This window comes from Pseudophryne corroboree, chromosome 3, assembly GCF_028390025.1.
Source record: "Pseudophryne corroboree isolate aPseCor3 chromosome 3, aPseCor3.hap2, whole genome shotgun sequence".
NCBI lineage: Eukaryota > Metazoa > Chordata > Amphibia > Anura > Myobatrachidae > Pseudophryne > Pseudophryne corroboree.
In genome coordinates this window covers 31,598,695-31,742,873 of record NC_086446.1, presented here as the reverse complement: position 1 = coordinate 31,742,873, position 144,179 = coordinate 31,598,695, and the positions used below count along the sequence as shown (strand labels likewise).

General features: G+C 47.7%; 1 protein-coding gene and 1 pseudogene across 1 annotated transcript; one reads left to right on the top strand and one right to left on the bottom strand.

The window, feature by feature from the left end:
* Positions 1 to 37,124: 37,124 nt before the first annotated feature.
* Positions 37,125 to 137,634, bottom strand: LOC135057106 (uncharacterized). Its single transcript, XM_063963007.1, has 14 exons — positions 137,542 to 137,634; positions 120,812 to 121,004; positions 120,304 to 120,423; positions 120,129 to 120,226; positions 119,680 to 119,977; positions 112,832 to 114,065; positions 74,679 to 74,868; positions 70,796 to 70,925; positions 69,359 to 69,461; positions 41,075 to 41,249; positions 40,279 to 40,357; positions 40,065 to 40,162; positions 39,252 to 39,915; positions 37,125 to 39,162 (listed from the first exon to the last, which is right to left on the bottom strand). The coding sequence occupies exons 3-14, from the start codon at positions 120,374 to 120,376 to the stop codon at positions 38,009 to 38,011; spliced, it is 4,296 nt and encodes a 1,431-aa protein (XP_063819077.1). The 5' UTR covers positions 120,377 to 120,423; positions 120,812 to 121,004; positions 137,542 to 137,634; the 3' UTR covers positions 37,125 to 38,008.
* On the top strand, positions 49,800 to 49,918 carry LOC134898378 (5S ribosomal RNA; annotated as a pseudogene).
* Positions 137,635 to 144,179: the final 6,545 nt, after the last annotated feature.

The window sequence follows — 144,179 nt, the reverse complement described above, 5'->3', positions numbered from 1 at the left end:
ACCAGTGTGCTGAGGGAGAAGGCCCCGCCCCTTTTTCGGCGGGCTTTCTCCCGCTATTTTAATGTATCTGGCAGGGGTTAATATACACCTATATAGCCCCTGGGGCTATATATGGTGTTAGTTTGCCAGCCAAGGTGTAAATATTGCTGCTCAGGGCGCCCCCCCCCGGCGCCCTGCACCCATCAGTGACCGCAGTGTGTGGTGCGCATGAGGAGCAATGGCGCACAGCTGCAGTGCTGTGCGCTACCTTGGAGAAGACAGAAGTCTTCAGCCGCCGATTTTCTGGACCTCTTCTTGCTTCTGGCTCTGTAAGGGGGACGGCGGCGCGGCTTCGGGAACGGACGACGAGGTCGGGTCCTGTGTTCGATCCCTCTGGAGCAAATGGTGTCCAGTAGCCTAAGAAGCCCAAGCTACCACCACTTAGGTAGGTTCGCTTCTTCTCCCCTTAGTCCCTCGATGCAGTGAGCCTGTTGCCAGCAGGTCTCACTGAAAATAAAAAACCTAACAAACACTTTCTTTCTAGGAGCTCAGGAGAGCCCCTAGTGTGCATCCAGCTCAGCCGGGCACAGAAATCTAACTGAGGCTTGGAGGAGGGTCATAGGGGAAGGAGCCAGTACACACCAGATAGTCCTAAATCTTTCTTTAGATGTGCCCAGTCTCCTGCGGAGCCGTCTATTCCCCATGGTCCTTACGGAGTCCCCAGCATCCACTAGGACGTTAGAGAAATATACATATATATACATACTAGGGTCTCAATCTCTGCTGATAAGGTACCTGTCCACGCTGCTACAGCGCTATAAATCCATGCCGACACAATCGCCGGTCTGAGTAGTGTACCAGAATGTGCACGCTATCTGCAGGATCCCTGAGGATAGCTTTTAAGTCAGGGCTACCTTTTGGGCAAACGTGACACCCTAGGGGAAGATTCCCATCGTATCCTGGCCCAGTAGGGAAAGGATACTCCCTGAGAATTCTTTGTGGGAAACTGCAGTCTCTTGTCTGGAGATTCCCGCTCTTTTTCATCATGAGAGGAGGGAAATTTACCTCAGCATTCTTCCCCTTAAACATGTGTACCCTTGTGTCAGGGACAGATGAGTCATCAGTGATATGCAAATCATCTTTTATTACAATAATCATATATTGAATACTTTCCTGCCATTTTGGCTGTAACTTTGCATTATCGTAGTCGACACTGGAGTCAGACTCTGTGTCGATATCAGTGTCTATTATTTTGGATAGTGAGCATTGAGAGACTCTGAAGGTCTCTGCAACATAGGGACAGAGATGGGTAGATTCCCTGTCTGTTCTCTAATCTTTTGTGCAATAAATTCACCTTAGCACTTAAGGAGAGAGAATTGACTGCATAGGAAAGGAAAGAGTTAAACATCTGGTGAGGGGAGGACCTAGCTGTGAGGAAAGTACAGCCTTTTTTGAAGGGGAGGGTTTGATATATATAGGGAAGGTGAGGCCATTTTAGCTCTCTCTTGTGGTGATTTGCCTTGGTTGGTGAGTGCTGCAGTGCTGATAATTTTTTCACATTCGTGAGAGTGTTTAATCAGCCACTTTGTCCCCTCTGCCTTTGAATCATCCCTGCTAGAGTATGTCTGGTCTATACAAGCAGATTGAGCTCAGCAGACAGATAAAAGGCCTCTTGTGTGTACACACATTATGCTTATTCAGGTCTCTTGTGTGGGGATTTGCCTTGGTGAGTGCTGCAGTGCAGACATTAATTTGTTGCGGGAGGCAGTGGGACACGCTCGCCGCAGGTGGCGCCAGCCGCGCACGGGGGCGCCGCCATCACCTCTGTCCCCACTCATAGCTCCCCGGCGGCCGGAGTCCGGCAGGGGCCGGGGGGGGGGGGGGGAGAGGGACAGGGGAGTGCAGCGCGAGACAGTAGAAGGAAGCGCTGGGCAGGAGAGGGCAAGGCAGACGCACGAGGGCACGGCAGTGAACGGTGCTGGGGCGCGTGCACGGAGTGCGCGCGTGCCCACCGTGGGCGGGGCTGTGCGCGCGCGACCGCGCGCAGCAGCCCCGCGGTCCTCCCTGTCTCCCCAAAATACTCCACCGGAACCAGAATACAACGGCTTTCGAGGGAGGAGGGGCGACAGGGAATGTGTTGGTGGCCGCAGGGCGGCGGCTCCTCCCCAGGTTCGGGGAATAGCTCTGATTTGCAAGGGAAGGAAGTGTTTTCTGATGGGGAGAGTGAGGGCTCTGACAGGGGTGCAACCGCTGGGGCGTCGGGTGCCCGGGTCACGACCGTCGCCGGTTTTCGCGGCGGTCGGAACCCTCCCGGGGCACTGGCGTCGGCCCTGGCCACAGTGGTGGAGGCATTGGGGCCGCTAGCCGCGGTGGCCTCCCCGAGGGCGGCAACAAGTTCCGGCGAGTCTGCGGAGGCAGGCGGGTTCGGCAGGCGGAGGGCCTCAGCGGCGCAGCGGGTGGCACGCGCCTGCCGGGAACTTGGAGCAGCCGCTGCGGAATTGGAGATAGGTCCGGGACAGGATGGGCAGGGGCGCGCGGCCGCAGCGCCCCCCACTCGTAGGGCTCGACATGCGCCGCGAGTGCGAGCCGGGTCCCCCTCTTCTTTGTCTTTTATAGGGGAGCACGAGGACGAAAGGATGGCAGACTTCGTGGAGGAAGACGTTGAGGTTGACGCGCCAGAGGATTCCATGTCGGAGCGATCGACGGCATCAGGTGAGGTGGTGCAGTCAGTATCGGGTTCCTCCGCGAGCTCTAGTTCTCGTAGCTCTTCTTCTTCCTCCTCTTCATCTTCTCTGTCGTCGCAGGCGTCCGAAGTAAGTAGCACTACTAGGGCGAAGAAGAGGGCGGCAAAATTTGCGAAGCGGGCAGCAAAGCAGCAGAAGAGGCGTAAGCGGCGCAAGCGGGTTAGCGAGGAAGCTCGTAGGGCCAAGAAGCGCCGCGATTTGCCCGGGGTAGTTCGCTGCGACTACACCGCAGTAATGCGGGGGCTGCGGGACAGCTGCCGCAAGAAGATTCGTAGGGGTGACTTCGTGGACGTGTTCGTATTAACAAAGGCCATGAAGAAGGATTATAAGGCGGCCGCCGCGAAGAAGGGCATTGGGGCTGAGGCTTTCCGGTCCTTCGATAATTGGCTGTCCGGTTTCTGGGTATTTGCGGAGGATAGGCCGGAAGAGCGCATGAATGTAATCCGGTATCTGCATCTCGTACACGACATGCAGCGCACATCCTCGGGCTCGGAGTGGCGTCGGTATGATCAGGAGTTTCGGGAGAAGCAGGACAGCTTGCGGGTCATGGACTTCGGATTCAAGGATGTGGAGGTCTGGCTCAAAGTAACCCGGGCCTCGCAGCAGGAGGAGGAACCCCGGAAACAGGGGGCGGACGGGCGACGCGCAGGGTCATCAGCCCAGGGGTCCGGCGCGGACGGCAAATTTGCCAAGGCAGGTGGATCGGCCGTCCGCGAAGGAGGGCGTTCCGCCACGAGAGGAAAGTGTTTCGCGTTTAACAGCGGAACATGTTCCTTTGGCAAGCAGTGTTGTTTTCGACACTCCTGCTGCAGTGTGGCGGATTCCACCCAGCCTCCTCCTGTTTCAAAGGCGGTAGACAGGGGGTGCGGGGTAAGCAAGCGTACCCCAGGCAGGCCGCGAGCGGGACCGCTCTGCAGAGCTCCAACACCAATTAAGTTGGGGACTATGGGCCGGTGGTTGGAATTGTATCCGAATAGAGAGGATGCAAATTTTTTGTTTGACGGTTTTAAGTTTGGCTTTCACTTGCCTGTTGCGAGCGAGGTGTCCGTGCGGGCACAGAGGAACCTCCAATCTGCCCGAGCCTTGCCGGAAGTGCTACGGGAGAAAGTGGATAAGGAGGTCAGGTTGGGCAGGATGGAGGGACCGTTTATGGCACCCCCGGTGGATGATTTGGTCATCTCTCCGGTCGGGGTGGTTCCTAAGAAGACTCCAGGCGCTTTCCGGCTCATCCAGCATCTTTCTTACCCATTAGGGGCGTCGGTCAATGACGCAATACCGCCGGCTCATTGCTCGGTGGTGTATCAGTCATTCGACGAGGCGCTAGAGATGGTTCGCAGCTACGGGACCGGGGCCCTTATGGCTAAGATTGATGTTGAATCAGCTTTTAGGTTATTGCCGTTGCATCCGGACTCATTCCGTTTTATGGGTTTCCGGATTGGGGCGGAGTATTTCATCGACAAATGTTTGCCGATGGGATGTTCCGTTTCATGCTCATTTTTCGAGCGCTTTAGCACGTTTCTTCATTGGTGCGTGGAGTCTTCGTCACGGGGTTGCCCATTACCTCGATGACTTTCTGTGTGCGGGTCCGGCTTATGCTACAAGGTGCGGCGACTTGCTTTTTAGCATCCGAGCTCTCTTTTACCACTTCGGTGTTCCCGTGGCCGTGGACAAAACAGAGGGTCCGGCCTCCTGCTTGTCATTTTTGGGGATTGAAATTGACACGGTGGCAGGAGAGTGTCGCCTGCCCCGGGACAAGGTTTTGAAGCTCTGCGACACCATTTGCCGGTTCGAAGGGTCACGTAAAGTCATGCTGCGGCAGGCACAGTCCTTGCTGGGCATGTTGAACTTTGCTTGTCGGGTAATACCGATGGGCAGGGTTTTCTGCCGGAAGCTTGAAAGGGCGACGGCGGGGTGTGCCAGGCCACATCATTTTGTGCGTTTGTCCTCCGAAATAAAAAGGGATTTGGCCGTATGGGACTCGTTCCTGGAGGATTTCAACGGAGTGTGTATATGGCAAGCGCCAGCGGTGGACAGCGAGCGGTTGCAGCTGTTCACCGACGCAGCAGGTGCCTCTGGATTCGGTTGCTTTCTGGAGGGATCTTGGTGCGCGGCATCCTGGCCGGCAAAATGGCATAGCGAAGGTCTAACAAAAGATCTGGTGCTTCTGGAGCTTTTTCCTATTATGGTGGCGTTGGAGGTCTGGGGCTATCGGCTGGCTAATCTCAGCATATTGTTTAGATGCGATAATCTGGGCGTGGTGCATGCGATTAATAACCAGAGGGCAAAGTCGTTGGTGGTTCTGCGGGTGCTAGGGCAATTGCTTTTGACATGCTTGCGTAGGAACCTGTGGTTCCGCGCGCAGCATGTGCCCGGTTTGGAGAATGGAATTGCCGACGCTTTGTTGCAAGGACAGTGGGAGAGGTTCTGGTTGTTGGCACCCGAGGCCGACGAGCAAGGTTTTCATTGTCCCGGTTATGTTTGGCAGGTGATCGGGCCGGACTGGAGGGTCTAGCGTTGCGGTCAGTCGCGCCAGCCACACTCAAGGCTTACGGACAAGCTTGGAGCGAGTGGGAGGAGTTTGCCCAAGGTCGTCAGCAACAAGGTAAGAGCAGGCATCGGCTGATGCTTTCTTTTATTTGGCAGCTGTATGTTTCGGGTAGGTCCCGAGCGGTGGTATCCCGGTACTTGGCTGGGGTCTCGTTTTTCTGCAAGCTGCGCGGCATCCCCGATGTGACAAAAAGCGAGGTTCTGCGGAAGGCAATGAAAGGGTGGGCGCGAGTAGCGCCGACGCCCCCGGATAGGGGGCGGCCCATCGATGCGGCTTTGTTGCCGGCCGTAATCGCGGCGGTGGGGCGAGTCGCGTCGTCCAGGTTTCAGACGCTTTTGTTCAGTTTGGCGTTCTCAATGGCTTACCACGGGGCCTTTAGGGTTTCAGAGTTGGTAGCGCCTTCCAAGAGAGCAGATTCGCGCATGCTGGTCGGAGACGTGGTAGTGGGTGAGAGGTCCTTGCTGTGCAGATTGCGGCGCTCTAAGACGGACCAAGTGGGGAGAGGTCGCTGGGTCACTTTGGTTCCGGCGCAGGAGGAGAGCGTTTGCCCAGTAGGTCTGGCTGTGCAGTATGTGGCGGTGCGACCCGTTAGGAGGGGGTCATGGCTATTGCATTATGACGGGCTGCCGGGGACGAAATACCAGTTTCGTTGGATGCTGAGTCGTTGTTTGGCGAGCTTGGGCCTCCCACCCGCTGCGTTCGGTACCCATTCCTTTCGAATAGGTGCTGCGACGTCGGCTGCGGCGGCGGGTTTGTCCAGAACTGAAATCCAGGCGGTGGGGCGATGGAAGTCGTCAAGTTACAGACGATATATTCGCCCCGTTGCATGAGAGGTCGGATTGCGCGTGGTGCTTTGTTTATTTGCGTTGGTATTATGTTGTTACAGTTCTGTAAGTTATGGTATTGTGCGTCTGTTGGTGCCCCCCCCCTTTTTTTTATCCTACTCAGGGATTAGCTACTCGTCATTGCTGGCATGAGTCGGCAGCGGGGGTCTGGAGTTATTTTGCGATTTTTTGCCTGACTTGACGGACTGAATTCTAATCTACAATTCGGCTAATCTGTTCTAATCAGAGTCCCTCAGCAGGTCTTTACGCTTTCACCTCCAGCTGAGTTATTACATGTGTTTCCCATTTTATACCCCCCCCATTTTAATTTTGTTTGATTTTATTTTGAACTTCCCCTTTGTGTGTCTATGTTCGCTTCAAATTGGCTAGAAGCATGGTGCAGATCGGCTAGGCCGTGACTGCTGCAATAGCGAGATCTAAAGTTTTTTCTTTTTGGCAGATCCTTCAGGTGAAAGCAATTAATTAAGCTTTTCGTAATCAATTTTACCCCTTTTTTCCCCTTCAGGTTGGTTTGAAGACAATTTGGCTATTTGGGTGGTCGGCCACTCTTATGTATACTGGGCAGCCAAGTTTGTGGCCTCGGAGAGGGCTCAGGCGTTGCCTGGAGCACAGGGTGTTAGATGGCTTGGCTGGCGAGGGATGATGTGGTGCGAGCTGAAGAGTAGGCTTGTTAGTCAGGCCAGCAAGCATGGAGTCCCTAGGGTCTTGGTTGTCCATCTAGGTGGCAACGACCTGGGGAAGAGGACATCCTTGGATCTGCGGTGGGCCATGATACAAGATCTGGCAAGTGTGGCCGCGGCATGGACCAATTGTGTGTTGGTTTTTTCATTGATGGTGCCGAGGTTGAGTTGGAGGGGTGTGGCGGATGGTCGCCAGATTGATGAGGCCCGGAAAAAGGTGAACGGGGCAGTGGCGAAGTGGGTACTGTCCCACGGGGGCAAGGTAGTTCGCCACCCTAGGATTCGGTTCAGAGACAGTCACCTTTTTCGGCCTGATGGGGTACATCTATCCAATGAGGGGATGATTGTCATGACTGAGGTTTTGTGAACCCGGTGTTAGTGAAGTCTGTGCGGGCGACTGGAGGACTATGTGAATACTTTCACTGACCTGGTTTGGGGGTGTTGTGGGCCGGGGTTTCTTCCGGTGACCAGGAAGAGGGACCGCAGCGGAGATGACCGAATCTAGGTTTTCCTCATGCAGGATTTGGTCGGCAGACAGGAAGCAGGTATGGATGCTGGAGGTCTCCTGAAAGACAGAACTTGAAAAGGTGCTGAGGAAAGAACTGAGTACCGGATGCTGGAGACACCAACTACGCTTGTGAGCACTGGGTTTTTGGAGGCACTCAGGTGCTTGGAGGCACTGAGGTGCTAGGAGGTACTGAGGTGCTAAGAGGCACTGAGGTGCAGAATTGCCTGGAGGCACTGAGGTGCTTGGAGGCACCGAGGTGCTTGGAGGCACTGAGGTGCAGAAGTGCCTGGAGGCACTGAGGTGCTTGAAAGCACGGAGATACTTGAAGGCACGGAGGTGCTTGGAAGCACGGAGATACTTGAAGGCACGGAGGTACTTGGAGGCACGGAGGTGCTTGGAAGCACGGAGGTGCTTGGAAGCACGGAGATGCTGAGGCACGAAGGTGCTGAGGCACGGAGATGCTGAGGCACAGAGGTGCTGAGGCACGGAGATGCTGAGGCACGGAGATGCTGAGGCACGGAGGTGCTGAGGCACGGAGGTGCTGAGGCACTGAGATGCTGAGACACGGAGGTGCTGAGGCACAGAAGCCACAGGGATACGGCAGCTCTGGAGATCACAACTACAACAGCAGTAAAACTGAAACACGGCAGCTGTGGTTTTCAGTGGAGACTATGGAATACAGTACTGTGCCTTTAAGATGAACCACTGCAGCTGTGCCTTTACATTGAGACTCATGGAAATAGTGAAAATCAGTGGCAACACAAAAGTAAACCAAACAGGGTAACAAGGGAACAGAGTTTCCACAGGAACTTAAGTAAAAAGGTTACCTTTAGGGAGCTCAGCTTTAAGACTCACACAGAGCTGTGTGTGACACGAGGAACTGGCCCTGTTTCTAACTCAGCCTCCCGACTTATACTTCCTGGTCCTTGGTGATTGGTGAGCAGGATTAGGTGATGCAGAGAGTCTCAGGCTGGCAGAGGATTGGACAACTCTGAGTCAGGTAAACAGTCACTGTCATGTGACTACTCTAGACTAGGCTGTGATGTAGAATGAGGCCTAGCAGGCCGAGAGAACCCTGAAGCCTGAACTTCTGCAAAACATAAGATGCTGGCTTTTAGGCCTAAACTTCAGATTACTGAATTCAGCCTCACACAGGAGCTCACCACAGGTGGAGCTAATTAACTATTACCTTTCAGGCAGAGAACTCAGGAAAACTCATAGTGCTGACAAACTGTTTAACTCAGTGAGTAAAAGACACAGGATCCGGGACAGATGGCAGGGGTAAGTCACCAAATATGAAACCTACAGTCAGAATTGTGACAGTATCCCCCTCTTCAAGGGTGGACTCCGGACACCCATCTTGAAACCTAGGGGAACTTGATGAATAACTTGTACACAAAGCTTCTGAAAAGTGGAAACCCGGAGGGTCCTGAAACAAAACTTAAGCTAGATTCTTTAGAAGTCTTCCTGATCTTCATCTTCTGAACAGGTAGACCATCCATCATAGACAAGACTGGAATTTCCTTCATCAGAAAGGACTGAGGAATAAACTGTAGAAGGTTCCTCTCCTCGTTTTGTAGTGCGAGAAGATTGTGCTTTCAAAGCTAGCACTCCACTGAGGCTTAAATTAAATCTTGTTCTATAACGAGGACCTTTCATACAGAGACCTGAATAGCTTTTTGGTGATTCTGGTACCTCTTCATGCATGGAAGCATAACAGGAAGGAACAGCACCTCCCAGGAAAGGAGTAGCATCATAAACTGGATCAAATTCAGAGTCTGAGTCCAAGTCTAACGGAAAATACGAATCTCCTTTAGATACACAGTTTGAAAATGACCAAGAAGTGCACTGTAGCTTTGAATTCTTTGGCGGAGAACTTAGTATTGGGCTAGGAGAGACTCCTACATGACCAACCTTAATGGTCGGATTCTTACGCAATGAGATACTTGGATTATCTTTGGCAGGACTGCACAAACTTACTTTTGTATCAGACTGTTGTAGTTTGAATGAAGACGAACTGAGATTCTTTTTGGAGCATGATCTTATAACCGAGTCCGATTCCGAGGGCTTTGGAGTAAATTCTTTAAAGACTGCATTACTAAAAGTCTGTAAATCATGGAACACAGGATCATTTCTCTCAAAAAGCATGTTGGCCCACTCCAAAGCTCTTCCTCTGAATGCCAGGAACAGATATCGAGTAACGTTGGAAGGAGTTACTGCACCTGAAGGATCAGACTCCATCAGAGAGAGAAATTGTTCAACCAGAGCGGCATATTGCAATAAATCTCCATCAAAGTAAATAGGTGGTAAACCATCAGACGAAAGCTTAGAGGCTGAAACTGCAGAAATCTTTGGCTGGACGAGTAGGACTGGATTGGATCCGAGGATACTTGAATTGGCTGGAGCCAACGGAGACTGACCAGGCAGGGCCAGGAGTATCGCTGGACCGTCTGGAACCGGGACGGACTGACCAGGCGGAGCCTGGAATATTGCTGGACCGGCAGGAGCCCCCTCTTCACTGGGCTGGGCTGAGGCAAGAGCCCCCACTTCACGGGGCTGGGCTGAGGCAAGAGCCCCCACTTCACGGGGCTGGGCTGAGGCAAGAGCCCCCACTTCACGGGGCTGGGCTGAGGCAAGAGCACCCACTTCACGGGGCTGGGCTGCACTCTGTAGACTCTCTGGCTGGGCAGCACTCTGTAGACTCTCTGGCTGGGCAGCACTCTGTAGACTCTCTGGCTGGGCAGCGCTCTGTAGACTCTCTGGCTGGGCAGCGCTCTGTAGTCTCTCTTGCTGGGCAGCGCTCTGTAGTCTCTCTGGCTGGGCAGCGCTCTGTAGTCTCTCTGGCTTGGCAGCGCTCTGTAGTCTCTCTGGCTGGGCAGCGCTCTGTAGTCTCTCTGGCTGGGCAGCGCTCTGTAGTCTCTCTGGGGCTGGACCCTCTGAACCCCTCACTGGGGCTGAAGACACGGACGCCCCTCCTTGGGCTGAAGACACGGATGCCCCTCCTTGGGCTGTAGACACGGATGCCCCTCCTTGGGCTGAAGACACGGATGCCCCTCCTTGGGCTGAAGACACGGACGCCCCTCCTTGGGCTGAAGACACGGACGCCCCTCCTTGGGCTGAAGACACGGACGCCCCTCCTTGGGCTGTAGACACGGACACCCCTCCTTGGGCTAAAGACACGGACGCCCCTCCTTGGGCTAAAGACACGGATGCCCCTCCTTGGGCTAAAGACACGGACGCCCCTCCTTGGGCTAAAGACACGGACGCCCCTCCTTGGGCTGAAGACACGGACGCCCCTCCTTGGGCTGTAGACACGGACGCCTCTCCTTGGGCTGTAGACACGGACGCCTCTCCTTGGGCTGTACACACGGACTCCTCTATGACTCTAAATGGCTTGAACATTCTTCTCTGGACACCCAACTTGGGATAAGGTCTTTTAATCACCGGACCCCAGTCATAAATTTGAGTCTCTTTCAGAGTAGCCAACTTGATACCCCTGTCAGCAGTAGCAGGATCGGCTACTGTGGATGACTTGTAGACATGAGCACTGTGATACTGAGATTTGTCACCATTCCCTGGCTTACGAAGAATGCAATCTTTAACAAAATGACCGGAATTTCCACAGTAAAGTCAGAGGTGTAGCTCCCTACGCCGCTGACGTTCAGCTTCAGAGAGTTTGGGCCGTGGATAGCTCTGATGAACAACTTTTCCTTGCACAGAGGAAGAGACTCTATTAACTGGATGGGACAAAACAGGATCAACAACGTTGGTAGTATTCCTGAAGAGATCAGGCATCACAGAAAGAATACTAGACAAAAGTTCTTGTAACTGTAATAACATCTGGTAGAAAATCTGCAGTTGGTCAGGAGTCTTAGTGCAGAAGGTCAGAGAATCTCTGGAGAAAGAATTCCGCTGCAGACACTGTGCTAATTGATGCTGAGTCGACTCCAGACCTTCCAAGCGTCCTGCAATATTGCTTAGGAGGTCCTGCGTCAGACTAACACTTTCGGCCGGGTCCATGTGGCTAGTTCCTACTGTCATGACTGAGGTTTTGTGGACCCGGTGTTAGTGAAGTCTGTGCGGGCGACTGGAGGACTATGTGAATACTTTCACTGACCTGGTTTGGGGGTGTTGTGGGCCGGGGTTTCTTCCGGTGACCAGGAAGAGGGACCGCAGCGGAGATGACCGAATCTAGGTTTTCCTCATGCAGGATTTGGTCGGCAGACAGGAAGCAGGTATGGATGCTGGAGGTCTCCTGAAAGACAGAACTTGAAAAGGTGCTGAGGAAAGAACTGAGTACCGGATGCTGGAGACACCAACTACGCTTGTGAGCACTGGGTTTTTGGAGGCACTCAGGTGCTTGGAGGCACTGAGGTGCTAGGAGGTACTGAGGTGCTAAGAGGCACTGAGGTGCAGAATTGCCTGGAGGCACTGAGGTGCTTGGAGGCACCGAGGTGCTTGGAGGCACTGAGGTGCAGAAGTGCCTGGAGGCACTGAGGTGCTTGAAAGCACGGAGATACTTGAAGGCACGGAGGTGCTTGGAAGCACGGAGATACTTGAAGGCACGGAGGTACTTGGAGGCACGGAGGTGCTTGGAAGCACGGAGGTGCTTGGAAGCACGGAGGTGCTTGGAAGCACGGAGATGCTGAGGCATGGAGGTGCTGAGGCATGGAGATGCTGAGGCACAGAGGTGCTGAGGCACGGAGATGCTGAGGCACGGAGGTGCTGAGGCACGGAGATGCTGAGGCACGGAGGTGCTGAGGCACGGAGATGCTGAGGCACGGAGATGCGGAGGCACGGAGGTGCTGAGGCACGGAGGTGCTGAGGCACGGAGGTGCTGAGGCACTGAGATGCTGAGACACGGAGGTGCTGAGGCACGGAAGCCACAGGGATACGGCAGCTCTGGAGATCACAACTACAACAGCAGTAAAACTGAAACACGGCAGCTGTGGTTTTCAGTGGAGACTATGGAATACAGTACTGTGCCTTTAAGATGAACCACTGCACCTGTGCCTTTACATTGAGACTCATGGAAATAGTGAAAATCAGTGGCAACACAAAAGTAAACCAAACAGGGTAACAAGGGAACAGAGTTTCCACAGGAACTTAAGTAAAAAGGTTACCTTTAGGGAGCTCAGCTTTAAGACTCACACAGAGCTGTGTGTGACACGAGGAACTGGCCCTGTTTCTAACTCAGCCTCCCGACTTATACTTCCTGGTCCTTGGTGATTGGTGAGCAGGATTAGGTGATGCAGAGAGTCTCAGGCTGGTAGAGGATTGGACAACTCTGAGTCAGGTAAACAGTCACTGTCATGTGACTACTCTAGACTAGGCTGTGATGTAGAATGAGGCCTAGCAGGCCGAGAGAACCCTGAAGCCTGAACTTCTGCAAAACATAAGATGCTGGCTTTTAGGCCTAAACTTCAGATTACTGAATTCAGCCTCACACAGGAGCTCACCACAGGTGGAGCTAATTAACTATTACCTTTCAGGCAGAGAACTCAGGAAAACTCATAGTGCTGACAAACTGTTTAACTCAGTGAGTAAAAGACACAGGATCCGGGACAGATGGCAGGGGTAAGTCACCAAATATGAAACCTACAGTCAGGATTGTGACAATGATGTTTTTCCTGGAGGATCTGGGTTTCGTTTTGCAGGAGTTAGGGTAGGTTATGGTGGCGGTGCGAAGACTTGGGCATGAGTCTTTCGCTGTTGGCGGAAAAGAACAGCAGTTTTGTATTTGTATGGTAAGCTGTAATGTTTTACAGTTTGGTGTGGTTTAGGTGCACTCACCTCCATCGACTTATTGGCCGCTTGACCACCTGTCCGGGAAGGCAGCGGCAGGGCACACAGGAACGGTGGGTAGTCACTGTGGGGGTTGAGTTGTCACCTATTACCGGTTTGTGATAGTTGTAGTAAAATTAGGATGGTTTCGAATTTTTAGTATTTTAAGGTTAATTTAGTATAATAGAGCCGTTCTTTTTGCTGCCACCATATGCCGGCTGGATCGGCATCTTAATAAAATTTTCTATTACAGGTTTGCTACTGGTTAGGGACAAATAAATAGCTAGCAATTTTTCTGCCAAAATTCAAGTCTCCGTGTCTTTATTTCTGGTTTTGAAGGTAATGAATGCTTTACTTTAAAAGAAGGGGGTCCACCAAATATCACTAGGATGTTTAGGAGAGAGAATTGACTGCATAGGAAAGGAACTTCCCCTTTGTGTGTCTATGTTCGCTTCAAATTGGCTAGAAGCATGGTGCAGATCGGCTAGGCCGTGACTGCTGCAATAGCGAGATCTAAAGTTTTTTCTTTTTGGCAGATCCTTCAGGTGAAAGCAATTAATTAAGCTTTTCGTAATCAATTTTACCCCTTTTTTCCCCTTCAGGTTGGTTTGAAGACAATTTGGCTATTTGGGTGGTCGGCCACTCTTATGTATACTGGGCAGCCAAGTTTGTGGCCTCGGAGAGGGCTCAGGCGTTGCCTGGAGCACAGGGTGTTAGATGGCTTGGCTGGCGAGGGATGATGTGGAGCGAGCTGAAGAGTAGGCTTGTTAGTCAGGCCAGCAAGCATGGAGTCCCTAGGGTCTTGGTTGTCCATCTAGGTGGCAACGACCTGGGGAAGAGGACATCCTTGGATCTGCGGTGGGCCATGATACAAGATCTGGCAAGTGTGGCCGCGGCATGGACCAATTGTGTGTTGGTTTTTTCATTGATGATGCCGAGGTTGAGTTGGAGGGGTGTGGCGGATGGTCGCCAGATTGATGAGGCCCGGAAAAAGGTGAACGGGGCGGTGGCGAAGTGGGTACTGTCCCACGGGGGCAAGGTAGTTCGCCACCCTAGGATTCGGTTCAGAGACAGTCACCTTTTTCGGCCTGATGGGGTACATCTATCCAATGAGGGGATGATGTTTTTCCTGGAGGATCTGGGTTTCGTTTTGCAGGAGTTAGGGTAGGTTATGGTGGCGGTGCGAAGACTTGGGCATGAGTCTTTCGCTGTTGGCGGAAAAGAACAGCAGTTTTGTATTTGTATGGTAAGCTGTAATGTTTTACAGTTTGGTGTGGTTTAGGTGCACTCACCTCCATCGACTTATTGGCCGCTTGACCACCTGTCCGGGAAGGCAGCGGCAGGGCACACAGGAACGGTGGGTAGTCACTGTGGGGGTTGAGTTGTCACCTATTACCGGTTTGTGATAGTTGTAGTAAAATTAGGATGGTTTCGAATTTTTAGTATTTTAAGGTTAATTTAGGATAATAGAGCCGTTCTTTTTGCTGCCACCATATGCCGGCTGGATCGGCATCTTAATAAAATTTTCTATTACAGGTTTGCTACTGGTTAGGGACAAATAAATAGCTAGCAATTTTTCTGCCAAAATTCAAGTCTCCGTGTCTTTATTTCTGGTTTTGAAGGTAATGAATGCTTTACTTTAAAAGAAGGGGGTCCACCAAATATCACTAGGATGTTTAGGAGAGAGAATTGACTGCATAGGAAAGGAAAGAGTTAAACATCTGGTGAGGGGTGGACCTAGCTGTGAGGAAAGTACAGCCTTTTTTGAAAGGGAGGGTTTGATATATATAGGGAAGGTGAGGCCATTTTAGCTCTCTCTTGTGGTGATTTGCCTTCCCACCCTCCTGCCCCTGTGGTCAGAAATTCTGGCACGTGGTGCCTTGGCGTTAAGTTGTTGGCTGGTTTTATCGTTGGCTATTTATTGGCTATTTAATTTATTGGCGGAAAAGAACGGCAGTTTTGTATTTGTATGGTAAGCTGTAGTGTTTTACAGTTTGGTGTGGTTTAGGTGCACTCACCTCCATCGACTTATTGGCCGCTTGACCACCCGTCCGGGAAGGCAGCGGCAGGGCACCCAGGAGCGGTGGTTAGTCACTGTGGGGGTTGAGTTGTCACCTATTACCGGTTTGTGATAGTTGTAGTAAAATTAGGATGGTTTCGAATTTTTTGTATTTTAAGGTTAATTTAGGATAATAGAGCCATTCTTTTTGCTGCCACCATATGCCGGCTGGATCGGCATCTTAATAAAATTTTCTATTACAGGTTTGCTACTGGTTAGGGACAAATAAATAGCTAGCAATTTTTCTGCCAAAATTCAAGTCTCCGTGTCTTTATTTCTGGTTTTGAAGGTAATGAATGCTTTACTTTAAAAGAAGGGGGTCCACCAAATATCACTAGGATGTTTATTACACATATCCAAACAGGTGTCGGCATTGTCGACGGAGACACCCCTCACACACAGATTTGCTCCATCTCCTCCTTAGGGGAGCCTTTTACCTCAGACATGTTGACACACACGTACCGACACACCACACACTCAGGGAATGCTCATCTGAAGACAATTCCCCCACAAAGCCCTTTGGAGAGACAGAGAGAGTATGCCAGCACACACCCCAGCGCTATTAACCCAGGAATAACACAGTAACTTAATGTTAACCCAGTAGCTGCTGTTTATATTGATTTTTGTGCCTAATTATGTGCCCCCTCTCTTTTTACCCTCTTCTACTGTGTATCTGCAGGGGAGAGGCTGGGGAGCTTCCTCTCAGCGGTGCTGTGTAGAAAAAACATGGCGCTGGTGAGTGCTGAGGAAGAAGCCCCGCCCCCTCGACGGCGGGCTTCTGTCAAAGTTCAATATATTTTTTCTTGGCGGGTGCTCATACATATATACAGTGCCCAACTGTATATATGCTAAACTTTTGCCAAAGAGGTCCCAATTGCTGCCCAGGGCGCCCCTCCCCCCTGCGCCCTTACAGTAACCGGAGTATGTGAGGTGTGAGTGGGAGCAATGGCGCACAGCTGCAGTGCTGTGCGCTACCTCAGTGAAGACTGGAGTCTTCTGCCGCCGATTTCGAAGTCTTCTTGCTTCTTATGCTCACCCGGCTTCTGTCTTCCGGCTCTGCGAGGGGGGCAGCAGCGCGGCTCTGGGATCGGACAATGATGGTGAGATCCTGTGTACGATCCATCTGGAGCTAATGGTGTCCAGTAGCCTAAGAAGCGGGACCTATCTTCAGAGAGTAGGGCTGCTTCTCTCCCCTCAGTCCCACGATGCAGGGAGTCTGTTGCCAGCAGTGCTCCCTGAAAATAAAAAACCTAACAAAATACTTTCTTACAGCAAGCTCAGGAGAGTTCACTGAACAGCACCCAGCTCGTCCGGGCACAGATTCAAACTGAGGCCTGGAGGAGGGACATAGAGGGAGGAGCCAGAGCACACCAGAATCTAAATTCTTTCTAAAAGTGCCCATGTCTCCCGCGGAGCCCGTCTATTCCCCATGGTCCTTACGGAGTCACCAGCATCCACTAGGACGTTAGAGAAACATGAAATAAGTGTTGGTGCTGCTGTGGAGTGTATCCTCACCCTTGCCCCTCTTAGACATGATAAACAAATCACACATCTGTACAGTGTTAACTACACAATTTGTGACTGAAATCACTTTATAACTTGTTAAAGTGACTTACAATCCGATCCCTCCCTGCCTTGCACCAGCATTGAGGATCGGTATATACACAGAAACTGACAGAGATAATAAAGTCCGCAATCACACTAGCAATCAGTCACACGTTATACATTAGTATAATAAGAAATATGAGCACATATTCAACTACAGATACATTTCAAATATGTAGGAGAAACATATTACTCCATTACCTTATATAGGACTTTAAACGTATTCAGTCGCACAGAGAAAGAAACAGCAGCAATAGTTTACAGACTCATATGCATCAGGTACTTATCCAACTACTCGTACTTAATGGTAGGTAGAGACTTAGGGCCTAATTCAGACCTGATCGCTCGCTAGGGTTTTTTTTTCACTGCTGCGAGCAGATAGTCGCCGCCCATAGGGGAGTGTATATTTGCTTTGCAAGTGTGCATTCGCATGTGCACTCGAGTGGTACAAAAACGTTTTGTGCCGTTTCTGAGTTGCCCAGAACCTACTCAGCCACTGCAATCACTTCAGCCTGTCCGGGCCTGGAATTAACGTCAGACACCCGCCCTGCAAACGCTTGGACACGCCGCGTTTTTCCAACCACTCCCAGAAAACGGTCAGTTGCCAACCACAAAACACCTTCTTTCTCTCAATCTCCTTGCGATTGGCTGTGCGAATGGATTCTTCGCACAATTCATCGCACAGCAACGATCCGCTTTGTACCCGTGCGATGTGCCTGCACACTGCGGTGCATACGCATGCGCAGTTCTGACCGGTTCGCAGCAAGAAAACCTAGAGTGCAATCAGGTTTGAATGACCCCCTTAGGGCCTAAGTCAGAGTTGATCGCAGCAGTAAATTTGTTATCAGTTGGGCAAAACCATTTGCACTGCAGGGTGGACAGATATAACATGTGCAGGGAGAGTTAGATTTGGGTAGGTTATTTTGTTTCTGTGCAGGGTAAATACTGGCTGCTTTATTTTTACACTGCAAATTAGATTGCAGATTGAACACACCACACCCAAATCTAAAGGAGGGGTACTCACGGAGCGATATTCTAAGCAATCTGACTAGACTGCATAGAATATAAGGCTGATCGTTCCGTGTGTACCCCTTACAGCGATGCGCAGCCCCGAGCATCGCTATCATTGCTGCTAGATTGGCCTGCTGTGCAGGCCTATCTAGCGGGTCGCTCACTTCACCCACTGGGTGAAGTGAGTGGCCCCCCGTCTCCCCCCGCATGCTCAGCACAGATCACGCTGTGCTGAGTGTCGGGAGAGATGTGTGCTGAGCGGTTCGCTCAGCACACATCTCTCCCCGCATCGGCCAGTCTATATGGGCCTTTACTCTCTCTGCACATGTTAAATCTGCCTCCCCTGCAGTGCACATGGTTTTGCCCAACTGCTAACAAAATTCCTGCTGCCATCAACTTGGAATTACCCCTAATATCTGTTTCTGTTCTGTGTTTAACACAGAAACGTTTTTGTCTGTGACTGTTTGGCATGTTTACAAGTCTTGTGAATAATGTTTATATATGTGTTGAACTGAGATAAAAATAGAGTTAAAGATTTGAGTGTCTGCGTTCAAATGGCTTTTGGCAGATCGGAAAGATGTGTGATTAGAAATGTGTTTATCTGATGTTACTACTTATTTATGAAGTGAAGTTACCGTATGGTTTTGTTTTAATACATAGATATTCTTTAATCCAATATGTTATGAGAAGGTCTGCCAGCAAATTGTTAATGGCTTGATCCTTGTGCTGTATTGCGATCAAAAGAAGAAAACGTTTTTCCCTGTAATATGTCATCAGTCTACAAAGCTGTTGTAGCACGAAGAGCTGTTGGAAGCCCAGATTCATGACCCCCTACCTGCATAGCAGAAGGCTAGGATGCAGGGGGGGGGGGGGGGGGTTTAATGAGATGGATCATACTGATAATTATGTTTTGTTACGATATCCAACAAATGCTGTTGGAAGACAATGATTTGTAATTTTACAAATGTTTGTCATACAAACGATCTATTGTATTTCTTGATTAAATTGATGCTTGTGATCATAATTTTCATTCTTCTCATGTTTTTTTTTTTATAGATGTAGCCAATACTGTAATAGATATGGCCTATGCTGTATTCAAATGGTTATCACAAGAGAAAATAAGAATTTACTCACCGGTAATTCTATTTCTCGTAGTCCGTAGTGGATGCTGGGGACTCCGTAAGGACCATGGGGAATAGACGGGCTCCACAGGAGACTGGGCACTCTAAAGAAAGATTTAGGAATACCTGGTGTGCACTGGCTCCTCCTCCTCCAAGCCTCAGTTAGGACACTGTGCCCGGAAGAGCTGACACAATAAGGAAGGATTTTGAATCCCGGGTAAGACTCATACCAGCCACACCAATCACACCATATAACTCGTGATAGGAACCCCGGTTAACAGTATGATAACAATGGAACCTCTGAACAGATGGTTCGCAATAACAACCCGATTTGTGTAACAATAACTATTTACAAGTATTGCAGACAATCCGCACTTGGGATGGGCGCCCAGCATCCACTACGGACTACGAGAAATAGATTTACCGGTGAGTAAAATCTTATTTTCTCTGACGTCCTAGTGGATGCTGGGGACTCCGTAAGGACCATGGGGATTATACCAAAGCTCCCAAATGGGCGGGAGAGTGCGGATGACTCTGCAGCACCGAATGAGAGAACTCAAGGTCCTCCTCAGCCAGGGTATCAAATTTGTAGAATTTTGCAAACGTGTTTGCCCCTGACCAAGTAGCAGCTCGGCCAAGTTGTAAAGCCGAGACCCCTCGGGCAGCCGCCCAAGATGAGCCCACCTTCCTTGTGGAATGGGCTTTTACAGATTTAGGCTGCGGTAGTCCCACTGCAGAATGCGCCAGCTGAATTGTGCTACAAATCCAGCGCGCGATAGTCTGCTTAGAAGCAGGTGCACCCAGCTTGTTGGGTGCATATAGAATAAACAGCGAGTCAGTTTTCCTGACTCCAGCCGTCCTGGAAACAAATTTTCAGGGCCCTGACTACGTCCAGAAACTTGGAATCCTCCAAGTCCCTAGTAGCCGCAGGCACCACAATAGGTTTCTTCATCTAGTGAGTGGTATCGAGTGGCGAGAGAGTTATGTACTCTTGACATGTGATGTTGAGTCACTTTACACCAATATCCCCCATCAAGAAGGGATAGAAGCCTGCCGACATTTTCTTGAAACTACCATCGGGCTGTCTTCTAGGCGACGTGGGTTTGTATTAGAATCCATGAATTTTATTTTATCACATAATTATTTTTTGTTTAATTCACAGTTTTATCTTCAAGTACACGGTACCGCCATGGGCACCAGGTTCGCGCCGAGCTTTGCCAACTTATATATGGGGCTCTTCGAGGAGGAATACATTTGGGGGGGCCCCTTCGGCGCGAATCTGGTGCTCTATGGTCGATACATTGATGATCTGTTTATTATTTGGGATGGGGTTTCTAGTGTGTCTTCTTTTCTTTCATACCTTAATTCTAACACTTTTGGGCTTAAATTTAGTCACTCCTGTCACCCTACTCACATTAACTATTTGGATATTGCTCTCTCGGTTAGGGATAACAAGTTGGTTACCCAAACCTATAGAAAGGAGGTGGACTGCAGCAGTTTTTTAAACTATGGCAGTTGCCACCACCTCAAATGGAAAGATAACATACCTATGGGACAATACCTCAGGATGAAGCGCAACTGTACTGATGAAGGGATGTTCTATGAACAGTCCGATATCCTTACATGTGCGTTTCTTGACCAAGGATACCCAAAGAAATTGCTGGAGGATTCCCTTGAAAGGGTGGCCAATAGAGAAAGAAGTTCTCTTCTTCTCATGACCAACAATTTAAGGGTACCAAAAGTGAGTCATGATAATAATCAGATTATGCCCTTTATAACAAAATATAATACATATTCTGAGGATGTTAGGAAAATTATAAAGAAAAATTTTGGACTCCTGAAACTAGACAAAGTTCTTAACCCATGCTTGGGAGATTCAGCTAGGGTGGTGTTTCAGAAGGCTAGGAACCTAAAGAACCACTTGTCTCCAAGTTTCTTTCAAGATAATACACAATTAATGGCCAAGAAAACCTGGTTAAACCAAAGTATAGGTTGTTTTAGATGTGGCAAGACTAATTGTATTACTTGTAAATTTATAATGCACAGAAGCATTTCATTCAAATCAGCAGCATTGGGATTAGAATTTGCAATTGAGAACTTCATTAATTGTCAACAGACATATGTCATTTATTTAATAAGCTGCACATGTGGAAAACAATATGTGGGGAGGACGGTTAGGAGTCTCAACACTAGGTTTTTAGAACATAGACGAAATGTCCTTAAGAAGAATCCCCACCATAGTGTGTCGAGACACGTAACCCATCAACATGATGGTAACGTGGACTCACTGAAGGTGCACGGTATTGAATCTGTGGCCCCCACCCCTAGGGGGGGCGACAGATTCAATAAATTGTGCACAAGAGAGGCATTTTGGATTTTCAATCTGGGCACTTTGGTACCCGAAGGTCTAAACGAGAATATGGAGATCAATAATATTAGATGAAATCCAAGTGCTAGTAGGATCGTTTTTCAGCTTTCCTGTTCCTTACACCTCTCTATCTTTACCTTTTTCCTGTTTTCATTTTTCTTGATATTATATATCTGTACACACGTGATAAACAGTGATAATAATGATATCCTCGCAGAGTATAGATCCTCTATATTTGTTGAGTTGCTGATTTTTATTGCACTTTGAAAAGCATAGCACATTTAGAAGTACAGTTTGTAATGAGGTTTATTAATATTATTGACTGTGGTCTCTCTTGAAGTGTCTTCACGATGTATTTAATATATTTTCTGTATCCTAGCCAGAATTATGCACTCGCTGTATAGTATGGGAGTGCGTAACTGACGAATATAAACAATAATAACAATATTGAAAGAGATAAAAACATAAAATTTGAAATCAATATTATATGTGGGGATTGAACTCGGGACCCTGTGGGTATTAATACGGGGCATTAGACCACTAGGCTAGAATAGATGCCGTATAATCAATATGGATTTTTTGCAGACTTGTTGCTGTTGTTTGCAATTAGTGAGTGCGTGCCATCACCTCTGTTCTCCAATTACTAGAGATAGAAATGTATTCTATTGTTTGAAAAAAAGTAATTTTTAAGTTTACGAATATATAGACATATATTAAATCCACCTTTTTGTCATTATATTGTAAGATTATGATAATTTATGGGTCGTTATGTGATTGAATTTTAATTTTGCACATGTGAGATTAATTCAGGTGTGACAATTAAATAGCATCATTATGATTGGTCCCCTGACATTTAAATAGCATGCAAGACAGCCCCATGTCATCCTCTGACGAAACCGCACATTCACATTGGCGGAGAAACGCGTAAGGACCGGGGCTTACTTCACATTGGTGTCCTTCCTGCTACTAGCGGCTTATGGTCAAGTAATACTTTTCGGTGCTGTATCCGTTTGCATGCTGATCGGCTTCAGAGACTCTCCGGTGCACCTCGCTAAAGGTGCTCTCCTCGCAACTGTGACTGAGACCTACAACGGGGGCCGTCCACGGATAATTAAAGGATATACTCCTGGCTGTGAGTATAAAGTGGACATTTTTGCAAGTATGGCCTATTAGCACAGTGAGAGTGGATGGAAAAGGTCATTTTGACACAGATACCAGAGCATAAGCATTTAAAGGTCTTGGCCGTTCAGCGGCAGTAAGTAACGGAGTGGAAAGCCTGCTGTTATCAGATATACAAGGAGATCTCTATTAACAAGTCGAAAATACCTACAGCTGAATTCAAACAGCAAGCATCAAAAATTGTTCTTAAATTGGACGGTATACCGTTCTGGACTTTTTAATTGCTAATAAGGTTATACCAAGTGCTATTAATCTGGACATAAAACTAGTGTCCAGGTATCCGCTGCAGCAGGGGGAATTTTTTATTGATTGTTATTATTTTGTATATGTGTTTACTTTATTTACTATTATTTATTTTTAATACATATGCAATAAATTTGAGCTATAAAGCTATATGCGCTCTCTGATAATTAATTATTATCCTTTGTACCACAATAGGTTGGTTCAAGTGAAAAGCTGATACCACCTTCGGGAGAAACTGAGGACAAGTCCTCAACTCTGCCCTATCCATATGGAAAATCAGATAGGGGCTTTTACAAGACAAAGCCGCCAATTCTGACACACGTCTGGCCGAAGCCAGAGCCAACAACATAACCACTTTCCACGTGAGATATTTTAAATCCACAGTCTTAAGTGGCTCAAACCAATGTGATTTCAGGAACTCCAAAACCACATTGAGATCCCAAGGTGCCACTGGGGGCACAAAAGGAGGCTGAATAAGCAGAACTCCCTTGACAAAAGTCTGAACTTCAGGCAGTGAAGCCAGTTCTTTCTGGAAGAAAATCGACAGGGCTGAGATCTGGACCTTAATGGACCCCAATTTGAGGCCCAATGTCACACCTGCTTGCAGGAAATGCAGGAATCGACCCAGTTGAAATTCCTCCGTTGGGGCCTTCTTGGCTTCACACCAAGCAACATATTTCCGCCAAATGCGGTGATAATGTTTTGCGGTGACATCCTTCCTGGCTTTGATCAGGGTAGGGATGACTTCCTCCGGAATGCCTTTTTCCTTTAGGATCCGGCGTTCAACCGCCATGCCGTCAAACGCAGCCGCGGTAAGTCTTGGAACAGACAGGGTCCCTGCTGCAGCAGGTCTTGTCTGAGCGGCAGAGGCCAAGGGTCCTCTGCATGCATCTCTTGAAGTTCCGGGTACCAAGCTCTTCTTGGCCAATCCGGAGCCACGAGAATAGTTCTCACTCCTCGCCTTCTTATTATTCTCAGTACTTTGGGTATGAGAGGCAGAGGAGGAAACACAAAAACCGACTGGTACACCCACAGTGTCACTAGAGCGTTCACAGCGATCGCCTGATGGTCCATTGACCTGGCGCAATATCTTTTTAGCTTTTTGTTGAGGCGGGACGCCATCATGTCCACCTGTGGTTTTTCCCAACGGTTTACCAGCATCTGGAAGACTTCTGGATGAAGTCCCCATTCTCCCGGGTGGAGGTCGTGCCTGCTGAGGAAGTCTGCTTCCCAGTTGTCCACTCCCGGAATGAATACTGCTGTCAGTGCTAACACATGATTCTCTGCCCATCGGAGAATCCTTGTGACTTCTGCCATTGCCCTCCTGCTTCTTGTGCCGCCCTGTCTGTTTACATGGGCGACCGCCGTGATGTCTGATTGGATCAGCACCGGCCGGTTCTGAAGCAGGGGTCTTGCTTGGTTTAGGGCATTGTAAATGGCCCTTAGCTCCAGAATATTTATGTGAAGCGAAATCTCCTGATTTGACCACAGTCCTTGGAAATTTCTTCCCTGTGTGACTGCACCCCAGCCCCGAAGGCTGGCATCCGTGGTCACCAGGACCCAGTCATGTATTCCGAATCTGCGGCCCTCTAGTAGATGAGCCCTCTGCAGCCACCACAGCAGCGACACCCTGGTTCTTGCCGACAGGGTTATCCGCTGTTGCATCTGGAGATGGGACCCGGACCATTTGTCCAACAGGTCCCACTGGAAAGTCCTTGCGTGGAACCTTCCGAATGGAATTGCCTCGTACGAAGCTACCATTTTTCCCAGGACTCGTGTGCATTGATGTACCGACACCTGTCCCGGTTTTAGGATGTCTCTGACTAGAGATGACAACTCCTCGGCTTTTTCCACTGGAAGAAGCACTCTTTTCTGGTCTGTGTCCAGAATCACTCCCAGGAACAGAAGACGTGTCGTCGGGACCAGCTGTGACTTTGGAATATTGAGAATCCAGCCGTGCTGTTGTAGCACTTCCCGAGAAAGTGCTACCCCCACTACCAACTGTTCCTTGGACCTCGCCATTATCAGGAGATCGTCCAAGTACGGGATAATTAAAACTCCCTTCTTGCGAAGGAGTATCATCATTTCGGCCATTACCTTGGTAAAGACCCTCGGTGCCGTGTACAACCCAAACGGCAGCGTCTGGAACTGATAGTGACAGTCCTGTACCACGAATCTGAGGTACTCCTGGTGAGGAGGGTAAATGGGGACATGTAGGTACGCATCCTTGATGTCCAGGGAGACCATGTAATCCCCCTCGTCCAGGCTCGCAATAACCGCCCTGAGCGATTCCATCTTGAACTTGAACCTTTTGATATAAGTGTTCAAGGATTTTAGATTTAAGATGGGTCTCACCGAACCGTCCGGTTTCGGTACCACAAACATTGTGGAATAGTAACCCTTTCCTTTCTGAAGGAGGGGTACCTTGACAATTACTTGCTGTGAATACAGTTTTTGAATAGCCATCAACACCGCCTCCCTGGCAGAGGGAGTTGCCGGTAAGGCAGATTTTAGGAAACGGCGGGGGGGGGGGGGGGGAGACGTCTCGAATTCCAGCCTGTACCCCTGAGATATTACTTGAAAGACCCAGGGATCCACTTGTGAGAGATCCCACTGAGCGCTGAAATTCCTGAGACGGGCCCCCACCGTACCCGGGTCCGCCTGAGCAGCCCCAGCGTCATGCTGTGGACTTACCGGACGCAGGGGAGGACTTCTGCTCTTGGGAACTAGCTGTGTGTTGCAGCTTTTTTCCTCTACCTTTGCCTCTCAGCAGAAAGGATGAGCCTCTAGCCCTCTTGCTTTTCTGGTGCCAAAAGGACTGTACCTGATAATACGGTGCTTTCTTTTGCTGTGGGGCAGCCTGTGGCAAAAAGGTCGATTTCCCAGCAGTAGCTGTGGACACGAGGTCCGAAAGACCATCCCCAAACAGTTCCACCCCCTTATAGGGCAAAACTTCCATGTGCCGTTTTGAGTCGGCATCGCCAGACCATTGCCGAGTCCATAACCCCCTTCTGGCGGCAATGGACATAGCGCTTATTCTTGATGCCAGCCGGCAAATATCCCTCTGTGCATCACGCATGTACAAGACTGCATCTTTTATATGCTCAATCGTCAGCAAAATATTGTCCCTATCCATGGTATCAATATTATCCGACAGGGAATCTGACCACGCAGCAGCAGCACTGCACATCCAAGCTGATGCAATCGCTGGTCGCAATATAATGCCAGTGTGTGTGTAAATAGCTTTTAGGGTAGCTTCCTGCTTTCTATCAGCAGGTTCCTTCAGGGTGGCCGTATCCGGAGACGGTAGTGCCACCTTCTTTGATAAGCGTGTCAGCGCCTTATCTACCCTAGGGGGTGTTTCCCCACGTGACCTATCCTCTGGCGGGAAAGGGTATGCTGGCAATAACCGTTTTGAAATTATCAATTTCTTATCGGGGGAAGTCCACGCTTCCTCACACACCTCATTTAATTCCTCAGATGCAGGAAAAACTACAGGTAGTTTTTTCTCACCAAACATAATACCCTTTTTTGTGGTACCTGGGGTATTATCAGAAATGTGTAAAACATTTTTCATTGCCTCAATCATGTAACGGGTGGACCTATTGGAGGGTACACTAGTCTCATCATCGTCGACACTGGAGTCGGTATCCGTGTCGACGTCTGTATCTGTCACCTGAGGTAGCGGGTGTTTTAAAGCCCCTGATGACATTTGAGATGCTGGAACAGGCACAAGCTGTGTAGCCGGCTGTCCTATGTCGTCAAACCTTTTGTGTAAGGAGTTGACACTTTCACGCAATTCCTTCCATAAGTCCAACCACACAGGTGTCGACCCCGCAGGGGGTGACATCACATTCACAGGCATTTGCTCCGCCTCCACATCATTTTCCTCCTCATACATGTCGACACAGCAGTACCGACACACAGCAGACACACAGGGAATGCTCTTACAGAGGACAGGACCCCACAAAGCCCTTTGGGGAGACAGAGGGAGAGTATGCCAGCACACACCAGAGCGCTATATATCACAGGGATATCACCTATAAAACGTGTTTTCCCCTTATAACTGCATAATATATTTATACTGCGCCTAATTTGTGCCCCCCCTCTCTTTTTTACCCTTTTCTGTAGTGCAGGACTGCAGGGGAGAGCCAGGGAGCTTCCTTCCAGCGGAGCTGTGAGGGAAAAATGGCGCCAGTGTGCTGAGGGAGAAGGCCCCGCCCCTTTTTCGGCGGGCTTTCTCCCGCTATTGTAAAAGTTCTGGCAGGGGTTAATAAACACCTATATAGCCCCTGGGGCTATATATGGTGTCAGTTCGCCAGCCAAGGTGTTAATATTGCTGCTCAGGGCGCCCCCCCCCAGCGCCCTGCACCCATCAGTGACCGCAGTGTGTGGTGTGCATGAGGAGCAATGGCACACAGCTGCAGTGCTGTGTGCTACCTTGGAGAAGACAGAAGTCTTCAGCCGCCGATTTTCCGGACCTTCTTGCCTCTGGCTCTGTAAGGGGGACGGCGGCGCGGCTCCGGGAACGGACGACGAGGTTGGGTCCTGTGTTCGATCCCTCTGGAGCTAATGGTGTCCAGTAGCCTAAGAAGCCCAAGCTACCACCACTTAGGTAGGTTCGCTTCTTTTCCCCTTAGTCCCTCGGTGCAGTGAGCCTGTTGCCAGCAGGTCTCACTGAAAATAAAAAACCTAACATATACTTTCTTCCTAGAAGCTCAGGAGAGCCCCTAGTGTGCATCCAGCTCAGCCGGGCACAGAAATCTAACTGAGGCTTGGAGGAGGGTCATAGGGGAAGGAGCCAGTGCACACCAGGTAGTCCTAAATCTTTCTTTAGAGTGCCCAGTCTCCTGCGGAGCCCGTCTATTCCCCATGGTCCCTACGGAGTCCCCAGCATCCACTAGGACGTCAGAGAAATAGAGATAATATACCAGAGATGATGCTGAATGAACTTTATATTCCTTGTGCAGTCTATTAAGTGATTTAGCACATGTAGAATGTGTATGATCAAAAGTGGGGATTTTATGTGAATGCATAAGGAATATAATTTATCCTCTTAATACAATATAGTCACATTTCATAGGTACAGCATACAGCTATACCTATCATATACTGTACCATACCTTGTCATATAGCATACTTTAATTCTTAATCCATTTTGTTTTATAAAGTGACCTTTATACAGACATTAGTTCACTTATCAGATACACGTACCTCAGGGCCGGCTTCGGGGCTTGTGGCGCCCCGGGCGGCTTTAGGGGGCGTGGCTTTGCACAGGGGGCGTGGTCATTTACGCCCCCTATACAGTTGAATTGATGTGCGGTGCGCGATGACGTCATCGCGCACCGCACAGTAAAGGACATCTCCAGGAAGGGAAACTAGACGCGTACGCGTCTAGTTTCCCTTCTCAGCGGTAGCGGCCGGGGGCAGCGGGTAGCGGGCAGCAGGGGCACACACCAGTAGCGGATCTTGCCCTGGTGCGGCGCCCTCCGGAGGGCGCCCTGCGCCCTCCGGAAGGCGGCGCCCCGGGCAAAAGTACTGCTTGCCCGTGGCAAGATCCGCTACTGACGTACCTTTAAACAGAGTTTAGAAATCAGCAGACTCTTATTGTGTAATTGAATTGGAATTAGCACCAAATAAGGCTAACCAGCTACTAGTTGATATTTTGTCCTAATATGATCTTAAAAGTTCACTCCAAGCTGCACGAAGTTCGGAGGAGTGTGATGAGAATTGGGTGTAACCGAATATTATAAAAATCAGTGTATCGCCATGTTTTCTTGGTTGAAGCATTTTTACCCGGGCTGAGAGGATGTGGTCTATCAACCTGTATACGGGTGTGGTCTTTTTAATAAATAATTGTTTTTCTAAAACTGACTTCAATTCAATCGTTTACTTAACAACAACCACAACAGCAACAAGCCGGTTAAATTAGGATTAGACACATACCACAGGTTCTATTCCCACTCAGTTGATGGCATGGACCCACCAACCAAGTGAGAATAAGGGGCGAGTATCGGTATGCCGGCAGTCAGTCTCCAGGACGCTGGGATTTTGAGCGCCATAATTTGACTGCATCCCGTAATTCTCACCTGTGATGATATATGTAGGGATTTCCTCCTCCATACACTGCTGGTCACTTGTCACATACATCTCTTCTTCTCCCTCTATATCTGTATCTTCTGCCTTGATATCAACCACACACGTCTCTTCTTCTCCCTCTGCACCTTCTGCCTTCATATCAGTCACATATGTCTCTTCTTCTCCCTCTGTATCTTCTGCCTTCATATCAGTCACATATGTCTCTTCTTCTCCCTCTGTATCTTCTGCCTTCATATCAGTCACACATGTCTCTTCTTCTCCATCTGCACCTTCTGCCTTCATATCAGTCACATATGTCTCTTCTTCTCCCTCTGTATCTTCTGCCTTCATACCAGTCACATACATCTCTTCTTCTCCCTCTGTATCTTCTGCCTTCATATCAGTCACATACGTCTCTTCTTCTCCCTCTGTATCTTCTGCCTTCATATCAGTCACATACATCTCTTCTTCTCCCTCTATATCTTCTGCCTTCTTATCAGTCACATACGTCTCTTCTTCTCCCTCTATATCTTCTGCCTTCATATCAGTCACACACGTCTCTTCTTCTCCCTCTGTATCTTCTGCCTTCATATCAGTCACATACGTCTCCTCTTCTCCCTCTATATCTTCTGCCTTCATATCAGTCACATACGTCTCTTCTCCCTCTATATCTTCTGCCTTCATATAAGTCACATACGTATCTTCTTCTCCCTCTATATCTTCTGCCTTCATATCAGTCACATACGTCTCTTCTCCCTCTATATCTTCTGCCTTCATATCAGTCACATACGTCTCTTCTTCTCCCTCTATATCTTCTGCCTTCTTATCAGTCACATACGTCTCTTCTTCTCCCTCTGTATTTTCTACCTTCATATCAGTCTCATACCTCTTCTTCTCCCTCTGTATCTTCTGTCTTCATATCAGTCACATAAGTCTCCTCTTCTCCCTCTGTATCTTCTGACTTCATATCAGTCACATACGTCCCTTCTTCTCCCTCTGTACGTTCTCCCTTCATATCAGTCACGTCTCTTCTTCTCCCTCTGAAACTGCCTTCATATCAGTCACATACGTCTCTTCTCCCTCTATAGCTTCTGCCTTCATATCAGTCACATACGTCTCTCCCTCTTCTTCTTCCTCTGTATTTTCCACATTTATATCAGTCTCATCCATCTCTTCTTCTCCATCTGAATCTTCTGCCTTCATATCAGTCACATACGTCTTTTCTTCTGCCTTCATATCAGTCACTTCTCTTCTTCTCCTTCTGAAACTGCCTTCATATCAGTCACATACATCTCTTCTTCTCCCTCTATAGCTTCTGCCTTCATATCAGTTACACACGTCTCTTCTCCCTTTAAATTTTCTACTTTAATAGAAGTCAAATCTTCACCCTAATTAACCCACAAATCAGTAACACTTGATATAATAGAATATTGGTGTATAAGACATTGGTTAGATATTGGTAGATAAAAGGGAGCAGCGAGAGGTGGTAGATGGAATGTTTTCGAATAGGTCTGAAGTACTAAGTGGTGTACCACAAGGGTCTGTACTTGGACCACTATTGTTTAAAATTTTCATAAATGATCTAGCAGTAGGTCTAGAGAGTACAGTGTCAATTTTTGCAGACGATACCAAACTGTGTAAGGTTATAAATTCAGAGGGGGATGCTAAGTCTCTACAGAACGACTTATTTAAATTGGAATCATGGGCAGCAAAATGGAGAATGCAGTTCAATATAGACAAATGTAAAGTAATGCACTTTGGTAGCAAGAACAAAAATACTACCTCCATACTAAATGGGGGGAACCTAGGGGATTCTGTACTGGAAAAAGATTTAGGTGTTCACATAGATAATAAACATAGCAGTAGTACCAAAGTAGGAATGCAGCAAAAAAGGCAAACAAGGTATTTGCATGCATAAAGTGGAGAATTGATGCAAGGGATGAGAGTGTTATACTCCCATTATATAAATCACTAGTGAGGCCACATCTCGAATACTGCGCACAACTATGGTCAACTTACTACAAAAAGAATATCCTGGAACTAGAAAATGTTGATTAAGGGGATGGAGATGCTAGAATACGATGAAAGGCTTGCTAGGCTAGACATGGTTACACTGGAAAAAAGGAGATTAAGAGGGGATATGATTAACATTTACCAATATATAAGGGGACAACACACACAGCTAGCCGGGGATATGTTTTTGGTAAGATCATCACAAAGGACACGTCAGCACTCGCTTAGGTTAGAGGAGAGGAGATTTTGCACAAAGAGACGGAAAGGTTTCTTCACAGTAAGGACAAAACGTATTTGGAATTCCCTGTCTGAGTAGTAATGGCGGACTCGGTCATGGATAAGGATATACAGGAATATGGTGGGTAAATCATGCACTACAGTAATAAAATAAAATATATATTAGAAAAAAAGGAGTACTGGAGAGACTGTGGTCAAATTGGAGATTTTAAACACATTTGGTGGTCCTGCCCCAAAATTTGCCCTTTCTGGGACCAAATTGAGACCCTAATTGGATCCATCCTTTCCGCTCAGGTAACCCCGAGTCCCTGGATGGCTTTGTTGGGACTCCCTCTGTCTGATTTAAGTAACATTGCTAATAAGCTTGTTCTCCAAATTCTCCACGCTGCCAGATGTTTGATAGCTAAATGTTGGGGAAAAAAACAAACACTCTCCCCGCCTATAAATTTGTTACTGGCTAAAATATGGTATATATATATATATATATATATATATATATATATATATGGTATATTTCTACGATGGAGAAAATCACTGCTTCCTTACACGATAGGTCAGATAAATATATGCGAATCTGGGAACCATGGTTTTCTTACTCTAAATCCTCTATTTATCTTGGTGGTATGTACTACTTATGCTCATATATATGGTTGTTGTTATTTTTCAGATTTGTATACAATAAATGTTTCTCTCATCCTCACCGTATGGATCTCTATATGAAACTCCTCTTAGTGGTCCCCCCTCCCCTCTTCTATTTCTCCCTCCCTTTTTTTTCTTTCTTATCCCCTTTCTACTCTCTTTTTTCTACTCTCTTTTCCTTCATGTTTTAGTGTCGGTATGTGTTACCGACCTCATTATTCTCAGTTTATAGAAAAATAATGTCAGAATTTGTATACTTGATGGGCCTTTATTTGGTATCCTGCGTGATACCCTGAGCTTTAGTCTAAACTGTTCTGTAACATCATCTTTTTGAAGTCTGTATTGGTTTATACAACATTTTTTCAATAAAAATATTTCTAGAAAAAATGGAGTACTTGACATAACGGCTAGACATTCACCATAGTTAAAATTAGTCTTAAAAATATTAGAGTGTAGGAGATCACTAACAGGTTGAACTCGATGGACAGTTTGTGTTTTTACAACCTCAGATACTATGTAACAGACAGCTGCTCTACAGATTATATAGGGGTCATTCCGACTTGTTCGCACGCTGTACTTCGTCGCAGCGGTGCGAACGGGTCAGAAATGCCCAGCAGGCGCATTGCGCAAGCGCGTTGTTGCCCGGCGGCGCCGCTGGTGAACAAAGCAGTCGCAGGAGCGACCGCAAGAAGATTGACAGGAGGAAGGCATTCCGATGCATCAACTCACCGTTTTCCAGGCGTGGTGAGGCAAATGCAGGCGTGTCCAGGCATTTGGAGGGCGGATGTCTGATGTCAAACCTGCATCGCTGAGATCGTCGCACAGGGTAAGTAACTGCAGGGCTAGTCTAGTTTCACACAAAACTTTTTTAGCATAGCAGGGCTGCACAAGCGATCGCAGCCCTGCTATGCTAAAATACACTCCCCCATAGGTGGCGTCTAGTTGATCGCACGAGCAGCAAATGCTACGTGCGATCAACTTGGAATGACACCCATAGTGAGTCACATTGTGGTTTTGGATTTTAAGGTCTCTGTGTTTTGTTTTACCAATACTATTAAAGTTCTCCTAAAAGACATTGGTCTCAACTCAAACAATCTCAGAGCTGGCAATCTTAGGCATTCCCTCTACTGGCACTAGGATCCAGACCATAAAATGATCCCTACTTCTACCAGCCATAGCATGTACATATACAGCAGTGGGCACTCTCTACCCTCCTCTACTGGCCGTGTGCAGAAATTGTTTTGCATCTTTAAAATGTGCTGGCTGGAAGCCTCCCTGCAGAGCAAATGATGGAGACGTTCTGTTACATTTGGGAAAGATATAAGGACACCTTCCAAAGAGATATAAAACAACAAATATGTCACAGCTTCAAACCGAAACTTTGGTATGAAACTAGCAGCTATATGTAATAGACTGTGAGTTTGGTCAGAGTTTCTCTAGATACACACAATAACGGCTGAGCACCAATGACATACACTCACTCGCAGAATCTTTACCATAATTTTATTACAAGAAACAGCTTTACATATTCATTATAACAACAGATATTCAGCAGGTAACAGGTATCGGAGACACATAACATCGGGGGCTCTTACATAATGGGATGACATCACAGCATCTGAGGTACAGAATGTGCCTACACTGCCGGATCATATGGAGGGACAGTCGTGATGCTGTCATACAGAGCATGTGACTGCTCCTCTTATGTAATGTGCAGGTAGTGTCACCGTAACGCTGCGTCTGTATTACATGTACACCGGTAGCAGAGACGGCTGGATTAGGTGTTATACACAGCTATTACTCTGGTGCAGGTTACTCAGTGATGCTGCGTCTGTATTACATGTACACCGGTAGCAGAGACGGCTGGATTAGGTGTTATACACAGATGTTACTCTGGTGCAGGTTACTCAGTGACGCTGCGTCTGTATTACATGTACACCGGTAGCAGAGACGGCTGGATTAGGTGTTATACACAGCTATTACTCTGGTACAGGTTACTCAGTGACGCTGCATCTGTATTACATGTACACCGGTAGCAGAGGATGACTGGATTAGGTGTTATACACAGCTATTACTCTGGAGCAGGTAACTCAGTGACGCTGCGTCTGTATTACATATACACCGGTAGCAGAGACGGATGGATTAGGTGTTATACACAGCTATTACTCTGGTACAGGTTACTCAGTGACGCTGCGTCTGTATTACATGTACACCGGTAGCAGAGACAGCTGGATTAGGTGTTATACACAGCTATTACTCTGGTGCAGGTTACTCAGTGACGCTGCATCTGTATTACATGTACACCGGTAGCAGAGGATGGCTGTATTAGGTGTTATACACAGCTATTACTCTGGTGCAGGTTACTCAGTGATGCTGCGTCTGTATTACATGTACACCGGTAGCAGAGACGGCTGGATTAGGTGTTATACACAGCTATTACTCTGGTGCAGGTTACTCAGTGACGCTGCGTCTGTATTACATGTACACCGGTAGCAGAGACAGCTGGATTAGGTGTTATACACAGCTATTACTCTGGTGCAGGTTACTCAGTGACGCTGCATCTGTATTACATGTACACCGGTAGCAGAGGATGGCTGTATTAGGTGTTATACACAGCTATTACTCTGGTGCAGGTTACTCAGTGATGCTGCGTCTGTATTACATGTACACCGGTAGCAGAGACGGCTGGATTAGGTGTTATACACAGCTATTACTCTGGTGCAGGTTACTCAGTGATGCTGCGTCTGTATTACATGTACACCGGTAGCAGAGATGGCTGGATTAGGTGTTATACACAGCTATTACTCTGGTGCAGGTTACTCAGTGACGCTGCGTCTGTATTACATGTACACCGGTAACAGAGATGGCTGGATTAGGTGTTATACACAGCTATTACTCTGGCGCAGGTTACTCAGTGATACTGCGTCTGTATTACATGTACACCGGTAGCAGAGATGGCTGGATTAGGCGTTATACACAGCTATTACTCTGATGCAGGTTACTCAGTGATGCTGCGTCTGTATTACATGTACACCGGTAGCAGAGACGGCTGGATTAGGTGTTATACACAGCTATTACTCTGGTGCAGGTTACTCAGTGACGCTGCGTCTGTATTACATGTACACTGGTAGCAGAGACGTCTGGATTAGGTGTTATACACAGCTATTACTCTGGTGCAGGTTACTCAGTGATGCTGCGTCTGTATTACATGTACACCGGTAGCAGAGACGGCTGGATTAGGTGTTATACACAGCTATTACTCTGGTGCAGGTTACTCAGTGACGCTGCGTCTGTATTACATGTACACTGGTAGCAGAGACGTCTGGATTAGGTGTTATACACAGCTATTACTCTGGTGCAGGTTACTCAGTGGCGCTGCGTCTGTATTACATGTACACCGGTAGCAGAGAGACGGCTGGATTAGGTGTTATACACAGCTATTACTCTGGTGCAGGTTACTCAGTGATGCTGCGTCTGTATTACATGTACACCGGTAGCAGAGACGGCTGGATTAGGTGTTATACACAGCTATTACTCTGGAGCAGGTTACTCAGTGATGCTGCGTCTGTATTACATGTACACCGGTAGCAGAGACGGCTGGATTAGGTGTTATACACAGCTATTACTCTGGTGCAGGTTACTCAGTGATGCTGCGTCTGTATTACATGTACACCGGTAGCAGAGACGGCTGGATTAGGTGTTATACACAGCTATTACTCTGGTGTGGGTTACTCAGTGACGCTGCGTCTGTATTACATGTACACCGGTAGCAGAGACGGCTGGATTAGGTGTTATACACAGCTATTACTCTGGTGCAGGTTACTCAGTGATGCTGCGTCTGTATTACATGTACACCGGTAGCAGAGACGGCTGGATTAGGTGTTATACACAGCTATTACTCTGGTGTGGGTTACTCAGTGACGCTGCGTCTGTATTACATGTACACCGGTAGCAGAGATGGCTGGATTAGGTGTTATACACAGCTATTACTCTGATGCAGGTTACTCAGTGATGCTGCGTCTGTATTACATGTACACCGGTAGCAGAGATGGCTGGATTAGGTGTTTTACACAGCTATTACTCTGGTGCAGGTTACTCAGTGACGCTGCGTCTGTATTACATGTACACCGGTAGCAGAGACGGCTGGATTAGGTGTTTTACACAGCTATTACTCTGGTGCAGGTTACTCAGTGACGCTGCGTCTGTATTACATGTACACCGGTAGCAGAGACGGCTGGATTAGGTGTTATACACAGCTATTACTCTGGTGCAGGTTACTCAGTGATGCTGCGTCTGTATTACATGTACACCGGTAGCAGAGACGGCTGGATTAGGTGTTATACACAGCTATTACTCTGGTGCAGGTTACTCAGTGATGCTGCGTCTGTATTACATGTACACCGGTAGCAGAGACGGCTGGATTAGGTGTTATACACAGCTATTACTCTGGCGCAGGTTACTCAGTGATGCTGCGTCTGTATTACATGTACACCGGTAGCAGAGACGGCTGGATTAGGTGTTATACACAGCTATTACTCTGGAGCAGGTTACTCAGTGATGCTGCGTCTGTATTACATGTACACCGGTAGCAGAGACGGCTGGATTAGGTGTTATACACAGCTATTACTCTGGTGCAGGTTACTCAGTGACGCTGCGTCTGTATTACATGTACACCGGTAGCAGAGACGGCTGGATTAGGTGTTATACACAGCTATTACTCTGGTGCAGGTTACTCAGTGACGCTGCGTCTGTATTACATGTACACCGGTAGCAGGATGGCTGTATTAGGTGTTATACACAGCTATTACTCTGGTGCAGGTTACTCAGTGATGCTGCGTCTGTATTACATGTACACCGGTAGCAGAGACGGCTGGATTAGGTGTTATACACAGCTATTACTCTGGTGCAGGTTACTCAGTGATGCTGCGTCTGTATTACATGTACACCGGTAGCAGAGACGGCTGGATTAGGTGTTATACACAGCTATTACTCTGGTGCAGGTTACTCAGTGACGCTACGTCTGTATTACATGTACACCGGTAGCAGAGACGGCTGGATTAGGTGTTATACACAGCTATTACTCTGGTGCAGGTTACTCAGTGACACTGCGTCTGTATTACATGTACACCGGTAGCAGGATGGCTGTATTAGGTGTTATACACAGCTATTACTCTGGTGCAGGTTACTCAGTGATGCTGAGTCTGTATTACATGTACACCGGTAGCAGAGACGGCTGGATTAGGTGTTATACACAGCTATTACTCTGGCGCAGGTTACTCAGTGACGCTACGTCTGTATTACATGCACACCGGTAGCAGAGACGGCTGGATTAGGTGTTATACACAGCTATTACTCTGGTGCAGGTTACTCAGTGACGCTGCGTCTGTATTACATGTACACCGGTAGCAGAGACGGCTGGATTAGGTGTTATACACAGCTATTACTCTGGTGCAGGTTACTCAGTGACGCTGCATCTGTATTACATGTACACCGGTAGCAGAGACGGCTGGATTAGGTGTCATACACAGCTATTACTCTGGTGCAGGTTACTCAGTGACGCTGCGTCTGTATTACATGTACACCGGTAGCAGAGACGGCTGGATTAGGTATTATACACAGCTATTACTCTGGCGCAGGTTACTCAGTGACACTGCGTCTGTATTACATGTACACCGGTAGCAGGATGGCTGTATTAGGTGTTATACACAGCTATTACTCTGGTGCAGGTTACTCAGTGACGCTGCATCTGTATTACATGTACACCGGTAGCAGAGACGGCTGGATTAGGTGTTATACACAGCCATTACTCTGGTGCAGGTTACTCAGTGATGCTGCGTCTGTATTACATGTACACTGGTAGCAGAGACTCTGTACAGAATAAAACAATTGCTGGAGTATTATGGGAAACTCAGGGGAACGTGACGCGTTTCAGTGCTAAAGTGCACATTCCTCAGGACAGATTTCCTGTTCTAATCCCAGTATTTCAAACTGAGGAACCCAATCAACGTATTAAAATTATCACAGATCAGCTGCAGAAATGATTATAACGACTTTCTCAATTTTTATAAGAAGCTTTCTACGTACACTCTTTTATAGGCATCTGGTTGTACTTACAGGAAAGCAAATGCAGCCCTGACCACGCCCACATCATTCATCCCAAATTCCCCATCAACTAGCCCAACATGTCATAAACACTCTATATCCCCTCAGATGCCACAGGTACGAAATGTCCCACTATATACAATAAAGCACTATAACATGCCACTCAGACATGCACTTATACCACCCAGATATCATATGCCAATAAGTTCTCACTTAATGTGTATTTCCTAATGTTTAAAAAAGTGTGATTTCAGTGTAAAGTATTTCACAAACATGTGTGACTTCTCTGATGTGCAACAAGATGTGGTTTCTGTGTAAAACATTTCCCACACTCAGAACATGAAAATGGTTTCTCACCAGTGTGAGTTCTCTGATGTGTAACAAGAACGGATTTGTATGAAAAACATTTCCCACACTCAGAGCATGAAAATGCCTTCTGACCTGTGTGAGTTCTCTGATGTAGAACAAGACATTGTTTCTTTGAAAAACATTTTCCACACTCAGAGCATGGGAATGGCTTCTCGCCTGTGTGTCTTCTCTGATGTATAACAAGTTCTGATTTCTGTTTAAAACATTTCCCACACTCGGAACATGAAAATGGCTTCTGACCTGTGTGAGTTCTCTGATGTATAACAAGATCTGGTTTCTGTGTAAAACATTTTCCACATTCAGAACATGAAAATGGTTTCTCACCAGTGTGAGTTCTCTGATGTAGAACAAGACCTTGTTTCTGTATAAAACATTTCCCACATTCAGAGCATGGGAATGGCTTCTCACCTGTGTGACTTCTCTGATGTATAACAAGATTCTGTTTCCATGTAAAACATTTCCCACACTCAGAGCATGGGAATGGCTTCTCGCCTGTGTGTCTTCTCTGATGTATAACAAGTTCTGATTTCTGTTTAAAACATTTCCCACACTCGGAACATGAAAATGGCTTCTGACCTGTGTGAGTTCTCTGATGTATAACAAGATCTGGTTTCTGTGTAAAACATTTTCCACATTCAGAACATGAAAATGGTTTCTCACCAGTGTGAGTTCTCTGATGTTTAACAAGAACTGATTTGTATGTAAAACATTTCCCACACTCGGAGCATGAAAATGGTTTCTCACTTGTGTGACTTAGCTGATGCTTAACAAGAACTGACTGATGTACAAAACATTTACCACATTCAGAACAGGTAAAGACTGAATCACCTGTCTGAGCTGTACTATATTTGCCAATATTTGAGTTATCGGGAGAACACTCCCCATGATTAGAGGGAGCAGATGAAATATCTTCACTAGGAAGTACTGGATGCATAATTAAAGCAATAAGACTGTTTCCTGGAGAATCCTGTGCGATTGTATCTTCTGTTTTAAAATCTGGAGACAAAATGAGATCTCCCTCCAACTTCCTCCAGCTTGTGCCTCCATCTGCTGGAAGTAAATGTATGAAATTAGAATCTTGTTACCTTGAGAAGCAAAAGGAGAATATGTGACTTTTGTAATAAATGTTTATTACTCACCTGTGGTGATATCTGTAAGGATTTCTTCCTCCTTACACTGCTGTTCCCACCTCACATACATCTCATCTTCTCTCTCTATATCTTCTACCTTCATATGAGTCTCTTCTTCTCCCTTCATATCAGTCACATACGTCTCTTCTTCTCCCTCTATATCTTCTGCCTTCATATCAGTCACATACGTCTCTTCTTCTCCCTCTATATCTTCTGCCTTCATATCAGTCACATACGTCTCTTCTTCTCCCTCTGTATCTTCTGCCTTGATATCACTCACATACGTCTCTTCTACTGCCTCTGTATCTTCTGCCTTCATATCAGTCACATATGTCTCTTCTTCTCCCTGTATATTTTCTGCCTTCATATCAGTCACATACGTCTCTTCTTCTCCCTCTATATCTTCTGCCTTCATATCAGTCACATACGTCTCTTCTTCTCCCTCTGTATCTTCTGCCTTGATATCACTCACATACGTCTCTTCTACTGCCTCTGTATCTTCTGCCTTCATATCAGTCACATACGTCTCTTCTTCTCCCTGTATATTATCTGCCCTCATATCAGTCACATACGTCTCTTCTTCTCCCTCTGTATCTTCTGCCTTCATATCAGTCACATACGTCTCTTCTTCTCCCTCTATATCTTCTACCTTTATACAAGTTATACAATCTCCCTAATTAAAACACAAAACATTAAAATAAAACTACTAATATCTAATGTCACTGATAAGTAGTAGAAAATCACTATATAAGACACACAGAGATGCATCTCATATAGTGACAGTCATTTTGGAATATTGGTGAGACCCTAAATCCCACCTACCTGATCCTCCTGTGGGATCCTGTGATTCTCCTCTGTACAATCATGGGAATACAGAGGATGGGGACATCTCTCTGGGGTATCTCTGTTACTGGGCCCATCTGTAGGAGACACACAGTGACTGAGTACAGTGTATACATGTGATTATCAGATGATGTGTATATAGGGGCCCCCATACCTGCTCTCCCCTGTACAATACATGACAGTCTCCTCTTACCCAGTGATGTGAGGGTCCGGAGAGTCTCCATCATCACGTCCTTGTACAGACCCTTGTGATCCTCTATATACTCCCCCACCTGCATGGAGAGATAGACAGTGACATCCTGACACCTTATAGGAACCTGACACATACAGTGATACAGTCATCACCCAGACACATCCCCTGGTGTTACTGTATAATGTCCCATTCCCAGCAGTCACCTCTCCAGTCATCACCCAGACACATCCCCTGGTGTTACTGTATAATGACCCATTCCTAGCAGTCACCTCTCCAGTCATCACCCAGACACGTCCCCTGGTGTTACTGTATAATGCCCCATTCCCAGCAGTCACCTACCCAGTCATCACCCAGACACGTCCCCCGGTATTACTGTATAATGTCCCATTCCCATCATCACCTCTCCAGTCACCACCCAGACACATCCCCTGGTGTTACTGTATAATGTCCCATTCCCAGCAGTCACCTCTCCAGTCATCACCCAGACACATCCCCTGGTGTTACTGTATAATGTCCCATTCCCAGCAGTCACCTCTCCAGTCATCACCCAGACACGTCCCCTGGTGTTACTGTATAATGTCCCATTCCCAGCAGTCACCTCTACAATCATCACCCAGACACATCCCCTGGTGTTACTGTATAATGTCCCATTCCCAGCAGTCACCTCTCCAGTCATCACCCAGACACATCCCCTGGTGTTACTGTATAATGCCCCATTCCCAGCAGTCACCTCTCCAGTCACCACCCAGACACATCCCCTGGTGTTACTGTATAATGTCCCATTCCCAGCAGTTACCTCCCCAGTCAGCAGCTGAATGATCTTGTTGGTGAGTTCCAGGATCTTTTGGTCACTGTGCCTCTCATGTATCAGTGAGTGAGGTGGAGGCACCGGGATGGGGCTCTGGGTCCTGCTCAGTCCACCTGACACACGGGGGACGGCTGCTGGGTGTCTCACACTCACCGGATGTCTTCTTCACTACTGTGTAATTCTGTGTATTGGGGAAGACAGCAACAAATAGCTAAATTATCTATACCTATAATTGTGCATAACATACAAGAGTTACTTATCCTATTCTATCTGTAACCATTCCTAATATACAAAAGTATGGAGAGTATGGAGCAGCTCGCCTGCTTTTTTCATTTCAATGGGAGACGAAATATGTAGTTATGGTAGACTTACCGTCGAACACTGCGGACAAGGCCGGATGATGAAGTTCGGCCCACCTTAACGTGTGACTTACTTCCTTCATTGCCTTTTGGCTTCGAGTTTCTCCCTGATGATTGAGGTATGCTACTGCCGTTGCACTGTCCGAGTGAATCTGCACCGGTTTTCCTAGAAGAATAACCTTTGCCTGAATAAGTGCCATATATATGGCCCGAAGTTCCAATATATTTATTGGCAAGCAACTTTCTTCCTTGGTCCACTGCCCCTGAAAGCAACTTCTTCCTGACACTGCTCCCCATCCCTGAAGACTGGCATCCTTTGTCAGAATCTCCCACTCTGAGATCCAAAAGGGTCGCCCTTTGTCCAGATGGAATGTCTGTAGCCACCAGGCTAATGACCTCTGTACTTACAGAGGAGGGACCATAGTCTGAGTTTTTATTGTCTGATGTAGACCATTCCATCTGGAAAGAATCAGAAGTTGAAGGGGCCTTGAGTGGAATTAAGCATATTCCACCATGTCGAATGTTTTCACCATAGATTCCATCACTCACATTGCTGTATGAATGGATACTCATTGATTGTGTAGTAGCTCCTGAATCCTTGTCTGTATTGTGGATATTTTGTCCAGTGGTAGAAAAACTCTCTGAAGCCTGGAGTCCAATACAGCCCCCAGGTGCGTCATGCGTTGTGATGGAACCAGGGATGACTTTGCCCAATTTATGAGCAGCCGTGGCTTTGTAAACAGGCTATTGTCAATTGCAGATGGCCCTGGAGAGTTTCCTGGGTATGAGCCAGGATTAACAGGTTGTCCAGGTATGGGAAATGCTTATCTCCTAATGACGGAGATAAGCCGCCGTCACCACCACCATTTTGGTGAACACTCTGGGAGCTGTAGCCAGTCTACATGGTAGGGCCTGAAACTGAAAGAGTTGCTGGAGGATGGCAAACCTGAGATAGCACTGATGTGATGGTGCTATAGGAACATGCAGGTAAGCATGCTGGATATCTAGGGATACCATAAAATCCCCCGTTCCATGGCCAAGATAATGGAACGTAAAGTCTCCATATGAAAACAAGGCACCCAAATGTATTTGTTCAGAGCTTTGATATTGAGAATGGGCCGGTATGACCCATTCAGTTTCTATACTAGAAACAGGTTGGAATAGAAAACTTCTCCTTGCTGAACAGGAGGGACTGGTACTATCACCCCTGATTGTAGCAACTTCTGAACTGCCTCCTGTAAAGCCCTGGCCATCGTTTCCACAGAAGACGAGCTGGTACAAAAAAATCTTTGCGGGTGGTGTTTCTTGAAGGCAAATGCATAACTGTGAGATACCGCTTCTTGCACCCAGGCATCTGTTGTAGACTGCTGCCAGGTCTGTGCAAACTGAAGAAGTCAGCCTCCCACCCTGGGGTCCCTCAGGTGGAGGCCCGCACCATCAGGCTGATGGCTTATCTTCTGATTTTGAAGCCGGCCCTCTAGTAGCCCAATACTGTTTAGTCTTACCAGACTTGTCAGATTGAGACTGTTTGCCATAACTTTTTCCTTTTGCTTTTCCGTGGGTCCGAAAGGTCCGAAAAGCTGGAAATCTAGGCTTGGATTTGTGTGTGGAAGGAAACTTCATTTTCTTGGAGTCTGCTTCGGACTCCAAAATACTGTTTAATTTTTTACCCAAAAAAGTAAATCTCCAGTAAAAGGCAAAGTGTAAAAAAATAAGATTTTACTCACCGGTAAATCTATTTCTCGTAGTCCGTAGTGGATGCTGGGGACTCCGTAAGGACCATGGGGAATAGACGGCTCCGCAGGAGACTGAACACATCTAAAGAAAGCTTTAGGACTATCTGGTGTGCACTGGCTCCTCCCCCTATGACCCTCCTCCAAGCCTCAGTTAGGACACTGTGCCCGGAAGAGCTGACACAATAAGGAAGGATTTTGAATCCCGGGTAAGACTCATACCAGCCACACCAATCACACCATATAACTCGTGATAGGAACCCCGGTTAACAGTATGATAACAATGGAACCTCTGAATAGATGGTTCGCAATAACAACCCGATTTGTGTAACAATAACTATTTACAAGTATGGCAGGCAATCCGCACTTGGGATGGGCGCCCAGCATCCACTACGGACTACGAGAAATAGATTTACCGGTGAGTAAAATCTTATTTTCTCTGACGTCCTAGTGGATGCTGGGGACTCCGTAAGGACCATGGGGATTATACCAAAGCTCCCAAACGGGCGGGAGAGTGCGGATGACTCTGCAGCACCGAATGAGAGAACTCAAGGTCCTCCTCAGCCAGGGTATCAAATTTGTAGAATTTTGCAAACGTGTTTGCCCCTGACCAAGTAGCAGCTCGGCCAAGTTGTAAAGCCGAGAGCCCTCGGGCAGCCGCCCAAGATGAGCCCACCTTCCTTGTGGAATGGGCTTTTACAGATTTAGGCTGCGGTAGCCCCACCACAGAATGCGCAAGCTGAATAGTGCTACAAATCCAGCGCGCTATAGTTTGCTTAGAAGCAGGAGCACCCAGCTTGTTGGGTGCATACAGGATAAACAGCGAGTCAGTTTTCCTGACTCCAGCCGTCCTGGAAACATAAATTTTCAGGGCCCTGTCTACGTCCAGTAACTTGGAATCCTCCAAGTCCCTAGTAGCCGCAGGCACCACAATAGGTTGGTTCAAGTGAAAAGCGGGCTGAATATGCAGCACTGCCTTACAACGTCTGAACTTCAGGCTGACATCCTTCCTGGCTTTGATCAGGGTAGGACTGACTTCCTCCGGAATGCCTTTTTCACTCAGGATCTGGTGTTCAACCGCCATGCCGTCAACGCAGCCGCGGTAAGTCTTGGAACAGACAGGGTCCCTGCTGCAGCAGATCCTATCTGAGTGGCAGAGGCCATGGGTCCTCTGAGATCATTTCTTGAAGTTCCGGGTACCAAGCCCTTCTTGGCCAATCCGGAACAATGAGTATAGTTCTTACTCCTCTTTTTCTTATTATCCTCAGTACCTTGGGTATGAGAGGGAGAGGAGGGATCACATAAACCGACTGGTAAACCCGCGGTGTCACTAGAGCGTCCACAGCGATCGCCTGAGGTTCCCTTGACCTGGCGCAATCTCTTTTTTATTGAGGCGGGACGCCATCATGTCCACCTGTGGTTTTTCCCAACGGTTTACCAGCATTTGGAAGACCTCTGGATGAAGTCCCTATTCTCCCGGGTGGAATCTGCTTCGGAAGTCTGCTTCCCAGTTGTCCACTCCCGGAATTAACACTGCTGCCAGTGCTACCACGTGATTTTCCGCCCAACGGGGAATCCTTGTGGCTTCTGCCATTGCCCTCCTGCTTCTTGTCCCGCCCTGCCTGTTTACATGGGCGACCGCCGTGATGTTGTCTGATTGGATCAGTACGGCTGGTTTTGAAGCAGGGGCCTTGTTTGGCTTAGGGCCTTGTAAATGACTCTTAGCTCCAGAAAATTTTTGTGAAGTGAAATCTCCTGTTTTGACCACAGTCCTTGGAATTTTACTCCCTGTGTGACTGCACCCCAGCCACCACCGCAGCGACACCCTGGTTCTTGCCGACCGGGTTATCCGCTGCTGTATCTGGAGATGGGACCCGGACCATTTGACCAACCGGTCCCACTGGAAAATCCTTGCGTGGAACTTTCCGAATGGAACTTCTTCGTACGAAGCTACCATTTTCCCCAGGACTCGTGTGCACTGATGTACAGACACCTGTCCCGGTCTTAGGAGGTTTCTGACTAGAGATGACAACTCCTCTGCTTTTTCAACTGGAAGAAACACTTTTTTCTGGTCTGTTTCCAGAATCATTCCCAGGAACAGAAGACGTGTCGTCGGGACCAGCTGTGACTTTGGAATATTGAGAATCCAGCCGTGCTGTTGCAGCACTTCCCGAGACAGTGCTACCCCCACTACCAACTGCTCCTAGGACCTTGCCCTTATCAGGAGATCGTCCAAGTACGGGATAATTAAAACTCCCTTCTTGCGAAGGAGTATCATCATTTCGGTCATTACCCTGGTAAAGACCCTCGGTGCCGTGGATAATCCAAACGGCAGCGTCTGGAACTGATAGTGACAGTCCTGTACCATAACCCTGAGGTACTCCCGGTGAGGGGGGTAAATGGGGACATGCAGGTAAGCATCCTTGATGTCCAGAGAGACCCTGTAATCCCCCTCGTCCAGGTTCGCAATAATCGCCCTGAGCGATTCCATCTTGAACTTGAATCTTTTGATATATGTGTTCAAGGATTTTAAATTTAAGATGGGTCTCACCGAAACGTCCGGTTTGGGTACCACAAACATTGTGGAATAGTAACCCTTTTCCTGTTGAAGGAGGGGTACCTTGATAATCACTTGCTGTGAATACAGTTTTTGGATAGCCACCAACACTGCCTCCCTGGCAGAGGGAGTTGCCGGTAAGGCAGATTTTAGGAAACGGCGGGGGGGGGGGGGGAAAGAAGTCTCGAATTCCAGCCTGTACCCCTGAGATACTGTTTGAAGAACCCAGGGATCCACCTGTGAAAGAGCCCACTGTGCGCTGAAATTTCTGAGACGGGCCCCCACCGTACCCGGGTCCGCCTGAGCAGCCCCAGCGTCATGCTGTGGACTTACCGGACGCAGGGGAGGACTTCTGCTCTTGGGAACTAGCTGTGTGCTGCAGCTTTTTTCCCTCTACCTTTCCCTCTCGGCAGAAAAGATGAGCCTCTAGCCTTCTACTTTTCTGGGGCCGAAGGGACTGTACCTGATAATACAGTGCTTTCTTTTGCTGTGGGGTAGCTTGTGGCAAAAGTTTTGATTTCCCAGCCGTAGCTGTGGAAACGAGGTCTGAAAGACCATCCCCAAACAGTTCCACCCCCTTATAGGGCAAACTTCCATGTGCCGTTTTGAATCGGCATCGCCTGACCATTGCCGAGTCCATAACCCCCACCTGGCGGCAATGGTTTTACATAGAGCTTATTTGTGATGCCAGCCGGCAAATATCCCTTTGTGCATCACGCACGTATAAGACAGCGTCTTTTATATGCTCTATTGTCAGCAAAATATTGTCCCTATCTATAGTATCAATATTATCCGACAGGGAATCTGACCACGCAGCTGCCGCACTGCACATCCATGCCGAGGCAACAGCAGGTCTCAATATAATGCCCGTGTGTGTGTGTATATAGCTTTAAGGGTAGTTTTCTGCTTTCTATCAGCAGGTCCTTCAGGACGGCCGTATCCGGAGACGGTAGTGCCACCTTTTTTAATAAGCGTGTAACCGCTTTATCTACCCTAGGGGGTATTTCCCAACGTGACCTATCCTCTGGCGGAAAAGGGTACGCTGCTTAGAAATGATCAATTTCTTATCGGGGGAAGTCAGGAAAAACTACTGGTAGTTTTCTCTCACCAAACATAATACCCTTTTTTGTGGTAACTGGGTATTATCAGAAATGTGTAATACATTTTTCATTGCCTTAATCATGTAACGGGTGGCCCTATTGGAAGGTACACTAGTCTCATCGTCGTCGACACTGGAGTCGGTATCCGTGTCAACATCTGTGTCTGCCATCTGAGGTAGCGGGCGTTTTAGAGCCCTGGATGACATTTGAGACGCTTGGACAGGCACAAGCTGAGTAGCCGGCTGTCCTATGTCGTCAAACCTTTTATGTAAGGAGTTGACACTGTCACGTAATTCCTTCCATAAGTCCATCCACACCGGTGTCGACCCCGCAGGGGGTGATCTCCCATTCACAGGCATTCGCTCCGCCTCCACATCATTATCCTCATCATACATGTCGACACAGCAGTACCGACACACAGCACACACACAGGGAATGCTCTGACAGAGGACAGGACCCCACAAAGCCCTTTGGGGAGACAGAGGGAGAGTATGCCAGCACACACCAGAGCGCTATATACCACAGGGATATGACCTATAAAGAGTGTTTTCCCTTATAGCTGCATATATATTCTATACTGCGCCTAAATTTGTGCCCCCCCCCCTCTCTTTTTAACCCTTTCTGTAGTGCAGGACTGCAGGGGAGAGCCAGGGAGCGATCCCTCCAGCGGGGCTGTGAGGGAAAATGGCGCCAGTGTGCTGAGGGAGATGGCTCCGCCCCTTTTTCGGCGGGCTTTCTCCCGCTATTTTAATATATCTGGCAGGGGTTAATATACACCTATATAGCCTCTGGGGCTATATATGGTGTCAGTTTGCCAGCCAAGGTGTAAATATTGCTGCTCAGGGCGCCCCCCCCCAGCGCCCTGCACCCATCAGTACCGCAGTGTGTGGTGTGCATGAGGAGCAATGGCGCACAGCTGCAGTGCTGTGCGCTACCTTGGAGAAGACAGAAGTCTTCAGCCGCAGATTTTCTGGACCTTCTTGCTTCTGGCTCTGTAAGGGGGACGGCGGCGCGGCTCCGGGACCGGACGACGAGGTCGGGTCCTGTGTTCGATCCCTCTGGAGCTAATGGTGTCCAGTAGCCTAAGAAGCCCAAGCTAACACCACTTAGGTAGGTTCGCTTCTTCTCCCCTTAGTCCCTCGGTGCAGTGAGCCTGTTGCCAGCAGGCTCAACCGCAACCTGGGTCTGAGTAACCCCCCGCCCTCTCCAGCCCGCCAGCATCACACTATCACTACGCCACTTAATGAGGCTATATTATAACAACACAGTCAGGGTGGAAGTAATAGGTACAACTTCCGCCCTGCTCCAGTCATAACAGTGTCACTAGTAAGTCCGCCCATGTGAAGCATCTCATTATGGCAACTGATTAGAGCATATGTTTATTTGTAACCCCGCCCCCACGATTGGCCATTGGCTGTCAGTAATTACAGGGGTCTTAAATACTCAGGCACTTCATTCTTAGGAGCTGCTCGGAATGGAAGTGAACAAGCCCGTGACCGGGTGAAACGCGTTTTCCGTTTGGGCACCTTGCCTGTCCGACATCTAAATGGGTGATATTTATTGCCTTACTAATGCATGTTTGACATACATGTATATAGATACTTTTTTGGGTGATATTTATTGCCTTTTTCATTAAGCATTGATGCTTTTTTTTGAATACCGTTTTACATTTGCAATTATCCCTGTCACCTAAATTACTGGTATTTCCAGCAGAGTTGTATGCTTTCTTCTGGGCACCTTGCCTGTCTGACATGCAAATGGGGGATATCTAATGCCTAACTGATGTATGTCTGAACCCCTCTTGTTTGGGGTGATACTTATTGCCTCCTTTATTAAGTAATAATACTCTGTTTGAATACTTTCTGTACCTTTGAAATAATCTCTGTCACCTAAAATTGCAGGTATTTCCAGTAGAGTTGTATTTCATATGTGTGTACTCCCCATGTGGGTACTCTGGGACACACACAGGTGATAAGGGTGGGCAATTTGTGGCCCTGCATTCTCTGCGGGCACTCCACCTGCCTACCTTTTTTGTGGGCACCTTGCCTATTTGACATTTGAAGGGAAGTTAGTTAATGCCTTACTGATACCTGTCTGATACTATTTTTTGCCTGTCTTATTAAGTATGCATGCTTTATTTGAATTTCTCCTGTGCCTCTGAAATAATCTCTGTTATCACTGTTGCTGGTATTTCCAGCTGGGCTACTTTGCATATACATATATATACTCCCTATATGGGTACACTGTGATACAGATTGGAGATAAGGGCGGACGCAAAAAAACTTTTTTTTGGCCCTGCACCCCCTATGGGCACCTCGCCTGCCCACTATTTGAAGAGGTAACACCGAAACCTTTGTCTGCCATATTTGATCAAGCATTTTTTCCGCTTTAGCTTTATACTGAGACTTTCAGCGAATAATCCCAGTACTCATATTACTGATTTGCCACTGTTATTAGTTATTTCTGAGGATATATGGTATATCGTATTAGCCCGATGGTTGTAAAATATTACTAGGGTCTGCCCTGTGTAACTAACGCTGTATCTACTCAGTAAATTGGTACTAATAACAAGGATAGTACTATCTTCATGATTATTATCACAGAATATCTTCACGTTACTGTTGGTGCCTGCTGGGTTATCCGTCACAATTTCTGGGACCCATCAGCATACAAACAACCCAGGTGACCGTAAGGGACCTAATGTACCTAATTCAATTGCCTCTCTAATATCTCCTCTACCCTCAACAATTTTCCTACTTTTCTTTCTTCTGTGAACTCTCATCCACGATTCTGGTGAGCGTGTCCCCTCAAGGGATCTGTCTCTTCAGTCTAACATGGACAGCAGATTCACACTCACCCGACTGTGGTCACTCTTCTTTTCAACTAAGTTCTCCAGTCTTGTCTCTGAGGAGGAACCAATCCTCTGTTTCGGTGCACTCTCATTGGTGGCATAGGATCAGTTCTTTCTACGACTATACCCCTACGCTTACGCCCAATCTCGTCCGATCTTGGAAGCTAAACGCAGGCGGGCTGGGTCAGTACCTAGACAGGCGACTGCTAGGGAATACCCGGTGAAGTAGGAAGACTTCCTTTCCTAAGAAACAACACCAACAGCAGTATCACCACTCATACTTATTCTACTATTTCCTGAACCTCATTCATCTCAATTCACCTATCGATAACAGTGGCAAACCTAAAGAATTTTTCAGTACTGTGTGGGCTCTCCCACTCACGTACCTAACCCAATCCAGGGCTGTATTAATACAAACTCAGTTTGTACAGATCTTTGGCAGACGGAGGTAGCATAATATGTAGCTACTTTCCGATATGCAATTATCCAAGCATAATTAAGATCTGAACATTTCACAATTTTCTTTGAAGACACATAGGCATATCAATGGTTAATTTTATCGAATTTGTCATATTGAGTTTTTAGGCACTTAAGAAGAGTAGAATCCAAAAACTTCATTACTAACCTCGGGCACTTCATTGATCAACCAATACTTAGATAATTTAACAAGAGTGCGCCCAAACAAGAAAGGACGCACCTCAGACTTTCTTGTTTCTTTGTTTGAAAGGCTGCATTTGATAATGTCGTGCTTTCCTAGGCTGTGCAGGAATATAAGGCAAAATATCAGAATTACCAGCTATAGCTGTGGAGACCAGGCCCGAGAACCCTTCTCCACACAATCCTCAGCCTTCCATATGCCTCTTAAGTCGGCATCATCTGTCCATTGCATAGTCTACAGGACACGTCAAGCAGAAATCGACATAGCTTTGACTCTAGGACCCCGTAGACTCATGTCTCTTTGGGCATGTTTTTTATATATATATATATATATATATATATCTTAAGACAGCATCTTTTCTATATATATATATATATATATATATATATATATATATACACACACACATACACATACTAGGGTCTCAATCCCTGCTGATAAGGTACCTGCCACAGCGCTATAAACCCATGCCGACACAATCGCCGGTCTGAGTAGTGTACCAGAATGTGCACGCTATCTGCAGGATCCCTGAGGATAGCTGTTACGTCAGGGCTACCTTTTGGGCAAACGTGACACCCTAGGGGAAGATTCCCATCGTATCCTGGCCCTAGTAGGGAAGGATACTCCCTGAGAATTCTTTGTGGGAAACTGCAGTCTCTTGTCTGGAGATTCCCGCTCTTTTTCTTCATGAGAGGAGGGAAATTTACCTCAGCTTTCTTCCCCTTAAACATGTGTACCCTTGTGTCAGGGACAGATGAGTCATCAGTGATATGCAAATCATCTTTTATTACAATAATCATATATTGAATACTTCTCTGCCATTTTGGCTGTAACTTTGCATTATCGTAGTCGACACTGGAGTCAGACTCCGTGTCGATATCAGTGTCTATTATTTTGGATAGCGATCATTCAGAGACTCTGAAGGTCTCTGCGACATAGGGACAGATATGGGTAGATTCCCTGTCTGTTCTCTAATCTTTTGTGCAATAAATTCACCTTAGCACTTAATTACACATATCCAAACAGGTGTCGGCGTTGTCGACGGAGACACCCCTCACACACACATTTAGCTCCCTCTCCTCCTTAAGGGAGCCTTTTACCTCAGACATGTCGACACACACGTACCGACACACCACACACTCAGGGAATGCTCATCTGAAGACAATTCCCCTATAAGGCCCTTTGGAGAGACAGAGAGAGAGTATGCCAGCACACACCCCAGCGCTATTAACCCAGGAATAACACAGTAACTTAATGTTAACCCAGTAGCTGCTGTTTATATTGATTTTTGCGCCTAATTATGTGCCCTTCCTCTCTTTTTACCCTCTTCTACCATGTATCTGCAGGGGAGAGGCTGGGGAGCTTCCTCTCAGCGGTGCTGTAGAGAAAAAATATGGCGCTGGTGAGTGCTGAGGAAGAAGCCCTGCCCCCTCGACGGCGGGCTTCTGTCCCGCTTAAATATACATTTTCTTGGCGGGGGCTCATACATATATACAGCGCCCAACTGTATATATGCAAACTTTTGCCAAAGAAGTCTCTAATTGCTGTCCAGGGTGCCCCGCACCCTTACAGTGACCGGAGTATGTGGGTGTAGTGTGGAAGCAATGGCGCACAGCTGCAGTGCTGTGCGCTACCTCAGTGAAGACTGGAGTCTTCTGCCGCCGATTTCGAAGTCTTCTTGCTTCTTTCACCCGGCTTCTGTCTTCCGGCTCTGCGAGGGGGACAGTGGCACGGCTCCGGGACCGGACGACGAGGGTGAGATCTGTGTACGATCCCTCTGGAGCTAATGGTGTCCAGTAGCCTAAGAAGCAGGACCTATCTGCAGAGAGTAGGGCTGCTTCTCTCCCCTCAGTCCCATGATGCAGGGAGTCTGTTGCCAGCAGAGCTCCCTGAAAATAAAAAAACCTAACAAAATACTTTCTTATAGCAAGCTCAGGAGAGCTCACTAAACAGCACCCAGCTCATCCGGGCACAGATTCAAACTGAGGTCTGGAGGAGGGACATAGAGGGAGGAGCCAGAGCACACCAGAATCTAAATTCTTTCCTAAAGTGCCCATGTCTCCTGCGGAGCCCGTCTATTCCTCATGGTCCTTACGGAGTCCCCAGCATCCACTAGGACGTTAGAGAAAGGTTACTTCAGGTTTCTTCCCCTTAAACATGTGTACCCTCGTGTCAGTGACAGAGGGGTCATCTGTGATATGCAAAACATATTTTATTGCCATAATCATATAATGAATGCTTTTGGTCACCTTAGGGTGCAACCTTGCCTCATCATAGTCGACACTGGAGTCAGAATCCGTGTCGTTATCAATGTCTGCTATTTGTGATAAGGGACGCTTTTGAGACCCTAATGGGCCCTGTGACCCAGTCAAATCCGCGGATTGACTCCCTGCTGTTTCAGCTTTGTCCATTCTCTTATGTAATAAGGTCAAATTAGCATTTAAAATATTCCACATATCATACCAATCATGAGTCGGCGTTGCCGACGGAGACATCCAATCATCTGCTCCACCTCCTCCGTGGATGAGCCTTCCGCTTCAGACATGTCGACACACGCGTACCGACACCCGCACACACACACAGGGATATATCTATAAGGGGACAGTTCCCCAACAAGGCCCTTTGGAGAGACAGAGAGAGAGTATGCCAGCACACACCCAGCGCCAACTGACACTGGAAACAATTCCCAGATATAGCGCTTTTATATATATGTCAATGTGTAATACACTCACTGCGCCAAAATGTGCCCCCCCCCCCCCCTTTTTTTTCCCCAGCCCTGTATCACCGTTCTGCAGGGGAGAGTCCGGGGAGCCAGCTTCTCTTCAGCACACTATGGAGAAAATGGCGCTGGTTAGTGCTGTGCGACCAAGCTCCGCCCCCTCTAGTGGCGGGCTTTGGTCCCGCTCAAATTCACAATTAATGGCGGGGGATGAACATAGTCACTGACTCCGCAGCCCAGATGTGTGTAACATGCCAAAAATAGAAGTATATATTGCTGCCCAGGGTGCCCCCCCCCATCAGTGCCTGCCATGTGTGTAACATGTGGGAGCAATGGCGCGCAGCGTTACCGCTGCGCGCTTACCTCAGTGAAGATCTTTAGTCTTCTGCCGCCTTAGACGTCTTCTTTCTTCTTATACTCACCCGGCTTCTATCTTCCAGCTCTGCGAGGAGGACGGCAGCGCGGCTCTGAGACGAACGGCAGGGGGAGACCTGCGTTCCTATCCCTCTGGAGCTAATGGTGTCCAGTAGCCTAAGAAGCAGAGCCTATCATTTAAGTAGGTCTGCTTCTCACTCCTCAGTCCCACGATGCAGGGAGCCTGTTGCCAGCAGTGCTCCCTGAAAATAAAAAACCTAACAAAAGCTTTTTCAGAGAAACTCAGTAGAGCTCCTCTGTAGTGCACCCAATCTCCTTTGGGCACAGAATCTAACTGAGGTCTGGAGGAGGGGCATAGAGGGAGGAGCCAGTTCACACCCATACTAAAAGTTCTTTAGAGTGCCCATGTCTCCTGCGGAGCCCGTCTGTGCCCATTTCTCCTGCGGAGCCCGTCTATACCCCATGGTCCTTACGGAGCCCCCAGTATCCTCTAGGACATAAGAGAAATAATAATAATAATAACACCATCAACAACAACAGGACACCACAGGCTGCTCCGCTGTATAATAATAATTGAACACCACTGGCTGCTCCCCCTGTATAATAATAACCGGACACCACAGGCTCCTCCTTCTGAATAATAATAATAAAATAATAACAACAGGACACCACAGGCTGCTCCCCTGTATAATAATAACCGAACACCACAGGCTCCTCCTTCTGAATAATAATAATAATAAAATAATAACAACAGGACACCACAGGCTGCTCCCCCTGTATAATAATAACCGGACACCACAGGCTCCTCCTTCTGAATAATAATAATAATAATAACAACAGGACACCACAGGCTGCTCCCCCTGTATAATCAGGACAATAACAGCACACCACAGGCTGCTCCCCCTGTATAATCAGAACAATAACAGCACACCACAGGCTGCTCCCCCTGTATAATCAGGACAATAACAGCACACCACAGGCTGCTCCCCCTGTATAATAATAATAATGATAACAACTGGACACCACAGGGGGCTCCCGTTATATAATTATAATAATAGTCACCCTCTCCTGCTGCTACCAGATGTAACAATGTCTCCCTCCTGCTACTTCCCTCTCAGCACAAACAACCTGAAGTCGGGTGGAACGTACAGGACGGAAGTCGGGTGGAACGCACAGAGCGGAAGTCGGGTGGAACATAGAACGCACAGAGCGGAAGTCGGGTGGAACGCACAGAGCGGAAGTCGGGTGTGTAGCGCTCCGGCCCAGGACTGGCGGTAAGTACATACATAGAGATACGGGGGAGGGATGTAACACGGTGCAGGCAGCGGGTGTGGGGCCTGGTGGGGGCTGCAGTCTCCCCCCTGCGGCCCCGACACCCCTCTCACTGCTCCGGGGCTGCCCTGTACCTATTGCTGCTGCTCCCTGCACCTCACCCCGAGGGGCCCCGCGTCACCTCACATTCATTACATGCCCCTAAGCCCATCCTTACCTAGTGGATAGCAGAGTGAGGAGACAGAGTGTAATAAGAATGCAGAATATTGATGATTTGGGACCTGAGAAAGTTTGTGAGTTCTCCACACAGCCATGTAAATGAATGTGTTATATGTCGCTGTAAATGTGTCAGTGTGCTCCTCTTTTGTGTTCTTCCACCAACACTGGTATATAATTATATATTTCTTCAGGGTCCATACGCTCCACAGGAATTACCATGGGGTAAATGTGGTTTGGAGAGAACTATGCACCAAACAGTTAAACTTTTCACTGGTGCATCAGAGCAAGTAGCGGGGACATCCCCTAGAGCAGGGTTGGGGAACCTTTTTTCTACCAAGGGCCATTTGGATATTTCTCCTCTCGTTTAGGTGAGCGTTGGCTCTCCCCATTATCTCCTCCCCCAGCCCAGGGTGATTCATCTGAGTATTTTCCTGCCCTTTGAGCTGTTACTTCTACCCTCCTCCCCCCAGCGAGACACTCAGCAGCCATTGTTACACAAGCCTGCCGCAGCAAGTCTCAGGAGCCGGGTGTAGTCTCTTAGTATACCTCCCCCATAGGCCAGGTTATACAGCACTTATCCTACCAGCCTCTGAGGCTCATGTAGTTGATTCCCAATTTAAATGCCCAGCTAGCTACTGCTAAAAAAACCCTGTTCAGCTGCATTATCCGACAGGAGTAGGGATGGCCAGCGATCATCGATGATTCGAAATCATTGACGGTCTATGGCCGATGGCAACTACTTTTACCATCGATAAGGGAGAACTAGATGGTTTCCTGCCATCGATGATAAAGAGATATCAAATATATATATTTATTTATTTATTTATCTCTAGGGTGTCAGGGACATGGAGTATGGCTCCGCCCCTGGACATCCGTGAAGCCAATGCCCCCAGGCTCTGATTGGCACGCATCTAGCTCTATACTAAAGTAATGGGGACCACCACGTATGGTATCCCTCTAGGTAAAGGTATCTGACCCATGAGTTGGGTTCCACGTAAAGATTGCTGACGTTAAGGCCTGTCTTTCTTTCTTTCTTTCTTTCTTTCTTTCTTTCTTTCTTTCTTTCTTTCGTTATACACATTCATCCTTCATTTGTCTCTGAGGTGACTCCATGGAATTTGTCCTTTGTTCTCTATTCCTTACAAGCACCGCCGTTTGATCCTTTGGACACCATGGACCTTAAGTGGCTGATGGGGGGGAAACACTCTTCTTCTTTGCTGTTGCCTCTGCTTATAGTGCCTGACCTAGGAACATCGGGGGTAATTGAGACCTGATCGCTGCTAGCGGGCGATCAGGTTTGTACTGAGGATGCAATGCACATGCGCGTCGGACAACAACTGGGATTGCTGGTCAGCAATGGGTTTGTGCGAAGGATCCATTCGCACGGGCGATCGCAAGGAGATTGACAGGAAGAGGGCGTTTGTGGGTGGCAACTGACCATTTTCAGGGAGTGTCAGGAAAAACGCAGGCGTGTCCAAGCGTTTGCAGGGCGGGCGTCTGACGTCAAATCCGGTCCTGAACAGGCTGAAGTGATCGCAGCGGCTGACTAAGTCCAGACCTACTCAGATACTGCACTAAATCTTTTGCACACTTGCACAGCTAAAATACACTCCCCCAGTAGGTGGCGACTATCTGATCGCAGGGCTGCAAATATCACTGTCCAGCAATCAGGTCTGAATTACCCCCATCATTATGTGGCTCCTCCTTCTCAAGCCGTAGTTAGAACTGGGTCCAGCTACCATCCTATAATGGTATCCAGAGTTCATATGAAGAGATTGTAGAACCAGCTTTTCAAGCTCCGACCCTTTCCACAGATAAAGTTTGCTGGATGTGGTACGTGCACTTCAGATTTATGTGGATCAAACCAAATCTATACGTAGATGGCATACTCTAATTGTGTTATACGGATATCACAGAAGAGGCTGGCCTGCTAACAAGCAGACATTATCTAGATGGCTTTGAATGACTATTTCTCAAGCATACACGGAAGCAGACCTCCCAGTTCCAAATACTGTCAAGGCTCACTCCATCGTGGGCGGCAATTTGTGGGACATCTGCTTACCAATTTTGCAGAGCGGCCACGTGGTCTGTGGTCAACACCTTTCTCCGTTTTCTCTTACGTCCTAGAAGATGCTGGGGTCCATATTAGTACCATGGAGTATAAACGGGTCCACCAGGAGCCATTGGCACTTTAAGAGTTTAACAGTGTGGGCTGGCTCCTCCCTCTATGCCCCTCCTACCAGACTCAGTTTTGAAAATGTGCCCGGAGGAGCCGGTCACAGCTAGGGGAGCTATCCTGAGCTTCTTTAGTAAAAGTCGTTTTAGAGGTTTTTTTTTCTTTTTACAGGGAGGCTGCTGGCAACAGCCTTCCTGCATTGAGGGACTTGCGGGGGGGGAGTAGTGTCCGCCCTGCGGGGTCTGAGCCACTATCTCAGCTGACTGGACACTGAGCTCCAGAGGAGATAGATCGCTCCCCGCCGCAGGGGACGCTCACCCCAGCAGCATACCACCACCCCCTTGCAGAGCTGAAGAGTGGCGAGTGTGTCGTCGGCAAGTGGGGAGCCGATTTGAAGATGGCGGCAACAGGGTAGGGAGCACAGTACTAACTGCGCTCCGGGGCTCAGCGGTACATGGTGCGGCGCTGTGAGAGGCGCCCTGAGCCGGCACCTACACCCTATACTGTCCACACAGCCTGTCGGGGTCCTTGGATCTCAGCCAGCACCAAAAATCACCAGGCCAGTATAATCTATAAGAGCGGAAAGACAGCGCCATTGCGGGGGCGGAGCTTCTCCTCAGAGCAGACCCAGCAGCGTTCAGCGCCATTTTCCTGCCTGTAGACACGCTGCCAGTGGAAGATCAGTCCCTCCAGTGCAATTCCAGCTATCTGTACTGTACCAGGGTGTTGTAGAAGGGAGGGGAGGCTGTATATGGACTGTGTCACCTATTAAGGGACACAGTCAGCGCTGGTTAAGGGTCTCCCTATACCTGTGAAGTGCTGTGTGTGTGTTGGCTCCAATCTCTGTGTCTCTCTGCCATTCTTGGGGGGGGGGGGGGCTCTGTCTACCCTTTACCCTGTGTGTATGTGGGGTGTACAAGCAAACATGTCTAGAGACTCCGTCTCGTATGCTGCAGAGGATATATTTTCTCAGGAAGATCCCATCCCATGTAATCAGGATTGCACTGTTGTAGCGCAGATCCCGGCTAGGGAACCGGAGTGGTTAGTCTCTCTTAGGGGGAATATTTCTCAGATTTCTGAAAGGGTTGCTACTAAAACTGCCACTCAGGTGTTACAGTCCTCAATGATTGTATGGCCCGGTCCTGTTCCCTCGGGGTCCCCTGCGGTACATTCTCACAAACATGATCTTGCCCACATTACGCAGGATGACACGGATACAGATTCTGACATGGCAGACGGTGGGTGATGGGGATGTGTCGGGGGGGACGGCATCGCTTGCCAAGGGGGTGCAGTTGATGATTGAGGCCATGAGGGATGTGTTGAATATTGCTGACACAACCCCTGAGCAAGTTGAGGAGGCCTTTTTCACGGATAGTAAGAAAGCCCCTCTCACCTTCCCTGCATCTAAGGAATTAAATGCTATATTTGAAGAATCCTGGGAAAACCCGGAGAAAAATTTCCAGATCCCTAAAAGGGTTCTGGTTGCTTTTCCCTTCCTGGAGGAGGACAGAAAAAAATGGGAGACCCCGCCTATAGTTGACGCGTCTGTCTCCAGGCTGTCAAAGCAGGTGGTCTTACCTGTCCCGGGATCCACCGCGTTGAAAGACCCGGCGGATTGCAAAGTGGATGCTACGCTCAAATCCATTTACACGGCTATGGGGGCGATCCTGCGGCCCACTATTGCCTGTGCATGGATTTCAAAAGCAATAACAAAGTGGTCAGTCACTCTGCACGAGGACTTGTCTACAATTGATGAAGGTGACATTGATTTGTTTTTACGTAACATAAAGGATTCTGCAGGGTTCCTGGTAGAATCCATGAAGGATCTGGGTTCCATGGCTGCGGGGATCTCCACCATGTCAGTCTCGGCTCGCAGGGGTCTCTGGCTGCGCCAGTGGTCTGCGGACGCGGAATCCAGGAAGAGTGTGGAGAACCTACCCTATACAGGTCAGGCTCTTTTTGGGGAGGCGCTGGATGCGTGGATTGCCACGGCTACCGCTGGTAAGTCTCCTTTTCTTCCCTCAGCTGCACCGGCTATGAAGAAACCTTTTACTCCCAACACGTGACAGTCCTTTCGGCCCGCTAGGACTAGAAAGAACAAACCCTCTCACACCTTCTTTAGAGGTGGTTGAGCCAAATCCAAGAAACCTGCATCTGCTTCTGGTGCCTCAAAGTCTGCAGCATGGCTGTGGACCGTCCGGCCTGGAGGTCGGTCAGGTGGGAGCAAGACTTCGACATTTCAGCCATGTCTGGATGTTGTCCGGCCTACATCCCTGGGTGCTGGATATTGTGTCCCGGGGGTACAGGCTGGAGTTTCAAACTCTTCCACCTCACAGATTCTTCAAGTCAGGCTTGCCGGCAGATGGGGAAGTCCTTCTGGAAACCATAAAAAAAATTGGTGCTGTCAGAAGTCATTGTTCCAGTTCCGCCTCATCAGCTGAACAAGGGTTACTATTCGAACCTTTTCGTGGTACCAAAACCGGATGGTTCGGTCAGGCCAATTTTGAACTTGAAATTGTTAAACCCTTATCTAAGGGAGTTCAAGTTCAAAATGGAGTTTCTGAGAGCGGTGATCAAGGATGCGTACCTCCACATTCCGATTTGGTTGCCGCATTAGGCTTATCTCAGGTTTGCACTGTTAGACGATCACTATCAATTTCAAGCACTGCCATTTGGTCTCTCCACAGCACCGAGGGAGATGATGGTTCTCCCCCGCAAGCAGGGGAGGGGACATAATTCCATATCTGGACGACCTGCTGGTCGAGGCATCGTCCAGGGAGAAGTTGTTAAGGTCCATTGCTCTCACGACGCAGGGAGTATGGTTGGATCTTGATCCTTCCAAAGTCTCATCTGGAGCCGACAAGGAGGCTGTCTTTCCTGGGGATGATCCTCGACACGGAGGTGCAGAGGGTGTTTCTCCCGGTGGAGAAAGTTTTGGTTATACAGTCGATGGTCCAGGATGTCTTGAAGCCTGCCCAGGTATCGGTTCATCAGTGCATCAGCCTTCTGGGGAAGATGGTTGCCTCCTATGAGGCTCTACAGTACGGAAGGTTTCATTCTCTGTCCTTTCAACTGGATCTCCTGGGCCAGTGGTCGGGATCTCACCTACACATGCACCAGAGGATACATCTATTGCCAAAAGCAAGGATTTCACTCCCCTGGTGGCTGCAACTGCCTCACTTTCTGGAGGAACGAAGGTTCGGGGTTCAGGACTGGATCCTTCTAACCACGGATGCAAGTCTCAGAGGTTTGGGAGCAGTCGCTCAAGGGAAAATCTTCCAAGGAAGGTGGTCAAGTCAGGAATCCCTTCTTCCAATAAACATCCTGGAGCTAAGAGCTGTGTACAACGGCATTCTTCAAGCAGCACACCTTCTACAGGATCGGGCTGTTCAGGTGCAGTCGGACAACGTGACCACAGTGGCCTACATAAACCGACAAGGCGGAACGAAGAGCAGGGCTGCCATGTCAGAGGTGACAAGAATCCTCATCTGGGCAGAAACACGCGGTGGCGGTGTCGGCAATCTTCATTCCGGGAGTGGACAACTGGGAAGTAGACTTCGTCAGCAGACACGATCTCCAGGAGAATGCGGCCTCCACCCGGAGGTGTTCGAGGTAACCGGTTGGTGGGGCGTTCCTCACATAGACATGATGATCTCCCGCCTCAACAAGAAGCTAAGGAGGTACTGTTCCAGGTCGAGAGACCCACAAGCAGTGGCGGTGGATGCACTAGTAACACCGTGGGTGTTCCCGTCAGTGTATGTGTTCATTCCACTTCCTCTCATCAAAGAGTTCTACACCTTGGTAGGAGAACAAAGGTTCTGGCAATCCTCATTGCTCCGGACTGGCCAAGGAGGGCTTGATACGCGGATCTACTACTGGAAGATCCAAGGCCTCTTTGGGAGGATCTTCTAATACAGGGGCCGTTCGTTTATCAGGACTTACCACGCTTACGTTTGACGGCATGGCGATTGAGCGCCAGATCTTAGCTCGGAAGGGTATTACGAGCGCAGTTGTTCCTACCCTGATACAGGCTAGGAAGGGGGTAACATCTAAACATTACCATCGTATTTGGAAAAAATGTGTCTTGGTGTGAATACAAGAAGTTTCCTGCAAGCAGGAGTGGATATGGGCCTGAGATTGGGATCCCTCAAGGTCCAGATTTCGGCTGTATCCATTTTCTTGCAGAAACAATTGTCTGCCCTCCCTAAGGTTCAGACCTTTTTGAAGGGGGTTCTGCACATCCAGCCTCCCTTGGCACCCTGGGATTTGTCGAAGTTGAAAATCTACCCACATGCATCACGTGCAAACACCACAGTGTCCACCGTGCATGTGCTTGTTCTGCCGTGCGTGCGCATACCCGCACGCTGCGTACATTGGCTCACGAAGCCCTGCGTATTAGCGGTAGCATACGCATTCGCATGGAAAAGCCACAAAGACGTATCTGATATTTAATCCACTTAGTGCATAATTTACACATAGTCTACACGCACCACACCAGCAAGTTACATTTGTTTCAGAAATGGAACAATAGATATTCACCTTTTCAGGATGTGAGGGGACAGAATTAGGTTAGGACATGGTGTTTGGTATCCACATGTACAGTATTTCAAGGGCAATATTCCGATCGCAGTTTGCAGAATGTAGCACGCTCCTGCGCGTAGATATGTGCAGGAATACAATATCAATAGCTCACTGTATTTACTGTACTCCTGATATTCGGCGGGAACCCAGTGGAGGACACCTGCAAGTGCACCTGGACCAAGCATCGCCCACCTATTCAAACCGACCAATGACCCCTCACATACTGTAAATGACCAACCCTTTGACCTTTGAAAGAGGAGCTTACAGTTTCCTTTGTATTATGTTTTGGACAATTGTATAAAAGCCAAGCCTCCTGGCCGGTCCCAGTCTAATTCTTTGAAGGTCCTCTTGCCAGATTGACTGAGCACCGGATCGGGTGGCGCAGGCGAACAAACGTATGTATCCATTGGTTGTAGCTGTTCTTTTGTATTATTGTTGTATCTCTGTTGTACCCCCTTTTAAGTAAATATTGTTGCTGCGTTGGACCACAACATAACATATACAATTGGTGTTGTATTCAATTCCTGTTAGGGGTTTAAAGTGTATTCAGCCGCACGTGTAGCTACATTGTGCGCACAGCGCCACGTGTACGCATTCATAGAGGTTCATCGCACTCTCTTAGCCGCCTCAGCGGCCCGAACACTTGTGTATTAAGGTATTGCTTTTTCCTGAAAGTTAAATGAACTTAACAGTTGGGAGCTCGCCTGGTTCACCACATACTTACGGACTTGCAGGGCATAACAGACTTTAGTCTACCAACAAAGGGTGGAGACGCGTCATAAGTAATAATTCTGTATTGTATTTAAAATCATCTTGTGTTGTTAGATCATGTCTGTTCTGTATAGTCTTAGAGGTGCTGGTGTAACCCGAGGGACAAAACAGGAAAAAAGCCGTTTATTATTTGTGTAACTTTTGGTGCGAAAGCATGCACAAAGCGTACTGATACTTTGCATACATTCTCACATATTGTTGCCATAGGTTGTAATAGTCATTATAGATCTGTATAGAATCGGATACATTTATTTTCTATATATATTTGAAATTGTGTGTTAAGGGAGTAATTATAAACACACGAAACGCAGTTCCAGCCTAAACGTTTAGGTAAACACTCAAAAGAGGATTACCTTTGGGGGTAACTTCCGGCAAGTGTAAGGAACAATTGTGTATTGTGTAAGTGGACAGTAGCATTTTTGCTCACATTTGATAGACGTGTGGTATATTGAGTTGCGAACGCAAGGTGTACACGTGGTTCGGTACGTGAGGTAAGCATACGGGAACGCGCACATGGTGCAGGGATACACACAGTTGCGTGTTTACGCAAGGTTGCGTGAAGTAGCGAACGCAAGTGTAACCACACAATAGAAATAAATTTAAAGGCGGAGTAAAAAATATAGTTATTCAATAGCAAATAACTATCCGATTTTAAAAGCAGATTATTATAATATTTTGTCTAAACTGTACTACCTCTGGGATAGGCTATCAATCAAAGGGAGTGATATTTTTCTGTACAGAAAAACACTGTGTATTTGTGTGAGTGGAAAGTAGGTGTGGATGTATTGAACCCCGGAGAAACCGGGATCCCGTGGAAGATGCTGAGTTAGCAGAGGCTCGCGGCGTGTGAAGGATCACAACCTTGCGTATTGACTAAGTGGATTAAGGCACGTACTGGGTGAAAACGTGCAAAGGAGTGTGATTTTGTGTTACGCTCCGGCTGAGGAGCGCAGCTTGTGAATTCGACTCCCGTGATCGTAGAGCATATAGATAACAAGTATCTATAGGCCGTGCGATTGGATCACGCGTCTGTGTGTTATACGCGGCACAACGTGATACCATTTGCGTTATTCTGCGCAGTTGTATCCTATGCACTTTGTAGAGCATACGCAGACGTGATTTGTGTAAAACAAAGGGGTTTTTCGCCGAGTTCCTCAGGAAATCTCCCTGGTGGGCATTCACTGGAAAGGGTGATCGATAAGGTGTTTCTCATCCTACAAAAATTCTAGTTGAAAAAAGGAATTTTTCGCTGGCTCAGGAAAATATTCCAACAAAACCTCCACTGAAAGAAATTACGGTACTGAGGGGTCTGGTAGCAGTCCGAAGGTTTGGTACATCGCGATCCCACTATTGACAGTGGGTCGTAATACAGGCCAGCGGAGACGGGAGCGAGTGAAAGCGCTCGGTAAGAACTTTCACCGTTTTCTTTGTGCATTTGGGGATTGTGTATAAAAGGCCCACAATGGGAGCCAAGTGCACAAGCCAGAGACGTTCAGCAGCCAGGGTTCAGGCTGGAGAGGAAGGGCCAAGAGGGTCCGCAAGTTTGATAATGTGTGTGAAGTATGGTCCACACGCAGAGGCTTTTTGTGATTAGTGGGTATGTATGACTGCTGATGATAAGGCATAATTTCCTAGGGTTGGTAGTTTTAAACCAGAATGTAAGGAATAGAATATGTCTGATCAAAGCTAAGAAACAAAGGATCAGACATAACGACTGTTTAAATATATGGCAACAAGAGGGAGATTTACAAAGTGAGCTGGCTCGCACAGCAAGTTCCAAACCTGACAGGAATGTGATTGCAAGCGCACCGCCATATGCCGATGGAAAGAAACCAGCTACAACCAATGGTACATCGGTAAATAATAGCGACATGTATAATAATTGTATTAACCCTAATCCTTGCAAGTTGTATCCTGTTTTGAATTCTCCCCAAGGTTGTGAGGAAGACGACGAGCCTAGCATGATATCGGCACTCTCCCTAGCAGCTACCAAACAGGACACTCAGGTGGGCACGGCCCAACCAATAAGAGCGGTGATGATGCCCCCAGTGGAGGGGCGAGTGAGGTCGTATCCACCTGTAAGTATGCGACCGTCCATTATGCAGAGACAATAGCCCCCCCGTATTATAGAGACAAACAGAAATGAAGTGGTTGAGTTAAACCCAGTCAGGGTGATTGCAGTGACCAATGGGAAGACTGATAATCAGGGAGTAACCCCCATCAGGAACATTGCAATGCATTGTCCATGGTCCCGAACAGAACTGAGGTCAATTATGTCAGAATTCCCCGATCCCAGAAAAGGTCTAGTCAGATGCCAGAAATGTATTAAAGAATTGGGTAATGCCCAAGAGCCCACAAACAAAGATTGGCGGATAATGCTAAGAGCGAGTCTACCCTCTAATATTGACATCCCAAAATTCATAACTGACTGCGAACTAGATGCAGAAACGCCTCTCACTGATGAGTACAGCCAGGAGAATGTAAGGCAAATTAATATACAATTAGGATTGTATTTCCCCACTATTGTTAAGTGGAACAAAATTTTCTCCGTAAGACAGAAAGAAAGTGAAACGGCATCCGAGTATTTCCATAGAGCACTACAGGAAATGGCTAGATACACTGGGATAGAGGATATAAAGGAAAATGCCAACCACAGGGAGGTAGCTGTCTCTACTAATGGACAGTCTAAAGGAGGCATTGAGAACCAGAGTGCAAACCTCTCTGCCAAATTGGAGAGGTATCCCGGTAGCTGCACTAAGAGAGTCCGCAATAGAACACGACCGAAATATCACTAAGCCCAGGGAGTCGTAAGGGGATAGGTTGAGGATGGTAAGTATACAGGCTCTGGAAGGGATGTCCAACCAACCTAAACCCCAGACCCCTGACGATTGGAAAAGGTCAAGACTGTGTTATATTTGTAGAAAGGAGGGACACTTTGCTAAGGATTGTAAGAGTAATGGGACACATATTAAATATAGACCCCCTAGACCAGAATATGAACCACGTTACCAGACACATAGCCGGGATCAGGGAACACACGGGAGAGATTATGAGCCGCATAGAGGGGAAACAAGGAGGTACCCACCGAGGAGGGACTGGCAGATCCCCGAAAACCCACAGCTATCCCCCGCACATATTGTAGCTGCCAATGCTCTGTGGGAGGGTCCAAAAACACAATAGAGATCAGGTCATACCTGTAGTCTGCAGCCGGTGAAATTGATTGCTAGCCTTGGAAGTGAACCTGAGGTCATGGTCAATGTAGCTGGCATACCACAACCTTTTCTTGTAGATACAGGGGCTGCCAGATCAGTGCTAAATTCCACCACAGGTGTAACGACCACGGGTAAAACGATTTTGGCAATGGGAGTAACGGGAAAGGTGCAGCAGTACCCTTTGAGTAGATCTGCAGAGATTACGATATGGCCCTTGCATACCAAACATTCTTTCCTGTTGGCTGCCTCTGCTCCGACTAATCTACTCGGCAGAAATTTGTTGTGTAAAATGCGGTGTGTCATATACTGTACCCCTGAGGGTGTGTTCTTAGATATCCCTGAGAACCATGCACAGGAAGTACAAGATATATTAGACACCCCTTAAAGGCTAATGTTACACTCCACCGTTATAGACACAAGTCCATCGCAGGTTAGAGGAAATGATCTTGCAAATACCGGGTTCCCTTTGGACCAAAGATGGACAGGACACTGGATTGATGGCGAATGTAGCCCCAGTAGTAGTGCAAATAAAAGATGGCAGGATAGCTCCAAAAATCCCCCAGTACCCTCTGAAACCAGAGGTGGAATTAGGAGTATACCCCGTCATAGAACGGCTGCTACAGCAGGGCATCCTACTTAGGACGTTCAGCACAGCCAACAGTCCCATCTTCCCTGTGAAAAAGAGTGGGGGGAGGGGTTACAGGCTAGTGCAGGATCTAAGGGAGGATAAACAAGATAGTTGAGTCAATTCCCCGTAGTGCCCAATCCAGTTGTCATTTTAATAAAATCCTCTTCATCTTTACAAACCTGTCACCAACCTCTATTCTGTTTTTCTTCACAGTTTCCTCTTCTTTTTTTGCGTTCACCTACAGGGGGGTACAATACATGGACCCAAATCTTCCAAGATCAAGTGACAGCCTGAGTATTGTCTCCCAAGCCTTACATGACTGTTTACAGTCCTTTCAGCCTGAGAATGGGTCGGTGCTGATACAATATGTTAATGACTTGTGCGCCGATTCATTTGAGTCGATCCTGGCAGACGCACAGCAGTTTATATTTCGTCTCTTCCAAACAGGACACCAGTTCTTGGGGGATAAGTCGCAGTTGTGTGGGACAAGGGTCAAATACCTGGGACGCAGTACTGGTACATGATTTGACAGTTCATACACCACATGCCTTATTGGTTCTGCCCGAAACCGGTATGCCTCACCAGCACGATGGCACCAGTATTACTGCAGTGTGCCTTGTCATGCACAAAGGGTGGAGGAAGAGAATACTGGTGAAGGGAAATTTTGTATAGACACTGATATGCATGATGGTGTGATAACCCGTTGGTGAACGCAAACCTGATATTTTCTTTTTCTTCTCTCTCCTCTAGAGATGTTTTTACCCTGCACAACAAATACACAACAGTTAATTGAAATATTCAAAATTTGTATTACCTACAGGAGAAGGCCGTATGGAAGGCGAAGGGATATGGTCAGGAGTCCTCAGGACTTTGGAGAGATGGACAAGGTAAGCCAGTGGCCCCCAGGGCATATCTCCCGAGCCTAGCTGAAGCGGCACGTGGTCTGACTCATCTGGGCAAGGAAGGTATGTACAAATTGGTAAGAACCTACTGGAGTGCACCAGGGTTCTCTTCTCAGGCGAGCAGGAAAGCAATTACATGTCTTACTTGCTTGAGGAAGAATATTGATAAGACAATACCAACGGAGCCATCTCATATCCCTCCTGCAGACGGACTGTTAAGTTTGATTAACTTTCAGGGAAAAGCAATACCTTATTACACTTGTTTGGGCCGCTGAATATAATCCTTAACGTGTGTAATGTTTACACACTTTGCGTACACAGGCCCGTACTGTGTATGCACTCTGCGTACTCACGCCGAACGGGCATAATAAGTACACACTTTGCGTACACACGCCGACACGCTGTGAGCACAATGAAGCTACACGTGTGGCTGAAATACACTTTAAACCTTTAACAGAAATGGAATGCGATACCAGTAGATATATGTTATGTTGTGGTCCACCGCAGCAACAAATATTTACTTAAAAGGGGTAAACACAGAATATACAACACTATTACAGAGAAGAAGCTACAACCAATGGATACATACGTTTGTTCGCCTGCGCCACCCAGATCCGGTCCTCAGTCAGTCTGGAAAGATGACCTTCAGAGAATAGACCGAGGTCGGCCAGGAGGCTTGGATTTTATACAATAGTCCAAAGCATGAAACAAAGGAAACTGTAATCTCTTAATCCATAGGTCATGACGCAGGTCTTTTACAGTATGTGAGGGGTCATAGGTTGGTTTGAACAGGTGGGCGATGCTTAGTCCAGGTGTACTTGTAGATGTCTTCCACTGGGTTCCCGTCGAATATCAGGAGTACAGTAATTACAGTGAGATATGAATATTGTATTCCTGCGCATAACTATGCGCAGGAGCATGCGATTATCTGCAAACCGCAATCGGAATATTGCCCTTGAATTACTGTACATGTGGATACCAAACACTATGTTCTGACCTATTTCTGTCCCCTCGCATCCTGTAAAGTTGAAAATCTCTATTGTTCCATTTCTAAAGTAAATGTAACTTGCTGGTGTGGTGTGTGTCGACTGTGTAAATTATGCACTGGGTGAATGAAATGTCAGTTATGTCTTTTCCATGCGAATGCGTATGCTACCGTATTTACTCATACCACGCGGTAATACGCAGGGCTTCGTGAGCCAATGTACGCAGTGTGTGGGCATGCGCACGCACGGCAGCACAAGCACCCGCATGGAGGTCACTCTGTGTAGTGTTTGTACTTGATGCATGTGGGCATAATATTTTCCACTTCGACAGTCCACCCTTTGGCAGTAAACTATAACTGCCACACCTAACTAGTAACACTGAAAATATTACATTTACAATATGTACAACGTTCGGGTAACAGGGGAAGAGTTGTAGGTGGGAAATATATAGCCTAGTGGGATAGGAAAAAGCGTGTATGTATGAGTAAATGTCTGAGGGGGATGTATCATTGTGCCGTATATGTTCTAAGTAAGCTTCGAGGTACTGCGAAGTATACATTTAATCCTTTTCATCCTGTATTAAGAGTCTGTACATGGGCAAACAAACATTACCGAGCTCTTTCTAGGCAAGGGCCATTAGCCCTCACCTTGTCCAGCTTCTTATTACAACAAATGGGGAGCACATTTATCTGATGATACATGTGGGGGAATGTATGTGTATGCTATTATGTGTGGATAACGTTTATCGACTATGTGTTTTATTAACTGAAGATTGCAGAGATGAGGGTAAGACCTATAAAAATAAATTCACATATATCTGGGTACACTGAAGTCTTTTCCGGTTGGAAGTGTGGGTAGAGGGGAAAATAGAAAAATGGTGAAAGAAACAGGTAATGAAATTCATTTGCATTCCTTATCACAACACTGTTTCTACGGTTGGGTCATATATCAAGTCTGTCGCTGTTACAACGCCCTCGCTCCTTAGACTTGTCTTATGTCTGCACCACGTCAAAATTCGAACACATCTGAATATCAAACCGATAATTATGACGACACCCAGGATACAGAGGAGAAACTTTCCCACACTTGCAATTACACTCTGTGCCCACTCTCCTAACCAAGAGAACCATTTGAGTGGGTTCAACCATAAGGACCAGCCGATAAATTCATTACCCACAGCTGTTAAGGTAAGGTTGTGCTTCCTTCTGAACTCCCACTTCACCTGCAAGATCTCGTCCATCTTTTGATCGATGATCTCCGTTGGGTCTTCTGTACTCTTTGTAATATACGTATACGTATACATGGATCAAATCGGAGGCTGCGACCTCTGTCCTATCTATAAGGTATCTCTTGACAATGTGTTCATAATGTGTATGAGTATAAGGAGTCTGAGCGTTGCGGTGAATATCTTTCATTTTGTCGTGTGCTATGGTCATGACCTCTGGTAGTACTCTGCTAATGTAACACAACCCTTCAGAGCTCGGAGTAAGCCACTTGTACGCTTTCCTTCCACATATGAAGTAGGCATCATCTGGAAGAACATAGGGGACAAAATGCAACAAGATCATATCACAAATTTTTCTTATGAAGAAACCGGTCCCCAGTTCTCCCATTTGTTCAGTACAAGTATCGGGCTGGATGATGTGGGCACAATATCCCTATGTAACTTTTCCAATCCACATGGTTTTGATCCCACGTGTATACCTGTACCGGTAGTACTTCTCACTTGTGGCTATCCTACGTACAAGTTCGGAATTGATAGGTACTTTATCAGCTCTATGTGAGAACGTCATTGTCTGATAGTTCCATGTCACTTCCCAATTTCCTGGCTTCCGGAAATTGGACACGTTAAAACACAGCAGTGACCTATCGACGTGGTACTGGTGGAGCTTCAAACTAGGGGGCCTAGATATATTAAATTTCCTGTCCACCGGTCTTCCCCCTGTAATTCAAGTACCTCACTGTTAAGGGGTATGGCACTAATCCCGATTTACTCTGTCCTTGAGGTACTTGCGAGCACACCCATCATTCCGTTTGGTTTAAGACCGTACCCACTAATGAGTGGATATTACTCAAAGGATGTCTGCCCATGTTGATATTATTGTTTGACTGACATCTCTGGATGCACCCATCTTCGACTATGTTATCGCAGTACCTACATGTGCAGTATTCATCAGACAATAACCCCTCACATTGCCTCCGAGCTCTGTGACTACCAGATCTCTTACTGATACCAGCTTTGACCAAAGTGATGGGCTGATCCTTGGGTCATACGAATCCATACTTTACATCAGACCCCATTCCAGATGCTTGCTCAACGTCGGGGCCCTCACAAAAACAAATTATCCTGATCAAAAACAGAGTCACCAGAAAAAGCTGGAACACAGTCCCTTGGTGTGGATCCATTTCGTTAAGGAGAATAAAACTTTGGAAGGGAGATAAAAGAAAAAATGCAGTGTGTGTGTGGGGGGGTGATTCGGAGGAGAAAAAGGAAAAATGTTACGACAACCGTCCTTGATTTTTCTGTTCACCACGCTCTGGCGCCGTCCAACAGTCCTGCCTCTCATCTTTCCTGGAATAGATTCTCTAGTGATACGAGGTTTTCTTCACCTTTCTCTTTGTCACGAGTTTTCTCCTTGTCAGCCACCTTCTTGCAGTGGGACGAGTGGACCAACGTCTCTTTCTCGGCAACCTTCAGTGCTGTCGTGCTGGTCAACAAACTTGATACGGTCCTTCCCACCTGTCAATGAGGCAACCTGAGCATAGAAAATTTCAAACCATCATATGATCAATCCCCAGGTTCAATGTCATGAAAATTACTGTTTGGTAGGTCAGGAATCGCCAGTTTTAGATTCCTTTGCTGGTTTCTCAGTTGCTGGCTCATCCTAACCAAATATTGCACAGTCATTTCATTATTGCACTTCAAATCATCCTGGGGGTCTATCATTACGTGGGGTTGTTGTCCAAAAATAACTTTGAAGGGTGATAGGTTAAGCGGTGACCTGGAAGTGGTTCTGATGCTGTACAACACTAGTGGCAGTGCTTCTGGCCACAACAGTCCAGTTTCAGCCATCACTTTGCTCATCTTGTTCTTAATAGTGGTATTCATTCTCTCCACCTTCGCACTGGCCTGTGGCCAGTATGGAGTATGCAGCTTACTATTAATACCCATCAGTTTGCACATGACCTGAAAGACTTCACCTGTAAAATGGGTACCCCTATCACTTTCAATCATTTTAGGGATACCATATCTACACACACATTCCTGCACGATTTTCTTTGCAGTGAATACATACTAAAAACATACTTAAAATTTCTACAGGGTGGTAACTATATGAAGTCGATTTGTAATATATTTGCTCCTGGAAAAGTGGGCGTGGCCTCCTGGGGAAGTGGGCGTGGCCTCACAACTTCATATAAGCAGACTATAAATATATTTTTACACCCCCTCTACGCACACAATTAGCAGCCTTAAACATAACAGCCACAGTAGTGTTCCTTACACACAATGTCTAAAGTAGTGCAGTGTCAGATAGACATGATATACCCCCCAGCAGTGCCAGATTGACATAACATGCGCCACAGCAATGCCAGCTACACATGACATGCCCCGCAGCCGTGCCAGCTACACATGACATGCCCTGCAGCCGTGCCAGCTACACATGACATGCCCCGCAGCCGTGCCAGCTACACATGACATGCCCCGCAGCCGTGCCAGCTACACATGACATGCCCCCAGCTGTGCCAGCTACACAACATGACCTCCAGCAGTGCCAGCTACACATATGCCCCCCAGCAGTGCCAGCTACACATGACATGCCCCCCAGCAGTGCCAGCTATACATGACATGCCCCACAGCAGTGCCAGCTACACATGACATGCCCCCCAGCTACATATGATAGTGTTCACTCTAGGATTTATTTTAGGGCAGGGTGCTGATCACCGGGAGGGCACATTTTGCATTCTGGAGGGCACATTTTTAAGTTAGAAGGGCACAATTCTGTACATACCGTAATGCTTGGTGCCCTCCCCCCCCCGGTGAACGCGCTGCAAAATTTAACGCCGTTGCTTCGTGGTGCCAAATAATGGTGGCATTTCGCATTACACAACACAGAGGTGCAGCTGATACACATTGCACCAGGTAGAACCTCCTATACACACTGCGACTGGTAGAGCACATTATACACTTTGTGCCAGGCAGAGAACGTTATACACTTTGCGCCAGGCAGAGCACATCATACACTTTGCGCCAGGTAGAGCACTGTGACACATTGCACCAGGTATTGCACTGAGACACAGGAACACTACATGATATGCCCCCAGCCATGCCAGCTACACATAATATGCACCCCAGAAGTGCCAGGTAGACAAGATATGCCCCCCAGCAGTGCCAGCTACACATGACATGCCCCCCAGCAGTGCCAGATGCGCATGACATGCCCCTCTATCAGTGCCAGATGCACATGACCTCCCCCCAGCAGTACCAGATGCACATGACCTGCCCCCCAGCAGTGCCAGCTACACATGACATGCCCCCAGCAGTGCCAGCTACACATGACATGCCCCCAGCAGTGCCAGATACATAAATGCCCACACAGTGCCAGATATGCCCCCACAGTGCCAGATTTATTAAATGCCCCCAGTGCCGGATATGCCCCCACAGTGCCAGATAGATATATGCCCAGTGCCAGATACATTAATGCCCCCCACAGTGCCAGATATGCCCCCACAGTGCCAGATACATTAATGCCCCCACAGTGCCAGATACATTAATGCCCCCAGTGCCTGGTATGCCCCCACAGTGCCAGATACATTAATGCCCCCCACAGTGCCAGATACATTAATGCCCCCACAGTGCCAGATACATTAATGCCCCCCACAGTGTCAGATACATTAATGCCCCCCACAGTGCCAGATACATTAATGCTCCCACAGTGCCAGATACATTAATGCCCCCACAGTGCCAGATAGATAAATGACCCCATAGTGCCAGATATGCCCCCACAGCGCCAGATAGATAAATGACCCCACAGTGCCAGATGTGCCCCCACAGTGCCAGATACATTAATGCCCCCCCACAGTGCCACATATGCCCCCAGAGTACCTGCTGTGCCGGCGATGAGGGAGGGGGAGTGCTGCTGTAGGCGATACATAGCTAAAGTGATCTGTGCGCGCTGTTCGGCATTGGTGTCTTACATCAGATGCCGGAGCCGAACAGCGCACACAGATCACTTTAGCATAGGACAGGGCCGGCTCCAGGTTCCAACATGGTGGCGCCAGTATGCGGCGCCCTTTAAGGGTCGCGCCCTGCACGGGCGCTCAAGTCGAACATGCCTGGAGCCGGCCCTGTCAGTGACCCTCTGTTCAGATGCAGAAATTGTCTGGAGTATTTGCTGGGTAGAATGCATTGGCTCAGGCGGGTCGGAGATATCATCCTCAGCTGCAGGCGAGGTCGGATCGGTGTCTCCCTGCCTTGCTGAATGAGATGCCTGAGATGGCCTGGCGAACTACCCCAGTTTCGCAGCGGCGGCCGCATTCTGGCCCCCCTTCACCATTGCATCATCAGACGTGGGGTTTTAGACCCTAAAAATATTACAGCAAAAAAGTGTCCAAATACTGGAGGGTAAGCACAAAGGAGCTGGCCAGCTGAATATGATAAAGTAACAGGCTAGTCTCGCGGTCACTATGAGCATGCAAGTATAGCTCTGACCTGCCCAACATCTAAGCTGCAGTGAGTGAGAAGAGCAGAGAGGTATATATACATGCAGGGGTACACGTCTACAGCAGCGCTCTCCCCATAGTAGATTCAGCAGTGTTATTGCCTCACCAGAGCCTCGTTACGTGCCACACAAACCCAGGTAGGAAAGAGTGGCAGCCCCATCCACAGCCCACACAACTCTATGGCACCTCTGTGTGAAGTTCCAATGCAGCGGGTGTAAAATGGCGGCTTCACGGGCTTTTACCTCCGCACTCGGGCGTCCGGAATTACCGCAGCCTGGCACAGGCGAGTGTCTCCGTTCGTCTTCCTGCGGACCGGAGCTCCCGCCACTATGACCCTCCAGCCGGAGGGTCAGAGAGGAGCCGCCGCCGGAAGTGCTACCTCGTGCCATCCCAGGACCTCCAGCGACGGCGGGCGCAGCGTCTAGGGACCAAGCGAGTCACAGAATCAGCCATCAGCGGGGCGGAATGCAGGTAACAGATGCCGCTCCAACACCAGCGGGCTCAGCACACCATCAGACAGCAGCAAGGTCGGTCCCAGGAACTGCAGGTCAGGGTAAAAGGATGGAAAAGCAGGATATTTGTGGAGAGCTAGGCTGCAAGCAGCTACTCCATACCGATCCAAGCCACACCCCCGCAATGTAGATTTTCACACTAATTGAATGACATGCATATGTACTTTGTGAGCCACCTCCCTTTTTAAACAGTCCCCAGCGGAAGAGGATAATGGGAATTCCATTTTTTGGGGAATTCTAAACTTCTTACTGGGTGTTACCCAAGCCTCTTGCATATTCTCCGTCAGCTGTTCTGACCCCGGAAATTCAGTCCTGTCTGTTTTGGGACATTTAAACACAGGTGCCTTAAATTTTAACAAAGGCTCTGCTGCCTTCTCTAAGGATAGAATGACTTTCATAGCACTAATTAGCTGAAGTATATCCACAGAGCTGGGACCTTCATCCTCATCTCTGTATGCAGACCCAGAATGCGAGGAATCCTCATCCTCCGAAGAGTCTCATCTGAAATGTGTAGACTGTGCAGATGTTGTTTCATGTCTGTGATTTACTTTCCACAGGCCTTTGAGCCTGTTTTTGTTGAAAAGTTGCAGATTCCTGGACTGGATAAACCCGAGGGTAATGTTGCATGTAAGGGTTAACAGGGTAACCTATCCCTGATATAGGAGCTGACATTATCCGCTCAGCTATATTGGATAATGTCTGTGCCAAAGAAGCCCATGGGGTTTAACTTGAACCTGTTCCTGTCTTGGATTATTCAGGAGGCTTTGGTGAAAGCTAAAACAGTTTGCACATAATCCATTTTGAACCAGATCCTGAGAGGTTAACCCAGCTTTGCAAGACGAACATGAAATAAGTGTTGGTGCTTCTGTTGAGAGTGTATCCTCCTGACCCTTGCCGCTCTAAGACACGATAAACAAATCACACACCTGTACAGTGTTAACTACACAATTTGTGACTGAGAACACTTTAAAACTTGTTTAAGTGACTTACAATTCGATCCCTCCCTGCCTTGCACCAGCATTGAGGATCGTTATATACACAGAAACTGACAGAGATAATAAAGTCAGCAATCACACTAGCAATCAGTCACAAGTTATACATTAGTATAATAAGCAATATGAGCACATATTCAACTACAGATACATTTCAAGTATGTAGGAGAAACTTATTACTGCATTACCTTATATAGGACTTTAAACGTATTCAGTCGCACAGCGAAAAACAGCAGCAATAGTTTACAAACTCATATGCATCAGGCACTTATCCAACTACTCGTACTTAATGGTAGGTAGAGACTTAGGGCAATAACTATATACATGTATTGCAGAGAGTCCGCACTTGGGACGGGCGCCCAGCATCCACTACGGACTACGAGAAATAGAATTACTGATGAGTAAATTCTTATTTTCTCTGACGTCCTAGTGGATGCTGGGAACTCCGTAAGGACCATGGGGATTATACCAAAGCTCCTAAACGGGCGGGAGAGTGCGGATGATTCTGCAGCACCGAATGAGCAAACTCAAGGTCCTCCTCAGCCAGGGTATCAAACTTGTATAATTTAGCAAATGTGTTTGAACCCGACCAAGTAGCAGCTCAGCAAAGCTGTAAAGCCGAGACCCCTCGGACAGCCGCCCAAGAAGAGCCCACCTTCCTCGTGGAATGGGCTTTTACTGATTTAGGATGCGGCAGTCCAGCCGCAGAATGTGCCAGCTGAATCATGCTACAGATCCAGCAAGCAATAGTCTGCTTTGAAGCAGGAGCACCCAGCTTGTTGGGTGCATGCAGGATAAATAGCGAGTCAGTTTTCCTGACTCCAGCCATCCTGGAAACATAAATTTTCAAAGACCGGACTAGGTCCAGCAACTTGGAGTCCTCCAAGTCCCGAGTAGCCGCAGGCACCACAATAGGTTGGTTCAAATGAAACGCTGATACCACCTTTGGGAGAAATTGGGGACGAGTCCTCAATTCTGCCCTGTCCATATGGAAGATCAGATATGGGCTTTTACATGACAAAGCCGCCAATTCTGACACACGCCTAGCTGAAGCTAAGGCCAACTGCATGACCACCTTCCACGTGAGATACTTAAGCTCCACGGTCTTAAGTGGCTCAAACCAGTGGGATTTCAGGAAATCCAACACAACGTTAAGATCCCAAGGTGCCACCGGAGGCACAAAAGGGGGCTGAATATGCAGCACTCCCTTAACAAACGTCTGAACTTTAGGCAGTGAAGCCAATTCTTTTTGAAAGAAAACAGATAGGGCCGAAATCTGGACCATTATGGACCCCAATTTTAGGTCCATAGTCACCCCTGACTGTAGGAAGTGCAGAAATCGACCCAGCTGGAATTCCTCTGTTGGGGCCTTCCTGGCCTCACACCAAGCAACATATTTCCGCCATATGCGGTGATAATGCTTTGCTGTCATCCTTCCTAGCTTTTATCAGCGTAGGAATCACTTCATCCGGAATGCCCTTTTCCGTTAGGATCCGGCGTTCAACCGCCATGCCGTCAAACGCAGCCGCGGTAAGTCTTGGAACAGACAGGGCCCCTGCTGCAACAGGTCCTGTCTGAGAGGCAGAGGCCATGGGTCCTCTGAGATAATTTCTTGTAGTTCTGGGTACCAAGTTCTTCTTGGCCATTCCGGAACGATGAGTATAGTTCTTACTCCTCTCTTTCTTACTATCCTCAGTACCTTGGGTATGAGAGGAAGAGGAGGGAACACATAAACCGACTGGTACACCCACGGTGTCACTAGTGCGTCCACAGCTATCGCCTGAGGGTCCCCTGACCTGGCGCAATATTTTTTTAGCTTTTTGTTGAGGCGGGACGCCATAATATCTGGTTTTGAAGCAGGGGCTCTGCTTGACTCAGGGCGTTGTAAATGGCCCTTAGTTCCAGTACATTTATGTGTAGTGAAGTCTCCAGACTTGACCACTGTCCCTGGAAGTTTCTTCCCTGAGTGACTGTCCCCCATCCTCGGAGGCTTGCATCCGTGGTCACCAGGACCCAGTCCTGTATGCCGAACCTGCGGCCCTTGAGAAGATGAGCACTCTGCAGCCACCACAGCAGAGACACCCTGGCCCTCGGGGACAGGGTGATCAACCGATGCATCTGAAGATGCGATCCGGACCATTTGTCCAACAGATCCCAATGAAAGTTCCTTGCATGGAACCTGCCGAAGGGAATTGCTTCGTAAGAAGCCACCATCTTTCCCAGGACTCGCGTGCAGTGATGCACCGACACCTGTTTTGGTTTCAGGAGGTCCCTGACCATAGATGACAATTCCTGGGCCTTCTCCACCGGGAGAAACACCTTCTTCTGTTCTGTGTCCAGAATCATGCCCAGGAAAGGCAGACGCGTCGTAGGAATCAGCTGCGACTTTGGGATATTCAGAATCCAGCCGTGCTGTTGCAACACTTCCTGAGAGAGTGCAACGCTGACCAACAACTGCTCTCTGGACCTCGCCTTTATAAGGAGATCGTCTAAGTACGGGATAATTATAACTCTCTTCTTCCGAAGAAGTATCATCATTTCGGCCATTACCTTGGTAAATATTCTCGGTGCCGTGGAGAGACCAAATGGCAACGTTTGGAATTGGTAATGACAGTCCTGTACCACAAACCTGAGGTACTCCTGGTGAGGTGGGTAAATGGGGACATGCAAGTAAGCATCCTTGATGTCCAGCGACATCCTAAAATCCCCCTCTTCCAGGCTTGCAATAACCGCCCTGAGCGATTTCATTTTGAACTTGAACTTCTTTATATAAGTGTTCAAGGATTTTAAATTCAGAATGGGTCTCACCGAACTGTCCGGTTTCGGTACCACAAACATTGTGGAATAGTAACCCCTTCCCTGTTGAAGGAGGGGGACCATTGATTATCACCTGCTGGAGGATACAGCTTGTGAATTGCCTCCAGTACTACCTCCCTTTCCCTGGGAGCAGCTGGCAAGGCTGACTTGAGGTAACGGCGAGGAGGAGTCACCTCGAACTCCAGCTTGTATCCCTGAGATACAATTTGTACAGGCCAGAGATCCACTTGTGAGCGAACCCACTGGTTGCTGAAGTTTCGGAGACGCGCCCCCACCGCACCTGGCTCCGCCTGTGGAGCCCCAACGTCATGCGGTGGACTCAGTGGAAGCAGGGGAGGATTTTTGTTCCTGGGAACTGGCTGCCTGGTGCAGCTTCTTTCCTCTACCTTCAGCTTCTTTCCTCTGGCCTCTGGCCAGAAAGGATGCGCCTCTGACTCGCTTGCCTTTCTGAGGCCGAAAGGACCATTTGATAATACGGTGCTTTCTTAGGCTGTGAGGGAACCTGAGGTAAAAAAAAGTCGACTTCCCAGCTGTTGCTGTGGATACGAGGTCCGAGAGACCGTCCCCAAACAACTCCTCACCCTTATAAGGCAAAACCTCCATGTGTTTTTTAGAATCAGCATCACCTGTCCACTGCCGAGTCCATAATACTCTCCTGGCAGAAATGGACATTGCATTAATTCTAGATGCCAGCAGGCAAATGTCCCTCTGTGCATCCCGCATATACAAGACGACATCTTTTATATGTTCTAGGGTTAGCAAAATAGTATCCCTGTCGAGGGAATCAATGTTGTCTGACAGGGTATCAGTCCATGCTGCTGCAGCACTACACATCCAGGCTGAAGCAATAGCAGGTCTCAGAGTACCAGAGTGAGTATACACAGACTTCAGGATAGCTTCCTGCTTTCTATCCGCAGGCTCCTTTAGGGCGGCCGTATCCTGAGACGGCAGTGCCACCTTTTTAGATAAGCGTGTGAGCGCCTTGTCCACCCTAGGGGATGTTTCCCAACGTAACCTATCCGTTGGCGGGAAAGGGTATGCCATCAGTAACCTCTTAGAAATTACTAGTTTCTTATCAGGGGAACTCCACGCTTCTTCACACAACTCATTTAATTCATCAGATGGGGGAAAAGTCACTGGCTGCTTTTTCTCCCCAAACATAATACCCTTTTTGGTAACCGGGTTAACGTCAGAAATGTGCAATACATCTTTCATTGCAGTAATCATGCATCGGATGGCCTTTGTAGACTGTACATTTGTCTCATCCTCATCTACACTGGAGTCAGACTCCGTGTCGACATCTGTGTCCACCATCTGAGCTAGCGGGCGTTTATGAGCCCCTGACGGCTTCAGAGTCGCCTGGGCAGGCGCGGGCTGAGACCCCGGCTGTCCCAAGGCTGCTGCGTCAACGAACCTTTTATGTAAGGAGTTGACACTGTCGGTTAAAACCTTCCACATACCCATCCAATCAGGTGTCGGCCCTGTCGGGGGCGACATCACACTTATCTGCCCTTGCTCCGTCTCCACGTAACCGTCCTCATCAAACATGTCGACACAGCCGTACCGACACACCGCACACACACAGGGAATGCTCTGACTGAGGACAGGACCCCACAAAATCCTTTGGGGAGACAGAGAGAGAGTATGCCAGCACACACCACAATGCTATATAACACAGGGATTTACACTATAATGAGTGATTTTTCCCAATAGCTGCTTAATATATCTTATTTGCGCCTAAATTTATGTGCCCCCCCCCCTCTCTTTTTACCCTTCTTGTATCAGGATACTGCAGGGGAGAGCCTGGGGAGCTGCTTCCAGCGGAGCTGTGAAGGGAAAATGGCGCTGGTGTGCTGAGGAAGAAGGCCCCGCCCCCTCAGCGGCGGGCTTCTGTCCCGCGTTTTATGTACTTTAATGGCGGGGTTTTTTACACATATACAGTTATGAGACTGTATCATGCGTATTTTTGCCAAAAGGTATTGTAATTGCTGCCCAGGGCGCGGCGCCCCCCCCCCCCCCTCGCTTCTCTTCTGTCTTCTGGCTCTGCAAGGGGGACGGCGGCGCGGCTCCGGGAACGGACGATCGAGGTCAGGCCCTGTGTTCGAACCCTCTGGAGCTAATGGTGTCCAGTAGCCTAAGAAGCACAAGCTAGCTGCAAGCAGGTAGGGATGCTTCTCTCCCCTCAATCCCACGTAGCAGTGAATCTGTTGCCAGCAGATCTCACTGAAAATAAAAAACCTAACAAATACTTTCTTTCTAGCAAGCTCAGGAGAGCCCACTAGGAGCACCCAGCTCTGGCCGGGCACAGATTCTAACTGAGGTCTGGAGGAGGGGCATAGAGGGAGGAGCCAGTGCACACCAGATAGTACCTACTCTTTCTTTTAGAGTGCCCAGTCTCCTTCGGAGCCCGTCTATTCCCCATGGTCCTTACGGAGTTCCCAGCATCCACTAGGACGTCAGAGAAATAAAGCAGCCAGTATTTACCCTGCACAGAAACAAAATAACCCACTCAAATCTAACTCTCTCTGCAAATGTATATATTTGCCCAACTGCTAACAAATTTGCTGCTGCGATCAACTCTGAATTACCCCCTTAGTGCTATATCACCTGGCTCAGTAGAGTGGGATACAGGAATACTTCACCCCGCTTCCAGGATCGATCAATACGTTAGTAAACACTGAGTGGATCCAGATGCTAATAGTGTACACAATAGCCCTGTGAACCTACAATGAACACAGACGCCCAAGTGAACACCGACGCACCAGTTACACAGCTTCCTATGCTGCGACTGGGTCCTTTAGATAGAGCGTCTCAGACGGAAGCGGGAATTCAGTTCATGGCAGGAAACTGGTCATGAACTGGGGGGAGGGGTTACCAGGGGAGCGTCTTACTCCCCACTGCTGACATCAACCCCAGGGATCGCGACCTTGCACTAATCCCTGGAGCCAAGCACTGGAGCACCTGCGTCAGCGACTGTTCGTCTCCTTCCTGAAAACAGTGCGGCTGTTAAAAATATATTAAATAGCAAGCTTATGGCTGCCAAAATCAGCAGCCCAAAGACCGTGGTCTGGCTCCTACTGCACCAACAAAAATACGGAATTGCCTGAGCCAGGAGGCGGGGATATAGGGGATTGGCCCATTGCATTCTGGGAGTCTGAAAGCTTTTGATCGTTGGTGCTACCTCATATCCCAATGTATATCTTGTGGATAATCTGTGGACCCTGCAGGAGAAATCTTATTAGGAAAAAACCCCATAAAGAAATTGATAAATGTAACAAAATGGGAATGATGAATACATATTACATGTGAAGAGTTGTGATCTAATGGGATGTAGGTAATATCCCGGCGCACAGCATTCCAACGATCAGAGTCCAGACAGCAGAATCATGATGGATCCCTGCGGTAAGTATTGGGGTTAGGCACTAGGGAGAGGGTAAGGGTTAGGTACTGGGGGGAGGGTTAGGCTTAGGCACTAGGGAGAGGGATAGGGTTAGGTACTGGGGGCAGGGTTAAGCTTAGGCACTAGGGAGAGGGATAGGGTTAGGTACTGGGGGAGGGTTATGCTTAGGCACTAGGGGGAGGGTTAGGCACTAGAGGGCGGATAGTGTTAGGCACCAGCGGGAGGGTAAGGGTTAGGTACTGGGGAGAGTTAGGCTTAGGCACTAGGGGGCGGATAGTGTTAGGCACCAGGGGGAGGGTAAGGGTTAGGCTTAGGCACTAGGGAGAGGGTTAGGTCCTGGATAGAGAGTTATGCTTAGGCACTAGGGGGAGGGATAGGGTTAGGTACTGGGGAAGGGTTAAGCTTAGGCACTAGGGAGGCTTAGGGAGAGGGTAAGAGTTAGGTACTGGCGGAGGGTTAGGCTTAGGCACTAGGGAGAGGGTAAGGGTTATGCACTGGAGGGCTATGCTTAGGCACTAGGGGGAGGGATAGGGTTAGGTATGGGGGGGAAGGGTTAGGCTTAGGCACTAGGGGGATGGTAAGGGTTAGGTACTAGGGGGAGGGTTAGGCACTAGGGGGAGGGATAGTGTTAGACACCAGGGGGAGGGTAAGGGTTAGACACTAGGTGGACAGTTAGGTACTGGGTGGAGGGTTAGGCGTAGTCACTAGAGAGAGGGTAAGGATTAGGCACTAGGGAGAGGGTAAGGTACTGGGGAGGGTTAGTCTTAGGCACTAGAGAGGGTAAGATTTAGGTACTGGGGAGGGTTAGGCTTATGCCCTGGGGAGAGGGTAAGGGTTAGGTACTGGGGGAGGGTTATGCTTAGGCAATAGGGGGAGGGATAGGGTTAGGCACTAGGGGGAGGGTTAGGTACTGGGGGAGGGTTAGGCTTAGGAACTAGGGGGATGATTAGGCACTAGGGGGAGGGATAGTGTTAGGCACCAGGGGGAGGGTAAGGGTTAGGTCCTGGAGTTATGCTTAGGCACTAGGGGGAGGGATAGTCTTAGGCACTAGGGGGTGGGTTAGGCACTAGGGGGAGGGTTAGGCTTAGGGAGAGGGTAAGGGTTAGGTACTGGAGGAGAGTTAGGCTTAGGCACTAGGGAGAGGGTAAGGGTTATGTACTGGAGGGTTATGCTTAGGCACTAGGGGAGGGATAGGGTTAGGTACTGGAGGAAGGCTTAGGCACTAGGGGGAGGGTAAGGGTTAGACACCAGGGGGAGGGTAAGTGTTAGGCACTGGGGGGAGAGTTAGGTACTGGGGGAGGGTTAGGCTTAATCACTAGGGATAGGGTAAGTGTTAGGTACTGGAGAGAGGGTTAGGCTTAGGCACTAGGGAGAGGGTAAGGGTTAGGTATTGGGGAGGGTTAGGCTTAGGCACTAGGGAGAGGGTAAGAGTTAGGTACTGGGGGGAGGGTTAGGCTTGGGCACTAGGGGAACTATTAGGCACTAGGGGGAGGGATAGTGATAGGCACCAGGGGGAGGGTTAGGTACTGAGGGAGGGTTAGGATTAGGCACCGGGGGGATGGTAAGGGTTAGGTACTAGGGGGAGGGATGTTAGGCACTGGGGAGGGGTAAGGGTTTGTCTGCAGGAGTGGACAGTTAGGGTTAGACTGTGGGAAGTGTAAAGGTTAGGCACTAGGGGGAGGGTAATGGTTAGGTACTTGAGGGAGGGGTAGGCACTATGAGAAGGGTAAAGTTTAGGCACTAATGGGATGGTTAGGTTTAGGCACTAGGAGGAGGGTAAGGGTTAGGCACTAGGGAGGAGGGCTGGGTACTGGGGGGAGGTTTATGCTTAGGTACTAGGGGGAGGGATAGTGTTAGGCACCAGGGGGAGAGTAAGGGTTAGGCACTAGTGGGAGGGTTAGGTACATGCACCAGGGGGAGGCTAAGGGTTAGGCACTAGGGGGAGGGGTAGGTATAGGCACTAATGGGATGCTTAGACACCAGGGGGAGGGTAAGGGTTAGGCACTAGGGTTAGATACTGGGGGGAGGGTAAGGGTTAGGCTGCAGGAGGGGACAGTTAGGGTTAGGCTGTGGGAGGGGTAAAGGATAGGCACTAGGGGGAGGGTAAGGGTTAGATACTAGGGGTGTATGGGTTAGGTACTAGAGGGATGGTTAGGCACTAAAGGAAGGGGTTAGGTTTAAGCACTATGGGGAGGATACGTTTTAGGCACTAATGGGATGGAAAGGTTTAGGCACTAGGAGGAGGACTAGTGTTGTAGCACCAGGGGGAGGGTAAGGGTTGGGCACTAGGGAAAGGGATAAAGGGGGTCATTCTGAGTTGAGCGATCGCTACGGATTTTCACAGCGCAGCGATCATGTCAAAACGGGGCTGATATGCGCATGCAATGCCAAGCGGACGCGCCTCATATGGGTACAACGGCCGACGTACTTTTGCACAAGATCTAGCACCGCTTTCCGTCGCTGTGCCGAACGCAGGGAGATTGACAGGAAGTGGGAGTTTCTGGGTGTCAACGGACCGTTTTCTGGGAGTGTTTGGAAAAATGCAGGCATGGTCAGGCGTTTGCAGGGCGGGTATCTGACATCAATACTGCGTCACTCGTCGCACAGAGTAAGTAGCTACAGGGTTGGTCTTGTTTTGCACAAAATGTATTTGCAGGCGCACTGCTGCACAGGCGTTCGCACTCCTGCAAAGTGAAAATACACTCCCCCGTGGGCGGCGACTATGTGCTTGCACGGCTGCTAAAAACTGCTAGCGAGCGATCAACTCGGAATGAGGGCCATTGTTAGGCACTGGGGAGGGGTAAGGGTTAGGATGCAGGAGGGGACAGGTAGGGTTGGGCAGTGGTAGCGGTGGGTTAGGGTTACAATTAGGGCTTAAATACCAACATCCATAGGGATTTTGAATGTCAGCAACATCTCCACTTCTATAAACCCGCACTCTAGTAAATATACTCCCCAGAGTCTGGTTCTGAAGTACATTAGCTCTTGTCAAAGTTGAAAAATATTGTAGAACACACAGCACGTATAAACTGCACACACATGCCCACTGCGCATGCACTTGTTCTGACGTGCGTGCACATATCCGCAATTTGCGTATGGTCGCTCCCACGGACCTGCGCATCGGCGCATGGTATGGGTATTTACGGCAGAGTTTGTGTACGCATGGAGAGCCATCAGAACACATGACATTTAATCCAAATAGTGCACAATGTACACATAGGGGTAAATTTACTAAGGTGGGAGATTTTTAGAACTGGTGATGTTGCCTATGGCAACCAATCAGATTCTACTTACCATTTATCTAGCTGCTTCTAGCAGATAATAGATATAATCTGATTGGTTGCTATGGGCAACATCACCAGTTCTAAAAATCTCCCACCTTAGTAAATTTACCCCATAGTCTCCTTGCACCACATTAGAAAGTTATAGCAGTTTAAATGGTTGCAGAAAAAAGGGATTCACCTTGACAGGATAAGAGGGGACAGACTAAGGTTATAAGGTGGTATTTGGTATCCAGCTGTAGGGTATTTTAAGGGTAACATTCCGGTGGTGGTCTGTGGAAGATCGCATGTTCCTGCGGATAGTTATGTGCAGAAGCAGAATATAGATATAAACTGTATTTACTGTATATTATGTATGCGGCGGGAATCCAGAGGAGACCACCCACAAGAGCAGTTGAGAAAGACATCGCCCACCTTTTCAAATCAACCTATGACCTCTCCTGTACTGTAAAAGTGCATCCCTGTGTCCAATGGACAAAGGGATTACAGTATCCATTGTATTGCTTTTGGAAGACTTGTATAAATAAAGCCTGCTGCAAGCCGGCAAGACACAAGACTCACAACGTTATCTATTTGATTACGGAGGACGACCAGGAAGCGCACGCAAATATTCTCACGTATGTACATTGACTGTAGCCATTATTCTGTTAAATACATTGTATTGTAGTGTATAATTTGTATTGTAAACCCCCTTTCAGAAATAATCCACTGTGGTGTCGGAACCCAGCGGTTAATCACAATTGGTGTCGTGTGCTCATTGCCCTGCTAAGGTTTAAAGTGTATTATTATTATTATTGCATTGCTGTAGAAGGTTTTAAGTGTATCTCTGGGTGTGTATGCGCTGCGAGTGCTTTGTACCGTCAGCGCGGCGTGTGTACACAAAGTCCGTACACTACGGAACCCTTTTACGCTGACAGCGTAAAAGGTGCGTAGTGTGAATTAAATATAGCGGCTAAAGGTTTAAGGTGTGTTTAAGGTATAGCTTTCATTCCTGTAAAGATAATCAACTTTATCAATTGGGGGCATCGTCCGATTTTCCACATTTTTACTGCTTAACAGGTCACAAGCAGACATAATCTATCAGCATAAGGGTGGACAGAAGGTATCCTACGTATCCTTTTCTTGGTCGGTGGATACACTGAAAACCCTACTTAATTGCTGATTAGATGGTGTCTGCTCTGTATGGTTTGTAGGGATGCTGGTAAGAACTCGTAAAGTAAGCAGGAAAAAAAAGCTATTTAAAATCTGTGAATTTATTTTTGTCGCCAAATGCGTACACAACAAAAGCGTACACCCATACTCTGTGCATACTCTCCCACATTGTTGCCATAACATTCAGATTACTAGATTCGTAATATAAACAAAGGAAGTAAGTGTAAAACACAAACGCAGTCTGGCCTAGTTATAAAGGTTTATACAGAAAAGAAACTGTGTGGCGTGTTAAGTGAGCAATTATAGTTAATATTGCTCACATTTATAGAAATTGTATAATTTGTGCTATTGCAGACGTACCGTTTTGCACACGTGTCTCGGACAAGGTACAGAACTGCACACGCGGCGTAAGCACGGTCGCGTGTTTACGCAAATTGCGTAAGAATACGGTCGCTAAGTACAAATTACACAATAGTTCATTTAGTTTAAAGGTGAGACAGTAGCCACGCTACAATAACACAAGATTGCCCAGCTTCCAAAGTTTAGTATAAAACCCTTATTTACTGTATTGCCTCTGGGAGTAAAGCTGCTTGTCTGAATGAATGATAATTTTCTGTACAGAAAAACCAAAGTGTAATTGAGTGAGCGAACGCAGGAGCGAGTGGAAATTTGAACCACGGAATTTGGAATCTCGGTGTGTGGTACATCAAGTGAGTGGAGACTTGGTGGCGTGAGGCGGCTGACTCACGTTAATATAAGGTTTAATACGTAAGTCGTGAGGAGACTTACACAGGAGCGTGGTAGGGAATTGTGAAGTGTTGTGACCCATATAGTTTTTTTTTTTTGTTACGCTCCGGCTGAGGTTTCGCAGCCTGAAAATCGATTCCAGTGGTCGTACGGCAGATAATAAGAATTTACTTACCGATAATTCTATTTCTCGTAGTCCGTAGTGGATGCTGGGGACTCCGTCAGGACCATGGGGAATAGCGGCTCCGCAGGAGACAGGGCACAAAAATAAAGCTTTAGGATTAGGTGGTGTGTACTGGCTCCTCCCCCTATGACCCTCCTCCAAGCCTCAGTTAGGATACTGTGCCCGGACGAGCGTACACAATAAGGAAGGATATTGAATCCCGGGTAAGACTCATACCAGCCACACCAATCACACCGTATAACTTGTGATCTGAACCCAGTTAACAGTATGACAAACGTAGGAGCCTCTAAACAGATGGCTCACAACAATAACAACCCGAATTTGTTTGTAACAATAACTATGTACAAGTATTGCAGACAATCCACACTTGGGATGGGCGCCCAGCATCCACTACGGACTACGAGAAATAGAATTATCGGTAAGTAAATTCTTATTTTCTCTAACGTCCTAAGTGGATGCTGGGGACTCCGTCAGGACCATGGGGATTATACCAAAGCTCCCAAACGGGCGGGAGAGTGCGGATGACTCTGCAGCACCGAATGAGAGAACTCAAGGTCCTCCTCAGCCAGGGTATCAAATTTGTAGAATTTTGCAAACGTGTTTGCCCCTGACCAAGTAGCAGCTCAGCAGAGTTGTAATGCAGAGACCCCCCGGGCAGCCGCCCAGGATGAGCCCACTTTCCTTGTGGAATGGGCCTTGACAGATTTAGGTTGTGGCAAGCCTGCCACAGAATGTGCAAGTTGAATTGTGCTACAAATCCAACGAGCAATCGTCTGCTTAGAAGCAGGAGCACCCATCTTGTTGGGTGCATACAATATAAACAGTGAGTCAGACTTTCTGACTCCCGCCGTTCTTGAAATATATATTTTCAATGCCCGGACCACGTCCAACAACTTGGAATCCTCCAAATCGTTAGTAGCCGCAGGCACCACAATAGGCTGGTTCAGGTGAAACGCTGACACCACCTTAGGCAGAAAATGAGGACGCGTCCGCAGTTCTGCCCTGTCCGTATGGAAAATCAGATATGGGCTCTTATATGATAAAGCCGCCAATTCTGATACTCTCCTGGCTGAAGCCAGGGCCAGTAGCATGGTTACTTTCCATGTAAGATACTTCAACTCCACCGATTTGAGCGGCTCAAACCAATGGGATTTGAGAAAATCCAAGACTACATTAAGATCCCACGGTGCCACTGGGGGCACAACCGGGGGCTGTATATGTAGTACTCCTTTTACAAAAGTCTGGACTTCAGGAACTGAAGCCAATTCTTTCTGGAAGAAAATCGACAGGGCCGAAATTTGAACCTTAATGGACCCCAATTTGAGGCCCATAGACAATCCTGTTTGCAGGAAATGTAGGAATCGACCCAGTTGAAATTCCTCCGTGGGGGCCTTCCTGGCCTCACACCACGCAACATATTTTCTCCAAATGCGGTGATAATGTTGTGCAGTCACCTCCTTCCTGGCTTTTACCAGTGTAGGAATGACCTCTTCCGGAATGCCTTTTTCCCTTAGAATTCGGCGTTCAACCGCCATGCCGTCAAACGCAGCCGCGGTAAGTCTTGGAATAGACACGGTCCCTGCTGAAGCAGGTCCCGTCTTAGAGGTAGAGGCCACGGATCCTCCGTGAGCATCTCTTGAAGTTCCGGGTACCAAGTTCTTCTTGGCCAATCCGGAGCCACTAGTATCGTTCTTACTCCCTTTTGCCGTATAATTCTCAGTACTTTTGGTATGAGAGGCAGAGGAGGGAACACATACACTGACTGGAACACCCACGGTGTTACCAGAGCGTCCACAGCTATTGCCTGAGGGTCTCTTGACCTGGCGCAATACCTGTCCAGTTTTTTGTTGAGGCGGGACGCCATCATATCCACCATTGGTTTTTCCCAACGGTTCACAATCATGTGGAAGACTTCTGGATGAAGTCCCCACTCTCCCGGGTGTAGATCGTGTCTGCTGAGGAAGTCTGCTTCCCAGTTGTCCACTCCCGGAATGAATACTGCTGACAGTGCTATCACGTGATCTTCCGCCCAGCGAAGAATCCTTGCAGCTTCTGCCATTGCTGTCCTGCTTCTTGTGCCGCCCTGTCTGTTTACGTGGGCGACTGCCGTGATGTTGTCCGACTGGATCAACACCGGCTGACCCTGAAGCAGGGGTTTTGCCAGACTTAGAGCATTGTAAATCGCTCTTAGCTCCAGTATATTTATGTGAAGAGACATCTCCAGGCTTGACCATACTCCCTGGAAGTTTCTTCCCTGTGTGACCGCTCCCCAGCCTGTCAGACTGGCATCCGTGGTCACCAGGACCCAGTCCTGTATGCCGAATCTGCGGCCCTCTAACAGATGAGCACTCTGCAACCACCACAGAAGAGACACCCTTGTCCGTGGCGATAAGGTTATCCGCTGATGCATCTGCAGATGCGATCCGGACCATTTGTCCAGCAGATCCCACTGAAAAGTTTGTGCGTGGAATCTGCCGAATGGAATCGCTTCGTAAGAAGCCACCATCTTTCCCAGGACTCCTGTGCATTGATGCACAGACACTGTCCCTGGTTTTAGGAGGTTCCTGACAAGTTCGGATAACTCCCTGGCTTTCTCCTCCGGAAGAAACACCTTTTTCTGAACCGTGTCCAGAATCATTCCCAGGAACAGCAGACGTGTCGTCGGGGTCAACTGAGATTTTGGAAAATTCAGAATCCACCCGTGTTGTTGCAGCACTAGTTGGGTTAGTGCTACTCCGTCTTCCAGCTGTTCTCTGGACCTTGCCCTTATCAGGAGATCGTCCAAGTAAGGGATAATTAATACGCCTCTTCTTCGTAGAAGGATCATCATTTCGGCCATTACCTTGGTAAAGACCCGAGGTGCCGTGGACAATCCAAACGGCAGCGTCTGAAACTGATAATGACAGTTTTGCACCACGAACCTGAGGTACCCTTGATGTGAAGGGCAAATTGGGACATGCAGGTAAGCATCCTTTATGTCCAGGGACACCATAAAGTCCCCTTCTTCCAGATTCGCTATCACTGCTCTGAGTGATTCCATCTTGAACTTGAATTTTTGTATGTACAGGTTCAAAGATTTCAGATTTAGAATAGGTCTTACCGAGCCGTCCGGCTTCGGTACCACAAATAGCGTGGAGTAATACCCCTTTCCCTGTTGTAGGAGGGGTACCTTGACTATCACCTGCTGAGAAAACAGCTTGTGAATGGCTTCCAATACCGTCGCCCTGTCTGAGGGAGACGTTGGCAAAGCAGACTTTAGGAACCGGCGAGGGGGAGACTTCTCGAATTCCAACCTGTAACCCTGAGATACTACCTGCAGAATCCAGGGGTCCACCTGTGAGCAAGCCCACTGTGCGCTGAAATTCTTGAGTCGACCCCCCACCGCTCCTGAGTCCGCTTGTAAGGCCCCAGCGTCATGCTGAGGGCTTTGCAGAACCCTGGGAGGGCTTCTGTTCCTGGGCAGGGGCTGCTTGCTGCCCTCTCTTACCCCTTCCTCTGCCCCGAGGCAGATATGACTGTCCTTTTGTCCGCTTGTTCTTATAGGACCGAAAGGACTGCGGCTGAAAAGACGGTGTCTTTTTCTGTTGGGAGGGGGTCTGAGGTAAAAAAGTGGATTTTCCGGCAGTTGCCGTGGCCACCAGATCCGATAGACCGACGCCAAATAATTCCTCCCCTTTATACGGCAATACTTCCATATGTCGTTTGGAATCCGCATCACCTGACCACTGTCGCGTCCATAAACTCCTTCTGGCAGATATGGACATCGCATTTACTCTCGATGCCAGAGTGCAAATATCTCTCTGCGCATCTCGCATATAAAGGAAAGCATCCTTTAATTGCTCTATAGTCAATAAAATACTGTCCCTATCCAGGGTATCAATATTTTCAGTCAGGGAATCCAACCAGACGACCCCAGCACTGCACATCCAGGCTGAGGCGATGGCTGGTCGCAGTATAACACCAGTATGTGTGTATATACTTTTTAGGGTAGTTTCCAGTCTCCTATCCGCTGGATCCCTGAGGGCGGCCGTATCAGGAGACGGTAACGCCACTTGTTTTGATAAGCGTGTGAGCGCCTTATCCACCCTAGGGGGTGTTTCCCAGCGCGCCCTAACCTCTGGCGGGAAAGGGTATAATGCTAATAACTTTTTTGAAATTAGCATTTTTTTATCTGGGTTAACCCACGCTTCATCACATACATCATTTAATTCCTCTGATTCAGGAAAAACTACAGGTAGTTTTTTCACCCCCCACATAATACCCCTTTTTGTGGTACTTGCAGTATCAGAGATATGCAAAGCCTCCTTCATTGCCGTGATCATATAACGTGTGGCCCTACTTGAAAATACGTTTGTTTCATCACCGTCGACACTAGATTCAGTGTCTGTGTCTGGGTCTGTGTCGACCGACTGAGGTAAAGGGCGCTTTACAGCCCCTGACGGTGTCTGAGACGCCTGGGCAGGTACTAACTGGTTTGCCGGCCGTCTCATGTCGTCAACTGATTTTTGTAATGTGCTGACATTATCACGTAATTCCATAAACAAAGCCATCCATTCCGGTGTCGACTCCCTGGGGGGTGACATCACCATTATCGGCAATTGCTCTGCCTCCACGACAACATCGTCCTCATACATGTCGACACACACGTACCGACACACAGCAGACACACAGGGAATGCTCTTATCGAAGACAGGACCCCACTAGCCCTTTGGGGAGACAGAGGGAGAGTTTGCCAGCACACACCCAAGCGCTATAATATATATGGGAACAACCTTATATAAGTGTTGTTCCTTATAGCAGCTTAAATATATCCAATATATCGCCAAAAAATGCCCCCCCTCTCTGTTTTACCCTGTTTCTGTAGTGCAGTGCAGGGGAGAGTCCTGGGAGCCTTCCTCACAGCGGAGCTGAGCAGGAAAATGGCGCTGTGTGCTGAGGAGAATAAGCCCCGCCCCCTATTTCGGCGGGCTTTCCTCCCGTAGTTTTAGATAACTGGCATGGGTTAAATACATACATATAGCCTCAATGGCTATATGTGATGTATTCTTTTGCCATAAGGTATTAAAATATTGCTGCCCAGGGCGCCCCCAGCAGCGCCCTGCACCCTCCGTGACCGCTTGGTGTGAAGTGTGTGACAACAATGGCGCACAGCTGCAGTGCTGTGCGCTACCTTCATGAAGACTGAAGAGCCTTCTGCCGCCTGTTTCCGGACCTTCAATCTTCAGCATCTGTAAGGGGGGTCGGCGGCGCGGCTCCGGGACGAACCCCAGGGTGAGACCTGTGTTCCGACTCCCTCTGGAGCTAATGGTGTCCAGTAGCCTAAGAATCCAATCCATCCTGCATGCAGGTGAGTTGAAATTCTCTCCCCTAAGTCCCTCGATGCAGTGAGCCTGTTGCCAGCAGGACTCACTGAAAATAAAAAACCTAAAATTTTTTTTCTAAGCAGCTCTTTAGGAGAGCCACCTAGATTGCACCCTGCTCGGACGGGCACAAAAACCTAACTGAGGCTTGGAGGAGGGTCATAGGGGGAGGAGCCAGTACACACCACCTAATCCTAAAGCTTTATTTTTGTGCCCTGTCTCCTGCGGAGCCGCTATTCCCCATGGTCCTGACGGAGTCCCCAGCATCCACTTAGGACGTTAGAGAAAAGTAACAAGAACCTATACGCTGTGCGATTAGACCGCGCGTTTGTGGGTGCGATATATAGCGCAACGTGATATACTTTTTACGAGCTATTGCGTAAAATCGCGGTATCATCAGCGCTGTATAGAACATACGCAAGCGTGATTTGTGTATAATAAAGTACATAGGGAGTTTTCGCTGGTCTCTCTCAGGAAGATCTCCAACGGCCGATACTTTACTGGAAAGGGTAAGTTATTCCTAAAAACTTCCAGTAAATATAGGTCACATAGGGCCCTAAGTTGGGTACATTGCCTTCGCTATCGACAGTGTATGGTAGTACTGGCCAATGTGGGCGGTGAGCAGGTGAAGAGCGCTCGGAGAACTTTCACCGCTACCTTATATTGAGTATTTTGGTGTTTGTGGGAAAAGGCCCAGAATTATGGGAGCCAGTTGCTCAAGTAAGGGACGTTTAACCAGGGTTCAGGTTGTAGAGCCGCGGGGTCAGCGGAGTTTAAAGGAAAAAGTATTGAAGACTTTTTGTTTGAATGGGAACGTGTGACTGACAAAGATAGGGAACCATTCCCAAAGGTGGGCAGCTTTGAACCAGAGGTACTGCAGAATGTAAGCAGTAAAATATGTCTTCAAAAATCCAGAAAACAAAGGATTAGACATAATGATTGTTTAAAATTATGGCAACAGGAGGGGGATATACAAAGAGAACAAATTCGCAAAGCAGGTTCAAAACCTAGCGGGAATGAGAACACAAACACACCAGTGTCGACACAGGTCAAAGGGGAAGAGATGGCTACAGTCAATGATATATCCGTAAACGATAGTAGTATGCAAAAACAATGTATTAACCCTAATTTTTGCAAGATGTATCTTGTTTTGAAGTTTTTTCCAGGTTATAGGTCACAGGAAGATGAAGTATCCAGCCAAATTGCCGTTCTCCTCCAAGCAGTCACTTTGCAGGACAATCAGGTGGGGTCTGTCCAACCAGGTAGTGCAGTAACAATATTCCCCAATGAAAGAACTGGTGAGGTCACAGCTACCGGTAAGTGTGAGACAGCTCATTGCACAGAGACAACAACACCTCACAGTAAACAAATCAGGAACGGAATGGTAGAATTACACCCTGTCTTGGGAACAGTAACTCCCAATGGGGGAACCGATAGTCAGGGAGTAGTCCTCACCAGAAATAATACAATGTATTGCCCGTGGCCCAGAGATGAGCTGCGATCAATCATTTCAGAATTCCCCGACCCTCGGAAGGATTTAGCTAGATGCCAGAAATTTATCAGATCTGGGTAATGCGTATGAACCGACAAACAAACACTGGCGGATACTTTTGAAAGCGTGCCTACCCCCTAATATTGACACCCAAAAATGTATCACTGATTGTAGATTAGAGTCGGATAGTCTTATGACTGACAAACACAATCAGGAGAACTTAGAGCAAATTAACAGGCAACTAGAGTTGTATTTCCCCACAACTGTTAAGTGGAGAATTTTCTCCATAAAGCAGAGGGAAAATCAAATGACATCTGAATATTTCCATCGGGCCCTGCAAATAATGGATAGATACATGTGGGTATCGGATACAGGGAACGATACGAATTACAGGGAGGTGGCTGTCTCTGTGCTAATGGATGGACTCGATAAGACAGTAAGGGACAGAGTACAGACATCTTTGCCTAATTGGAAAGGAGTCACAGTAGCTTGCCTTAGAGAGTGCGCAATTGTACACCACAAGAATATTAGGCGTAGAAAACAACAGGAGGAGAGGCTGAGGATTGAAAGTATACAGGCTCCTACACCAAAGTCTCATCAGCCTAAACCCCAGACCCCTGCTGTTTGGAAAAGACCGAGAACATGCTACATTTGTAGGAAGGAAGGGCATTTTGCCGGAGATTGTAGGTATAGTAGAACACATAGCCAATATAGACCCCTAGACAGAGAAAACAAGCCACGTTATTAAACACATAGACGAGATCAAGGGACATATAGTAAGGAATCACGATACAGTATAGAAAAACACAGATTCGGTTAATGGGAAGAACAGAATAAATGCAACTTTACCCTTTTGACAGAACTTACTGGGGTTAGGAGGAGGCCTCTAAACTTCTGCTTCTCTCTCTAGCAGAAGTGACCTCTAAGTAACTTAACAGGAGTTTAGTTAGAGATGGTATACATATAGAGTGCTCCCACCCAGAAAGCACAAAATGTTAGATACCTACGAAGACTTATGTTGCATTTCACTGTTTTAGATGCATGTCCATCACAGGTAGAGGAAATTATCTCAAAGATACCGGGTTCCCTATGAACTTAGAATGGACAAGACACTGGATTGATGGCTGGGATAGTCCCAGTAGAGATATAACACACATAGAATTTTTTTTAGGGGAACAGACCGATTAGGAAATCATTACCCGTAGTGCCCAATCCAGATGTCAAACTTTGTAAAATCTTCTTTGCCTCTACAAACCTATCTGTTACTAAACTCAGTGATTTGTCTTCAAAGTTTCCTCTTCATCTCTTAAATTCACCGACAGGATTACAGTTCAAACGTCACATGCCTACTTGGTCTTTTCAGAGTTCTGCCCAAACCCAGTATATCTCACCAGCATAGGGACACCAGTATCAGTGTGCCTGGCCATGCACAAAGGGTGAAGAATGGGAATACTGGTGAAGGGAGACTGTGCATAGATACCGATATACATGATGGTGTGACAGCCTGATGGTAAACGCAAATCTGACAAATTTTCTTTTTATTATTTCCCCTCTCTTTTCACTTTCCAAAGATGGTTCACTTCACACAACTAATAATACACAACAGTTAAACACATTAAAATGCAAGATTTATGTTCCCTACAGAAAGGTCACTGACCCAGGGAGAACCCGTGACAAAGAGCAGAGTGTAGAGAACATCGTATCACGGGAGTGTCTGTTCCGGGAAGGTTGAGAGGCAGTACTGTTGAGACGGCACCTGAGCGCAGAGAACACCAAGACCAGAGGCGGTTGTCGCAGCAGTTTTTTTTATTTCCTCCATCCCCCACTACCCTCCTTCTCTTTCTCCCCCTTCTTGTTTCCCTTCTCTACCCTTAACAAGATGGACTTACCCCAAGAGACTGCGTTCCAGGTTCTCCTGTTAATCCTGATGTTGACCATGACAGTCTGTTTCGGTGAGGGTCCCAGAGGGGTCTAGAAGGGATCTGGAGTGGGTTCTGATGGCGAGGATGGATTTGTAGAATCTCAAGAGATACACATCCCTGTCAGGGAGCTCGGAGGCACTGTGAAGGGTTATTGGCTGAGGTAAATTGCATTTGTAGGAATTGTGAGAACATAGTCGAGGATGGGTGCATCCAGAGATGTCAGTCCAGCCTTAATATCAACATGGTCATCCATTGAGTGATTACCACTCACTACTGGGTAAGGTCTTAAACCAGACAGAATGCTGGGTGTGCTCACAAGTACCTCAAGGTCAGAGAAAGTCAGGATTAGTACTGTACCCTTTAGCAATAGATGAGGTACTCGAATTACAGGGTGGGAGACCGGTGGACAAGAAATTCAATATTTCTAGGCCCCCTAGTTTGAAGCTCCACCAGTATCATGTAGATAGATCCTTATTATGTTTCAATATTTCCAATTACCGAAAACCGGGAAGTGACGTGGAATAACCAGACAATGACCTTTTCGCACAGAGCTGATAGGATACCCATAGATTCTGAACTTGTACGCCAAATAGCCAACAGTGGAAGGTATTTTCGGTATAGGTATACTCGAGGAAGCAAGACCATGTGGGTTGGAGAAGTATCACCAGGGTACTGTGCTCATATCATCCAGCCTGATACTTGTACTAAGCAGATGGGAGAACTAGGGATTGGGTTTTTCACTTGGAAAGTTTGTAATATGGTAATGTCATATTCTGTCCCCTATGTTCTCCCCGATGAGGCCTATTTCATATGTGGGAGGAAGGCGTATAAGTGGCTTGCCCCGAACTCAGAGGGATTGTGTTATGTTGGAAGAGTGTTGCCAGAGGTCATGACCATAACCCATGATAAGATGAAAGACGTTCACCGCAGTGCTCAGGCTCCTTATACTCATACTCACTATGAACACATCGTCAAGAGACACCTCATAGGACAGAGCACGTAGCCTCTGATTTGAATCACCGGGATTCAATTCAATTCAATTCCTTCTTGCATTAAACATCACCCGTACTGCCAGAGGAATTATAAATTATAGGTATATCCATGCGCTAGCGAACTTGATAGATAATATCACTGAGATGTATGACGACACCTTCAGGTATACGGGAAGGGAGTTACAAGCTTACAAGACGGAACTGATCCAGCACAGGATGGTCCTAAATTATATCACAGCCGTGACGGGTGGGTACTGTGTCACTTTGGCAACTCAGTATGGTGTGAAGTGCTGTACATATATCACGAACAGCACTGACGACCCCATGGAGATCATCGATCAAAAGATGGACGATATCTTGCAGTTGAAGTGGGAGTTCCGGAGGAGACACAACCTTACCCTAACCGCTGTGGATAATGAGCTGACCGGCTGGGTCTCATGGTTGAACCCACGAAATTGGTTCTCAGGATTAGGAGAGTGGGCTCAAAATGTTATTATGAGTGTAGGAAAGTTTCTCCTTTGTATCCTGGGAGTCGTCATAATTATTGGCTTGATATTTAGGTGTGTTCGAATTCTGACGCGGCGCAAGCACGGCACAAATTTGATGAGTTTAAGGAGCGAGGGCATTGTTATAGCAGAAGATTTAATTTACGACCCATCCATAGAGACAGTGTTATGATAAGGATTGCAAATGAATTCCATGGCCTGTTTCTTTCACCCGTTTTTCCTTTGTCTCCCCCTCTGCCCAGATACACCCATCCGGAAAAGACATCAGCCCTACCCAAGAATGTTTATGAAAATGTTATGTGAATGTATTTTAGATACGTGTCTTATCTTCATCTCTACAACCTTCAGTTAATGACACACATAGTCGACAGGTGATATCCACATATACTAGCACTCACATAAGTTCCCCCTCCATGTATCATCAACTAAATGTGCACCCCATTTGTTGGAACAAGAAGCCGAAAAGAGCTCGGTAGTGTTTGTCGGCCCACTTACAGACCCTTAATACGGGATAAGAAGCTTATCTAAAACATATACGGCACGATGATACATGCCCCTCAGACATGGATTCATACATACATGCTTTTTCCTATCCCACTAGGTCCTACATTTCCCGCCTACAACTCTCCTCCGACCATCCAATCGTCTGTAGATATTATATTGATATTTTTATGTTTAGTGATTAGATAGTGGCAGTTATTGTTGACTGGCAAAGGGTGGACTGTCAAAGTCGAAAAATATTGTAGAACACACAGCACGTATAAACTGCATACACATGCCCACTGCGCATGCACTTGTTCTGACGTGCGTGCACATATCCGCAATTTGCGTATGGTCGCTCCCACGGACCTGCGCATCGGCGCGTGGTATGGGTATTTACGGCAGAGTTTGTGTACGCATGGAGAGCCATCAGAACACATTACATATTTAATCCAAATAGTGCACAATGTACACAGTCTCCTTGCACCACATCAGAAAGTTATAGCTGTTTAAATGGTTGCAGAACAAAGGGATTCACCTTTACAGGTTATGAGGGGACAGACTAAGGTTATAAGGTGGTATTTGGTATCCAGGTGTAGGGTATTTTAATGGTAACATTCCGGTGGTGGTCTGCGGAAGATCGCATGTTCCTGCGGATAGTTATGTGCAGAAGCAGAATATAGATATAAACTGTATTTACTGTATATTATGTATGCGGCGGGAATCCAGAGGAGACCACCCACAAGAACAGTTGAGAAAGACATCGCCTACCTTTTCAAATCAACCTATGACCTCTCCTGTACTGTAAAAGTGCATCCCTGTGTCCAATGAACAAAGGGATTACAGTATCCATTGTATTGCTTTTGGAAGACTATTATAAATAAAGCCTGCTGCAGGCCGGCCAGACACAAGACTCACAACGTTATCTATTTGATTACGGAGAACTGGACCAGGAAGCGCACGCGAATATTCTCACGTATGTACTTTGACTGTAGCCATTATTCTGTTATATATATTGTATTGTAGTGTATAATTTGTATTGTAAACCCCCTTTCAGAAATAATCCACTGTGGTGTCGGAACCCAGCGGTTAATCACAATTGGTGTCGTGTGCTCATTGCCCTGCTAAGGTTTAAAGTGTATTATTATTATTATTGCATTGCTGTAGAAGGTTTTAAGTGTATCTCTGGGTGTGTATGCGCTGCGAGTACTTTGTACCGTCAGCGCGGCGTGTGTACGCAAAGTCCGTACACTACGGAACCCTTTTACGCTGAAAGCGTAAAAGGTGCGTAGTGTGAATTAAGTATAGCGGCCACAGCGGCTAAAGGTTTAAGGTGTGTTTAAGGTATAGCTTTCATTCCTGTAAAGATAATCAGCTTTATCACTCTTTAGATCAGACCGCATCTTCACACAGCTACATGCGTATTGAATATACTTCTGGCATTTAAAGCTGCCACCTGAAAGCTGTATATTAGTGGTCATTCCGAGTTGTTTGCTAGCTGTTTTCGGTCGCTGCGCAGCGATCAGGCAAAAAAAAATCGTCATTTTTGCGGATGCGGCGCATGTGCAAAGTACTTTCACAACAGCCAAAGTAGTTTCACACAAGGTCTAGCGACGCTTTTCAGTCGCACTGCTGGCCGCAGAGTGATTAACAGGAAGTGGGTGTTTCTGGGAGGTAATTGACCATTTTTGGGGAGTGTGTGGAAAAACGCAGACGTGTCAGATACAAACGCAGGCGTGCCTGGGGAAACACAGGTTTGGCTGGCCGAACGCAGGGCCTGTTCGTGACGTCAAAACAGGAACTAAACAGTCTGAAGTGATCGCAAGCTAGGAGTAAGTCTGGAGCTGCTCAGAAACGGCACAATCTTTTTTTGTAGCAGCGCTGCGATCCTTTCGTTCGCACTTCTGCTAAGCTAAGATACACTCCCAGAGGGCAGCGGCTTAGCGTTTGCACAGCCATTGTGTCCAGTCTCCCTTGTGTGTGAATAGAGCAGCCAGCAGGGGATGTGGGCAAATGTGGGGCAGTAATAGGGGGATTTGTGTATCACATAAGAAAAGTGACTATTTAAACAATAAACTTCAAGGACATAGGGGGTCATTCCGAGTTGTTCGCTCGCTAGCAGTTTTTAGCAGCCGTGCAAACGCTAAGCCGCCGCCCTCTGGGAGCGTATCTTAGCTTTGCAATAGTGCGATCGCTTCCATCGCAGAACGGCTACAAAAAAAAATTGTGCAGTTTCTGAGTAGCTGCAGATCTACTCAGCGCTTGCGTTCACTTCAGATCATTCAGTTCCGAATTTGACGTCACAAACACGCCCTACATTCGTCCAGCCACACCTGCGTTTTTTCTGGCACGCCTGCGTTTTTCCGAACAATCCCTGAAAACGGTCAGTTGACACCCAGAAACACCCACTTCATGTCAATCTCTCTGCGGCGGCCATTGCGACTGAAAAGCATTGCTAGACCTTGTGTGAAACTACATCGGTCGATGTAATAGTACATCACGCGTGCGCATTGCCTGCATATGCATGCGCAGAAGTGCCGTTTTTTTTTTTACTTAATCGCTGCGCAGCGAACATTTTTATCTAGCGATCAACTCGGAATGACCCCCACAGTTTTCTATACACCTCATTTCAGTACATGAACCTACAGAGCACACAGTTTGCAGCCACGTCAGAATGGAGATAGGCAGCCTCTGGCTCTCTAGTTGTAGTGGAACTAAAAGTTCCAGGCTGCACTTTCAGCTGACATGACATTCTGAGGATATTACAGATATGACCTCATACAGCTTTGCTACAGCCTCTTGGCACGCCAGGCCTCTTGTGAGACTCCGCTAGCGTTGGGCATTGTTTTTTGCCAAAATGCATCTTAGACCCAACGTGACACTTGTACATCTGTGTGCGACTGAGTCTCTGAATCTGCAGACAAAGTGCTGCGATGCAATGACCGCAACGTTTTTCCATGCAGAGTCCTGCTGTGCTCCATATACAGACTCAGCCGCACACATATATACAAGTGTAGCATATCAAATTAATCAGCAGAGACTCCTGGTGCATCCTAGTCACATTGCTTTGCGACTGACGCATTTTCGGGAAAAAGACACCTGTCGCTAGTGGACTTGTTGGCTCACTCCCGCCAGACATCTCCCGCTGTGTGGAAAAATGAGACTCTGTATCCAATCTTTACTGTCCTGCACCCCAAAATATTCAGGAATTATCCCTAGATCATATCAAGGTAACTGGTAACGGATAATATGTACAGTGTGCGGGTATCTCAAGTACCAACAAGGGCTGCTCACGAGAAGCCGCCACATGGAACAATGAGTATGTGACTTCTGTAATAAGTGTGTTTTACTTAGGTCCAGTATGATACATACCGGCAGAATGGATGCCTGCTGTAAGTATACCGACAATGGCATACCATCTTCCGGAATACCTTGTAGGCTCGTTGCACTTGTCATGTGTTAAATATGTGAATGCATAAGGAATATAATTTATCCTCTTAATACAATATAGTCACATATTTCATAGGTACAGCATACAGCTATACCTATCATATACTGTACCATACCTTATCATATAACATACTTTAACTCTTAATCCATTTTGTTTTATAAAGTGACCTTTATACAGACATTAGTTCACTTATCAGATACATGTACCATTAAACAGAGTTTAGAAATCAGCAGACTCTTATTGTGTAATGGAATTGGAATTAGCACCAAATAAGGCTAACCAGCGTTTAGTTGATATTTTGTCCTAATATGAGCTTAAAAGTGCACTCCAAGCTGCACAAAGTTAGGAGGAGTGTGATGAGAATTGGGTGTTACTGAATATTATAAAAATCAGTGTATCGCCATGTTTTCTTGGTTGAAGCATTTTGACCCAGGCTGAGAGGATGTGGTCTATCAACCTGTATACGGGTGTGGTCTTTTTAATAAATGTTTTTCTAAAACTGACTTCAATTCAATCTTTTACTTAACAACCACAACAGTAACAAGGTGGTTAAATTAGGATTAGACACATGCCACAGGTTCTATTCCCACTCAGTTGATGGCATGGACCCACCAACCAAGTGAGAATAAGGGGCGAGTGTCGGTATGCCGGCAGTCAGTCTCCTGGACGCCGGGATTTAGTGCGCCATAATTTGACTGCATCCTGTAATTCTCACCTGTGATGATATATGTAGGGATTTCCTCCTCCATACACTGCTGGTCACCTGTCACATACATCTGTTCTTCTCCCTCTATGGGGGTAATTCCAAGTTGATCGCAGCAGGACATTTTTTAGCAGTTGGGCAAAACCATGTGCACTGCAGGCTGGGCAGATATATTTGCAGAGAGAGTTAGATTTGGGTGGGTTATAGTGTTTCTGTGCAGGGTAAATACTGGCTGCTTTTTTTTACACTGCAAATGAGATTGCACATTGAACACACCACACCCAAATCTAACTCTCTCTGCACATGTTATATCTGCCTCCCCTGCAGTGCATATGGTTTTGCCCAACTGCTAACAAAATTCCTGCTGCGATCAACTTGGAATTACCCCCTATAGCTGTATCTTTTACCTTGATCAGTCACATACGTCTCTTCTTCTCCCTCTATATCTTCTGCCTTTATATCAGTCACATACGTCTCTTCTTCTCCCTCTGTATCTTCTGCCTTCATATCAATCACATACGTCTCTTCTTCTCCCTCTGTATCTTCTGCCTTTATATCAGTCACATACATCTCTTCTTCTCCCTCTATATCTTCTGCATTCATATCAGTCACATACGTCTCTTTTTCTCCCTCTGTATCTTCTGCCTTCATATCAGTCACATACGTCTCTTCTTCTCCCTCTATATCTTCTGCCTTGATCAGTCACATACGTCTGTTCTTCTCCCTCTATATCTTCTGCCTTCATATCAGTCACATACGTCTCTTCTTCTCCCTATATACACTGCTCAAAAAAATAAAGGGAACACTAAAGTAACACATCCTAGATCTGAATGAATGAAATATTCTAATTAAATACTTTGTTCTTTACATAGTTGAATGTGCTGACAACAAAATCACACAAAAATTATCAATGGAAATCAAATTTATTAACCCATGGAGGTCTGGATTTGGAGTCACCCTCAAAATTGGAAACACACACTACAGGCTGATCCAACTTTGATGTAATGTCCTTAAATCAAGTCAAAATGAGGCTCAGTAGTGTGTGTGGCCTCCACGTGCCTGTATGACCTCCCTACAACGCCTGGGCATGCTCCTGATGAGGTGGCGGATGGTCTCCTGAGGGATCTCCTCCCAGACCTGGACTAAAGCATCCGCCAACTCCTGGACAGTCTGTGGTACAACGTACCGTTGGTGGATGGAGCGAGACATGATGTCCCAGATGTGCCCAATTGGATTCAGGTCTGGGGAACGGGCTGGCCAGTCCATAGCATCAATGCCTTCGTCTTGCAGGAACTGCTGACACATTCCAGCCACATGAGATCTAGCATTGCCTTGCATTAGGAGGAACCCAGGGCCAACCGCACCAGCATATGGTCTCACAAGGGGTCTGAGGATCTCATCTCGACACTGAATGGCAGTCAGGCTACCTCTGGCGAGCACATGGAGGGCTGTGCGGCCCCCCAAAGAAATGCCACCCCACACCATTACTGACCCACTGCCAAACCGGTCATGCTGGAGGATGTTGCAGGCAGCAGAACGTTCTCCTTGGCATCTCCAGACTCTGTCACGTCTGTCACATGTGCTCAGTGAGAACCTGCTTTCATCTGTGAAGAGCACAGGGCGCCAGTGGCGAATATGCCAATCTTGGTGTTCTCTGGCAAATGCCAAACGTCCTGCACGGTGATGGGCTGTAAGCACAACCCCCACCTGTGGGTGTCGGGCCCTCATACCACCCTCATGGAGTCGGTTTCTGATCGTTTGAGTAGACACATGCACATTTGTGGCTTGCTGGAGGTCATTTTGCAGGGCTCTGGCAGTGCTCCTACTGGTCCTCCTTGCACAAAGGCGGAGGTAGCGGTCCTGCTGCTGGGTTGTTGCACTCCTACGGCCTCCTCCACGTCTCCTGATGTACTGGCCTGTCTCCTGGTAGCGCCTCCATGCTCTGGACACTACGCTGACAGACACAGCAAACCTTCTTGCCACAGCTCGCATTGATGTGCCATCCTGGATGAGCTGCACTACCTGAGCGACTTGTGTGGGTTGTAGGGAGGTCATACAGGCACGTGGAGGCCACACACACTACTGAGCCTCATTTTGACTTGTTTTAAGGACTGTACATCAAAGTTGGATCAGCCTGTAGTGTGTTTTTCCACTTTAATTTTGAGGGCGACTCCAAATCCAGACCTCCATGGGTTAATAAATTTGATTTCCATTGATAATTTCTCTAACGTCCTAAGTGGATGCTGGGGACTCCGTAAGGACCATGGGGAATAGCGGCTCCGCAGGAGACTGGGCACAACTAAAGAAAGCTTTAGGACTACCTAGTGTGCACTGGCTCCTCCCTCTATGACCCTCCTCCAGACCTCAGTTAGAATTTTGTGCCCGACCGAGCTGGATGCACACTAGGGGCTCTACTGAGCTCTTAGAAAAGAAAGTACATTTTAGGTTTTTTATTTTCAGTGAGATCTGCTGGCAACAGACTCACTGCTACGTGGGACTAAGGGGAGAGAAGCGAACCTACCTGCTTGCAGCTAGCTTGGACTTCTAGGCTACTGGACACCATTAGCTCCAGAGGGATCGAACACAGGCCCAGCCTCGGTCGTCCGGTCCCGGAGCCGCGCCGCCATCCCCCTTACAGAGCCAGAAGCAAGAAGACGCTCCTGGAAATCGGCGGCAGAAGACTTCGGTCTTCATTAAGGTAGCGCACAGCACTGCATCTGTGCGCCATTGCTCCCTCTGCACACCACATACTTCGGTCACTGATGGGTGCAGGGCGCTGGGGGGGCGCCGTGGGCTGCAATTAAAGTACCTTAAATTGGCAAAAACATACATAATATAGTCAGTAGGACTATATATGTGTAAAATCCCCTGCCAAAATATCCATAAAAAAGCGGGAGAAGTCCGTCGTGAAGGGGGCGGGGCTATCTCCCTCAGCACACTGGCACCATTTTCTCTTCACAGTGCAGCTGGAAGACAGCTCCCCAGGCTCTCCCCTGTAGTTTTCAGGCTCAAAGGGTTAAAAAGAGAGGGGGGGCACTAAATTTAGGCGCAAAACTGTATATATATATATATATATATATATATGGCAGCTATAGGGAAAAATTCACTTTTGTTAGTGTAAATCCCTGATTATATAGCGCGGTGGTGTGTGCTGGCATACTCTCTCTCTGTCTCTCCAAAGGACTTTGTGGGGTCCTGTCCTCAGTCAGAGCATCCCCTGTGTGTGTGCAGTGTGTCAGTACAGCTGTGTCGACATGCTTGATGAGGAAGGTTACGTGGAGGCGGAGCAGGTGCCGATAAATGTGATGTCGCCTCCTGCGGGGCCGACACCAGAGTGGATGGATATGTGGAAGGTATTAACCGACAGTGTCAACTCCTTACATAAAAGGCTGGATGACGTAACAGCCGTGGGACAGCCGGCTTCTCAGCCCGTGCCTGCCCAGGCGTCTCAAAGGCCATCAGGGGCTCAAAAACGCCCGCTACCTCAGATGGCAGACACAGATGTCGACACGGAGTCTGACTCCAGTGTCGACGAGGTTGAGACATATACACAATCCACTAGGGACATCCGTCGCATGATTTCGGCAATAAAAAATGTGTTACACATTTCTGACATTAACCCAAGTACCACTAAAAAGGGGTTTTATGTTTGGGGAGAAAAAGCAGCCAGTGTTTTGTTCCCCCATCAGATGAGTTGAATGATGTGTGTGATGAAGCGTGGGTTTCCCCCGATAAGAAACTGGTAATTGCTAAAAGGTTACTGATGGTGTACCCTTTCCCGCCAGAGGATAGGTCACGTTGGGAGATATCCCCTAGGGTGGATAAGGCGCTCACACGTTTGTCAAAAAAGGTGGCACTGCCGTCTCAGGTTACGGCCACCTTGAAGGAGCCTGCTGATAGAAAGCAGGAGGCTATCCTGAAGTCTGTATATACACACTCAGGTACTATACTGAGACCTGCAATTGCCTCAGCATGGAGGTGTAGTGCTGCTGCAGCGTGGTCTGATACCCTGTCAGATAATATTGACCCTCGACAGGGATACTATTTTGCTAACTATAGAGCATATTAAAGACGTCGTCTTATATATGAGGGATGCACAGAGGGATATTTGCCGGCTGGCATCCAGAATTAATGCAATGTCCATTTCTGCCAGGAGGGTATTAGGGACCCGGCAGTGGACAGGTGATGCGGATTCTAAAAGGCACATGGAGATTCTGCCTTATAAGGGTGAGGAATTGTTTGGGGATGGTCTCTCGGACCTCGTATCCACAGCAACAGCTGGGAAGTAAAAAATCCTTTTACCTCAGGTTCCCTCACACCCTAAGAAAGCACCGTATTATCATCAGGTACAGTCCTTTCGGCCTCAGAAAAGCAAGCGGGTCAAAGGCGCTTCCTTTCTGCACAGAGACAAGGGAAGAGGGAAAAAGCTGCACCAGACAGCCAGTTCCCAGGATCAAAAATCCTCCCCCGCTTTCTCTAAGTCCACCGCATGACGCTGGGGCTCCACAGGCAGAGCCAGGTGCGGTGGGGGCACGTCTCCGGAACTTCAGCGACCAGTGGGCTCGCTCACAGGTGGATCCCTGGGTTCTGCAAGTAGTATCACAGGGATACAAGCTGGAGTTCGAGGCGACTCCCCCTCGCCGTTACCTCAAATCAGCCTTGCCTGCTGCCCTCGGAGAAAGGGAGGTAGTACTGGCGGCAATTCACAGGCTGTATCTTCAGCAGGTGATAATCAAGGTACCCCTCCTTCAACAGGGACGGGGTTACTATGTCACAATGTTTTTGGTACCGAAACCAGATGGTTCGGTGAGACCCATTCTAAAATTAAAAGTCCTTGAACATGTATATAAAAAAGTTCAAGTTCAAGATGGAATCGCTCAGAGCGGTTATTACAAGCCTGGAAGAGGGGGATTTTATGATGTCATGGGACATCAAGGATGCCTACCTGCATGTCCCCATTTATCCACCCCACCAGGAGTACCTCAAAGTTGTGGTACAGGAATGTCATTACCAATTCCAGACATTGCCATTTGGTATGTCCACGGCACCGCGGGTATTTACCAAAGTAATGACCAAAATGTAATGTTCCTCCGAAAGAAGGGAGTCATGATTATTCCGTACTTGGACAATCTCCTTATAAAGGCGAGGTCCAAAGAGCAGTTGCTAGTCAGCGTAGCACTATCTCAGGAAGTGCAGCATCAGCAGGGCTGGATTCTGAATATCCCAAGGTCGCAGCTGATTCCTGCGACGCGTCTGCTGTTCTTGGTCGTGATTCTGTACACAGAACAGAATATTTCTCCTGGAGGAGAAGGCCCAGGAATTATCATCTCTGGTCCTGGGGACCACGGATACAAGCCTCCGAGGTTGGGGGGCAGTCACCCAGGGAAGAAACTTCCAAGGAAACTTCCCTACACAAATATTCTGGAACTAAGGGCCGTTTACAACGCCCTGAGTCAAGTGGAACCCCTGCTTCAAAACTAATCAGTTCTGATTCAGTCAGACAACATCACAGTGGTCGCCCATGTAAACCGCCAGGGCGGCGCAAGAAGCAGGGTGGCAATGGCAGAAGCCACAAGGATTCTTCGATGGGCAGAGAATCAAGTGATAGCACTGTCAGCAGTGTTCATTCCGGGGGCGGACGACTGGGAAGCAGACTTCCTCAGCAAGCACGACTTCCACCCGGGAGAGTGGGGACTTCATCCAGAAGTCTTCCAGCTGATTGTGAACCGTTGGGAACGGCCACAGGTGGACATGATGGCGTCCCGCCTCAACAAAAGCTTAAATATTGCGCCAGGTCAAGGGACCCTCAGGCGATAGCTGTGGACGCTCTAGTGACACCGTGGGTGTACCAGTCGGTTTATGTGTTCCCTCCTCTTCCTCTCATACCCAAGGTACTGAGGATAATAAGAAGGAGAAGAGTAAGAACTATACTCATTGTTCCGGATTGGCCAAGAAGAGCTTGGTACCCAGAACTTCAAGAAATGATCTCAGAGGACCCATGGCCTCTACCGCTCAGACAAGACCTGCTGCAGCAGGGGCCCTGTCTGTTCCAAGACTTACCGCGGCTGCGTTTGACGGCTGAACACCGGATCCTAAAGGGAAAGGGCATTCCGGAGGAAGTCATTCCTACGCTGATCAAAGCCAGGAAGGATGTGACCGCAAAACATTATCACCGCATATGGCGGAAATATGTTGCTTGGTGTGAGGCCAAAAAGGCCCCAATGGAGGAATTTCTGCTGGGTCGATTCCTGCACTTCCTACAGTCAGGGGTGACTATGGGCCTCAAATTGGGTTCAATTAAGGTCCAGATTTCGGCTCTGTCGATTTTCTTCCAAAAAGAACTGGCTTCACTGCCTGAAGTTCAGACTTTTGTTAAAGGAGTGCTGTATATTCAGCCCCCTTTTGTGCCTCCAGTGGCACCTTGGGATCTCAACATGGTGTTGGATTTCCTTAAGTCGCATTGGTTTGAGCCACTTAAAACCGTGGAGCTAAAATATCTCACGTGGAAGGTGGTCATGCTGTTGGCCTTGGCCTCGGCCAGGCGTGTGTCAGAGTTGGCGGCTTTGTCACGTAAAAGCCCTTATCTGATTTTCCATATGGATAGGGCGGAATTGAGGACTCGTTCCCAATTCCTGCCTAAGGTGGTATCAGCTTTTTATTTGAACCAACCTATTGTGGTGCCTGCGGCTACTAGGGACTTGGAGGATTCCAAGTTGCTGGACGTAGTCAGGGCCCTGAAAATTTATGTTTCCAGGACGGCTAGAGTCAGGAAAACTGACTCGCTATTTATCCTGTATGCACCCAACAAGCTGGGTGCTCCTGCTTCTAAGCAGACTATTGCTCGCTGGATCTGTAGCACGATTCAGCTTGTACATTCTGCGGCTGGACTGCCGCATCCTAGATCAGTGAAAGCCCATTCCACGAGGAAGGTGGGCTCTTCTTGGGCGGCTGCCCGAGGGGTCTCGGCTTAGCAACTTCGCCGAGCAGCTACTTGGTCGGGGTCAAACACATTTGCAAGATTTTACAAGTTTGACACCCTGGATGAGGAGGACCTAGCGTTCGCTCATTCGGTGCTGCAGAGTCATCCGCACTCTCCCGCCCGTTTGGGAGCTTTGGTATAATCCCCATGGTCCTTACGGAGTCCCAGCATCCACTTAGGACATTAGAGAAAATAAGATTTTACTCACCGGTAAATCTATTTCTCGTAGTCCGTAGTGGATGCTGGGCGCCCATCCCAAGTGCGGATTGTCTGCAATACTTGTATATAGTTATTGTTTAACTAAAGGGTTATTGTTGAGAGCCTCCGTTGTATTTCATACGGTTAACTGGGTATAGTATCACAAGTTGTACGGTGTGATTGGTGTGGCTGGTATGAGTCTTACCCGGGATTCCAAATCTTTTCCTTATTGTGTCAGCTCTTCCGGGCACCGTGTCCTAACTGAGGTCTGGAGGAGGGTCATAGAGGGAGGAGCCAGTGCACACCAGGTAGTCCTAAAGCTTTCTTTAGTTGTGCCCAGTCTCCTGCGGAGCCGCTATTCCCCATGGTCCTTACGGAGTCCCAGCATCCACTACGGCCTACGAGAAATAGATTTACCGGTGAGTAAAATCTTATTATTTGGTATCCTGCGTGATACCCTCAGCTTTAGTCTAAACTGTTCTGTAACATCATCTTTTTGAAGTCTGTATTGGTTTATACAACATTTTTTCAATAAAAATATTACTTGATGTAACGGCTAGACATTCACCATAGTTAAAATTAGTCTTAAAAATATTAGAGTGTAGGAGATCACGAACAGGTTGAACTCGATGGACAGTTTGTGTTTTTACAACCTCAGATACTATGTTACTATGTTACACAAAGCTACTCTACAGATTATATAGGAGGTCATTCCGACACGTTCGCAAGCTGTACTTCGTCGCAGCGGTGCGAACGGGTCAGAAATGCGCGGCAGGCGCAATGCAAGCGTGTTGTTGCCCAACGGCGCTGCTGGTGAACAAAGCGGTCGCAGGAGCGACCGCAAGAAGATTGACAGGAGGAAGGCGTTCCGATGGGTCAACTCACTGTTTTCCAGGCGTGGTGAGGCGAATGCAGGCGTGTCCAGGCATTTGGAGGGCGGATGTCTGACGTCTTCCGGGACCTGCATCGCTGAGATCGTCGCACAGGGTAAACAGCTGCAGGGCTAGTCTAGTTTCACACAAAACTTTTTTAGCATAGCGATCGCAGCCCTGCTATGCTAAAATACACTCCGTCACAGGTGGCGTCTAGTTGATCGCACGAGCAGCAAATGCTACGTGCGATCAACTTGGAATGACCCCCCATAATGAGTCACATTGTGGTTTTGGATTTTAAGGTCTCTGTGTTTTGTTTTACCGATACTATTAAAGTTCTCCTAAAAGACATTGGTCTCAACTCAAACAATATGACCCCTCTGACCTTACAAATATCCGCCCTCGTTCTCAGAGCTGGCAATCTTAGGCATTCCCCCTACTGGCACTAGGATCCAGACCATAAAACGATCCCTACTTCTACCAGCCATAGCATGTATATATACAGCAATGGGCACTCTCTACCCTCCTCTACTGGCCGTGTGCAGAAATTGTTTTGCATCTTTAAAATGTGCTGGCTGGAGGCCTCCCTACAGAGCAAATGATGGAGACGTTCTGTTACACTTGGGAAAGATATAAGGACACCTTCCAAAGAGATATAAAACAACAAATATGTCACAGCTTCAAACCGAAACTTTGGTATGAAACTAGCGGCTAAATGTAATAGCCTGAGAGTTTGGTCAGAGTTTCTCTAGATACATACACATAGTGATGGCTGAGCACCAATGACATACACTCACTCACAGATCCTTCACCATCATTTTATTACAAGAAACAGCTTTACATTCATTTATAATAACAGATCTTCAGTGACTGATCACAGCTATCAGCAAGTAACAGGTATCGGAGACACATAACATCGGGGGCTCTTATGTAACGGGATGACATCAGAGCATCTGGGGTACAGAATGTGCCTACACTGCGGGATCATATGGAAAGAGAGCCATGATGCTGTCATACAGAGCATGTGACTGCTCCTCTGATGTAATGTGTAGGTAGTCTCACTGTAACGCTGCGTCTTTATTACATGTACACCGGTAGCAGAGACGGCTGTATTAGGTGTTATACACAGCTATTACTCTGGTGCAGGTTACTCAGTGATGCTGCGTCTATATTACATGTACGCCGGTAGCAGAGACAGCTGTATTAGGTGTTATACACAGCTATTACTCTGGTGCAGGTTACTCAGTGATGCTGCGTCTGTATTACATGTACACCGGTAGCAGAGAGACGGCTGGATTAAGTGTTATACACAGCTATTACTCTGGGGCAGGTTACTCAGTGATGCTGCGTCTGTATTACATGTACACTGGTAGCAGAGACGGCTGGATTAGGTGTTATACACAGCTATTACTCTGGTGCAGGTTACTCAGTGATGCTGCATCTGTATTACATGTACACCGGTAGCAGAGACGGCTGTATTAGGTGTTATACACAGCTATTACTCTGGTGCAGGTTACTCAGTGACGCTGCGTCTGTATTACATGTACACCGGTAGCAGAGACGGCTGGATTAGGTGTTATACACAGCTATTACTCTGGTGCAGGTTACTCAGTGATGCTGCGTCTGTATTACATGTACACCGGTAGCAAAGACGGCTGGATTAGGTGTTATATACAGCTATTACTCTGGCGCAGGTTACTCAGTGATGTTGCGTCTGTATTACATGTACACCGGTAGCAGAGACGGCTGGATTAGGTGTTATACACATCTATTACTCTGGTGCAGGTTACTCAGTGATGCTGCGTCTGTATTACATGTACACCGGTAGCAGAGGCGGCTGGATTAGGTGTTATACACAGCTATTACTCTGGTGCAGGTTACTCAGTGACGCAATGTCTGTATTACATGTACACCGGTAGCAGAGACAGCTGAATTAGGTGTTATACACAGCTATTAGTCTGGCGCAGGTTACTCAGTGATGTTGCGTCTGTATTACATGTACACCGGTAGCAGAGACGGCTGGATTAGGTGTTATACACAGCTATTACTGTGGTGCAGGTTACTCAGTGATGCTGTGTCTGTATTACATGTACACCGGTAGCAGAGACGGCTGGATTAGGTGTTATACACAGCTATTACTCTGGCGCAGGTTACTCACTGACACTGCGTCTGTATTACATGTACACCGGTAGCAGAGACGGCTGGATTAGGTGTTATACACAGCTATTACTCTGGTGCAGGGTACTCGGTGACGCTGCGTCTGTATTACATGTACACCGGTAGCAGAGACGGCTGGATTAGGTGTTATACACAGCCATTACTCTGGTGCAGGTTACTCAGTGATGCTGCGTCTGTATTACATGTACACTGGTAGCAGAGACTCTGTACAGAATAAAACAATTGCTGGAGTATTATGGGAAACTCAGGGGAACGTGACGCGTTTCAGTGCTAAAGTGCACATTCCTCAGGACAGATTTCCTGTTCTAATCCCAGTATTTCAAACTGAGGAACCCAATCAACGTATTAAAATTATCACAGATCAGCTGCAGAAATGATTATAACGACTTTCTCAATTTTTATAAGAAGCTTTCTACATACACTCTTTTATAGGCATCTGGTTCTACTTACAGGAAAGCAAATGCAGCCCTGACCACGCCCACATCATTCATCCCAAATTCCCCATCAACTAGCCCAACATGTCATAAACACTCTATATCCCCTCAGATGCCACAGGTACGAAATGTCCCACTATATACAATAAAGCACTATAACATGCCACTCAGACATGCACTTATACCACCCAGATATCATATGCCAATAAGTTCTCACTTATGTGTATTTCCTAATGTTTAAAAAAAGTGTGATTTCAGTGTAAAGTATTTCACAAACCTGTGTGACTTCTCTGATGTGCAATAAGATGTGGTTTCTGTGTAAAACATTTCCCACACTCAGAACATGAAAATGGTTTCTCACCAGTGTGAGTTCTCTGATGTGTAACAAGAACTGATTTGTATGAAAAACATTTCCCACATTCAGAGCATGAAAATGCCTTCTGACCTGTGTGAGTTCTCTGATGTAGAACAAGACATTGTTTCTTTGAAAAACATTTCCCACACTCAGAGCATGGGAATGGCTTCTCGCCTGTGTGTCTTCTCTGATGTATAACAAGTTCTGATTTCTGTTTAAAACATTTCCCACACTCGGAACATGAAAATGGCTTCTGACCTGTGTGAGTTCTCTGATGTATAACAAGATGTGGTTTCTGTGTAAAACATTTTCCACATTCAGAACATGAAAATGGTTTCTCACCAGTGTGAGATCTCTGATGTTTAACAAGAACTGCTTTGCATGTAAAACATTTCCCACACTCAGAGCATGAAAATGGCTTCTCACCTGTGTGAGTTCTCTGATGTATAACAAGACCTTGTTTCTGTATAAAACATTTCCCACATTCAGAGCATAGGAATGGCATCTCACCTGTGTGACTTCTCTGATGTATAACAAGATCCTGTTTCCGTGTAAAACATTTCCGACATTCGGGACATGGGTATGGCTTCTCGCCTGTGTGTCTTCTCTGATGTTTTACAAGATTTGATTTTTGTGTATAACATTTCCCACACTCAGAGCATGAAAATGGTTTCTCACTTGTGTGACTTAGCTGATGTTTAACAAGAACTGACTGATGTACAAAACATTTCCCACATTCGGGACATGGGAATGGCTTCTCGCCTGTGTGACTTTTCTGATGTTTTACAAGACTTGATTTTTGTGTATAACATTTCCCACACTCAGAGCATGAAAATGGTTTCTCACTTGTGTGACTTAGCTGATGTTTAACAAGAACTGACTGATGTACAAAACATTTACCACATTCAGAACAGGTAAAGACTGAATCACCTGTCTGAGCTGTACTATATTTGCCAATATTTGAGTTATCGGGAGAACATTCCCCATGATTAGAGGGATCAGATGAAATATCTTCACTAGGAAGTACTGGTTGCATAATTAAAGCAATAAGACTGTTTCCTGGAGAATCCTGAGCGATTGTATCTTCTGTTTTAAAATCTGGAGACAAAATGAGTTTTCCCTCCAACTTCCTCCAGCTTGTGCCTCCATCTGCTGGAAGTAAATGTATGAAATTAGAATCTTGTTACCTTGAGAAGCAAAAGGAGAATATGTGACTCTTTTGTAATAAATGTTTCTATGACGTCCTAGTGGATGCTGGGAACTCCGTAAGGACCATGGGGAATAGCGGGCTCCGAAGGAGACTGGGCACAACTAAGAAATAATTAGGACTACCTGATGTGCACTGGCTCCTCCCTCTATGCCCCTACTCCAAACCTCAGTTCGAATTTTGTGCCCGGCCGAGCTGGTTGCACACTAGGGGCTCTCCTGAGCTCTTAGAAAAGAAAGTATATTTTAGGTTTTTTATTTTCAGTGAGATCTGCTGGCAACAGACTCACTGCTACGAGGGACTTAGGGAAGAGAAGTGAACCTACCTGCTTGCAGCTAGCTTGGGCTTCTAGGCTACTGGACACCATTAGCTCCAGAGGGATTGAACACAGGACCAGCCTCGGTCGTCCGGTCCCGGAGCCGCGCCGCCATCCCCCTTGCAGAGCCAGAAGATCTTCACAGAAATCGGCGGCTGAAGACTCCGGTCTTCATTAAGGTAGCGCACAGAACTGCAGCTGTGCGCCATTGCTCCCTGTGCACACCACATACTTCGGTCACTGATGGGTGCAGGGCGCTGGGGGGAGGGGCGCCCTGGGCAGCAATTAGAGTACCTTAGGGTGGCAAATAACACATAATATAGCCTGGGAGGCTATATATGTGAAAAATACCCCTGCCACATTATTTTTTATAAATGTGGGAAAAGTCCGCCAAAAAGGGGCGGGGCTATCTCCCTCAGCACACTGGCGCCATTTCCTCTCACAGCTCCGCTGGAAGGATCGCTCCCCAGGCTCTCCCCTGCAGTTCCAGGCACTATAGGGTAAAAAAGAGAGGGGGGGCACTAAATTTAGGCGCAAATACTAATATATATATATATATATATATATATATATATATATATATATATATATATATATATAGCAGCTATAGGGTAAATCACTTGTGTAGTGTAACTCCCTGTTTTATATAGCGCTCTGGTGTGTGCTGGCATACTCTCTGTCTCCCCAAAAGACTTTGTGGGGTCCTGTCCTCAGTCAGAGCATTCCCTGTGTGTGTGCGGTGTGTCGGTACGGCTGTGTCGACATGTTTGATGAGGAGGCTTATGTGGAGGCGGAGCAGGTGCCGATAAATGTGATGTCACCCCCTGCGGGGTCGACACCTGAGTGGATGGATATGTGGAAGGAATTACGCAACAGTGTCATCTCCTTACATAAGAGGTTTGACGACATAGCAGATGTGGGACAGCCGGCTTCTCAGCCCGTGCCTGCCCAGGTGTCTCAAAAGCCATCAGGGGCTCAAAAACGCCCACTACCTCAGATGGCAGACAGATGTCGACACGGATACTGACTCCAGTGTCGACGACGATGAGACTAGTGTACATTCCAATAGAGCCACACGTTACACGATTACGGCAATGAAAAATGTGTTGCACATTTCTGACATTACCACAGGTACCACAAAAAAGGGTATTATGTTTGGGGAGAAAAAGCTGCCAGTGGTTTTTCCCCCATCAGATGAGTTAAATGAAGTGTGTGAAGCAGCATGGGCTTCCCCCGATAAGAAACTGGTGGTTTCTAAAAAGTTACTAATGGCGTACCCTTTCCCGCCAGAGGACAGGTTACGTTGGGAAACATCCCCTAGGGTGGAAAAAGCGCTCACGCCTTTCAAAAAAGGTGGCACTACCGTCTCCGGACACGGCCGCCCTAAAGGAGCCTGCTGATAGGAAGCAGGAGGCTATCCTGAAGTCTGTATATACACACTCAGGTGTTATACTGAGACCGGCTATTGCTTCAGCATGGATGTGCAGTGCTGCAGCTGCATGGTCAGATTCCCTGTCTGAAAATATTGATACCCTAGACAGGGACACTATATTGCTAACCATAGAGCATATTAAAGATGCAGTCTTATACATGAGAGATGCACAGAGGGATATTTGCCGGCTTGCATCTGGAATTAATGCAATGTCCATTTCTGCCAGGAGAGTATTGTGGACTCAGCAGTGGACAGGTGATACAGATTCTAAAAGGCACATAGAGGTTTTGCCTTACAAGGGTGAGGAATTGTTTGGGGATGGTCTCTCGGACCTAGTTTCCACAGGGAAAGTCGTCATTTTTACCCCATGTTCCCTCACAGCCGAAGAAAGCACCGTATTATCAGGTACAGTCCTTTCGGCCCCAGAAAGGAAAGCGGGTTAGAGGTGCCTCCTTCCTGCCCAGGGGCAGAGGTAGAGGAAAAAAAGTGCAACATACAGCCAGTTCCCAGGAACAAAAGTCCTCCCCCGCTTCCTCTAAGTCCACCGCATGACGCTGGGGCTCCACAGGCGGAGCCAGGTGCGGTGGGGGCCCGTCTCAGACACTTCAGCGACCAGTGGGCTTGCTCACGGGTGGATCCCTGGATTCTACAAGTGGTATCTCAGGGGTACAAGCTGGAATTCGAGACGTCACCCCCTCGCCGTTTCCTCAAATCTGCCTTGCCGACAACTCCCCCAGACAGGGAGGCAGTGCTGGAGGCGATTCGCAAGCTGTATTCTCAGCAGGTGATAATCAAGGTACCCCTCCTTCAACAAGGACGGGGTTACTATTCCACAATGTTTGTGGTGCCGAAACCGGACGGTTCGGTGAGACCCATTTTAAATTTGAAATCCTTGAACACTTATATAAGAAGGTTCAAGTTCAAGATGGAATCGCTCAGGGCGGTTATTGCAAGCCTGGACGAAGGGGATTACATGGTATCACTGGACATCAAGGATGCTTACCTGCATGTCCCCATTTACCCTCCTCACCAGGAGTACCTCAGATTTGTGGTACAGGACTGTCATTACCAATTCCAGACGTTGCCGTTTGGTCTGTCCACGGCACCGAGGGTGTTTACCAAGGTAATGGCCGAAATGATGATACTCCTTCGGAAAAAGGGAGTTTTAATGATCCCGTACTTGGACGATCTCCTTATAAAGGCGAGGTCCAGAGAGCAGTTGTTGGTCGGAGTAGCACTATCTCGGGAAGTGCTACAAGAGCACGGCTGGATTCTGAATATTCCAAAGTCGCAGCTGGTTCCTACGACACGTCTACTGTTCCTGGGGATGGTTCTGGACACAGTCATCTCTAGTCAGAGACCTCCTAAAACCGAAACAGGTGTCGGTGCATCACTGCACGCGAGTCCTGGGAAAGATGGTAGCTTCTTACGAAGCAATTCCATTCGGCAGGTTCCATGCGAGGATCTTTCAGTGGGATCTGTTGGAAAAGTGGGCCGGATCGCATCTTTAGATGCATCGGCTGATAACCCTGTCTCCAAGGACCAGGGTGTCTCTGCTGTTGGGGCTGCAGAGTGCTCATCTTCTGGAGGGCCGCAGATTCGGCATACAGGACTGGGTCCTGGTGACCACGGATGCCAGCCTTCGAGGCTGGGGGGCAGTCACACAGGGAAGAAACTTCCAAGGACTATGGTCAAGCCAGGAGACTTCCCTACACATAAATATTCTGGAACTAAGGGCCATTTACAATGCCCTAAGTCAGGCAAGACCCCTGCTTCAAAACCAGCCGGTGCTGATCCAGTCAGACAACATCACAGCGGTCGCCAATGTAAACCGACAGGGCGGCACAAGAAGCAGGATGGCAGAAGCCACAAGGATTCTCCGATGGGCGGAAAATCACGTGCTAGTGCTGTCCGGGAGTGGACAACTGGGAAGCAGACTTCCTCAGCAGGCACGACCTCCACCCGGGAGTGTGGGGACTTCATCCAGAAGTCTTCAAAATGATTGTAAACCGTTGGGAAAGGCCACAGGTGGACATGATGGCGTCCCGCCTCAACAAAAAGCTAAAAAGATATTGCGCCAGGTCAATGGACCCTCAGGCGATAGCTGTGGACGCTCTAGTAACACCGTGGGTGTACCAGTCAGTTTATGTGTTCCCTCCTCTTCCTCTCATACCCAAGGTACTGAGGATAATAAGAAGGAGAAGAGTAAGACCTATACTCATTGTTCCGGATTGGCCAAGAGCTTGGTACCCAGAACTTCAAGAAATGATCTCCCCATGGCCTCTGCCACTCAGACAGGACCTGCTGCAGCAAGGGCCCTGTCTGTTCCAAGACTTACCACGGCTGCGTTTGACGGCATGGCGGTTGAACACCGGATCCTAAAGGAAAAGGGAATTCCGGAGGAAGTCATTCCTACGCTGATTAAAGCTAGGAAGGATGTGACCGCAAAACATTATCACCGTATATGGCGAAAATATGTTGCTTGGTGTGAGGCCAGGAGGGCCCCAACGGAGGAATTTCAGCTGGGTCGATTCCTGCACTTCCTACAGTCAGGGGTGACTATGGGCTTAAAATTGGGTTCCATTAGGGTCCAGATTTCGGCTCTGTCGATTTTATTTCAAAAAGAACTGGCTTCACTGCCTGAAGTTCAGACTTTTGTTAAAGGAGTGCTGCATATTCAGCCCCCTTTTGTGCCTCCAGTGGCACCTTGGGATCTCAACGTGGTGTTGGATTTCCTAAAGTCGCATTGGTTTGAGCCACTTAAAACCGCGGAGCTAAAATATCTCACGTGGAAAGTGGACATGCTGTTGGCCTTGGCGTCGGCCAGGCGTGTATCAGAATTGGCGGCCTTGTCATGTAAAAGCCCTTATCTGATTTTTCATATGGATAGGGCGGAATTGAGGACTCGTTCCCAATTCCTTCCTAAGGTGGTATCAGCTTTTCATTTGAACCAACCTATTGTGGTGCCTGCCGCTACTAGGGACTTGGAGGATTCCACGTTGCTGGACGTAGTCCGGGCCCTGAAAATTTATGTTTCCAGGACAGCTAGAGTCAGGAAAACTGCCGCATCCTAAATCGGTAAAAGCCCATTCCACAAGGAAGGTGGGTACTTCTTGGGCGGCTGCCCGAGGGGTCTCGGCTTTACAACTTTGCCGAGCTGCTACTTGGTCGGGTTCAAACACATTTGCTAAATTCTACAAGTTTGATACCCTGGCTGAGGAGGACCTGGAGTTTGCTCATTCGGTGCTGCAGAGTCATCCGCACTCTCCCGCCCGTTTGGGAGCTTTGGTATAATCCCCATGGTCCTTACGGAGTTCCCAGCATCCACTAGGACGTCAGAGAAAATAAGAATTTACTCACCGGTAATTCTATTTCTCGTAGTCCGTAGTGGATGCAGGGCGCCCAACCCAAGTGCGGATTGTCTGCAATACTTGTATATAGTTATTGCCTAACTAAAGGGTTATTGTTGAGCCATCTGTTCGAGAGGCTCAGTTGTTGTTCATACTGTTAACTGGGTATAGTATCACGAGTTGTACGGTGTGATTGGTGTGGCTGGTATGAGTCTTACCCGGGATTTCAAATCCTTTCCTTATTGTGTCAGCTCTTCCGGGCACAGTTTCCTAACTGAGGTCTGGAGGAGGGGCATAGAGGGAGGAGCCAGTGCACATCAGGTAGTCCTAATTCTTTCTAAGTTTTGCCCAGTCTCCTTCGGAGCCCGCTATTCCCCATGGTCCTTACGGAGTTCCAAGCATCCACTACGGACTACAAGAAATAGAATTACTGGTGAGTAAATTCTTATTTTATTACTCACCTGTGGTGATATCTGTAGGGATTTCCTCCTCCTTACACTGCTGATCACCTCTCACATACGTCTCTTCTCCCTCTGTATCTTCTGCCTTCATATCAGTCACATACGTCTCTTCTTCTCCCTCTGTATCTTCTATTTTCATATCAGTCACATACGTCTCTTTTTCCTCTATATCTTCTGCCTTCATATCAGTCACATACGTCTCTTCTTCTCCCTCTGTATTTTCTGCTTTCATATCAGTCACATACGTCTCTTCTTCTCCCTCTATATCTTCTACCTTTATACAAGTTATACAATCTCCCTAATTAAAACACAAAACATTAAAATAAAACTACTAATATCTAATGTCACTGAGATAAGTAGTAGAAAATCACTATATAAGACACACAGAGATGCATCTCATATGGTGACAGTCATTTTGGAATATTGGTGAGACCCTAAATCCCACCTACCTGATCCTCCTGTGGGATCCTGTGTTTCTCTTCTGTACAATCCTGGGAATACAGAGGATGGGGACATCTCTCTGGGGTATCTCTGTTACTGGGTCCATCTGTAGGAGACACACAGTGACTGAGTACAGTGTATACATGTGATTATCAGATGATGTGCATATAGGGGCCTCCATACCTGCTCTCCCCTGTACAATACATGACAGTCTCCTCTTACTCAGCGATGTGAGGGGCCGGAGAGTCTCCATCATCACGTCCTTGTACAGACCCTTGTGATCCTCTATATTTCCCCCCCCACCTGCATGGAGAGATAGACAGTGACATCCTGACACCTTATAGGAACCAGACACATACAGTGATACAGTCATCACCCAGACACGTCCCCTGGTGTTACTGTATAATGTCCCATTCGCAGCAGTCACCTCTCCAGTCATCACCCAGACACGTCCCCTGGTGGTACTGTATAATGTCCCATTCCCAGCAGTCACCTCTCCAGTCATCACCCAGACACATCCACTGGTGTTACTGTATAATGACCCATTCCTAGCAGTCAGCTCTCCAGTCATCACCCAGACACATCCCCTGGTGTTACTGTATAATGTCCCATTCCCAGCAGTCACCTCTCCAGCCATCACCCAGACACGTCCCCTGGTGTTACTGTATAATGTCCCATTCCCAGCAGTCACCTCTCCGGTCAGCAGCTGAATGATCTTGTTGGTGAGTTCCAGGATCTTCTGGTCACTGTGCCTCTCATGTGTCAGTGAGTGAGGTGGAGGCACCGGGATGGGGCTCTGGGTCCTGCTCAGTCCACCTGACACACGGGGGACGGCTGCTGGGTGTCTCACACTCACTGGATGTCTTCTTAACTACTGTGTAATTCTGTGTATTGGGGAAGACATTAACAAATAGCTAAAATTATCTATACCTATAATTGTGCATAACATACAAGAGTTACTTCTCCTATTCTATCTGTAACCATTCCTAATATACAAAAGTATGGAGAGTATGGAGCAGCTCGCCTGCTTTTTTCATTTTAATGGGAGACAAAATATGTAGTTATGGTAGACTTACCGTCGAACACTGCGGACAAGGCCGGATGATGAAGTTCGGCCCACCTTAACGTGCGACTTACCTCCTTCATTGCCTTTTGGCTGCGAATTCCTCCCTGATCATTGAGGTACGCTACTGCCTTTGCACTGTCCGAGTGAATCTGCACCGGTTTTCCTAGAAGAATGTCCTTTGCCTGAATAAGTGCTATATATATGGCCCGAAGTTCCAATATATTTATTGGCAAGCAACTTCTTCCTGATACTGCTCCCCATCCCTGAAGACTGGCATCCTTTGTCAGAATATCCCACTCTGAGATCTAAAAGGGTCGCCCTTTGTCCAGATGGGATGTCTGTAGCCACCAGGCTAATGACCTCCGTACTTACAGAGGAGGGACCATAATCTGAGTTTTTATTGTCTGATGTAACCCATTAAATCTGGAAAGAATCAGAAGTTGAAGGGGCCTTGAGTGGAATTGAGCATATTCCACCATGTCGAATGTTGACACCATAGATTCCATCACTCACATTGCTGTATGAATGGATACTTATTGATTGTGTAGTAGCTCCTGAATCCTTGTGGATATTTTGTCCAGTGGTAGAAAAACTCTGAAGCCTGGAATCCAATACAGCCCCCAGGTGCGTGATGCGTTGTGATGGAACCAGGGATGACCGCCTAATTTATGAGCAGCCGTGGCTTTGTAAACAGGCTATTGTCAATTGCAGATGGCCCTGGAGAGTTTCCTGGGAATGAGCCAGGATTAACAGGTCGTCCAGGTATGGAAAATTCTTATCTCCTAATGACGGAGATAAGCCGCCGTCGCCACCACCATTTTGGTGATAACTCTGGGAGCTGTAGCCAGTCTACATGGTAGGGCCTGAAACTAAAAGTGTTGCTGGAGGGATGGCAAACCTGAGATAGCACTGATGGGACGGTGTTATAGGTACACGCAGGTAAGCATGCTGGATATCTAGGGATACCATAAAATCCCCCGTTCCATGGCCAAGATAATGGAATGTAAAGTCTCCATATGAAAACAAGGCACCCATATGTATTTGTTCAGAGCTTTGAGATTGAGAATGACCCATTCAGTTTCTATACTAGAAACAGGTTGGAATAGAAACCTTCTCCTTGCTGAACAGGAGGGACTGGTACTATCACCCCTGATTGTAGCATTTTCTGAACTGCCTCCTGTAAAGCCCTGCCCATCGTTTCCACAGAAGACGAGCTGGTACAAAAAAATCTTTGCGGGTGGTGTTTCTTGAGGCAAACGCATAACCGTGAGATACCGCTTCTTGCACCCAAGCATCTGTTGTAGACTGCTGCCAGGTCTGTGCAAACTGAAGAAGTCGGCCTTCCACCCTGGGGTCCCCCAGGTGGAGGCCCGCACCATCAGGCTGATGGCTTATCTTCTGACTTGGAAGCCGGCCCTCTAGTAGCCCAATACTTTTTAGTCTTACCAGACTTGTCAGACTGTTTGCCGAAAAAGCTGGAAATCTAGGACTGCATTTGTGTGTGGAAGGAAACTTCACTTTCTTGGAGTCTGCTTCTAACTCCAAAATACTGTTTAATTTTTTAGCAAAAAGAATATCTCCAGTAAAAGGCAAAGACTCCAGAACCTTCTTGGATTCTGAGTCAGCCTTCCATGTACGTAGCCAAACCGCTCTGTGAGCTGCTATTGCTGAGGCTGATGGCTCAGAGGCAATTGTACCCTTATTCAAGGCTGCCTCTTCCATAAATGTAGCTGCCTGTTTGATATGTGCAATATGGGATTTTTGCTCTCTAGATGCCATTGAAAGTGCATCAGCCCAGGCTGCCACTGCTTTTGCCATCCAAGCAAAGAAAAACCATCTATTTTCCTATCCGTGACGTCATTTAATGATGTTGAAGGCAGAGGTAAAGTAGATTTTTGCACCAATCGGATGACATGCGTATCTAATTTGGGAGCCACCTTCCTTTTTAAACAGTCCCCAGCAGAAGAGGATAATGGGAATTCCATTTCCTTGGAATTCTAAACTCCTTACTAAGTGTAACCCAAGCCTCTTGCATAATTTCTGTCAGCTGTTCTGACCCAGGAAACTCAGTCCTAACTATTTTCGGATGTTTAAACACAGGTGCCCTAGATTTTAACTAAGGCTCTTCTGCCTCCTCTAAGGATAGAATGGCTTTCATAGCACTAATGAGCTCGGGAATGTCCACTGAGCTGGGGCTTTCCTCTTTGTCTCTGTATGCAGACCCAGAGTGCCATGAGTTCTCATCCTCCAATGAGTCCTCATCTGAAACATGTGTAGATTGTGAAGATGTTGTTTCATGTCTAAGTGATTTACTTACCACCAGCCTTTCAGCCTGTTTCTGTTGAGAGGCTGCTGACTCCTGTACTGGATGTGATAACCCCCAGGTGGACTGTTGCACGTAAGGGTTAATGGGGTAACCAATCCCTGGTATAGGAGCTGGCATTATCCGCCCAGCTATACTGGATAATGTCTGTGCAAAAGTAGCCCATGGGGGTTCGACTTGAACCTGTGCCTGCCTCGGATTACGCAAGAGGCTTTGGTGAAAGCTAAAACAATTTGCACATAATCCATTTGAACCAGATCCTGAGAGGTTAACCCAGCTTTGCAAGACAAACATGAAATGAGTGTTGGTGCTGCTGTGGAGAGTGTATCCTCCTCACCCTTGCCTCTCTTAGACATGATAAATAATTCACACACCTTTACAGTGTTAACTACATAAATTGTGACTGCAATCACTTTAAAATTTGTTAGTGACTTTGCACCAGCATTGAGGATCGGAATACAGAGAAAACGGACAGAAAATAGTAAAGTCAGCAATCACACTACCAATCCGTCACAGGTTATACATTAGTATAGTAAGCAATATGAACAATAAGCAATACAACAGATACATTTCAAGTATGTAGGAGAAACATATTACTGCATTACCTTATATAGGAGTTAAAACATATTCAGTCGCACAGCGAAAGAAAACAGCAGCAATAGTTTACAGACTCATATGCATCAGGCACTTATCCAACTATTCGTACTCAAAAGGTAAGTAGAGACTTAATGCTGTATTACCCATGCTCAGTAGAGTGGGATACAGGGAGACTTCACCCCACTTCCAGGATCGATCAATATGTTAGTGAACGCTGAGTGGATCCAGGCGCTATTAGTGTACACAATCGCCCCATGAACCTAGAGTGAACACAGACGTCCAAGTGAACACCGACGCACCAGTCATACAGCTGCCTATGCTGCTACTGGGTCCTTTTAGATGCATAGCGTCTCAGACGGAAGCGGGAACTCAGTTCATGGCGGGAAACCCGAAGGAAACTGGTCATGAACCGGAGGGAGGGGTAACGAAGGGAGCGTCTCACTCCCCACTGCTGACATCAACCCTAGGGATCGCGGCCTCATACTACCCCTGGAGCCTATGATCCATGATCCTTGAGCCCTAGCGCTGGTGTACCCGAGTTGGCAGCTGCGTCAGTGACTGTTTGGTAGTCTCCATCCCAAAACAGTACGGCTGTGTCTCGCGTTTCCCTTACTAAGCGGAACCGATGCCTTACCTTCTCCCCGTGCTTCGGCCACAGCCTGGTAACGTCTGCTGGACTTGCTAGTATATCCTACACAGACGCCCGCCGAAACAGCACTGTACATTTGGGTAAGCGTTTTCACAACCCGGCGGAGAGTTGATGGAGCGACTCTTTCTAAAGGTGCGTCTTAGACTTTTTAGAAAAATACAAATAATGAAAAGCTTATGGCTGCCAAAAAAATCAGCAGCCCAATAGACCATGGTCCGGCTCCTGCCGCACCAAACAAAAAACAATTGCCTGAGCCAGGAGGCGGGTATATAGGAGACTGTCCCGTTGCATCCTGGGAGTCTAAAAAGCTTTGGATTGTTGGTGCCATTCCGCTGTCGCTACCCAATATCCAAGGGTATATCCTGTGGATACCATTGTGGACCCTGCAGGAGAAATATTATAATATATCTTTGTTGTGTGTGTGTGTGTATATGTGTGTGTGTGTGTATATATATATATATATATATATATATACACATATACATATACATATACATACACATATATACATATACACATACACACACACACGTCAGTCCGTCACTCCCAGTAAACATAGCATAAAGACAGCGGTGCCCGCTGTATCCACTGAACCCCCTAAGGGGTTAAATGAAACTCTGATATTGTCATACTTTTGATAGACTTGTGGCATTTTTAGTGCAATATTTTTGTATAAAATGTTTTCATATATTGTTTTGCATAATATATGAGTTGCAAGTCTGTATATAAGTATACTGTTATGCGGGACTAAGTGAGATGGTGTAATGATTGTAGATGTAAGCATTTATTATTCCCTCGGCGTCTGTTGTTATGGTGATGGGCTGTTTCACTCCGGCGCTGGGTCGCGTGGGATGATGTCATTGACTAAGGACACCGAATGGGCGCACAATCCCGGAACTCGGTGTGGTCACCACAGGGTGTATGGTATAAAGGTAAGAATCTGTGTACTATTTGTTATATCCTGACGATAGTGTAAAATAGGATTTTAATAACCTACCGGTAAATCCTTTTCTCTTAGGCCGTAGAGGATGCTGGGGTCCATTTTAGTACCATGGGGTACAGAAGGTTCCACAAATACAGGTTTGGTTTCCACAAATACACAATCCAGTCTCTCTGGATCCAAAGAAAATTAATAGTTTATTTACAATCCACTATTCAGAACATCTAAAACAACTCTCCGGTTTGCAGGCAGCAATAGGCAATCACAGTTCGGTTATAAACTTTTAGATCTCACCGGACCTCCTGGACACCAGCGTCTTGCCATATAGGTACTTCCCCTCTATCTTGTGTTTGCTACCAGATGCTCTTTGCAGTCACGGGGGAACCTGTCGTCCCCCGGTTTCTCTAGAAAAGCACCATCATGAACATTATGTTCATGCATATATAAAAAGGAAAAATATGTATCTATAAATACCCTGAGTAGAGGTGTTATTTTATGCACAATATGCCCGTTCAAATTAGAGAGGAGGCTAAAAGGGAGTGGATGTACGTTTGGGAATAGAAATTGTAGAATCAGGTGCATAAATAATATGATGAAGCCATTAAGGATATAAAGTATATAATATAAATAAAATTGGTTAAAGTGTGTGTAGTGGAAAACAAATCTTCGAAGGAAAAGTCGCTGTTTGTATAGTTTATATATAGAATATCTTTTTAACGGAGATATGTCTTAAATTTGCCCGGGAACATGGATAAAATGCACTGGAATCTGTATTATTTTATGTGTAATTAGGCCACCGGATCTCCAGGATATTGTATAAATAATGACCGGACCGAAATCACTTATGCCTTGACAAAGACCCGTTCGGAGGGTAGAAACGCGTCGGCGGCTAAGAGTGATTTCGGTCATTGTTTTTTTACAGAGGAAGGAGCTGGGAGCAGGAGCCGTGGTGATATAGCTAATCACAGTGGTTAACACGGTTACGTCAGGGCGGAGCTCGGTGGGACGACAGGTTCCCCCGTGACTGCAAAGAGCATCTGGTAGCAAACACAAGATAGAGGGGAAGTACCTATACGGCAAGACGCTGGTGTCCAGGAGGTCCGGTGAGATCTAAAAGTTTATAACCGAACTGTGATTGCCTATTGCTGCCTGCAAACCGGAGAGTTGTTTTAGATGTTCTGAATAGTGGATTGTAAATAAACTTTTAATTTTCTTTGGATCCGGAGAGACTGGATTGTGTATTTGTGGAAACCAAACCTAAAGTGTCTGGTGATTGTAAGCATTTTTTTACGGGAGTCTTTTTCTCGAGGACAGTGTGGATTTTTTAATATCTGGAAATTTATATACGAAATAAGAAGTACCAGACCTGCTATAATAAGACTTGTTCCCATGGAAAGTTCCCTGGTGTTATAATGTGGAGCTGTTTGTAACTGCGCTGTGAAAACTTCCAACGGTTTTTTCTGTGTGGAGTTTATGTTTACTGATTAGCTGATCAGTTTCCTTTGGAACGCACAGCTGAATCGTTAAGAGCGCTTAGTTTAAGATCTTTTTTTAGAGTACAATAATGGAATCAGCCATATCGCAGAGCCTCGTAGGCCGCTGCCCTCTTCCCCAGCAGGCGGATGCATTGATGAACTGACATGCATGCTGGTTTTAAAACTTGTTTGACCATCTGCTGGATCTCCAGAGACTTCTCCACCGGTAGGAATACTTTCTGTACCTCGGTGTCCAGTATCATTCCAAGAAATGATAACCTCATCGTCGGTTCCAAGTGTGATTTTGGAAGGTTTATGATCCAACCGTGCTGTTGAAGGATCGTCAGGGATAGTGCAATGTTCTGCACTAACTTCTCCCTCGACCTCGCCTTTATGAGGAGATCGTCCAGGTAAGGAATTAAGTTGACTCCTTTCTTGCGAAGGAGGACCATCATCTCCGCCATCACCTTGGTGAACACCCTCGGAGCCGTGGAGAGCCCGAAAGGTAATGTTTGGAACTGGTAGTGGCAGTCTTACACCGCAAACCTCAGGTATGCTTGATGCGGAGGGTAGATGGGAACATGCAAATAAACATCTTTGATGTCCACTGACACCAGAAATTCCTTTTCTTCCAAGCTGGAGATCACCGCTCTTAGGGATTCCATCTTGAATTTGAACCTTTTCAAAAACAGATTCAGAGACTTCAGGTTTAGAATCGGTCCGACCGAGCCATCCACCTTCGGTACTACAAAGAGGCTGGAATAAAAACCTTTTCCCTGTTGTAACACGGGAACTAAGGAAATTACCTCGTCTTGACATAATTTTTGTATTGCGTTCAGCACTTTTGTCCTGTTTTGGACAGAAACTGGCAAGGCTGATTTGAAAAATCGGCATAGGGGAAGATCTTGAAATTCCAACTTGTAACCCTGGGAAATTATCTGTAATACCCAAGGATCCAGATCTGAGCGAACCCAGATCCGGCTGAAATTGAGTAACCGTGCCCCAACCCGATCGTACTCCCGCAGGGGAGCCCCAGCGTCATGCTGTGGTTTTAGCAGAAGCAGCTGTTGACTTCTGCTCCTGCGAGCCTGATGGTGTTGTATGTTTTCTACCTCTACCTCGCCCTCTTCCTGCAAAGACGCGGGTACCTTTTGCCTTTTTGTACCTGTTGGGCCGAAAGGACTGCATGGTACGAGAATGATCCTCTTTCTTAGGGGGGACAGCTGCGGAAGGCAAAAATGCAGACTTGCCTGATGTAGTCGTGGAAATCATGGCATCCGGTTTATCACCAAAGAAGGCCTCACCATTGTAGGGGAGCACCTCAATATTCCTTTTTGATTCTGCATCAGCATTCCATTGGCGAATCCATAATGCCCTGCGGCCTGAAATCGCCATAGCTGAGGCTCTTGAACCCAGCAAACCAATATCCTTCATAGCCGCAACAAAGTAACCTGCAGCTTCTTTGATATGGCTGAGAAATAGGACAATGTCATCCTTATCAACCATGTCTATATTAATTATTAAGTTGTCTGCCCACTTTTCCACAGCGTTACCCACCCACGCACAAGCAATGGTGGGTCTGAGTAACGTACCGTTAGCGGTATATATGGACTTTAAGGTCGTCTCTAACTTATCGTCACAGGTTCCTTTAATGAAGCTGACCCTGGGGCAGGCAAAACTATTTTCCTAGACAACCTAGAAACTGAGGTGCCTACCATTGGGGGTGTCTCCCATTTGTGCCTGTCTTCCTCAGGGAAAGGGTACGCTACACGTATCCTTCTGGGAATAGGAAATTTCCTTTCAGGTTTAGACCAGGTTTCCTCAAAGAATGCATTAAGATCCTTTGACGGAGGAAAAGTCACCACCTGCTTCTTATTTAATTTAAAATAATCCTTTTCCTCAGGTTCAGGTGTTGTATCTGTAAACTCTAACACCTCTTTTATAGCGACTAACATACATTGAATGCTTTTGGCTAATTTGGGGTCTACCCCTCTCAAATCCGCAGTCGACTTCCGTGTCGGAATCTGTGTCTGTGTCCCTTTGCATTATCTGGGCCAGAGACCTTTTCTGGGAACTGGATGGGACCCGAGTGGATGACATGGAGGGATCAGCAAACAGTGCATCCTCCACAGACTGTCTCCAATATATAGTCCAATGTATAGTTGTTCAGATATATAATATGGATATATTACTCTGCAACTTTCTCACCCACTCTGGCTCTTTCTGAAAGGGAAGAGCCACCATATCACCCTCTTGTGCATCTAAAATGGGTTCCTCCGGGGAAGACCCCCCCCCCCCACCCAGATGTCTGACACGTTACACGCGTGTACACACACACACACAGACCCCTATCACACAGGAGAGCTATCAGGGACAGACACACACCGATGTCTGTCAGAGAAACACAAAGGGATTTGCCAGTTCACACACTGCGCCCTATATGAATGTGCAATACACAATGTTAGCGCATAAACCAATCTGAGGTCCACAGACCTACTAACTATTAGCACACCTTCCCCCCCTATATCACCCTGGTACTTGTGTCAGCTGTGTCTCGAGGAGAAAACTGCGTCTGGATCCTCACAGTGGCCTTCTGCAGGAGAAAATGGCGTGCAGTGAGTGAACTGTGTCATCTGAGGAAAAGCTCCACCCCCTTGCAATGGCGCGATTCTGACTCAGAATGGGAATCTTTATCCTGGCCCCGGGGGGCAGCACGTCCTCAGGGACCGGGGATGTGCTTTATATTTGCCAGCGAGAGTAAGGTATTACATGCCGCTCAGAGTGCTCCCACCACGCGCTCTGCACCCGCTTGCTGAGAGACATGGCGCGCAGCGTCCCTGCCGCTGCGCTGGTACCTGAAATGCCGCCATCAATGACCAGAGGACCCTCTCTGCAGGACTCCGGTAATATACTCACCAGCCTTCTGACTTCTGGCTCTGTCAGGGGGCGGCGGCAGTGCTGTGGGAGTGAACGCTGGCCATGCTTAAGCGGTGTTCAGTACCCTCTGGAGCTAATGGTGTCCTGTCAGCGGAAGCAGAACCATAAACTAATTGAGAAGTTGGTTCCTACTTCCCCCCCTAAGTCCCACGAAGCAGGGAAGCTGTTGCCAGCAGCTTCCCTGTAAAATAAAAAACCTAACAAAGTAATTTTCAGCAAAGCTCTGTAGAGCTTCACTAGAGTGCGTCCAGTCTCCTGGGCACATTTTCTAAACTGAGGTCTGGAGGAGGGGCATAGAAGGAGGAGCCAGTTCACGCTGTTAAAAAGTCTTAAAGTGCCGAAGGCTCCTGGGGAACAGTCTATACCCCATGGTACTAAAATGGACACCAGCATCCTCTAGGACGTAAGAGAAATAACACTAAAATGCTGACATAACCCTGCTGTCTTGAGTTGTGTTTTTGCTGAGTGCCGCACCTTCTGGACTTATATAGATATCTATGGATTACATATGTAATCCCACCAGGCGGGATGACGCAGAATGCCAACAGCGGGGCGAGCGTTAGGAGTCCCCTTGCGGACGTGGTGGTGGAATAGACCTGATTTCCGGCTGTCGGGATTTCGGCGTCGGTATCCTGACCGCTGGGATCCCGACAGCCGGCAAATTGAACGGATTCCATATATACATACCTCCCAACATGACCCTCTCCAGGAGGGACACAATGCTCTGCTTCTTGACTTTTCTCTTAATTTGTGATTGCCAGCACCTGTGTTGAACAGGTTAATGGATTAGAAAGGAGTCTCAGCACAGGTGATGGCAATGATAAATTAAGAGGGAAGTCCAGGAGCAGAGCATTGTGTCCCTCCTGGAGAGGGTCATGTTGGGAGGTATGTATATATAGTAAGAAATGGAGAGAGAGAGAGAGAGAGAGAGAGAGAGAGAGAGAGAGAGAGAGAGAGAGAGAGAGAGAGAGAGAGAGAGAGAGAGAGAGAGAGAGAGAGATACACAGATATGTCATAGCTACAGTATACTCCACCTGTATAATAACAGGACACCACCGGCTGCTCCCCCTGTATAATAATGGTAACAGGACACCACAGACTGCTCCCCCTGTATAATATTGGTAAGAGGACACCAAAGACTGCTCCCCCTGTATAACAACAACAGAACACCACAGACTGCTCCCCCTGTATAATAATAACAATACACCACAGGCTGCTCCCCCTGTATAATAACAACAACAACAACAACAATACACCACAGGCTGCTTCCCCTGTATAATAACAACAACAACAACAACAACAACAACAACAACAGGACACCACAGGCTGCTCCCCCTGTATAATAATAATAATAATAATAATAATAAGATTTTGATACCTACCGGTAAAACCTTTTCTCCTACTCCGTAGGAGGATGCTGGGGAGCACATCAAGTCCATGGGGTATAGACGGGATCCGCAGTAGACATGGGCACTCTTAAAGGATTTTCCGGTAGGTATCAAAATCCTATTTTCTCATACGTCCTAGAGGATGCTGGGGACCACATCAAGACCATGGGGTTTATACCAAAGCTCAAGTGCGGGCGGGAGAGTGCGGATGACCCTGCAGCACCGATTGACAAACTTTAGGTCTTCATCGGCCAAGGTGTCAAACTTGTAGAACTTAGCAAATGTGTTTGAAACCGACCAAGTAGCTGCTCGGCACAGTTGTAATGCCGAGACCCCCCCCCCCCCCCCCCCGGGCAACAGCCCAGGATGAACCCACCTTCCTACAGGAATGGGCCTTCACCGCCGTCGATAACGGCAAACCAGCCGTAGTATGAGCTTGCTGAATCGTATTTCTGATCCAACGTGCAATAGTCTGCTTGGAAGCAGGACCCGCAATTTTGTTGTGAGCATACAGGACAAACAGGGCCTCTGTTTTCTGTATACGAGCCGTTCTAGCAACATAGATTTTCAAAGCTCTAACCACATCTAGAGATTTTGAATCAGTGAATGTGTCAGTAACTACTGGCACTACAATAGGTTGGTTTATGTGAAAAGATGAAACCACCATAGAAAGAAAATGTTGTCGAGTTCTCAACTCTGCCCTATCTTCATGGAAGATCAGGTAAGGTCTCTTGTGAGACAAGGCCCCCAATTCAGACACCCGTCTTGCAGATGCCAAAGCCAAAAGCATCACCAGTTTCCAAGTGAGAAACTTCAACTCTATCTTTTGTAGAGGCTCAAACCAATCCGATTGAAGGAACTGCAATACCACGTTAAGGTCCCACGGTGCCACAGGAGGCACGAATGGAGGCTGGATGTGCAGAACCCCTTTCAGAAAGGTCTGAACCTCTGGAAGAAAGGCCAATTGTTCTTGGAAGAACACTGACAAGGCCGAAATCTGAACCTTGCTTGATCCCAATCGGAGGCCCGCCTCCACACCATCCTGCAAACAATGGAGGAAACGCCCTAAGTGAAACTCTTCCGTAGGAGCTTTCTTGGATTCACACCAAGACACATATTTTCTCCAAATACGGTGGTAATGTTTCGACGTTACTCCCTTTCTGGCCTGAATAAGGGTGGGAATGACTTCCTTGGGGATACCCTTCCTGGCTAGGATATGGCACTCAACAGCCATGCCATCAAACAAAGCCGCGTCAAGTATTGTACACGCATGGCCCCTGCTGCAGCAAGTCCTCACGAGGAGGAAGAGGCAGAGGATTCTCTATGAGCAACTGCTGAAGATCTGGGTACCAAGCCCTACTCGGCCAGTCTGGGGCAATGAAGATTGCTCGAACCCTTGTTTTTCTTATGATCCTGAGTACTTTTGGAATCAGCGGAAGTGGAGGGAAGACATACACTGGCGGGAAAACCCACTGGGTCACTAGCACATCCACTGCTACTGCTTGAGGGTCTCTCGACCTGGAACAGTATCTCTGAAGCTTCTTGTTGAGGAGAAACGCCATAATGTCTACATGAGGAACTCCCCAAAGACTTGTCACCTCTGCGAAAACTTCTTGGTGGAGGCCCCACTCTCTTGGATGGAGATAGTGTCTGCTGGGGAAGTCTGCTTTCCAGTTATCTACTCCCAGAATTAATATTGCCGACAGAGCTTGTAGATGTTTTTGTGCCCAGCGGAGGATTTTTGTCGCCTCTGCCATTGCCGCTCTGCTTTTCGTTCCGCTCTGCCTGTTTATGTACGCGACTGCTGTTACATTGTCCGCCTGGATCTGCACGGGACGGTCTTATAGAAGATGTACCGCTTGTTGAAGGCCGTTGTAAATGGCTCTTAGCTCTAGTACGTTTATGTGAAGGCAGGCTTCCTGATGTGATCAACGTTCTTGGAAGTTTACTCCCTGAGAGACTGCTCCCCAGCCTCGGAAACTTGCATCCGTGGTTACCAGGACCCAGTCCTGAATCCCGAACCTGCGTCCCTCTAGCAGGTGAGAGCTGTGTAACCACCATAGGAGTGAAATCCTGGTTTTTGACGGCAGGATTATCTTTCGGTGCATGTGTAGGTGTGACCCCGACCACTTGTCCAACAGGTCCCACTGGAATACTCTGGCATGGAACCTGCCAAACTGTATGGCCTCGTAGGCCGCTACCATCTTCCCCAATAATCGAATGCACTGATGGATCGACACACTCGATGGTTTCAATATCTATTTTACCATTTTCTGGATTTCCAGAACCTTTTCCATCGGAAGAAATACTCTCTGAACTTCTGTGTCCAGACTCATCCCGAGGAAAGACAACCTTGTCGTTGGTTCCAATTGTGACTTTGGGTAATTTATGATCCACCCGTGTTGTTGGAGTATTGACAGAGAGAGTGATATATGCTTTGTAATAACTGCTCCCTGGATCTCGCCTTTATCAGGAGATCGTCCAGATAAGGAATAATATTGACTCCTTTCTGACGAAGGAGGACCATCATCTCCGCCATCAACTTGGTGAATACCCGCGGCGCTGTGGAGAGGCCAAAATGTAACGTCTAGAATTGGTAATGGCACCCCTGAACCGCGAATCTCAGATAAGCCTGGTGAGGAGGTTGAATGGGAACATGCAGGTAAGCATCCTTTATGTCCACTGACACCAAGTATTCCCCATCCTCCAGACTGGCAATCACTGCCCGAAGTGATTCCATCTTGAACTTGAACCTTTTCAGGTAGCAATTCAGATCTTTTAGATTTAGGATGGGTCGGACCGAGCAGTCTGGCTTCGGAACAACAAAGAGGCTTGAATAAAAACCCCTCCCTTGTTGTGACAACGGTACCAGGACTATGACCTGGTCTTGACATAATTTTTGGATTGCCGCTGTTACTGCTTCTCTCTCTGGCGGAGAAACCGGCAAAGTCGATTTGAAAAATTGGCATTGGGGAACGTCTTGAAAATCCAGTTTGTATCCCTAGGATACTATTTGCAACACCCAGGGATCCAGACCAGACAGAATCCAACCTTGGCTGAAGAGTTTGAGACGTGCCGCAAGGGAGCTCCAGCGTCATGCTGAGGATTTGGCAGAAGTAGGGGTAGACTTCTGCTCTTGGGAACCTGGAGCCGCTGTGGGCTTCTTTCCCCTTTCCCTACCTGCAAAGAAGGGGGAACCTCTCGTCTTTTTGTATTTATTGGGCCAAAAGGACTGCATTTGCGGGTGATAGGTCTCTTTTGCCGGTGCAGGCGCAGAGGGCAAAAATGTCGACTTACCTGTGGTAGCCGCCGAGACTAACGCATCCAGGCCATCGCCAAATAAGGCCTCACCTTTATATGGGAGCGCCTCCATGTTTCTTTTCGAATCTGCATCCGTGTTCCACTGGCGAATCCACAGCGCCCGCATAGCCGATACTGCTATTGTAGCGGCTTGTGAACTCAAGAATTCAATATCCTTCATTGCTTCCAGCATGTAGGCGGCAGCGTCCTTGATATTCCCTAACTTAAGGAGTATCTCATCTTTATCAATAGCGTCAATTTCTAATGGCACGCATTCTGACCATTTTTCAATAGCGCAAATCACCCATGCGCAGGCAATAGTGGGCCTGAGCAGTGTACCATTGGTAACATAAATGGATTTCAATGTAGTTTCCATCTTTCGGTCTGCCGGCTCCTTAAGTGAAGCCGTCCCAGGAGCAGGGAGAATTACCTTCTTTGTCAACCTGGAAAGCGCACTGTCTAACACAGGGGGTGACTCACATTTTTTCCTGTACTCAGCCGGGAAAGGGTAAGCTATCTGAATCCTTTTGGGAATACGAAATTTCTTATCAGGATTCACCCACCTCCCTTCAAACAGAGCATTTAGTTCATGTGAAGGAGGGAACGTGACTTTGGATTTATTTTCCTTGCATAAATAAGCTTTCTCCTGAGGTACAGGAGTGCTTTCTGTAAACTCCAACACGTCCCTTATAGCCACAATCATATATTGTATACTTTTTGCCAATTTATGATCTTTCTCTCTCTGGAGTCACTATCGTCGACACAAGAATCAGAGTCCGTGTCGGTATCAGTGTTTACAACATTCGCAAATGGTCTCTTATGTGACCCAGAGGGGCCGCCTGCATAAGGAATAACAGCATCCTGAAAAATCACATCTTCCACAGATTTTCTCCAGCATGCAGCCTTAGATTCAGATTTATCTAATCTACGGTTAATCAGATGCATACGGTCACGTATCTCTTTCACCCATGCAGGCTGTTGGTGTGCCGGTAGCGCCACCACATTACAACTCTGTGTCCCTAAAATGGCTTCCTCCGGGGAGGAACTCCCTGCCTCAGACATGCCTCACACGTGTACAGCACACTCACCGACACACTGGGACTTATTTGGGGACAGACCTACAGTAAAATCTGTCAGAGGGACACAGTATAGGAGCAGCCCGTTCACAATCCCAGTGCCAGTATGCTATGCCTGTGAACACAGAATGCCCACAGCCAAATAGCGCTTTTAAACAGTAATTCACACTATTAAATGCACCACAATCGCTTTGTGCCCCCCCCCCCCCCCTTAACAGCACCCTGTACTTGTCAGAAGTGGAGGAGAGGACCAGCGTGTTCTCTGCAGCCTGAGGAGAGAGAGAAAATGGCGCTGAGTAGTGTGCTGGCTGCCTGAGGAAGAGGCTCCACCCCCGCAATGACGCGTCCTTACACTCGGTACAGATTATGATATTTATACTGGCGGGGTAGGGCTGTGCCAGCGGCATCTTATGCCCACTTTTAGCCAGTTTGAGGTATATTTCTTGCTGCCCAGGGCTCCCCCCCCCCCAGCACCCTGCAGTGTCTCTGTGTGTGGGCAGCAATGGCGTGCTGCGCTCCCGCCAGCCGCGCCACACCTCAGCCGTCACTTACTTGATGGAAGATCATTCTTCTCATACTCACCTGACTTCTGGTTCTGCGAGGGGGGTGACGGCGTGCTGTGAGAGCGAGCATCTAGACACGGCTAGCGTTCAGTACCCATCAGGAGCTAATGGTGTCCTGTCAGCCAGAAGCAGAGCCATGAAACTCTTTAGGAAGTTGGTTCTGCTTCTGCCCCCTCAGTCCCACGAAGCAGGGAGTCTGTTGCCAGCAGTTCTCCATGAAAATAAGTATTTGCAAAGAAACTCAGTAGAGCTCCTCAGAGTGCATCCAGTCTGCCTGGGCACATTTCTAAAACTAAGGTCTGGAGGAGGGAGGAGCCAGTTCGCACCCAATGAAAAGTCTTAATAGTGCCCATGTCTCCTGTGGATCCAGTCTATACCCCATGGTCTTGATGTGGTCCCCAGCATCCTCTAGGACGTATGAGAAAATAATAACAACAACAACAACAACAACAGGACACCACAGGCTGCTCCCCCTGTATAATAATAACAGGACACCACAGGATGCTCCCCCTGTATTATTATTATTATAACAACAACAGGACACCACAGGCTGCTCCCCCTGTGTAGTAACAACAACAACAGGACACCACAGGCTCCTCTTCCTGAATAATAACAACAACAACAACAACAACAACAACAACAACAGGACACCACAGGCTCCTCCTCCTAAATAATGACTACAACAGGATACCAAAGGCTGCTCCCCCTGTATAATCATGACAATATCAGCACACCACAGGCTGCTCCCCCTGTATAATAATAACAGGACACCACAGGATGCTCCCCCTGTATAATAACAACAACAAGACACCACAGGCTGCTGCCCCTGTATAATAATAACCGGACACCACAGGATGCTCCCATAATAATAATAAAAATAACAACAACAACAGGACACCACAGGCTCCTCCTTCTGAATAATAATAATAATAATAATAATAATAAAATAATAATAACAAAAACAGGACACCACAGGCTGCTCCCCCTATATAATCATGACAATAACAGGACACTACAGGCTGCTCCCCCTGTATAATAATAATGATAACAACAGGACACCACAGGGGGCTCCCGTTATATAATAACAATAATAATAATAATAGTCACCCTCTCCTGCTGCTACCAGATGTAACAATGTCTCCCTCCTGCTTCGTCCCTCTCAGCACAATCAACCCGAAGTCGGGTGGAACCTACAGGGCGGAAGTCGGGTGGAATATAGAACGTACAGGGCGGAAGTCGAGTAGAAAGCACAGGGCGGAAGTCGGGTGGAACGCACAGGGCGGAAGTCGGGTGGAACGCAAGGGGCGGAAGTCGGGTGGAACGCACAGGGCGGAAGTCGGGTGTGTAGCGCTCCGGGCGGAGGACTGGCGGTAAGTACATACATAGAGATACGGGGAGAGATATAACACGGTGCAGGCAGCGAGTGTGGGGCCTGGAGGGGGCTGCAGTCTCCTCCCAGCACCCTGCGGGCCGGACACCCCTCTCACAGCTCCGGGGCTATTGCTGCTGCTCCCTGCACCTCACCCCGAGGGGCCCCGCGTCACCTCACACGCATTATATTCCCCCCAAGCCCATCCTTACCTAGTGGATAGCAGAGTGAGGAGACAGAGTGTAATAAGAATGCAGAATATTGATGATTTGGGACCTGAGAAAGTTTGTGAGTTCTCCACACAGCCATGTAAATGAATGTGTTATATGTTGCTGTAAATGTGTCAGTGTGCTTCTCTTTTGTGTTCTTCCACCCACACTGGTATATAATTATATATTTCTTCAGGGTCCATAGGCTCCACAAGAATTTCCCTGGGGTAAATGTGGTTTGGAGAGAACTATGCACCTAACAGTTAAACTTTTCACTGGTGCATCAGAGCAAGTAGGGGGGACATCCCCTAGAGCAGGGTTGGGGAACCTTTTTTCTACCAAGGGCCATTTGGATATTTCTCCTCTCGTTTAGGTGAGCGTTGGCTCCCCCCATTATCTCCTCCCCCAGCCCAGGGTGTGATTCATCTGAGTATTTTCCTGCCCTTTGAGCGGTTACTTCTACCCTACTCCCCCCAGCGAGACACTCAGCAGCCATTGTTACACAAGCCTGCCGCAGCAAGTCTCAGGAGCCGGGTGTAGTCTCTTAGTATACCTCCCCCATAGGCCAGGTTATACAGCACTTATCCTACCAGCCTCTGAGGCCCATGCAGTTAATTCCGAATTTAAATACCCAGCTAGCTACTGCTAAAAAAAAAAAAAAAACCCTGTTCAGCTGCATTATCCGACAGGAGTAGGGATGGCCAGCGATCATCGATGATTCGAAATCATTGATGGTCTATGACCGATGGCAACTACTTTTACCATCAATGACCACACATATATATATATATATATATATATATATATATAAATTTATTTTTCTCTAGGGTGTCAGGGACATGGAGTATAGCTCCGCCCCTGGAAACCCGTGAAGCCAATGCCCCCAGGCTCTGATTGGCACGCATCTAGCTCTATACTAAAGTAATGGGGACCACCACGTATGGTATCCCCCTAGGTAAAGGTATCTGACCCATGAGTTGGGTTCCAACTAAAGATTGCTGATGTTTAGACCTTTCTTTCTTTCTTAAGAGAGTTATACACATTCATCCTTCATTTGTCTCTGAGGTGACTCCATAGAATTTGTCCTTAGTTCTCCATTCCTTACAAGCACCGCCGTTTGATCCTTTGGACACCATGGACCTTAAGTGGCTGATGGGGGGGAAACACTCTTCTTCTTTGCTGTTGCCTCTGCTTATAGTGTCTGACCTAGGAACATCGGGGGTAATTGAGACCTGATCGCTGCTAGCGGGCGATCAGGTCTGTACTGTGTATAGGGAAGCCAATCCCGGGCCATTTTTTCAATCCCGGGTATCGGGATTGAAAAATGGCCAATCCCGGGATTGGCTTTTTGCTATATGGCCGCGTCCTCGCCCCACCCTGCCCCGCACACATAACTCGCCATATACCGGGGACGGGTGGAGAATATCCTCTGATCGCTGCTTGCAGCTCCCTGCAGCGGCTGCCGGCGCAGCGTGACCTCTCACACTGCGCTGGGGAGCCGGAGCAAGGAAGTCGGGCAGCGTCTGTGGACGCTCAACGCTGATCCCTCAATCCCCGGGATTGGAGCCTGGCCATTTTTGGTCCTAAATCCCGGGATCCCCCCAATCCCGGGATTGCCCACCATAACTGTATGCACCACAATGCACACGCGCGTCGGACAAGAATAACTGGGATCGCTGGTCAGCAATCGGTTTGTGCGAAGGATCCATTCGCACGGGCGATCGCAAGGAGATTGACGTGAAAAGGGCGTTTGTGGGTGGCAACTGACCGTTTTCAGGGAGTGTCAGGAAAAAAGTAGGCGTGTCCAAGCGTTTGCAGGGCGGCGTCTGACGTCAAATCCGGTCCTGAACAGGCTGAAGTGATCGCAGCGGCTGAGTAAGTCCAGACCTACTCAGAAACTGCACAAAATCTTTTGCACACTTGCACAGCTAAAATACACTCCCCCAGTAGGCGGCGTCTATCTGATCGCAGGGCTGCACAAATCACTGCCCAGCAATCAGGTCTGAATTACCCCCATCATTATGTGGCTCCTCCTTCTCAAGCCGTAGTTAGAACTGGGTCCAGCTACCATCCTATAATGGTATCTGAAGAGATTGTAGAACCAGCTTTTCAAGGCCCGACCCTTTCCACAGATAAAGTTTGCTGGATGTGGTACGTGCACTTCAGATTTATGTGGCTCAAACCAAATCTCTATGTAGAAGGCATACTCTAATTGTGTTATACGGATATCACAGAAGAGGCTGGCCTGCTAACAAGCAGACATTATCTAGATGGCTTTAAATGACTATTTCTCAAGCATACACGGAAGCAGACCTCCCAGTTCCAAATACTGTCAAGGCTCGCTCCACTAGATCTGTGAGACCATCGTAGGCGGCAATTTGTGGGACATCTGCTAACCAATTTTGCAGAGTAGCCACGTGGTCTGCGGTCAGCACCTTTCTCAGTTTTCTCTTACGTCCTAGAGGATGCTGGGGTCCATATTAGTACCATGGGGTATAGACTGGTCCACCAGGAGCCATTGGCACTTTAAGAGTTTAACAGTGTGGGCTGGCTCCACCCTCTATGCCCCTCCTACCAGACTCAGTTTAGAAAATGTTCCCGGAGGAGCCGGTCACAGCTAGGGGAGCTATCCTGAGCTTTCTTAGTAGAAGTCTTCTTAGAGTTTTTTATTTACAGGGAGGCTGCTGGAAACAGCCTCCCTGCATCGAGGGACTGGGGGGGAGCAGTGTCCGCCCTGCGGGGTCTGAGCCGCTATCTCCGCTGACTGGACACTAAGCTCCAGAAGGTATACGCTCACCCCAGCAGCATGCCGCTACCCCCTTGCAGAGCTGAAGTGTGGCGAGTGAGTCGTCGGCCCCTGGCAAGCGGGGAGCCGATTTGAAGATCGTCCGGCCTACATCCCTGGGTGCTGGATATTGTGTCCCGGGGGTACAGGGTAGAGTTTCAAACTCTTCCACCTCACCGATTCTTAAAGTCAGGCTTGCCGGCTGATGGGGAAGTCCTTCCGGAAGCCATAAAAAAATTGGTGCTGTCAGAAGTCATTGTTCCAGTTCCTTGAGCTGTTCCAGTTCCATCAGCTGAACAAGGGTTACTATTCGAACCTTTTTGTGGTACCGAAGCCGGATGGTTCGGTCAGGCCAATTTTGAACTTGAAATTGTTAAACCCTTATCTAAGGGAGTTCAAAATGGAGTCTCTGAGAGCGGTGATCTCGGGTCTGGCGAAGGGGGAGTTCCTGGTGTCCCTGGACACTCCCTGGTGTCTACATTCCGATTTGGTTGCCACATCAGGCTTATCTCAGGTTTGCACTGTTAGACAATCACTATCCGTTTCAAGCACTGCCATTCGGTCTCTCCACAGCACCGAGGGAGATGATGGTTCTCCGCAAGTAGGGGGGGGGGGGGGCATAATTCCATATCTGGATGACCTGCTGATCGAGGCATCGTCCAGGGAGAAGTTGTTAAGGTCCATTGCTCTCACGACGCAGGGAGCACGGTTGGATCCTGAACCTTCTAAAGTCTCATCTGGAGCCGACAAGGAGGCTGTCTTTTCTGGGAATGATCCTCGACACGGAGGTGCAGAGGGTGTTTATCCCGGTGAAGAAAAGCGTTGGTGATACAGTCGATGGTCCGGGATGTCTTGAAGCCCACCCGTGAATCAGTTCATCAGTGCATCCGCCTTCTGGGGAAGATGGTTGCCTTCTATGAGGCTCTACAGTACGGAAGGTTTCATGCTCTGTCCTTTCAACTGGATCTCCTGGACCAGTGGTCGGGATCTCACCTACACATGCACCAGAAGATACATCTGTCGCCGAAAGCAATGATTTCACTCCCCTGGTGGCTGCAACTGCCTCACTTTCTGGAGGAACGAAGGTTCGGGGTTCAGGACTGGATCCTTCTAACCACGGATGCAAGTCTCAGAGGTTGGGGAGCAGTCACCCAAGGGGAAACCTTCCAAGGAAGGTGGTCAAGTCAGGAATCCCTTCTTCCAATAAACATCCTGGAGCTAAGAGCCGTGTACAACAGCATTCTTCAAGCAGCACACCTTCTACAGGATCGGGCTGTACAGGTGCAGTCGGACAACATGACCACAGTGGCCTACATAAACCGACAAGGCGGAATGAAGAGCAGGGCTGCCATGTCAGAGGTGACAAGAATCCTCATCTAGGCAGAAAGACACGCGGTGGCAATGTCGGCAATCTTCGTTCTGGGAGTGGACAACTGGGAAGCAGACTTCGTCAGCAGACAAGATCTCCATCCAAGAGAATGGGGCCTCCACCCGGAGGTGTTCGAAGTAACCGGTTGGTGGGGTGTTCCTCACATAGACATGATGGCCTCCCGCCTCAACAAGAAGCTGCGGAGGTACTGTTCCAGGTCGAGTGGAACAGTACCTCCGGTGGACGCACTAGTAACACCGTGGGTGTTCCCGTCAGCATATGTGTTCCCTCCACTTCCTCTCATTCCAAAAGTTCCACAGCTTGTAAGGAGAACAAAGGTTCTGGCAATCCTCATTGCTCCGGACTGGCCAAGGAGGGCTTGGTACGGGGATCTGCTGGATCTACTGCTGGAAACTCCAAGGCCTCTGCTTCTTCGGGAGGATCTTCTAATACAGAGGCCGTTCGCTTATCAGGACTTACCACGGCTACGTTTGACGGTATGGCGGTTGAGCGCCAGATCTTAGCTCAGAAGGGTATTCCGAGTGCAGTTGTTCCTACCCTGATACAGGCTAGGAAGGGGGTAACGTCTAAACATTACCATCACATTTGGAAAAAATGTGTCTTGGTGTAAATCCAAGAAGTTTCCTGCGGTGGAGTTTCAACTTGGACGGTTATTCCTATTCCTGCAAGCAGGAGTGGATATGGGCCTGAGATTGGGATTCCTCAAGGCCCAGATTTCAGATTTATCCATTTTCTTCCAGAAACAATTGGCTGCTCTCCCTAAGGTTCAGATCTTTTTGAAGGGGGTTCTGCACATCCAGCCTCCCTTGGTGGCACCAACGGCATCCTGGGATTTGGATGTGGTGTTACATTTCTTGCAATCGTATTGGTTTGAGCCTCTACAGGAGGTTGAGGTCAAATTTCTCACGTGGAAGGCGGTCACTTTGTTGGCCTTAGCTTCTGCGCGACGTGTGTCGGAATTGGGGGCTTTGTCCTGTAAAAGTCCCTATTTGGTCTTCCATAAAGATAGGGCGGAACTCAGGAAATGTCAACAGTTCCTTCCTCAGGTTGTGGCGGCTTTTCATATCAACCAACCTATTGTGGCGCCAGTGGCTATGGACTCCTCAATTGCTTCAAAGGCCTTGGATGTTGTGAGTGATTTGAAGATCTATGTGAAGAGGACTGCTCGTCACAGAAAATCATACTCTGTCCTGTATGATCCCAAGAAAATTGGGTGTCCTGCTTCTAAGCAGACGATTTCTCGCTGGATCACTCTACTCGTAAAGTGTGTTCTTCCTGGGCGGCTGCACAGGGTGTATCAGCTTTGCCGAGCGGCTACTTGGTCTGGGTCGATCATGTTTGCTAAGTTTTACAAGTTCGATACTTTGGCCTCTGATGACCTCAAGTTTGGTCAAGCAGTTCTGCAGGAGCCTGCGCGCTCTCCCGCCCGTTCTGGGAGCTTTGGTACATCCCCATGGTACTAATATGGACCCCAGCATCCTCTAAAACGTAAGAGAAAATAGGATTTTAATTACCGGTAAATCCTTTTCTCGTAGTCCGTAGAGGATGCTGGGCGCCTGTCCAGCGCTTCTTTGTCCTGCAGTGGTTATTTGGTTCAATACTGCCTGGTTCCTAGGTAAGTTCTGTGTTCTTTACTGTTTCAGCTGTTGCTGAGTTGTAGCAGCATGTTGGCCGGATTTCTATGTTGTGTGAGCTGGTATGAATCTCGCCACTATTTGTGTATTTCCTTTTCTCGAAGTATGTTGTCTCCTCGGACACAGTTTCTACACTGTCTGGTAGGAGGGGCATAGAGGGAGAAGCCAGCCCACATTGTTAAACTCTTAAAGTGCCAATGGCTCCTGTTGGACCCGTCTATACCCCATGGTAATATGGACCCCAGCATCCTCTATGGACTACGAGAAAAGGATTTACTGGTAGGTAATTAAAATCCTATTTTTATTCATTCGATACCTTTGCCTCCCAGGATGGCGACAGGTTTTCCATACTGCTCAG

Bases quoted from the DNA above. Each gene is read 5' to 3' on its own strand.
- LOC135057106 (XM_063963007.1), bottom strand. From the start codon at position 120,376: ATGATGGAGACTCTCCGGCCCCTCACATCGCTGAGTAAGAGGAGACTG. The intron at 70,926-74,678 runs GTAACACCCAGT...CCTCATTGACAG, and splicing joins AGAATATGCAAGAGGCTTGG to GTGGGAAGGACCGTATCAAG. The intron at 69,462-70,795 runs GTGAAGAAAACC...TATATTACAAAG, and splicing joins AACTCGTGACAAAGAGAAAG to AGTACAGAAGACCCAACGGA.